Source organism: Mugil cephalus, chromosome 21 (assembly GCF_022458985.1).
Source record: "Mugil cephalus isolate CIBA_MC_2020 chromosome 21, CIBA_Mcephalus_1.1, whole genome shotgun sequence".
NCBI classification, from domain to species: domain Eukaryota; kingdom Metazoa; phylum Chordata; class Actinopteri; order Mugiliformes; family Mugilidae; genus Mugil; species Mugil cephalus.
In genome coordinates this window covers 2,665,108-2,794,489 of record NC_061790.1, presented here as the reverse complement: position 1 = coordinate 2,794,489, position 129,382 = coordinate 2,665,108, and the positions used below count along the sequence as shown (strand labels likewise).

At 40.9% G+C, this 129,382-nt stretch overlaps 13 protein-coding genes and 1 pseudogene across 21 annotated transcripts; 8 read left to right on the top strand and 6 right to left on the bottom strand.

Moving 5' to 3' along the window:
* Window positions 1-8,109: 8,109 nt before the first annotated feature.
* LOC124999522 (cytochrome P450 2K1-like) lies at window positions 8,110-17,829 on the top strand. Its single transcript, XM_047574457.1, has 14 exons — window positions 8,110-8,377; window positions 8,463-8,625; window positions 8,733-8,882; window positions 8,966-9,126; window positions 9,216-9,395; window positions 14,807-14,977; window positions 15,063-15,225; window positions 15,333-15,482; window positions 15,609-15,769; window positions 15,855-16,034; window positions 16,342-16,483; window positions 16,572-16,756; window positions 16,918-17,059; window positions 17,137-17,829. Exons 1-14 carry the CDS (start codon window positions 8,180-8,182, stop codon window positions 17,322-17,324), a joined length of 2,334 nt encoding a protein of 777 aa, XP_047430413.1. The 5' UTR covers window positions 8,110-8,179; the 3' UTR covers window positions 17,325-17,829.
* Window positions 10,365-11,297, top strand: LOC124999520 (cytochrome P450 2K4-like). Its single transcript, XM_047574455.1, has 2 exons — window positions 10,365-10,530; window positions 10,608-11,297. Exons 1-2 carry the CDS (start codon window positions 10,413-10,415, stop codon window positions 10,793-10,795), a joined length of 306 nt encoding a protein of 101 aa, XP_047430411.1. The 5' UTR covers window positions 10,365-10,412; the 3' UTR covers window positions 10,796-11,297.
* Window positions 17,830-21,562: 3,733 nt separating the features above from the next.
* Window positions 21,563-31,127, top strand: LOC124999521 (cytochrome P450 2K4-like). The gene is made up of 14 exons (XM_047574456.1): window positions 21,563-21,839; window positions 21,925-22,087; window positions 22,195-22,344; window positions 22,470-22,630; window positions 22,716-22,895; window positions 28,488-28,658; window positions 28,744-28,906; window positions 29,014-29,163; window positions 29,283-29,443; window positions 29,533-29,712; window positions 30,020-30,161; window positions 30,249-30,433; window positions 30,595-30,736; window positions 30,814-31,127. Exons 1-14 carry the CDS (start codon window positions 21,642-21,644, stop codon window positions 30,999-31,001), a joined length of 2,334 nt encoding a protein of 777 aa, XP_047430412.1. The 5' UTR covers window positions 21,563-21,641; the 3' UTR covers window positions 31,002-31,127.
* A 1,903-nt stretch (window positions 31,128-33,030) lies between these two features.
* LOC124999096 lies at window positions 33,031-36,856 on the top strand (annotated as a pseudogene).
* A 2,297-nt stretch (window positions 36,857-39,153) lies between these two features.
* Window positions 39,154-47,259, top strand: LOC124999457 (cytochrome P450 2K1-like). The gene is made up of 15 exons (XM_047574373.1): window positions 39,154-39,505; window positions 39,590-39,752; window positions 39,842-39,991; window positions 40,071-40,231; window positions 40,374-40,553; window positions 40,863-40,867; window positions 42,625-42,797; window positions 42,881-43,042; window positions 43,132-43,281; window positions 43,362-43,522; window positions 43,650-43,829; window positions 43,908-44,049; window positions 44,139-44,323; window positions 45,637-45,778; window positions 45,853-47,259. Exons 1-15 carry the CDS (start codon window positions 39,299-39,301, stop codon window positions 46,038-46,040), a joined length of 2,349 nt encoding a protein of 782 aa, XP_047430329.1. The 5' UTR covers window positions 39,154-39,298; the 3' UTR covers window positions 46,041-47,259.
* Window positions 47,260-48,223: 964 nt separating this feature from the next.
* LOC124998619 lies at window positions 48,224-61,648 on the bottom strand. 5 transcript variants are annotated; one of them, XM_047573036.1, is made up of 9 exons: window positions 61,554-61,648; window positions 60,962-61,264; window positions 60,249-60,536; window positions 59,040-59,345; window positions 51,181-51,468; window positions 50,969-51,100; window positions 50,621-50,652; window positions 49,503-49,574; window positions 48,224-48,730 (listed from the first exon to the last, which is right to left on the bottom strand). In XM_047573036.1, exons 1-9 carry the CDS (start codon window positions 61,597-61,599, stop codon window positions 48,620-48,622), a joined length of 1,578 nt encoding a protein of 525 aa, XP_047428992.1. In that variant the 5' UTR covers window positions 61,600-61,648; the 3' UTR covers window positions 48,224-48,619. The 5 variants fall into 5 exon arrangements, with proteins under 5 accessions (XP_047428992.1, XP_047428996.1, XP_047428993.1 ...); XM_047573037.1 differs by lacking the exons at window positions 48,224-48,730; window positions 49,503-49,574; window positions 50,621-50,652; window positions 50,969-51,100; window positions 51,181-51,468 and adding exons at window positions 55,168-55,857; window positions 58,008-58,036; window positions 58,124-58,243; window positions 58,327-58,614; XM_047573038.1 differs by lacking the exons at window positions 48,224-48,730; window positions 49,503-49,574; window positions 50,621-50,652; window positions 50,969-51,100; window positions 51,181-51,468 and adding exons at window positions 55,168-55,857; window positions 58,008-58,036; window positions 58,124-58,234; window positions 58,327-58,614.
* A 581-nt stretch (window positions 61,649-62,229) lies between these two features.
* LOC124998621 lies at window positions 62,230-68,060 on the bottom strand. Its single transcript, XM_047573041.1, has 7 exons — window positions 67,110-68,060; window positions 66,217-66,522; window positions 65,394-65,702; window positions 64,714-65,001; window positions 64,529-64,630; window positions 64,409-64,437; window positions 62,230-62,960 (listed from the first exon to the last, which is right to left on the bottom strand). The coding sequence occupies exons 1-7, from the start codon at window positions 67,153-67,155 to the stop codon at window positions 62,892-62,894; spliced, it is 1,149 nt and encodes a 382-aa protein (XP_047428997.1). The 5' UTR covers window positions 67,156-68,060; the 3' UTR covers window positions 62,230-62,891.
* A 244-nt stretch (window positions 68,061-68,304) lies between these two features.
* LOC124999185 (cytotoxic and regulatory T-cell molecule-like) lies at window positions 68,305-74,759 on the bottom strand. Of its 3 annotated transcripts, none has more exons than XM_047573983.1 (6): window positions 74,028-74,759; window positions 71,497-71,796; window positions 70,752-71,045; window positions 70,497-70,616; window positions 70,387-70,415; window positions 68,305-68,776 (listed from the first exon to the last, which is right to left on the bottom strand). In XM_047573983.1, exons 1-6 carry the CDS (start codon window positions 74,071-74,073, stop codon window positions 68,735-68,737), a joined length of 831 nt encoding a protein of 276 aa, XP_047429939.1. In that variant the 5' UTR covers window positions 74,074-74,759; the 3' UTR covers window positions 68,305-68,734. The 3 variants fall into 3 exon arrangements, with proteins under 3 accessions (XP_047429939.1, XP_047429937.1, XP_047429938.1); XM_047573981.1 differs by having other exon boundaries at window positions 70,497-70,670; window positions 74,028-74,754; XM_047573982.1 differs by having other exon boundaries at window positions 70,497-70,670; window positions 71,497-71,793; window positions 74,028-74,750.
* Window positions 74,760-75,289: 530 nt separating this feature from the next.
* On the bottom strand, window positions 75,290-94,665 carry flvcr1 (FLVCR heme transporter 1). 2 transcript variants are annotated; one of them, XM_047573569.1, is made up of 10 exons: window positions 93,548-94,656; window positions 92,520-92,664; window positions 90,800-90,940; window positions 90,219-90,286; window positions 87,841-87,944; window positions 86,200-86,310; window positions 84,223-84,328; window positions 82,970-83,081; window positions 81,917-81,984; window positions 75,290-78,877 (listed from the first exon to the last, which is right to left on the bottom strand). In XM_047573569.1, exons 1-10 carry the CDS (start codon window positions 94,271-94,273, stop codon window positions 78,779-78,781), a joined length of 1,680 nt encoding a protein of 559 aa, XP_047429525.1. In that variant the 5' UTR covers window positions 94,274-94,656; the 3' UTR covers window positions 75,290-78,778. The 2 variants fall into 2 exon arrangements, with proteins under 2 accessions (XP_047429525.1, XP_047429526.1); XM_047573570.1 differs by lacking the exons at window positions 75,290-78,877; window positions 81,917-81,984 and adding an exon at window positions 81,991-82,369 and having other exon boundaries at window positions 93,548-94,665.
* Window positions 94,666-95,905: 1,240 nt separating this feature from the next.
* LOC124998931 (spermatogenesis-associated protein 45-like) lies at window positions 95,906-97,300 on the top strand. The gene is made up of 2 exons (XM_047573573.1): window positions 95,906-96,152; window positions 97,090-97,300. The coding sequence occupies exons 1-2, from the start codon at window positions 95,906-95,908 to the stop codon at window positions 97,107-97,109; spliced, it is 267 nt and encodes an 88-aa protein (XP_047429529.1). The 3' UTR covers window positions 97,110-97,300.
* Window positions 97,140-104,568, bottom strand: tatdn3 (TatD DNase domain containing 3). Its single transcript, XM_047573568.1, has 10 exons — window positions 103,131-104,568; window positions 101,999-102,031; window positions 101,752-101,825; window positions 100,979-101,075; window positions 100,228-100,290; window positions 98,366-98,475; window positions 98,217-98,272; window positions 97,860-97,972; window positions 97,600-97,680; window positions 97,140-97,481 (listed from the first exon to the last, which is right to left on the bottom strand). Exons 1-10 carry the CDS (start codon window positions 104,349-104,351, stop codon window positions 97,329-97,331), a joined length of 2,001 nt encoding a protein of 666 aa, XP_047429524.1. The 5' UTR covers window positions 104,352-104,568; the 3' UTR covers window positions 97,140-97,328.
* Window positions 104,569-104,615: 47 nt separating this feature from the next.
* On the top strand, window positions 104,616-109,430 carry nsl1 (NSL1 component of MIS12 kinetochore complex). Of its 2 annotated transcripts, none has more exons than XM_047573571.1 (6): window positions 104,616-104,871; window positions 105,932-106,004; window positions 106,102-106,238; window positions 106,388-106,442; window positions 107,677-107,744; window positions 108,736-109,430. In XM_047573571.1, exons 1-6 carry the CDS (start codon window positions 104,680-104,682, stop codon window positions 108,967-108,969), a joined length of 759 nt encoding a protein of 252 aa, XP_047429527.1. In that variant the 5' UTR covers window positions 104,616-104,679; the 3' UTR covers window positions 108,970-109,430. The 2 variants fall into 2 exon arrangements, with proteins under 2 accessions (XP_047429527.1, XP_047429528.1); XM_047573572.1 differs by having other exon boundaries at window positions 104,625-104,871; window positions 106,105-106,238.
* A 227-nt stretch (window positions 109,431-109,657) lies between these two features.
* On the top strand, window positions 109,658-112,479 carry batf3 (basic leucine zipper transcription factor, ATF-like 3). The gene is made up of 4 exons (XM_047573994.1): window positions 109,658-109,850; window positions 110,109-110,213; window positions 111,885-111,929; window positions 112,009-112,479. Exons 1-4 carry the CDS (start codon window positions 109,788-109,790, stop codon window positions 112,159-112,161), a joined length of 366 nt encoding a protein of 121 aa, XP_047429950.1. The 5' UTR covers window positions 109,658-109,787; the 3' UTR covers window positions 112,162-112,479.
* Window positions 112,480-123,296: 10,817 nt separating this feature from the next.
* Window positions 123,297-127,932, bottom strand: atf3 (activating transcription factor 3). The gene is made up of 4 exons (XM_047574256.1): window positions 127,770-127,932; window positions 126,168-126,429; window positions 125,336-125,443; window positions 123,297-125,222 (listed from the first exon to the last, which is right to left on the bottom strand). Exons 2-4 carry the CDS (start codon window positions 126,426-126,428, stop codon window positions 124,899-124,901), a joined length of 693 nt encoding a protein of 230 aa, XP_047430212.1. The 5' UTR covers window position 126,429; window positions 127,770-127,932; the 3' UTR covers window positions 123,297-124,898.
* Between the last annotated feature and the right edge of the window lie 1,450 nt (window positions 127,933-129,382).

The following is a 129,382-nucleotide window of genomic DNA, read 5'->3' as shown; positions in this document are numbered from 1 at the left end:
TTGTTCAGACATTTGATGCGAGTGAGCATCGCCCACAGCTCCCTTTACCCCGGAAATCTTTAACAGGATGTTGATCCGTGTTTTAAAAATGAAATTCAGGTTCTGAACAGATCGTATTCTTGTGTATTCTCTTGTTATTTTATGGGGTTTGTGATGCACATTTGTTTGTCATGTGTTTCAAATCTTGTTTTTTTTCTAAGTGAGTGAGATTATTTTGACGGACTTGTAGCTGCAGGACTGACAGGATACCCACACTCACTCACAACCACAGTCATATCATAACCTTTACTCAGCCATTTGCACACACCTTTGCGTCCTTTGCACAGACTGTGTCCAAACAGTCCTGCATTTGCACCTCAAATCATACTCAGTCCACTGTTTTTGTGTCATGTCTTTTAATAGGTGCATTGTGTTTTGTATTGTCTCCATAAGATTTATGCTCAGTTGTATTGTCCCTATTAGTCCTTTGTCCTGAAGGAATATTCTCTCATCTCACTTTGTGTAGCACCTGCTATATGTGGTTGAAATGGCAAAAAAAAAAAAAAAAACAAAAAAAAAAAACTTGTTTGACTTTGCCCTGATGTAGATATTTTATTTGTCCACTAATAATAATAAAACAACACAGACAACAATACAACAAGCCTCACATTTGTTATTAATGAATGCTCATTAAGACCCATTCTCCTAAATAATAAGAAGAATAAAATAAGAAGAATATATTACAAACATTACAGGCAAACAAAATGGGTGTAAGTTAACTGGCAATATACATGTTATATATTTATATGGATGTTTATATAGAATACATGATAATACAAGCTGAGCAATAGTTCAGTAGAAGTGTTCTTCTTCCTAGTCCTTTGTCCTAAGTGGGCTGTCTTTCTGTTATTTTCATTTTGTCTTTTTTTTTATAATTTTGTCATTATTTCTTTCTTTTGTATGTACAAATGTTACATATTATAAGTCTGAAATGTTAGATTTATTAATTCATTCATGAGCTCAGAGCATTCAGTGATTAAAATGAGGTCGAAGGTGAACACAGCTGGCGAAAACCTTGTGAAACAGTGCCACCGTAGGCAGCTGGTCAAAGTTTGCCACTACAGTCTTTTATTTCTTAAGACAGTGAACTGTTTCTGCATGTGCTTCCTGAATCTTTGCAAATCTGTGTGGACTGACATGCAAAATCACAACCTTATTTCCAACAACTCCTGTTATTTAAAAGATAATTATGTGTCTAATAGCTCAAACACAGAATAAACTCGTCATTATGTGAAGTTCCTCCAAATGAAACAAGCATTTTGACTGGTCTGATTAAGGATGGTGAAGTGAGTCCATGTCAGACTCTATAATACAGAAACTGTTGTCGCTGTTTCACACATGCAAGCACAGATGTGGAAATGTCAGTGTATATGTTGAGTGCAATTTCATTCTCACAGACACACAAATACACAAACGACATGTTGGACTTGACCAGTTCAATACGTCAACTGCCAGCTATAAAAAGTGCAACATTTTAACAGGGATTTTAGGGAATTGAGGAGGAATTCTACTTTAGTCTTCATAGTCTACTACCAATTATCCTCACTAGGGTTATTGTGGGTACTGGAGCCTATTCCAGCTGTCATCAGGTGAAAGGCGGGGTACACCCTGGACAGGTCTCCAGTCTATCACAGCGCTAACACAGAGACAAACCATTCACACTCACACCTAGGGTCAATTTAGGGTCACCAAGTAGCCCGTCTTTGAGCACTGAGCATGTCTTTGGAGGTGGGAGGAAACCGGAGTACCCGGGGAATGCAGACACAGGGAGAACATGTAAACTCCATCCAGAAAGGCCCAAACTGGAGTTTATGTTTAGTTTCTAATATTTTCATCTGTAAATGTGTCATCTTTAGTTCTCGTCCATTTGTTAGTATGAGTGCTGCTAAACCCACAGAAACAAAGATGAACCTGGTCCAAAAACCTTCAGACGGATGAAGACATGAAACACGATGTTGGTGCAGACAGAGCTCTGAAGGTGTTTTTGGATCATGACATTTAGAAATAACTATTTTTATGATATTTTTAATGCCGTACCTCTATTTATGCTTTCTTCTGTCACTGTGGGGGCTTCATCCGTGGCTGGTACAGAGGTGGTTCTAGGTGAGGATGACTTCATCGTTGTGGTTTTATGTGGCACTGTTGTTGTTCCTAAGGAAGTCGTTTCTCTAGATGTACCTGGTGGGTTGGCTTTGCCCACGCCTGCTGACGTCAGGTTCAGATCTATCAATAAACAGTTTCAGTGCACAATGTTAAATTTAACACACAGACAGGACACAATACTGTTCATCTTCATTTCCTGTATCGGTGGCCTGTAAACATTGTGATAGAAATACTCACGGTTAAAAACAGACAGATGAACACCAGAGTCTGTAACTGGTTTTCCCGATATGAACTGTCTGCAGGTGTAACGACCATCATCCTCAGCTGTGACCTTCTTAATAACCAGTAAACAGTTTGTTGTAACACTCAGTCTGTTAGATTTAGATCCAACATCTTTGAGAATCTTCCCATATTCAAACAGTGTTGATGTATTTCTTGAACCACTGCAGAGCCAGGTAGTACTGAAACATTCATCATTCAGATCTTTTATATTTTCACAAGGCAGAGTGACGTCATCTCTAGCTCTGACAGTGATGGTGGAAACTTGAGTTACTGCTGTTGAGAAAATGAGAAAAATGCAAAAAATAAGCTTGTTTCTACTTCATTTTATATACATGTTGAAATAATACACTGAACACACATCAACAGACACAATAAACTTAGCTGTGTCTTACCCGCTGATAGAAGCATCACTATCAGGAACATTGAGAATGATCTGAACTCAACCGTTGTTCTTCCGTCTTCGTCTCATGCTCTGAACTCTCTCAGTCTCTGTACTAGTGTCTCATGAAGATAAATGTAGCCTCTACTTCCTCAGTGACGTCTTCTCCTCTGCATGACTTCATTGCATGTAAGGACCAAGGACGATCAGATAACCTATTTAGGACATACCCAAAGTAAACTGAATGCTGTTGATGAACATTTGGGAGCTCATGCATGTTCTTGGTCTCTTTTTAAAGCCAAGACCCCCTAAGTTTCTATAACAAAAGTCAGAATCACACAAGTGGTATTGTTCTTGAGTAATAAAAGTTATAATGACGTTCATGAAATCAGAAGAAAATGAAATATTGAATCATGCAGAATTTACTCAAACTCAACTTGTGCACAGAGCTCTGATTGGTCCAAAAAGCTACTGCTGTCCCATAAACCACCAATAGGAATGTTAAAGTGACATTGATGTGAATGTGAACTGTTTCTTGGCTGACCATCACACACAATCCAATTTTAAAAATAGCTGTACTTAAAATAACTTTTACTTTAGTGCGTTTAATTGTGTATTCTCATGTTATATTTTAACAGTTCCTCGTTGCAGCTTTGTCTCAAGAACTGAGTAGGAAGTGTTTTGGTGAGAACAACAACAGCAGCAGCAGAGCTCTGGAGGTGTTAGGTGACAACATCACCACCACAATGACTAAACACAAGAAAAAAAGCTACTAAAAACTATTTGTAACTGTACGCAAAGCAAATCAGCCTCAGCTTTACCTCCATCAATAGATATGAGTACCGTATATAATGTGAATGTGCAAAGGCCTCAGGTTTGATTAAACACTAGAGGGCATCGTTGGTCATAGAAACACTTGTGTTACAGCGGTGTGCTTTGAGCATGTGTGATCAGTGGAGATTTTGGCTTGGAAATTCTGGTGGGGCGATGCAGAAAAATCTTTTAATGAAATCCAGGAATATCACAATCAATACTGTCACATACACACACACACACACACACACACACACACACACACACACACACACAGTAGCAAGTAGGAGAGGGAACCACAGCACAACTGTAGTTGAATAATGCCATCACACAAACAATGCCAATTTTATGACATATCAATGGTGCCACGCAGTGTGTGTGATCGAACCATAGTGTGACAACAATAAAAATACAATATGGAGCATGCCGTGAATGGTGCACATCCAATACACAGCAATCAATATACAAAATATAGCACAGACAGATACACAGCTCTGTGAGGTTGCCCTGCGCGGCCTGTGCAGTCCCCGCCACTTTCATGAAATCAGCCAATGAATAGAGCTCTAGGGCCCTGAACTTCAGCCCCCACTACCAAACTAAAGTGTGCGCTGTACACGAGCATTCACGAGCAGTAGTTCACTAGTCCACAACACTGCAGGCCAGGGCCATGTCAGCTGGGCCCCACTGAGTGGAAACAGAGACGCAGCATCAGGCATGAGTTATTCACCCACAACTACACCACTAGAAGTGTCTAGAGGAAATTGCGGACATTTCATTGGGGACAAAGTTTATTACATATTAACTTATGCACACAACATTTTTGACACAGGGAAACTTATTAAAGCTGATAATCCTCCCCTCTAGCCTCTAATCCAAAGACGCTACTGTGTGTGATCTATTGTTCATATCTGCTAACTTAACTCTCAAACTAACAATAACTGGACAAGAAGTCTCTTGAAACCCTTAATAATTAATAATACTGTAATGATTTGACCCATCCACTTGTTCAAACATTTGTTGACTAGTGTGTACAATCAGCGCATTGGCCTGCTGCCTCAAGGAGGCCCACACCTAGAGAGTAATTTGGGGGTTAGGTGCTTGTTTATGGCTTCTCTGATCAGTACCATGGGCATGGGCATGCCATCATGAGTCACAAGGGTCTCATAATGGCAGTGGTGGGATAATGAAATTAAGTTTGAAACCAGTAGTCACACAAAAATCCACAAAAGCATTGTCTGCAGAGTGCGGTATCTTTGATTTGGCCCAGTATTCACTGAATATTTATCCAGAGTCTGGCTCAATATAGTCATTTGGTTCATAGGTTATTGCTTTAGTCTTGGCTGCACCTAACGTGTATTTTTGTTTTCTTTTTATTTCTGTATTTTTTTCTCATTTCTTTGTGTTAAGTAAAAGCTTCAGGGTGGTTTATTAGACAATGAGTTTGACCCCTGCCTTGGTTTTTTCTTTCTGTATTTTATTGTGTGCAAACACTATAAAACTGAGGTCTTACACACACAACTACACAACCACATAAACTGCAGACACTACCCTTATGTTGTTACATAATAGTAGACGAGATTATTCTGGTGGAAAGGTGGAAATAATAAAGCTCAGTTGGTGCATGTTTATTACTGTGAGGTGTGTGGCCTACACTGTATAATGTTTAGCTGACTTGTTGGGACATGACGTCCAAACCGATAAACAGACACTAACTTTATGGTGTTATATCAATCCATTGAATAGCTTTAGAGGTTAATTGGTCAGATAAAATCTGTTCAGTATAGTCCTTCATTTACTGTAGGTAAATAATAGAGTACAGATAGACTTAGACAGACTTTAATGATCCACAAGGGAAATATATTGATCATAGTAGCTTAATTGACACAAAAAAGATAAGCTGTTATACAGCTGGCTTGAATAATGCATAAAGGAAGTTCTGTAGCATTCACTATGGCAGTGGGGCTGAATCGTTCTGCTGGAGAATGAGTTTCCTGACCCTCTAGTGTTTGATAAACTGCTCTCCATTATGGACAACACCAAATATCCTTCTGTCCCTCACTGAGATAAATGACTCCAACTCCCTAATGATCACATGTCCAGCCTTTCGGATCAATTTGTCATTCCTACTGATGTCTTTTTTGCTGGTACTACTTCCCCAACAAACCACAGCAAGGAACAGGGCACTCACAACAACAGACTGTTGGAAAGGCTCTAGTAACTCACTGCGCAAATTGAAAGACCTGAGCGTCCTGAGAAACTCTACTGCTCAGGCCCTTCCTGTACACAGCATTACGGTTGTCCCTCCAGTCCAATCTGTTGTTCATGTGGACTCCCAGGTATTTGTAGTGGTCCACTACTTCCATCTTCAGGCCCTTGATGGTGGTGATGATGGGGTCCACTGGTGTCCTCTTCCTCCTGAAGTCAGTGACCAGCTCCTTGGTCTTGTCCACGTTCAGGAGTACGTTGTTTGCCCGGGACCACTCAACAAAATCAGTGTCTTGATCAGTGTCCTATACTATACTGTCCATTTCTGATACACCCTACCACTGCAGAGTCATCAGAGAACTTCTGCAGGGAGCAGGACCCAGAGCTGTAACGGAAATCAGAGATGTAAAGGTTGAACAGGTAAGGAGATAAGATGGCCCCCTGTTGTGCCCCTACATTACTGATAATGGGATCTGACAGGATTTGATGAGCTTGACCCTTGCCTTGGTTTTCTCTTTCTGAGACAATCCCAGCACTCTTTTGTAATAATAAAATGGAAAGCTTTATATTGTCTGTGAGTGATGTCATGTCCCAACACATACACTGCAGACAGTAACTTTATGGTGTCATATAAATCCATTTAGTAGCTTTAAAAGGCTAATTAGGTGGATAGAATCTGTTCAGTATAGTCACTTTATCTACTGTAGGTAAATAACAGAGCTCAGATAGTGCATGTTTATTTCTGTGAGGTGTGAGGTGTGTAGTCTCTGTTAATTTTGTGGTTTTGGTGTATAATATCACACCACTCCTCCTCCTCCTTCACCTTTAACTTTGCACATACTAAAGTCACGTGGGCACTTCTGGTAAAAGCGTATTGTTTTTTTGCAGTTGCGCAACCTGTTCCCCTGGATTGGCAAACTGAATGATACAGGAAAGAACAGGAGCAGTTGTTTCTTGCCAATAAGACACAGGACTTACAACTGTTCAGTCATTTAATGAGTTTGACCCCTGACCCCTAACTTTGCACGTATTGAACTCATGTGGGCACTTCAATCTGACCGTGTTTCTTTCTCTGGCCACAGGTGAACGTTTTGATAGAACCCATTGTATATATTGTATCTACTGTAGGTAAATAATATAGCTCAGATGGTGCATGTTTATTTCTGTGAGGTGTGAGGTGTGTAGTCTCTGTTAATTTTGTGGTTTTGGTGTATAATATCACACCACTCCTCCTCCTCCTTCACCTTTAACTTTGCACATACTAAAGTCACGTGGGCACTTCTGGTAAAAGCGTATTGTTTTTTTGCAGTTGTGCAACCTGTTCCCATGGATTGGAAAACTGAATGATACAGGAAGGAACAGGAGCAGTTGTTTCTTGCCAATAAGACACAGAACTTACAACTGTTCAGTCATTTAATGAGTTTGACCCCTGACCCCTAACTTTGCACGTATTGAACTCATGTGGGCACTTCAATCTGACCGTGTTTCTTTCTCTGGCCACAGGTGAACGTTTTGATAGAACCCATTGTATATATTGTATCTACTGTAGGTAAATAATATAGCTCAGATGGTGCATGTTTATTTCGTGAGGTGTGTGATCTCCATTTGATATATTTAAAAAAAAGACTGTTAACTTTGTGGGTTTTAGAGCATAATATCACACCACTCCTCCTCCTCTTTCACCTTCAACTTTGCACATACTGAACCCACGTGGGCCGTTCAGTCTGACCTTGTTTCTTTCTCTGGCCATAGGTGAACCTTTTGATAGAACCCAACCATTGAACCCAGACACTGAAACATTGTGTTTACATTTGTGTCTCATACTATTCCATAGTAACGTGAGTAGTTTTACACCAACACTGGGACTTAGCTTAAAACTTTATTTGTTGTAAATAGTAAACACACATAATTTATGAATACACAAAGATTGTTCATAGTGACAAAATCGCCAGAGGTCTATGTCAGTCATATCAGAGCTGTCAAAAAATGTCTTAAAGCACCATGATGGCAAACTATTACTGGTTCAACATATGTACAGTGAATAAAAGATACATGTTTTAGTTGTGTGTAACTGGTTAAGATTCGATGTACTTTGCCCCAGTGAGATCGGTTTATCCCACGGGAGCAGGTGTGGCACACAATCAGCCACACTGACGATGTTGTATAATGCCCTGTCTTAATCATCTTTTTTTTCTTTAAATATGTTGCTTCAAATTGTTACACTTTCTATAAATGATTAGCCGGTCTCAGTAAGTAAATATATAACCTCCACCCCTTGGACCGTCATATGCACTGCCAAGCAGCAGAAAGATCACACTTGACACACAGGACACATTGAGCGCCGCTCATTTTCAAGTCATGGCGGTGTTTGATATTTTCCTCCAGTCCTCCACTACTGTCTCCATATTGGGAGCTCTGGTGGTTCTTCTTCTCACCTATCTTATCTTCTTCAACACCCAGGAGCACAGGAAGGAACCTCCAGGACCGACACCACTTCCCATTCTTGGTAACCTGCTGCAGCTGGACCTCAAGAGACCCTACCAAACCTTCCTGGAGGTAAACGCAGAGTCAAGAATTAGCTTCTGTACGTAGACGCCATCATATACCAGATCAATAACTTTTTTGTTGTCGTTGTTTTCAGCTTTCCAAGAAATATGGATCAGTCTTTACTATCTACATGGGAACCCAAAAAGTGGTGGTGTTGGCCGGATACAACACGGTGAAGGAGGCACTTGTCAACCATGATGAAGAGTTTGGGGAAAGATCCCCACTGCTGAATTTGGATAGATTAACTCAGGGACATGGTATGGAGCTGGAAACAAGAAGCTTCTCTGTTACTTTTTGACCTTTTAGCAAATGTTGATTCAATTTTGATTGGTTAGGTATGTAACACGATGGTTCTTCTCGTCAGGGGTTTTATGGTCCAATGGAAACACATGGAAAGAACTGAGACGCTTCACATTGACTAACCTAAGAGACTATGGAATGGGCAAGAAGGCGTGTGAGGACAAAATCACTGAGGAATGTCACCAGCTCATGAAAGTGATAGAGAAATTCAAAGGTGAGTGTCTTCATTCAAAAATAAATAAAACATGGGCAACATTTTAACCATCTGATGTTTCTTTTTGTTTTTTCTGACCACAGGCAAACCTTTTGATACAACCCAACCAGTGAACTATGCTGTCTCTAATATTATCTCCTCCATGGTTTATGGAAGCAGATTTGAGTATAATGATCCTGAGTTCACATCTATGGTAGACAGAGTAAACAAAGGCATTCAACTTGCAGGCTCTCCCTCAATGCGGGTATAACTGAGTCCATGAGTCCATGTATATTGTATTACATGAAGATATCAATTCACAAACTAATCTTGTCATTATTTATTTATTTGCAGTTGTACAGCCTGTTCCCATGGCTTGGCAAACTGATTGCTAACAAGAAGGAACAGGAGCAGTTGTTTCTTGCCAATAAGACACAGAACTTACAATTGTTCAGTCGTTTGAAAGAAACCCTCAACCCACAGATGTGCAGAGGCTTCGTGGATGCCTTCTTGGTCCGCAAACAACATCTGGAGGTTAGAAAATTCTATGATATATAAACATATAGAAACAGCTTACTATTAAATTATATTCAGGTTAAATATTGCAGCCTATTTTTATACCTATGTTTGACTGACATCTACACTTGAAGAAATCTTATCTTACTGCAGCACAATTGATGATTAACAGAGGTAATTGTCAGAGCTAAAAGTTCTATTTATATGTCAAGGGCTTGAGGCAAAACCCAAGGCTGAAAAATTAAATGAAGACAGACACAGCCCACCAAAAGCAGCAGTTCTTCAAATTACAAATTATTACAGCTTGTCACTCTTTTTTGTGCAGGAATCTCAAGGCACCGACAGTATTTTCAACGAAAGAAACCTTATGATGACTGTTTTCAATTTGTTCAATGCTGGCACCGAAACAACTGCAACCACGCTCAGATGGGCACTCTTACTTATGGCAAAATATCCAAAAATACAAGGTAAAGAGACATAAATATGCATTGTTTAAATGCACATATACATATAAATAATCATATACAAAATATATTTTTAAGAGTATTTGTTTTTGCTCTTTTCCAGAAAAGGTCCACGAAGAACTGAGCAGGGTTATAGGAGATCGTCAGGCACGGGTTGAGGACAGAAAGAACCTGCCCTTCACTGACGCCGTCATCCATGAGACACAAAGATTTTGTAGCATCGCCGCCATGTCACTGCCCCACAGAACCAGCAAGGACGTTACCTTCCAGGGTTACTTCATCAAGAAGGTCTGAGAGAATGAAATAACTAAGACCTATGAGCTTAATTCCTTAAAATGTGAAACAATATATATATATATATACAAACCTACAGGGCAAGCTTGTCAGTTTTGTCAGTTTTGATGTTGTCAACAGGGCACCACAGTGTTCCCTCTTCTGATGTCAGTCCTGTACTGTTCCTTAAAATGTGAAACAATATATATATATATATATATACAAACCTACAGGGCAAGCTTGTCAGTTTTGTCAGTTTTGATGTTGTCAACAGGGCACCACAGTGTTCCCTCTTCTGATGTCAGTCCTGTACGATGAGAGTCAGTGGGAGAAGCCAGGGACCTTCCATCCCGCCCACTTCCTGGACAAAGACGGAAAGTTTATAAAGCGAGACGCCTTCATGCCATTTTCTGCAGGTTTGTGAGCCTCAGTATCACTTGCTGTCAAGCGTCGGCCAACCCTCAGTTAGTATTTACGTTGTCGTCTCTCACAGGTCGCCGAATTTGTCTCGGAGAGAGTCTGGCCAAGATGGAGCTCTTCCTTTTCTTCACCACCCTCCTGCAGCGCTTCCGTTTTACTCCTCCACCTGGAGTTTCTGAGGACGACCTGGATCTGACTCCACGTGTCGGCTTAACTGTCGCCCCTTCATCTCATAAACTGTGTGCCATTCTCCGTATTTAAAAACTCAAAAAAAAAAGTAACACATCAAAATTATCTTCGACAGATGACACAGATAACAAAAACTGAAGGGATCTTTTTGCATATTTCTACCCTTTGGAGAGTGACACTATGGATTAAATATTGTTGCAAAATGATGATGGAATATTTATGTGTAATGTATTTGTTCAAAACCAAAAAAACACAGAAAGACATGTGTTCATCATCATTGTTGTAGAACAACCCCACAGCAGGATACTGCCACCACCATGCTTCCCAGTGTTGCATTTCTAGTCATGGGCAGTGTTTGATTTCTACCAAATAAAGATTCTAGTCCCAGCACAAAAAGATTTAATATGAGCTTTGCCACTCTCTTTAACTGGTGAAGAACCAATGCAGCTCTTTCAGGTTAATCATGGGTGTCTTGGTGACTATTCTTGGTAGATTTATTCCTTCCAATTCTACTTTTCAATAATCTCCTGTCTAAAATTCTTAGGTGGTCATTAAAGTGACTGAGAAATTCAAAGGTCAGTGTCTTTATTATAAAAACACATGACAAGCAACACTTTTTAACCTTTAACCAAGAACACATCCAAATATTTGGATTGTACTTGGTCAGATGAAAACATTGGTGATGGTGTTTGGTCCGAGTAACTCGTGTGAACCCCTACAACTGACTTGGGCCCCTTCGCATTTTATGTGATTTTAACGTTTCAAGATGGACAGTGATTTGGATCATCAAATTGGTACCGTAGTTAAGTCCAGCAGTTTTCACCTAAGCAGCTAGTAAGGTGACGTATTTCCTTGCACTTGCACTCCTTACCTTGAGCCAGTAATCCATGCCTTCATTACATCTCGGCTGGATTACTGTTACGCACTTTATTTTGGGGTCAGCCAGTCCTCCCTTGCACACCTCCAGTTAGTCCAGAATGCGGCATCTCGTCTCTTAACTGGAACACGTAAGAGAGAGCACATAAACCCCATTCTGGCCTCGCTTCACTGGCTGCCTGTGCACTTGAGTCTGCCCTTGCTTGCTGCTTTTAGTGCTTTCTATTATTGTTATTTTCTATTGTTTTATTGCTTTTAATTGTGTTATGTTTTATGCTCTAATTTTATCCATGTAAAGCACTTTGTCTTGGCTGTAGCTGTTGTTTAAAGTGCTATATAAATAAAGTTGAGTTGAGTTGAATTGAGAGATGTGTACTTTGAATCCGAACTCAATCAATGGCTGAGGATGTTTTATAAGGCCACAAGAACGCAAGTGCAGACAAGAAAGCATGCTGATGATGATGTTTCTTTCTGTGCCATATGGACATTTAGATAACCAAATTTACCTTTTAAACGGTGATGTGATAACAAAATACTGCTGATTCCTCCACTACAGTCTGCAATGTCCATTCAATCAAATATTACAATTGTACACACTGTAGAATCCATAAAACTCCCCACTAATGAATCACCAAGGCACGTTTACATATCATCACAAAAGGGTCTTGTTAAGAGATCATGATCGGGAACGTGGACTGCCGGAACAAATGGCTCCTCAGGATCAGGAACGTGGAAGGATCGGGAACTAGGGGCGCTGCGGGGGGCCGGGTCTGCTTTCGTGGTGACCACGAGGGCCATGCCTCCCAGTCGGGGTGCTCCTGGCCAGGCGAGTCTCCTCAGACAGGTGCTGGAACTCAGGCATGAGCCAGGACTTGCTCCCATGCATACGTTCTTTGTAATATGCAAGTACTCGCCTCATATGCTCTGCCTCATCGAAAAAAAGAAAAAAAAGTCTGCTTGGTCACGTCGTTCTATCAAGTGGGAAGGGTGTTGAGGTGAGGACCCAGATGCAGGACTAATGAGGTAGGCAGAAATCCAGATCTACACAGAAACCCCCTGGGCCCCCTCAATCCTGAGTGAGATGGCTTGGAAAGAACAGGATCTTTCACTCCACTAGTTCCTACCAGCACCACAAGCATCCCTTCATCTTTCCATCCTTCCACATCTTCTCTGTTGTTTATTCCCCCCAATATTCACTGAGGTGTAACACTGCCCTCCCTGATACACGAGGTCACTCCACTCAATAAAGACCAACAAACTAGCTCCCAGGGAGGATCGGTGATGGTCACATACACACGTTGAAACCATAAATATCAATACTTTTTATCAGCTATACAACTTGTTCCCATGGATTGGCAAACCCATTGTTAAAAAGAAGGAACAGGAGTAGTTGTTTCTTGCCAATAAGACACAGAATAAGTTTGACCCCTGCCTTGGTTTTCTCTTTCTGAGACAATCCCAGCAGTCTGTTGGAATGATGAAATGGAAAGCTTTGTGTTATCTGCAAGCACTATAAAAACTGAAGTCTTGTCCCAACACATACACTGCTGACACTTCCTTTATGGTGTTACGCAATGTTTTTAGGTAGGTGAGATTATTCTGGTGGAAAGGCGGAAATAATAGAGCTCAGGTGGTGCATGTGAGGTGTGTGGCCTACATATGATATAAAATAATTGTGTAATGTGTAGTCGAACAATAACTTTGTGGCTTTAGTGTATAATATCACTCCTCCTCCTCCTTCACCTTTAACTTTGCACACACTGAACTCACTCACGTGAGTAAATACGTATTGTTTATTTGCAGTTGTGCAACCTGTTCCCATGGATTGGCAAACCCATTGTTAAAAAGTAGGAACAGGAGCAGTTGTTTCTTGCCAATAAGACACAGAATGAGTTTGACCCCTGACTTGGTTTTCTCTTTCTGAGACAATCCCAGCACTCTGTTGGAATGATGAAATGGAAAGCTTTGTATCATCTGCAAGTACTATAACAACTGAAGTCTTGTCCCAACATGTAAACTGCAGACACTAACTTTGTGTTGTTATTTAAATTCATTTAATAGTTTTAAAAGTTAGGACAACGTTGAACTTTTTTCGTGGAGGACATTATTCTGGTGGAAAGGTGGAAATAATAGAGCTCAGATGGTGCATGTGTATTACTGTGAGTTGTGTGGTCTCCAAATAATATAAAATAATTGTGTAATGTTCAGTCGAATGATCATTTTGTGGTTTTAGTGTATAATATCACATCACTCCTCCTCCTCCTCTTTCACCTTCAACTTTGCACATACTGAACTCACATGGGCCCTTCAATCTGGCTTTCTTTCTTCTCTAATATTATCTCCTCCATGATTTGAGTCCAAGTTCAAACAATCAGACAAAGCAGACAAAGCCAAAGCCTGATATAGATATATACATACACAAATTGGAGGTGTGTGGTCTCCATTTGAAATATTAAAAAAAAAAAAAAAAAAAAAAAAAAGACTGTTAACTTTGTGGGTTTTAGAGCATAATATCACACCACTCCTCCTCCTTCAACTTTGCACATACTGAACCCACGTGGGCCGTTCAGTCTGACCTTGTTTCTTTCTCTGGCCATAGGTGAACCTTTTGATAGAACCCAACCATTGAACCCAGACACTGAAACATTGTGTTTACATTTGTGTCTCATACTATTCCATAGTAACGTGAGTACTTTTACACCAACACTGGGACTTAGCTTAAAACTTCATTTATTGTAAATAGTAAACACACATAATTTATGAATACACAGAGATTGTTCATTCATATCTGAGCTGTCAGGAAATGGCTTAAAGCACCATGATGAGAAACTATTACTGATTCAACATATGTACAGTGAATAAAAGATACATGTTTTTCTTGTGTGTAACTGGTTAAGATTCGATGTGCTTTGCCCCAGTGAGATCGGTTTATCCCACGGGAGCAGGCGTGGCACACAATCAGCCACGCTGATGATGTTGTATAATGCCCTCTCTTAATCACTTAATCATCTTTTTTTTTTCTTTAAATATGTTGCTTCACATTGTTACACTTTCTGATTAGCCGGCCTCAGTAAGTAAATATATAACCTCCACCCCTTGGTACCGTCATATGCACTGCCAAGCAGCAGAAAGATCACACTTGGCACACAGGACACATTGAGCGCCGCTCATTTTCAAGTCATGGCGTTGTTTGATATTTTCCTCCAGTCCTCCACTACTGTCTCCATATTGGGAGCTCTGGTGGTTCTTCTTCTCACCTATCTTATCTTCTTCAACACCCAGGAGCACAGGAAGGAACCTCCAGGACCGACACCACTTCCCATTCTTGGTAACCTGCTGCAGCTGGACATCAAGAGACCCTACCAAACCTTCCTGGAGGTAAAGGCAGAGTCAAGAATTAGCTTCTGTACGTAGACGCCATCATATACCAGATCAATCACTTTTTTGTTGTCGTTGTTTTCAGCTTTCCAAGAAATATGGATCAGTCTTTACTGTCTACATGGGAACCCAAAAAGTGGTGGTGCTGGCCGGATACAAGACGGTGAAGGAGGCACTTGTCAACTATGATGAAGAGTTTGGGGAAAGATCCCCACTGCGGATTCTGGATGAATTAACTCAGGGACATGGTATGGAGCTGGAATCAAGAAGCTTCTCTGTTACTTTTTGACTTTTTAGCAAATGTTGATTCAATTTTGATTGGTTAGGTATGTAATATGATGGTTCTTCTCGTCAGGGGTTTTATGGTCCAATGGAAACACATGGAAAGAACTGAGACGCTTCACATTGACTAACCTAAGAGACTATGGAATGGGCAAGAAGACGTGTGAGGACAAAATCACTGAGGAATGTCACCAGCTCATGAAAGTGATAGAGAAATTCAAAGGTGAGTGTCTTCATTCAAAAAAAAACAAAAAACAAAACAAAAAAAAAAAAAAACAAATATAAAAAAAAAAAACATGGGCAACATTTTAACCATCTGATGTTTCTTTTTGTTTTTTTCTGACCACAGGAGAACCTTTTGATACAACCCAACCAGTGAACTATGCTGTCTCTAATATTATCTCCTCCATGGTTTATGGAAGCAGATTTGAGTATAATGATCCTGAGTTCACATCTATGGTAGACAGAGCAAACAAAAGCATTCAACTTGCAGGCTCTCCCTCAATGCAGGTATAACTGAGTCCATGAGTCCATGTATATTGTATTAAATGAAGATATCAATTCACAAACTAATCTTGTCATTTTTTATTTGTAGTTGTACAACCTGTTCCCATGGCTTGGCAAACTGATTGCTAACAAGAAGGAACAGGAGCAGTTGTTTCTTGCCAATAAGACACAGAACTTACAATTGTTCAGTCGTTTGAAAGAAACCCTCAACCCACAGATGTGCAGAGGCTTCGTGGATGCCTTCCTGGTCCGCAAACAACATCTGGAGGTTGGAAAACTCTATGATATATAAACATATAGAAACAGCTTACTATTAAATTATATTCAGGTTAAATATTGCAGCCTATTTTTATACCTATGTTTGACTGACATCTACACTTGCAGAAATCTTATCTTACTGCAGCACAATTGATGATTAACAGAGGTAATTGTCAGAGCTAAAAGTTCTATTTATATGTCAAGGGCTTGAGGCAAAACCCAAGGCTGAAAAATTAAATGAAGATAGACACAGCCCACCAAAAGCAACAGTTCTTCAAATTACAAATTATTACAGCTTGTTACTCTTTTTTGTGCAGGAATCTCAAGGCACCGACAGTATTTTCAACGAAAGAAACCTTATGATGACTGTTTTCAATTTGTTCAATGCTGGCACCGAAACAACTGCAACCACGCTCAGATGGGCACTCTTACTTATGGCAAAATATCCAAAAATACAAGGTAAAGAGACATAAATATGCATTGTTTAAATGCATAGACATATAAAAAAAATATATTCCTAAGAGTATTTGTTTTTGCTCTTCTCCAGAAAAGGTCCACGAAGAACTGAGCAGGGTTATAGGAGATCGTCAGGCACGGGTTGAGGACAGAAAGAACCTGCCCTTCACTGACGCCGTCATCCATGAGACACAAAGATTTGGCAACATCGTCCCCGCGTCACTGCCCCACAGAACCAGCAAGGACGTTACCTTCCAGGGTTACTTCATTAAGAAGGTCTGAGAGAATAAAATAACTAAGATCTATGAGCTAATGGCAACAGGAACATGAAAGAATCTGATCATGATGTAATCATTAATTTTAATTCCTTAAAATGTGAAACAACATATAGATACAAACCTACAGGTCAAGCTTTTCAGTTTTGATGTCGTCATCAGGGCACCACAGTGTTCCCTCTTCTGACGTCAGTCCTGTACGATGAGAGTCAGTGGGAGAAGCCACGCGCCTTCCATCCCGCCCACTTCCTGGACAAAGACGGAAAGTTTGTCAAGCGAGACGCCTTCATGCCATTTTCTGCAGGTTTGTGAGCCTCAGTATCACTTGCTGTCAAGGGTCGGCCAACCCTCGGTTAGTATTTACCTTGTCGTCTCTCACAGGTCGCCGAATTTGTCTCGGAGAGAGTCTGGCCAAGATGGAGCTCTTCCTTTTCTTCACCACCCTCCTGCAGCGCTTCCGTTTTACTCCTCCACCTGGAGTTTCTGAGGACGACCTGGATCTGACTCCACGTGTCGGCTTCACTCTTGGCCCTTCATCTCATAAACTGTGTGCCATTCCCTGTATTTAAAAACTCAAAAAAAAGTAACACATCAAAATTATCTTCAACAGATGACACAGATAACAAAAACTGAAGGGATCTTTTTGCATATTTCTACCCTTTGGAGAGTGACACTATGGATTAAATATTGTTGCAAAATGATGATGGAATATTTATGTGTAATGTATTTGTTCAAAAACAAAAAAACACAGAAAGACATGTGTTCATCATCATTGTTGTAGAACAACCCCACAGCAGGATACTGCCACCACCATGCTTCCCAGTGTTGCATTTCTAGCCATGAACAGTGTTTGATTTCTACCAAATAAAGATTCTAGTCCCAGCACCAAAAGATTAAATATGAGCTTTGCCACTCTCTTTAACTGGTGAAGAACCAATGCAGCTCTTTCAGGTTAATCATAGGTGTCTTGGTGACTATTCTTGGTAGATTTATTCCTTCCATGCCAATTCTACTTTTCAATAATCTCCTGTCTAAAATTCTTAGGTGGTCATTAAAGTGACTGAGAAATTCAAAGGTCAGTGTCTTCATTTTAAAAACACATGACAAGCAACACTTTTTAACCTTTAACCAAGAACACATCCAAATATTTGGATTGTACTTGGCCAGATGAAAACTGAGGTGATGGTGTTTGGTCCCAGTAACTCGTGTGAACCCCTACTACTGACTTGGGCCCCTTCGCATTTTATGTGATTTTAACGTTTCAAGATGGACAGTGATTTGGATCATCAAATTGGTACCGTAGTTAAGTCCAGCAGTTTTCACCTAAGGCAGCTAGTAAAGGTGACGTATTTCCTTGCACTTGCACTCCTTACCTTGAGCCAGTAATCCATGCCTTCATTACATCTCAGCTGGATTACTGTTACGCACTTTATTTTGGGGTCAGCCAGTCCTCCCTTGCACACCTCCAGTTAGTCCAGAATGCGGCATCTCGTCTCTTAACTGGAACACGTAAGAGAGAGCACATAACCCCCATTCTGGCCTCGCTTCACTGGCTGCCTGTGCACTTGAGGGTCCATTTTAAGATTCTTTATTTGCTTTTAAATCTGTGAATGGTCTCACTACGCCTTACCTCTCTGAGCTTCTTCATCCCTACACTTCTGCTCGGTATCTCAGGTCAGCTGATCAGTTGTTCCTGGAGGTCCAAGCGGAAGCTCGGAGGGGACAAAGCATTTTCTGTTGCTGCTCCTAAGTTGTGGAGCAATCTACCACTGCACATCAGACAAGCCCCCTCACTGTCGACTTTTAAAACTCGTCTAAAACCCCATTTTTATTCCATGGCGTTCAAGCTTTCCATGAGAGTCTGTCCTTGCTTGCTGCTTTTAGTGCTTTGTATTATTGTTATTGTCTATTGTTTTATTGCTTTTAATTGTGTTATGTTTTATGCTCTCATTTTATCCATGTAAAGCACTTTGTCTTGGCCGTAGCTGTTGTTTAAAGTGCTATATAAATAAAGTTGAGTTGAGTTGAATTGAGTAATGTGTACTTTGAATCCGAACTCAATCAGTGTCTGAGGATGTTTTCTAAGGCCACAAGAACACAAGTGCAGACAAGAAAGCATGCTGATGATGATGTTTCTTTCTGTGCCATATGGACATTTAGATAACCAAATTTACCTTTTAAACGGTGATGTGATAACAAAATACTGCTGATTCCTCCACTACAGTCTGCAATGTCCATTCAATCAAATATTACAATTGTACACACTGTAGAATCCATAAAATTCCCCACTAATGAATCACCAAGGCACGTTTACATATCATCACAAAAGGGTCTTGTTAAGAGATCATGATCGGGAACGTGGACTGCCGGAACAAATGGCTCCTCAGGATCGGTAACGTGGAAGGATCGGGAACTAGGGGCGCTGCGGGGGGCCGGGTCTGCTTTCGTGGCCACCACGAGGGCCATGCCTTCCAGTCGGGGTGCTCCTGGCCAGGCGAGTCCCCTCAGACAGGGGCTGGAACTCAGGCATGAGCCAGGGCTTGCTCCCATGCATACATTCTTTGTAATATGCAAGTACTCGCCTCATATGCTCTGCCTCATCGAAAAAAAGAAAAAAAAAGTCTGCTTGGTCCATGCTGGTCACGTCGTTCTATCAAGTGGGAAGGGTGTTGAGGTGAGGACCCAGATGCAGGACTAATGAGGTAGGCAGGAATCCAGATCTACACAGAAACCCCCTGGGCCCCCTCAATCCTGAGTGAGATGGCTTGGAAAGAACAGGATCTTTCACTCCACTAGTTCCTACCAGCACCACAAGCATCCCTTCATCTTTCCATCCTTCCACATCTTCTCTGTTGTTTATTCCCCCCAATATTCACTGAGGTGTAACACTGCCCTCCCTGACACACGAGGTCACTCCACTCAATAAAGACCAACAAACTAGCTCCCAGGGAGGATCGGTGATGGTCACATACACACGTTGAAACCATAAATATCAATACTTTTTATCAGCTATACAACCTGTTCCCATGGATTGGCAAACCCATTGTTAAAAAGAAGGAACAGGAGCAGTTGTTTCTTGCCAATAAGACACAGAATGAGTTTGACCCCTGCCTTGGTTTTCTCTTTCTGAGACAATCCCAGCACTCTGTTGGAATGATGAAATGGAAAGCTTTGTGTTATCTGCAAGTACTATAAAAACTGAAGTCTTGTCCCAACACATACACTGCTGACACTTCCTTTATGGTGTTACGTAATGTGTTTTAGTAGGTGAGATTATTCTGGTGGAAAGGTGGAAATAATAGAGCTCAGGTGGTGCATGTGAGGTGTGTGGCCTACATATGATATGAAACAATTGTGTAATGTGTAGTCGAACAATAACTTTGTGGCTTTAGTGTATAATATCACTCCTCCTCCTCCTTCACCTTTAACTTTGCACACACTGAACTCACTCACGTGAGTAAATACGTATTGTTTATTTGCAGTTGTGCAACCTGTTCCCATGGATTGGCAAACCCATTGTTAAAAAGTAGGAACAGGAGCAGTTGTTTCTTGCCAATAAGACACAGAATGAGTTTGACCCCTGACTTGGTTTTCTCTTTCTGAGACAATCCCAGCACTCTGTTGGAATGATGAAATGGAAAGCTTTGTATCATCTGCAAGTACTATAACAACTGAAGTCTTGTCCCAACATGTAAACTGCAGACACTAACTTTGTGTTGTTATTTAAATTCATTTAATAGTTTTAAAAGTTAGGACACCGTTAAACTTTTTTCGTGGAGGACATTATTCTGGTGGAAAGGTGGAAATAATAGAGCTCAGATGGTGCATGTGTATTACTGTGAGTTGTGTGGTCTCCAAATAATATAAAATAATTGTGTAATGTTCAGTCGAATGATCATTTTGTGGTTTTAGTGTATAATATCACATCACTCCTCCTTCTCCTCTTTCACCTTCAACTTTGCACATACTGAACTCACATGGGCCCTTCAATCTGGCTTTCTTTCTTCTCTAATATTATCTCCTCCATGATTTGAGTCCAAGTTCAAACAATCAGACAAAGCAGACAAAGCCAAAGCCTGATATAGATATATACATACACAAATTGGAGGTGTGTGGTCTCCATTTGAAATATTAAAAAAAAAAAAAAAAAAAAAAAAAAGACTGTTAACTTTGTGGGTTTTAGAGCATAATATCACACCACTCATCCTCCTTCAACTTTGCACATACTGAACCCACGTGGGCCGTTCAGTCTGACCTTGTTTCTTTCTCTGGCCATAGGTGAACCTTTTGATAGAACCCAACCATTGAACCCAGACACTGAAACATTGTGTTAACATTTGTGTCTCATACTATTCCATAGTAACGTGAGTAGTTTTACACCAACACTGGGACTTAGCTTAAAACTTTATTTGTTGTAAATAGTAAACACACATAATTTATGAATACACAAAGATTGTTCATAGTGACAAAATCGCCAGAGGTCTATGTCAGTCATATCAGAGCTGTCAAAAAATGTCTTAAAGCACCATGATGGCAAACTATTACTGGTTCAACATATGTACAGTGAATAAAAGATACATGTTTTAGTTGTGTGTAACTGGTTAAGATTCGATGTACTTTGCCCCAGTGAGATCGGTTTATCCCACGGGAGCAGGTGTGGCACACAATCAGCCACACTGACGATGTTGTATAATGCCCTGTCTTAATCATCTTTTTTTTTCTTTAAATATGTTGCTTCAAATTGTTACACTTTCTATAAATGATTAGCCGGTCTCAGTAAGTAAATATATAACCTCCACCCCTTGGTACCGTCATATGCACTGCCAAGCAGCAGAAAGATCACACTTGACACACAGGACACATTGAGCGCCGCTCATTTTCAAGTCATGGCGGTGTTTGATATTTTCCTCCAGTCCTCCACTACTGTCTCCATATTGGGAGCTCTGGTGGTTCTTCTTCTCACCTATCTTATCTTCTTCAACACCCAGGAGCACAGGAAGGAACCTCCAGGACCGACACCACTTCCCATTCTTGGTAACCTGCTGCAGCTGGACATCAAGAGACCCTACCAAACCTTCCTGGAGGTAAAGGCAGAGTCAAGAATTAGCTTCTGTACGTAGACGCCATCATATACCAGATTAATCACTTTTTTGTTGTCGTTGTTTTCAGCTTTCCAAGAAATATGGATCAGTCTTTACTGTCTACATGGGAACCCAAAAAGTGGTGGTGCTGGCCGGATACAAGACGGTGAAGGAGGCACTTGTCAACTATGATGAAGAGTTTGGGGAAAGATCCCCACTGCGGATTCTGGATGAATTAACTCAGGGACATGGTATGGAGCTGGAATCAAGAAGCTTCTCTGTTACTTTTTGACTTTTTAGCAAATGTTGATTCAATTTTGATTGGTTAGGTATGTAATATGATGGTTCTTCTCGTCAGGGGTTTTATGGTCCAATGGAAACACATGGAAAGAACTGAGACGCTTCACATTGACTAACCTAAGAGACTATGGAATGGGCAAGAAGACGTGTGAGGACAAAATCACTGAGGAATGTCACCAGCTCATGAAAGTGATAGAGAAATTCAAAGGTGAGTGTCTTCATTAAAAAAAAACCAAAAAACAAAACAAAAAAAAAAAAACAAATATAAAAAAAAAAAACATGGGCAACATTTTAACCATCTGATGTTTCTTTTTGTTTTTTTTCTGACCACAGGAGAACCTTTTGATACAACCCAACCAGTGAACTATGCTGTCTCTAATATTATCTCCTCCATGGTTTATGGAAGCAGATTTGAGTATAATGATCCTGAGTTCACATCTATGGTAGACAGAGCAAACAAAATCATTCAACTTGCAGGCTCTCCCTCAATGCAGGTATAACTGAGTCCATGAGTCCATGTATATTGTATTAAATGAAGATATCAATTCACAAACTAATCTTGTCATTTTTTATTTGTAGTTGTACAACCTGTTCCCATGGCTTGGCAAACTGATTGCTAACAAGAAGGAACAGGAGCAGTTGTTTCTTGCCAATAAGACACAGAACTTACAATTGTTCAGTCGTTTGAAAGAAACCCTCAACCCACAGATGTGCAGAGGCTTCGTGGATGCCTTCCTGGTCCGCAAACAACATCTGGAGGTTGGAAAACTCTATGATATATAAACATATAGAAACAGCTTACTATTAAATTATATTCAGGTTAAATATTGCAGCCTATTTTTATACCTATGTTTGACTGACATCTACACTTGCAGAAATCTTATCTTACTGCAGCACAATTGATGATTAACAGAGGTAATTGTCAGAGCTAAAAGGTCTATTTATATGTCAAGGGCTTGAGGCAAAACCCAAGGCTGAAAAATTAAATGAAGACAGACACAGCCCACCAAAAGCAACAGTTCTTCAAATTACAAATTATTACAGCTTGTTACTCTTTTTTGTGCAGGAATCTCAAGGCACCGACAGTATTTTCAACGAAAGAAACCTTATGATGACTGTTTTCAATTTGTTCAATGCTGGCACCGAAACAACTGCAACCACGCTCAGATGGGCACTCTTACTTATGGCAAAATATCCAAAAATACAAGGTAAAGAGACATAAATATGCATTGTTTAAATGCATAGACATATAAAAAAAATATATTCCTAAGAGTATTTGTTTTTGCTCTTCTCCAGAAAAGGTCCACGAAGAACTGAGCAGGGTTATAGGAGATCGTCAGGCACGGGTTGAGGACAGAAAGAACCTGCCCTTCACTGACGCCGTCATCCATGAGACACAAAGATTTGGCAACATCGTCCCCGCGTCACTGCCCCACAGAACCAGCAAGGACGTTACCTTCCAGGGTTACTTCATTAAGAAGGTCTGAGAGAATAAAATGACTAAGATCTATGAGCTAATGGCAACAGGAACATGAAAGAATCTGATCATGATGTAATCATTAATTTTAATTCCTTAAAATGTGAAACAACATATAGATACAAACCTACAGGGCAAGCTTTTCAGTTTTGATGTCGTCATCAGGGCACCACAGTGTTCCCTCTTCTGACGTCAGTCCTGTACGATGAGAGTCAGTGGGAGAAGCCAGGGACCTTCCATCCCGCCCACTTCCTGGACAAAGACGGAAAGTTTGTCAAGCGAGACGCCTTCATGCCATTTTCTGCAGGTTTGTGAGCCTCAGTATCACTTGCTGTCAAGGGTCGGCCAACCCTCGGTTAGTATTTACCTTGTCGTCTCTCACAGGTCGCCGAATTTGTCTCGGAGAGAGTCTGGCCAAGATGGAGCTCTTCCTTTTCTTCACCACCCTCCTGCAGCGCTTCCGTTTTACTCCTCCACCTGGAGTTTCTGAGGACGACCTGGATCTGACTCCACGTGTCGGCTTCACTCTTGGCCCTTCATCTCATAAACTGTGTGCCATTCCCCGTATTTAAAAACTCAAAAAAAAAGTAACACATCAAAATTATCTTCAACAGATGACACAGATAACAAAAACTGAAGGGATCTTTTTGCATATTTCTACCCTTTGGAGAGTGACACTATGGATTAAATATTGTTGCAAAATGATGATGGAATATTTATGTGTAATGTATTTGTTCAAAAACAAAAAAACACAGAAAGACATGTGTTCATCATCATTGTTGTAGAACAACCCCACAGCAGGATACTGCCACCACCATGCTTCCCAGTGTTGCATTTCTAGCCATGGACAGTGTTTGATTTCTACCAAATAAAGATTCTAGTCCCAGCACCAAAAGATTAAATATGAGCTTTGCCACTCTCTTTAACTGGTGACGAACCAATGCAGCTCTTTCAGGTTAATCATAGGTGTCTTGGTGACTATTCTTGGTAGATTTATTCCTTCCATGCCAATTCTACTTTTCAATAATCTCCTGTCTAAAATTCTTAGGTGGTCATTAAAGTGACTGAGAAATTCAAAGGTCAGTGTCTTCATTTTAAAAACACATGACAAGCAACACTTTTTAACCTTTAACCAAGAACACATCCAAATATTTGGATTGTACTTGGTCAGATGAAAACTGAGGTGATGGTGTTTGGTCCCAGTAACTCATGTGAACCCCTACTACTGACTTGGGCCCCTTCGCATTTTATGTGATTTTAACGTTTCAAGATGGACAGTGATTTGGATCATCAAATTGGTACCGTAGTTAAGTCCAGCAGTTTTCACCTAAGGCAGCTAGTAAAGGTGACGTATTTCCTTGCACTTGCACTCCTTACCTTGAGCCAGTAATCCATGCCTTCATTACATCTCGGCTGGATTACTGTTACGCACTTTATTTTGGGGTCAGCCAGTCCTCCCTTGCACACCTCCAGTTAGTCCAGAATGCGGCATCTCGTCTCTTAACTGGAACACGTAAGAGAGAGCACATAACCCCCATTCTGGCCTCGCTTCACTGGCTGCCTGTGCACTTGAGGGTCCATTTTAAGATTCATTATTTGCTTTTAAATCTGTGAATGGTCTCACTACGCCTTACCTCTCTGAGCTTCTTCATCCCTACACTTCTGCTCGGTATCTCAGGTCAGCTGATCAGTTGTTCCTGGAGGTCCAAGCGGAAGCTCGGAGGGGACAAAGCATTTTCTGTTGCTGCTCCTAAGTTGTGGAGCAATCTACCACTGCACATCAGACAAGCCCCCTCACTGTCGACTTTTAAAACTCGTCTAAAACCCCATTTTTATTCCATGGCGTTCAAGCTTTCCATGAGAGTCTGTCCTTGCTTGCTGCTTTTAGTGCTTTGTATTATTGTTATTGTCTATTGTTTTATTGCTTTTAATTGTGTTATGTTTTATGCTCTCATTTTATCCATGTAAAGCACTTTGTCTTGGCCGTAGCTGTTGTTTAAAGTGCTATATAAATAAAGTTGAGTTGAGTTGAATTGAGAGATGTGTACTTTGAATCCGAACTCAATCAGTGTCTGAGGATGTTTTCTAAGGCCACAAGAACACAAGTGCAGACAAGAAAGCATGCTGATGATGATGTTTCTTTCTGTGCCATATGGACATTTAGATAACCAAATTTACCTTTTAAACGGTGATGTGATAACAAAATACTGCTGATTCCTCCACTACAGTCTGCAATGTCCATTCAATCAAATATTACAATTGTACACACTGTAGAATCCATAAAACTCCCCACTAATGAATCACCAAGGCACGTTTACATATCATCACAAAAGGGTCTTGTTAAGAGATCATGATCGGGAACGTGGACTGCCGGAACAAATGGCTCCTCAGGATCGGTAACGTGGAAGGATCGGGAACTAGGGGCGCTGCGGGGGGCCGGGTCTGCTTTCGTGGCCACCACGAGGGCCATGCCTTCCAGTCGGGGTGCTCCTGGCCAGGCGAGTCCCCTCAGACAGGGGCTGGAACTCAGGCATGAGCCAGGGCTTGCTCCCATGCATACATTCTTTGTAATATGCAAGTACTCGCCTCATATGCTCTGCCTCATCGAAAAAAAGAAAAAAAAAGTCTGCTTGGTCCATGCTGGTCACGTCGTTCTATCAAGTGGGAAGGGTGTTGAGGTGAGGACCCAGATGCAGGACTAATGAAGTAGGCAGAAATCCAGATCTACACAGAAACCCCCTGGGCCCCCTCAATCCTGAGTGAGATGGCTTGGAAAGAACAGGGTCTTTCACTCCACTAGTTCCTACCAGCACCACAAGCATCCCTTCATCTTTCCATCCTTCCACATCTTCTCTGTTGTTTATTCCCCCCAATATTCACTGAGGTGAAACACTGCCCTCCCTGACACACGAGGTCACTCCACTCAATAAAGACCAACAAACTAGCTCCCAGGGAGGATCGGTGATGGTCACATACACACACGTTGAAACCATAAATATCAATACTTTTTATCAGCTATACAACCTGTTCCCATGGATTGGCAAACCCATTGTTAAAAAGAAGGAACAGGAGCAGTTGTTTCTTGCCAATAAGACACAGAATAAGTTTGACCCCTGCCTTGGTTTTCTCTTTCTGAGACAATCCCAGCACTCTGTTGGAATGATGAAATGGAAAGCTTTGTGTTATCTGCAAGTACTATAAAAACTGAAGTCTTGTCCCAACACATACACTGCTGACACTTCCTTTATGGTGTTACGTAATGTGTTTTAGTAGGTGAGATTATTCTGGTGGAAAGGTGGAAATAATAGAGCTCAGGTGGTGCATGTGAGGTGTGTGGCCTACATATGATATAAAATAATTGTGTAATGTGTAGTCGAACAATAACTTTGTGGCTTTAGTGTATAATATCACTCCTCCTCCTCCTTCACCTTTAACTTTGCACACACTGAACTCACTCACGTGAGTAAATACGTATTGTTTATTTGCAGTTGTGCAACCTGTTCCCATGGATTGGCAAACCCATTGTTAAAAAGTAGGAACAGGAGCAGTTGTTTCTTGCCAATAAGACACAGAATGAGTTTGACCCCTGACTTGGTTTTCTCTTTCTGAGACAATCCCAGCACTCTGTTGGAATGATGAAATGGAAAGCTTTGTATCATCTGCAAGTACTATAACAACTGAAGTCTTGTCCCAACATGTAAACTGCAGACACTAACTTTGTGTTGTTATTTAAATTCATTTAATAGTTTTAAAAGTTAGGACACCGTTGAACTTTTTTCGTGGAGGACATTATTCTGGTGGAAAGGTGGAAATAATAGAGCTCAGATGGTGCATGTGTATTACTGTGAGTTGTGTGGTCTCCAAATAATATAAAATAATTGTGTAATGTTCAGTCGAATGATCATTTTGTGGTTTTAGTGTATAATATCACATCACTCCTCCTCCTCTTTCACCTTCAACTTTGCACATACTGAACTCACATGGGCCCTTCAATCTGGCTTTCCTTCTTCTCTAATATTATCTCCTCCATGATTTGAGTCCAAGTTCAAACAATCAGACAAAGCAGACAAAGCCAAAGCCTGATATAGATATATACATACACAAATTGGAGGTGTGTGGTCTCCATTTGAAATATTAAAAAAAAAAAAAAAAGACTGTCAACTTTGTGGGTTTTAGAGCATAATATCACACCACTCCTCCTTCAACTTTGCACATACTGAACCCACGTGGGCCGTTCAGTCTGACCTTGTTTCTTTCTCTGGCCATAGGTGAACCTTTTGATAGAACCCAACCATTGAACCCAGACACTGAAACATCGTGTTTACATTTGTGTCTCATACTATTCCATAGTAACGTGAGTAGTTTTACACCAACACTGGGACTTAGCTTAAAACTTCATTTATTGTAAATAGTAAACACACATAATTTATGAATACACAGAGATTGTTCAGTCATATCTGAGCTGTCAGGAAATGGCTTAAAGCACCATGATGAGAAACTATTACTGATTCAAAATATGTACAGTGAATAAAAGATACATGTTTTTCTTGTGTGTAACTGGTTAAGATTCGATGTGCTTTGCCCCAGCGAGATCGGTTTATCCCACGGGAGCAGGCGTGGCACACAATCAGCCACGCTGACGATGTTGTATAATGCCCTCTCTTAATCATCTTTTTTTTTTCTTTAAATATGTTGCTTCACATTGTTACACTTTCTATGAATGATTAGCCGGCCTCAGTAAGTAAATATATAACCTCCACCCCTTAGTACTGTCATATGCACTGCCAAGCAGCAGAAAGATCACACTTAGCACACAGGACACATTGAGTGCCGCTCATTTTTAAGTCATGGCGGTGCTTGATATTTTCCTCCAGTCCTCCACTACTTTCTCCATATTGGGAGCTCTGGTGGTTCTTCTTCTCACCTATATTATCTTCTTCAACACCCAGGAGCACAGGAAGGAACCTCCAGGACCGACACCACTTCCCATTCTTGGTAACCTGCTGCAGCTGGACATCAAGAGACCCTACCAAACCTTCCTGGAGGTAAAGGCAGAGTCAAGAATTAGCTTCTGTACGTAGACGCCATCATATACCAGATCAATAACTTTTTTGTTGTCATTGTTTTCAGCTTTCCAAGAAATATGGATCAGTCTTTACTATCTACATGGGAACCCAAAAAGTGGTGGTGCTGGCCGGATACAAGACGGTGAAGGAGGCACTTGTCAACCATGATGAAGAGTTTGGGGAAAGATCCCCACTGCGGAATTTAGATAGATTAACTCAGGGACATGGTATGAAGCTGGAAACAAGAAGCTTCTCTGTTACTCTTTGACTTTTTAGCAAATGTTGATTCACTTTTAATTGGTTAGGTATGTAATATGATGGTTCTTCTCGTCAGGGGTTTTATGGTCCAATGGAAACACATGGAAAGAACTGAGACGCTTCACATTGACTAACCTAAGAGACTATGGAATGGGCAAGAAGGCGTGTGAGGACAAAATCACTGAGGAATGTCACCAGCTCATGAAAGTGATAGAGAAATTCAAAGGTGAGTGTCTTCATTCAAAAACAAAGAAAAAAAAAAGAAAAAAGAAAAAAAATAATAGAAAAAAAACATGGGCAACATTTTAACCATGTGATGTTTCTTTTTGTTTTTTCTGACCACAGGAGAACCTTTTGATACAACCCAACCAGTGACCTTTGCTGTCTCTAATATTATCTCCTCCATGGTTTATGGAAGCAGATTTGAGTATAATGATCCTGAGTTCACATCTATGGTAGACAGAGCAAACAAAAGCATTCAACTTATAGGCTCTCCCTCAATGCAGGTATAACTGAGTCCATGAGTCCATGTATATTGTATTACATGAAGATATCAATTCACAAACTAATCTTGTCATTATTTATTTATTTGCAGTTGTACAGCCTGTTCCCATGGCTTGGCAAACTGATTGCTAACAAGAAGGAACTGGAGCAGTTGTTTCTTGCCAATAAGACACAGAACTTACAATTGTTCAGTCGTTTGAAAGAAACCCTCAACCCACAGATGTGCAGAGGCTTCGTGGATGCCTTCCTGGTCCGCAAACAACATCTGGAGGTTGGAAAACTCTATGATATATAAACATATAGAAACAGCTTACTATTAAATTATATTCAGGTTAAATATTGCAGCCTATTTTTATACCTATGTTTGACTGACATCTACACTTGCAGAAATCTTATCTTACTACAGCACAATTGATGATTAACAGAGGTAATTGTCAGAGCTAAAAGTTCTATTTATATATCAAGGGCTTGAGGCAAAACCCAAGGCTGAAAAATTAAATGAAGACAGACACAGCCCACCAAAAGCAGCAGTTCTTCAAATTACAAATTATTACAGCTTGTTACTCTTTTTTGTGCAGGAATCTCAAGGCACAGACAATATTTTCAACGAAAGAAACCTTATGATGACTGTTTTCAATTTGTTCGGTGCTGGCACCGAAACAACTGCAACCACGCTCAGATGGGCACTCTTACTTATGGCAAAATATCCAAAAATACAAGGTAAAGAGACATAAATATGCATTGTTTAAATGCATAGACATATAAAAAAATATATTCCTAAGAGTATTTGTTTTTGCTCTTCTCCAGAAAAGGTCCACGAAGAACTGAGCAGGGTTATAGGAGATCGTCAGGCACGGGTTGAGGACAGAAAGAACCTGCCCTTCACTGACGCCGTCATCCATGAGACACAAAGATTTGGCAACATCGTCCCCGCGTCACTGCCCCACAGAACCAGCAAGGACGTTACCTTCCAGGGTTACTTCATTAAGAAGGTCTGAGAGAATAAAATAACTAAGATCTATGAGCTAATGGCAACAGGAACATGAAAGAATCTGATCATGATGTAATCATTAATTTTAATTCCTTAAAATGTGAAACAACATATAGATACAAACCTACAGGGCAAGCTTTTCAGTTTTGATGTCGTCAACAGGGCACCACAGTGTTCCCTCTTCTAATGTCAGTCCTATACGATGAGAGTCAGTGGGAGAAGCCAGGGACCTTCCATCCCGCCCACTTCCTGGACAACGACGGAAAGTTTGTCAAGCGAGACGCCTTCATGCCATTTTCTGCAGGTTTGTGAGCCTCAGTATCACTTGCTGTCAAGGGTCGGCCAACCCTCGGTTAGTATTTACCTTGTCGTCTCTCACAGGTCGCCGAATTTGTCTCGGAGAGAGTCTGGCCAAGATGGAGCTCTTCCTTTTCTTCACCACCCTCCTGCAGCGCTTCAGTTTTACTCCTCCACCTGGAGTTTCTGAGGATGACCTGGATCTGACTCCACGTGTCGGCTTCACTCTCGGCCCTTCATCTCATAAACTGTGTGCCATCCCCCGTATTTAAAAACTCACAAAAAAGTAACATATTAGAAATTATCTTCTACAGATGACACAGATAACAAAAACTGAAGGAATCTTTTTGCATATTTTTGGAAAGTGACACTATGGATTAAATATTGTTGTAAAATGACGATGTAATATTTGGGTGTAATGTTTTTGTCCAAAAGAACAAAATGAAAGCTCCACAGTTTTAAAAGCACACATGCACGCATACATAGATGATAAGATAAATAAATACTGACATTTGTCCTTCTCAAATGTAACAGAAACACCTGAGTTCATCACCATTGTTGTAGAACAACCCCCAGCATGATACTGCCACCACCATGCTTCACTGTGTTGTGTTTCCAATCATGGACAGTGTTTGATTTGTTTTGTGCCATATGGACATTTAGATAACCAAATTTACCTTTTAAAGAGAGACCTGACAACAAAATACTGCTGATTCCTCCACTACAGTCTGCAATTTCCATTCAATCAAATTCTACAATTGTGCACACTGTAGAATCCATCAAACTTCCCACTAATGAATCACCAAGGCATGTTTACATATCATTAAAAAAAGGGTCTTGTTTAGTACAAAAAGGCTAAATCATGTTTGTTGTCTGTTGTACCACCATTCATGGCATGTGCCAACATGTAATGAATGGAATGGAATGAACAGTTACCTCGACTTAATTCAACTCAGGTGAACAAATGTTAGCTTTACTTAAGTTCACATGTTGACAGTTACACTGATATCTTTCTCTCTGGGAAATCTAAGCTGACTCTGCTCTTATGGCATCCTTCATTAACTGGAAACCAAAACAATACACAGGGCCTTTCTTGCAAACAGCTAAGAGATGAGTGTGTTAAATTATGCCTTTCCACTCTTAACGCACTTCTGTTATTAAACAAACACTTTTCCGGCATTTCTAAACTGAACTTAGTGCCCTCATCATGCACTACAAGGGCAAACAACAGCAACAACTTCAGTGCTGTATGTTAACATTTTGTTTATTGTTTAATTTATACCAGCAAAGGCATGGGCATGAAATGTCTTCCTCTTCTAAAAACAAAATAGTCACAGTTTGGATAGAATAGGGTTATCTACTGACAGCAGAACTGATGTTGGTTTCATCTGTGTTAGTAACAACAAATGCATTACTAATAGGAGATATTGGAGGAACATTGTCGTTGGCAGTGTTAACTTATTGCAGGCACAGTGTTCTGTGTACACATCTATTGGCAACAAAACTGGTGTCATTATTTTATAATACATCTCTTCTGTTCAGACAAATTCCAACAGATATGTCAAGAGTTTAAAAGCTTTATACTGGTTCATTGTCTAACTAGCATTAGCTGTTGTAGTGCAGTGAACACTAAACTTTTCTGATGCTTGTTGGGACTGCGACAAAGCCACAGTGGCAAAAACTACTTTTAATTAAACATATATTCATACTTAACACGTCTCATTTTTAACACCCCCTTCTTGTTTTCATTTTTTTGCATGTCCTGAAAGGTAAGTTCAGTTCATTTTGCCCTGTGTAGGTGGGGCCCCATCAAGGAGACTCCCAACATGTCATCGTTGCAGTGTTTAAGGGGTTTTCAAGTTGTGTCTATGATTACCAAATGTCAGTAGTTCCCAGGAAGCCCCCTCTAGCCACGAGCAAGCAGCAGCTTGAAGGGGGCCCCATTAGGGCGGATTCCCATTGTGTTACAGGGGACCCATCATTATCATTGATATGGACCAATAGAAGCCATCTCTGGGGGCCTCCTTCCAGTTTGCCTTAGGCAATTGCCTTGTTTCCCCGTCCACGTGCGACAGCCCTGAGTATGATTACTTGATTTTTCATACAAAATTGCCAAAAAACAATATTTTATAATCCTAACATAGACAATAAATGAAGATGAACTGCTTACTGGGTTGTGTCCACTGGCATCCATCCAGTGTTTGCACCTCACAGAGGAGGTAGTACCCATCGTGCATGAGTAAACATAACAACAAAGGAACATTTGGGGCAAAGAATGTCATATCGGTTAAAATTTGAAAAGGTCAATGTGTTCCTGTTATGTCAACCTGACATATCCAGTGTGTCACCAAGATTATGAAGCCATATCCTAAATACATAACTTTTGAGTTGTTCTGTCACAAACTATTTATGTTCAAGTTTGACAGAGCAATTTCTTTTATAAAGGCTGAGCTAAACAGTTCAGCAGGAGGACACTTCAGTCACTGCTGAGGAGACAGAAGGTCACCAGTGTTTTCAGGAGCTATGGACTTATTAGAATTTGCCGTCCATTCATCCAGCTTTGTCTTCCTGTTGGGAAGCCTGGTGGTCGTATTCTTTGTCTACCTTATCTCATCTTCCGGCTTCACTTCCCAGGCAACATTGAAGGAACCTCCAGGACCAAAACCACTTCCCCTGCTGGGTAACCTGCTGCAGCTCGACCTGAAGAGACTTCACAGCACATTACTGGAGGTGAGGAGGTGGCTGGAGGGAATTTTTATTTAGTTGTTGTCAGTGCAGTCACAATAGTCTGCATTATATGTGTGTGTGTTGCAGCTTTCCAAGAAATATGGCTCAGTCTTCACTATCTATATGGGACCTAAAAAAGTGGTTGTGCTGGCAGGATACAAGACAGTGAAGGAGGCACTTGTAAATTATGCTGATGAGTTTGGGGAAAGAGGTCAACTTCACATTTTGGAAGAATTTATGCATGGAAATGGTCAGTAGCTGCTTGAGTAAAGTTAGAAAATAATTGTTGTTGTTGAGCAAACATTGATATCCTTTGTGTGGTTGTAAATTGTTACTCAGGTATCATTTGGTCCAATGGAGAATCATGGAAAGACCTCCGGCGGTTTACCATGACTAACCTGAGGGACTTTGGGATGGGCAAGAAGGAATGTGAGAACAAGATCATTGAGGAAAGTCGCTACCTTATTGAAGTTTTAAAGAAATTCAAAGGTAAAGTATTTGGAACAATGATGGAAACATGTTTAGTCAAATTGTTCCAACTTTTCTTTCTGATTCTTGTGGCAGGTGAGGCTTTTGATACCCTGCAAACAATAAACTATGCAGTTGCTAATATTATCTGCTCCATCACCTTCGGACACAGATTTGAATATGACGATGTAGAGTTCACATCTCTGATAGATCGCATATGCAGAAACAACGAACTTCTGGGGACTCCATCTGTACAGGTATCATTTTAAAGCTTCATTACTTAATTACATTATACTTATATCACATTACATTATATCATAACTTACATACATTATACATTCTGTTTGGAATTAACAGAAAAAAAATGTATAATTGGATAAATATTCTCTAAACATCTCCCAATGGTTGTACCTTCTTGCCTACTATATATCATTGCAGAAAAAAATCTTCTACCCGAAAAAAAAATCAAGTGACCTGACTTATAAAAAATGGGCTGCATTCAGTGACTCCCTTAATTTTAAGTTACCACTTGATTGTACCTGCTAGTTCATGCCATCTCTGCTCATCTGCTCTGCAAAACAATATTAATCTCTTTATTTAAGGGAACTGTTGTTATGTCAAAATTGTTATTACCATCCACATCCAGGTTCACAATGTTGGATCCCTGGACTACAACACCTTGAGCATGCATTAGGGGTGCCCCTTCCTTAGCAACCCCATGTGCGCCATGGCTGTAACATGCCCTATAGATTCCTTCATGGCCCACGTCACTGTGACGTCATGTTAGCTGGTGGCAAAACAGGGGGAAGCTTGAGGCGAACGCAGTCACCTTCAACCATGGAAATGTTGTCTTGTTGTATTTTTTGGTGATGAAACCGAAAAATCAAAAACACTAACTTGTTTTACGTTGCTTTACGTTTTATCACATGCCAGCCACTGCTAGCTGTAGACACCTTTGGTGATTAAAAGAAAGGATTGGAGTGCACGCACACTTCTTATGAGATTGCAAATTACATTAAGTTAATCCTTATTTAGGGGATTCTTGTTACATATTAATCCTCCTAGACTCTCCCATCTCTCCAGAGATCTACACAGAAACACAGAAACCCCTGAACCCCCTCAATCCTGAGTGAGGTGGCTTGGAAAGCACAGGGTCTTTCACTCCACTAGTTCCTACCAGCACCACAAGTCTCCCTTCCTCTGTCCATCCTTTCACATCTTTTCTGTTGTTTATTCCCCCAATATTCACTGAGGTGTAACACTGCCTGACACACAAGGTCAACAAACTAGCTTCCATGGAGGATCTGTGATGGTCACATACACACACTGAAACCATAAAATATTCGGCCGCAAGAATATAACTGCATCAATCTCATATGCTGTTGACTCCCTGTGCTGTTTGACTATGTGGACAATAGACAAAAGAAACAAAACAAAACAAAAAAATGTATTTTCTGTTATAAATACTATTTTTTTCAGTTATATAACCTGTTCCCATGGATTGGCAATTTTCTTCCATTCCGCAAAGAGTATGCAAAATCATTTGCTGCTCAGAGAAAACACAACTTAAAGCTGTTGAGCCATTTGAAAGCGACCCTCAATCCACAGATGTGCAGAGGCTTCGTGGACGCCTTTCTGGTCCACAAACAAAAGCTGGAGGTGGGAACCATATCAGAACTGATGATGAGCTTAATAAAATATGGGAATTGGTGAATAACTGTTGTTCTTCATAAACAGAAATCTGGAATTACCAACAGTCCCTTCCACGATGAAAATCTGCTGATTACCGTTATCAATCTTCTTGTTGGTGGCACTGATACAACATCAACTACTCTCAGATGGGGATTTTTATTTCTGGCCAAATATCCCAAGATACAAGGTAAGAAGCTATGACCATCTTAGACAGCTGTAGCTACTGAGTAAGTTTATTAAAAATAAATTTGACTTTGGCTTCCATTCATCTTCCAGACCAGGTCCGGGATGAGTTGACCAGGGTGATAGGAAGTCGTCAGGTGGAGTTGAAGGACAGGAAGGAGGTACCTTTCACCAACGCTGTCATCCATGAGACGCAGAGACTGGCTAGCATCGCACCTTTGTCGCTTCCTCACAGGACGAACAAAGACGTCACCTTCAGGGGTCACTTCATCAAGAAGGTCAGCTTGAAACAACTAAGATGTAGGAGCACTCCAAGACGTAAAGAAGAAAATGGACATTTTGTCTAGTGCAACATCTTCATTGTTATTATGGATTTGATATATTTTGTATCTTTTACAGGGAACAACTGTCTACCCTTTCTTGTTTTCTGTTCTTCATGATGAGAGTGAATGGGAGAGACCACACTCCTTTCATCCCGCCCACTTCCTGGACAAAGACGGAAAGTTTGTCAAGCCAGACGCCTTCATGCCTTTTTCTGCAGGTTTGTGAGGTCAACAATGAAAGTTAATGTTTAATCTACTGGCAGATGAGCTGTAACCTTGTTCTCTCTCACAGGCCAAAGGATTTGTATCGGAGAGAGTCTGGCCGGGATGGAGCTCTTCATCTTCTTCACCACCCTCCTGCAACACTTCCGCTTCACTCCTCCACCTGGAGTTTCTGAGGACGACCTGGATCTGACTCCACGTGTTGGCTTCTCCCTCAACCCTTCACCTCATAAGCTGTGTGCTGTCTCCCTGATGTGAGGAGGAGGACTGAAGGGATTTTAATGTTATTTGAGCTTTGGCGTTGTTTGGCATCTTTGATTCATGCAAAAATAAACCACCTGCTAAATATGTTCAACAGAAATGAGAGAACTTGTGTCAAATCCAAATGCTGAGCGTTGGCAGCAGCTGCTCTTTATTTTTGTTAAAAGTTCAATGCATAAATTAAATTTCTGCCTTTTTAGGAATTGTTTAACTTAGTTTGACATCATTAGAGTAATGTTATATAAGCATAACCTGGCTGATTAAAATACTGATAAACTGCACCACTAACCTACAGTTATTACATCTACTCAGTAAACTGTAATTGTCTTATTTTGCAACTGATTTGATGTGATGTTCATGAACTTTAAAACAAACAATAAAAATAATATTGTATTTAACAGTATTTCCACTGAATGGAGTACAGTCCATTTTTAAATAAGGTCTATTTTTCATGACCTACTGATTACCTACAGGTAATCACAAACCTGGAATCATTGATGTATAATAGGTGTTCACAATGAAAACAACTTAATATGTCAGAACTTTGGAGATACTCTGCACTCTCTGCCTCGTTGGAGCTAACTATATTATTGGAAGTTCTTCAAAGCTGCTTTTTGATACAAAACTTTCAACAAAAATTATATTTTATAGTCCTAACTTGAGTACCTTTGACGTCGACCTGGGATTTTCGTTTGATGTGAAAGGGTTGACCTGGGACTTAAACAGCTCAGCTTCAATGTGAACAGGAATTTCGCGTCGACCCACTAATTTACACCATCAGGTTGATGTATCTGCTCTGTTTTCTGGTCTACTCCCTTAAGATCAGTCTTCCTGTTGGTCTCCTCGAGACCAATCACTGAAGGGCAGAAATTCTTGTCCATTTTGTCAATCAAACAAATCAAATGTGTTGTTACATGATCGTTAATGGAAGCTCATAGGTGAATTATCCCTACGTCATGTTTGGGAAATTGCACCGATTGCAGATTGACTTGCTACTGTGTTTATATAAAGCTTGTACAGTGATGTGGTACACTTTAATGATCGTGGCAGTGCACTGGCAAGACCATGGGATCCGCAAGCTGCTCTGCATCCGTGGAGAAGAGGAGATTCAGCGGCAGATATCTGGTTCTATGCAGGACACAGTGATTTATTTGAATATCAGCAGGTTTTTGAGAAGAGCGGGGGTTTGACCGGTCAGTTCGTCAGGTCATCAACAAACTGAAAGCGTTAAAAAAAAATACCATGGCATGCACCATGCTGTCCATTGTTTACCTCACATTGTTCCAGTTTACTTAAATATGTAATGAGGACATTGTCAACACGATTACCTATAAGAGGGAGGAAAAAACAGGTACGCAGCTCTCACAGCGGGAGGTCAATCCCGAGTGTCACATTCTAACCTAGAATGAGGGTAGTCCAGTGAAATGTTGATTGAAAAAATGGAGTAATTCAACCTCAGACAGCTAGAAAATGTAGTAAGACAGAGTCAATTTGATGCAAAATAAATAAAATAGAAAGTTTTAATGATAGAAAAAAAATAACACAAATATATATACAAAATTCAGTCTGAAACCTTTATTTGGCCTACACAGCACAACAGCCCTTGTCAGACTGAGGCGGCGGAACAGATCACCCGTATTTAAAGGCTTGGCCCCTCCCACAGGACCATACCACCTTTGATTGAAATAAATCACATCAATTCGATCCCACAAATCTTCCATATCAGGAACCTTTTTAAATCTATTTACAGTCATTCACCACACATTAAATGAGTCAAAGCATCCACATAATGCCCCATTTAACCCTCCCCTCAATTATATGGTGCAGTAAGATGGACTGAGCAAGTTCCCTACTTCATACTCAGGCACTGTAAAAGACAGCCTGAAACAATCCTCGGGTCCTTTTTCACTGCCTGAAAACCAGGAAGCGTTGTGGTAGGAAAGGAATATGATCAGCTAGAAACTTATAATCTACAGTCTTTAAAAAAAAAGGTTAACTCAAAGAACAATGTTTTTTTGTGTGTTTCTGTGAACGTTTATGGGGAAGACAATAGCACAGGAACCTTGCTCGAATGTTAAAAATAGCTCAGTGTGTGCACCCACCAAATTATCAATAGGACACAACCTGGCTAACATGTGAAATGAGTAAATGAGTGTATGTGTGGTGCATCCCCAGTGGCAGGGAAAACTGCCACACTGGGAGTGCTGGCAATGTAAAAGCACGCCAAAGGCAGGTTCAATCTGGGTCTGAAAATTTGTGTCAACCTGCTATTTTCTATGTGAAAGTGGTATTAGACAATAAAGATGAACTTCTTACTAGATTATGTCCACTAGCAGTATTTTTCCATTCCACCCAGTGTTTCCACTGCACAGAGAGGAGGGAAGGCTCTCATGGTTCCTGAGTAAACGCAGCGAGGGAGGGGGAATTGGGGCAAAGAATGTCATTTGGTTTACATATTGAAATGCTAATGTCCCCCTGGTATGTCAGGTGACTTGTCCATTGTCTCAACAAGATGATAAAGCCATACCCTTAAGGCGAAACTGGAAATTGAGTTGACCTTTGAGTTAAACGTTGAGCTAACGTAACCAGTTACTGATGTTTAAGTTTGACCTATAAGAACTGAGCTGAACACAGCAGGAAGACACTTCAGTCACTGCTGAGGAGACAGAAGGTCACCAGTGTTTTCTGGAGCTATGGACTTATTAGAATTTGTCCTCCATTCATCCAGCTTTCTCTTCCTGTTGGGAAGCCTGGTGGTCATATTCTTTGTCTATCTCATCTCATCTTCCGGCTTCGCTTCCCAGACAACACTGAAGGAACCTCCAGGACCAAAACCACTTCCCCTGCTGGGTAACCTGCTGCAGCTCGACCTGAAGAGACTTCACAGCACATTACTGGAGGTGAGGAGGTGGCTGGAGGGGATTTTCATTTTAATGTTGTCAGTGCAGTCACAATAGTCTATATTATGTGTGTGTGTGTTGCAGCTTTCAAAGAAATATGGCTCAGTCTTCACCATCTATATGGGACCTAAAAAAGTGGTGGTGCTGGCAGGATACAAGACGGTGAAGGAGGCACTTGTAAATTGTGCTGATGAGTTTGGAGAAAGAGGTCAATTTCACATTTTGGAAGAATTTATGCATGGAAATGGTCAGTAGCTGCTTGAGTAAAGTTAGAAAACAATTGTTGTTGTTGAGCAAACATTGATATCCTTTGTGTGGTTGTAAATTGTTACTCAGGTATCATTTGGTCCAATGGAGAATCATGGAAAGACCTCCGGCGGTTTACCATGACTAACCTGAGGGACTTTGGGATGGGCAAGAAGGAATGTGAGAACAAGATCATTGAGGAGAGTCGCTACCTTATTGAAGTTTTAAAGAATTTTAATGGTAAAGTATTTGTAATAATGATGGAAACATTTTTAGTGAAAATGGTTCCAACTTTTTTTTCTGATTCCTTTCTTGGCAGGAGAGGGTTTTGATACCCTGCAAACAATTAACTATGCAGTTGCTAATATCATCTGCTCCATCACCTATGGCCACAGATTTGAATATGATGATGTAGAGTTCACATCTCTAGTAGATCGCACATGCAGAAACAACGAACTCCTGGGGACTGCATCTGTACAGGTATCATTTTAAAGTTCCAGAACTTAGTTATTTAATACATAGGTTAACATTTGATTATGCATGAAAATGCTTATTGTATGTCTTATTTTTCAAACACATACTGTTGTTTTTTGTCATTTTTTTATTTGTATGTTTTTTTCAGCTGTACAACCTGTTCCCATGGATCGGCAAACTGTTTTCTTTACACAAAGAGTATGCAAAATCATTTGCTGCTCATAGAAAACACAACTTAAAGCTGTTGAGCCATTTGAAAGCGACCCTCAATCCACAGATGTGCAGAGGCTTTGTGGACGCCTTTCTGGTCCACAAACAAAAGCTGGAGGTGGGAACCATATCAGAACTGATGATGAGCTGAATAAAATATGGGAATTGATGAATAACTGTTGTTCTTCATATACAGAAATCTGGAATTACCAACAGTCCCTTCCACGATGAAAACCTGCTGATTACCGTTATCAATCTTCTTGTTGGTGGCACTGATACAACATCAACTACTCTCAGATGGGGATTTTTATTTCTGGCCAAATATCCCAAGATACAAGGTAAGAAGCTATGACCATCTTAGACAGCTGTAGCTACTGAGTAAGTTTATTAAAAATATTTTTGACTTTGGCTCCCATTCATCTTCCAGACCAGGTCCGGGATGAGTTGACCAGGGTGATAGGAAGTCGTCAGGTGGAGTTGAAGGACAGGAAGGAGGTACCTTTCACCAACGCTGTCATCCATGAGACGCAGAGACTGGCTAGCATCGCACCTTTGTCGCTTCCTCACAGGACGAACAAAGACGTCACCTTCAGGGGTCACTTCATCAAGAAGGTCAGCTTTAATGAAACAACTAAGATGTAGGAGCACTCCAAGACGTAAAGAAGAAAATGGACATTTTGTCTAGTGCAACATCTTCATTGTTATTATGGATTTGATATATTTTGTATCTTTTACAGGGAACAACTGTCTACCCTTTCTTGTTTTCTGTTCTTCATGATGAGAGTGAATGGGAGAGACCACACTCCTTTCATCCCGCCCACTTCCTGGACAAAGACGGAAAGTTTGTCAAGCCAGACGCCTTCATGCCTTTTTCTGCAGGTTTGTGAGGTCAACAATGAAAGTTAATGTTTAATCTACTGGCAGATGAGCTGTAGCCTTGTTCTCTCTCACAGGCCAAAGGATTTGTATCGGAGAGAGTCTGGCCAGGATGGAGCTCTTCATCTTCTTCACCACCCTCCTGCAACACTTCCGCTTCACTCCTCCACCTGGAGTTTCTGAGGACGACCTGGATCTGACTCCACGTGTTGGCTTTTCCCTCAACCCTTCACCTCATAAGCTGTGTGCTGTCTCCCTGATGTGAGGAGGAGGACCGAAAGGATTTTAATGTTATTTGAGCTTTGCCGTTGTTTGGCATCTTTGATTCATGCAAAAATAAACCACCTGCTAAATATGTTCAACAGAAACGAGAGAACTTGTGTCAAATCCAAATGCTGAGCGTTGTCAGCAGCTGCTCTTTATTTTTCTTAAAAGGTCAATGCATAGATTAAAATTCTGCCTTTTTACGAATTAACCTAGTTTGACATCATTTGAGTAAAGTTATAAGGATTACCTAATAACATCCTGATAAACTGCACCACTAACCTACAGTTCTATCTACTCAATATAATTGTCTAATTTTGCAACTGATTTGATGTCATGTTCATGAACTTTAAAACAAACAATAAAAATAATGTTGTATTTCAAAGTATTTTCACTGAATGCAGTATAGTCCATTTTTAAATATGATCTGTTTTTCATGACCTACTTACGGGTAATCAGTTAAATAATTCTGTCAAACTTGGAATCATAGATGTATAATAGATGTTCACAATGAAAACACCATGTCAGAACTTTGGGCACTCTCTGCCACACTGGATTTTTCCAACTAGATACAGTATGGTAACTTATTCCAAGTTGCTTTTGGATGCAAAACTGTCAACAAAAATTGCATTTTATAGTCCTAACTTGGATAATAAAGATGAACTTCTTACTGGATCATGTCCATTAGCAGCATTTTTCCATTCCATCCAGTGTTTCCACTGCACAGAGAGGAGGGAAGGCTCCCATGGGTCTTTAGTAAACACAGCGACGGACGGGAAATTAGGGCAGAGTGTGTCATTTGGATTAAATATTGAAAGACTACTGTCAGTGGATTTGTCCAATGACTCTGCAGAGTGATAAAGGCATGCCTAAAATCAAAAGTGGACTTTGAATTAATCGTTGAGCTAATGTAGTGATGTTTAGGTTTGAATTACAGAAACGGAGCTGAACACAGCAGGAGGACACTTCAGTCACTGCTGAGGAGACAGAAGGTCACCAGTGTTTTCTGGAGCTATGGACTTATTAGAATTTGTCCTCCATTCATCCAGCTTTGTCTTCCTGTTGGGAAGCCTGGTGGTCGTATTCTTTGTCTATCTCATCTCATCTTCCGGCTTCGCTTCCCAGACAACACTGAAGGAACCTCCAGGACCAAAACCACTTCCCCTGCTGGGTAACCTGCTGCAACTCGACCTGAAGAGACTTCACAGCACATTACTGGAGTTGAGGAGGTGGCCGGTGGGGATTTATGTTTAATTGTTGTCAGTGCAATCACATTGTCTGCATTATATGTGTGTGTGTTGTAGCTTTCCAAGAAATATGGCTCAGTCTTCACCATCTATATGGGACCTAAAAAAGTGGTGGTTCTGGCAGGATACAAGACGGTGAAGGAGGCACTTGTAAATTGTGCTGATGAGTTTGGAGAAAGAGGTCAACTTCACATTTTGGAAGAATTTATGCATGGAAATGGTCAGTAGCTGCTTGAGTAAAGTTAGAAAATAATTGTTGTTGTTGAGCAAACATTGATATCCTTTGTCTGGTTGTAAATTGTTACTCAGGTATCATTTGGTCCAATGGAGAATCATGGAAAGACCTCCGGCGGTTTATCATGACTAACCTGAGGGACTTTGGGATGGGCAAGAAGGAATGTGAGAACAAGATCATTGAGGAGAGTCGCTACCTTATTGAAGTTTTAAAGAAATTAAACGGTAAAGTATTTGTAATGATGATGGAAACATTTTTAGTAAAAATGGTTCCAACTTTTTTTTTCTGATTCCTTTCTGGGCAGGAGAGGGTTTTGATACCCTGCAAACAATTAACTATGCAGTTGCTAATATCCTCTGCTCCATCATCTTCGGCCACAGATTTGAATATGATGATGTAGAGTTCATATCTCTGATAGATCGCACATGCAGAAACAACGAACTCCTGGGGACTCCATCTGTACAGGTATCATTTTAAAGTTCCAGAACTTAGTTATCTAATACATAGGTTAACCTTTGATTATGCATGAAAATGCTTATTTTATGTCTTATTTTTCATACACATACTGTTGTTTTTGATTTATTTTTTTCAGCTGTACAACCTGTTCCCATGTATTGGCAAACTGTTTTCTTTACACAAAGAGTATGCAAAATCATTTGCTGCTCATAGAAAACACAACTTAAAGCTGTTGAGCCATTTGAAAGCGACCCTCAATCCACAGATGTGCAGAGGCTTCGTGGACGCCTTTCTGGTCCACAAACAAAAGCTGGAGGTGGGAACCTTATCAGAACTGATGATGAGCTGAATAAAATATGGGAATTGATGAATAACTATTGTTCTTCATATACAGAAATCTGGAATTACCAACAGTCCCTTCCACGATGAAAATCTGCTGATTACCGTTATCAATCTTCTTGTTGGTGGCACTGATACAACATCAACTACTCTCAGATGGGCACTTTTATTTATGGCCAAATATCCCAAGATACAAGGTAAGAAGCTATGACCATCTTAGACAGCTGTAGCTACTGAGTAAGTCTATTAAAAATAAATTTGACTTTGGCTGCCATTCATCTTCCAGACCAGGTCCAGGATGAGTTGACCAGGGTGATAGGAAGTCGTCAGGTGGAGTTGAAGGACAGGAAGGAGGTACCTTTCACCAACGCTGTCATCCATGAGACGCAGAGACTGGCTAGCATCGCACTTTTGTCGCTTCCTCACAGGACGAACAAAGACGTCACCTTCAGGGGTCACTTCATCAAGAAGGTCAGCTTTAATTTAACAACTTAGACGTAGGAGCACTCCAACAGACGTAGAATAAAAGATGCACCTGGTATTTAAATCAAAACTAAAACGCTAACCTGACGAAGATGTTAATGGGAAACCAACACCATTTCCAATGTTATTAGAGCATTTAACCAAGGCAAGTTTATTTGTATAGCACATTTCAGACACAATGCAACTCAGATTGCTTTACATTAAAAACAATACAACAGATATCAGCAATGAGGAACATTTTCAGCCTTGATTCCAAAGAGCGGAGAGTTGGAGCAGATCTGCTGTTTTCTGAGTGTTGGTTTCAGGTATGTGGGGCAAAAAAACTAAAATCTTTTCTCCATGTTTAGTTTGAACGCTGGGGACAGAAAGCAGACCTTATCCAGATGATGTGAGAGGTCTGGATGGCTCATAACATAGCAGCAGATCAGAAACGTATTTTGGTCCTAAACCATGAAGTCCTTTATAAACCAACATCAGTACTTTGAAATCAATTCTTTGACAGACAGGAAGCCAGTGTAAAGACCTCAGAACTGGAGTGATATGATCCACTTTTTTGTTGTTACTGTGGACCTGCAACAGCCGCATTCTGAATCAGCTGCAGCTGTCTGATGGATTTTTTAGGGAGACCTGTAAAGACACTGTTACAGTGCTCCAGTCTACTGAAGTTAAATGCACTTTCTTCCAAATCCTTACGTGCATAGTAGGCTGACTGACTGTAGGTGAGCACTGACTTTTAATCATTCTTCTTTTGCACCAGAAACAATGACTTAATCCCCTGGTGTTATTGTTATGTACAATTGTGTGTTATCTGCCTAACTGTAGTAACATATTTTGTTGTTTTCCATAAGCTGAGCTAGTGGGAGAAAGTGGATGTGAACAGAAGAGGCCCCACAATGGAAACTCTACGAATGTCAGATTTTAAAGCCAAAATGATGTGCAATAGTTTTCATTTTCTACAGTTTTTGCCCAAAGATTGATTTCTCGAGACTTGTCCATCCATTTCTGTCTGTTATTTATGAAAGAGTTTATTAGTGTAATAGGATGCTATAAGGTATATGTTCTAAGTATGTATGAACTACCAAATGTGAAAATTTTCATTAAAGAATTGAACATCATACACATAATTTAAACAAATCCTCTTTCAAATTCTGTTGTTCAGTTTAAGATTCATTATGATGCCATCAAACAACTTATAAATGATTCAAATTGAGTTTCAAGTCAGACATATGTCTTCCAGAACATATTTTGTCTAGTGCACAGCTTCACTGTTACACATCTAATATATTTTGTATCTTTTACAGGGAACAACTGTCTACCCTCTCTTGTTTTCTGTTCTTCATGATGAGAGCGAATGGGAGAGACCACACTCCTTCCATCCCGCCCACTTCCTGGACAAAGACGGAAAGTTTGTCAAGCCAGACGCCTTCATGCCTTTTTCTGCAGGTTTGTGAGGTCAACAATGAAAGTTAATGTTTAATCTACTGGCAGATTAGCTGTAGCCTTGTTCTCTCTCACAGGCCGTAGGATTTGTATCGGAGAGAGTCTGGCCAGGATGGAGCTTTTCGTCTTCTTCACCACCCTCCTGCAACACTTCCGCTTCACTCCTCCACCTGGAGTTTCTGAGGACGACCTGGATCTGACTCCACGTGTCGGCTTCTCCCTCAACCCTTCACCTCATAAGCTGTGTGCTGTCTCCCTGATGTGAGGAGGAGGACTGAAGGGATTTTAATGTTATTTGAGATTTGGCATTGTTTGGCGACTTTGATTCATGCAAAAGTAAACCACCTGCTAAATATGTTCAACAGAAACGAGAGAACTTGTGTCAAATCCAAAAATTGAGCGTTGTCAGCAGCTGCTCTTTATTTACATATAGTACATATGGTAAGGTCCCTACTGCTTCAAAGTTGACTTTTGATATGAAACGGTCAACAAAAATATATTTTATATTTTAATTTGGACAATAAAGATGAATCACTTACTAGATTATATCAACTAGCAGCGCTTTTCTATCCCTTCCAGTGTTTGCACTGCAGAAAAAGGAGGGGAGGCTCCCATGGTTCCTGAGTAAACACAGTGAGAGAGGGGGAATTGGGGCAAAGGATGTCATGTGATTTAAATATTGAAAAGGCTGAGTTTCTCCTGTTATTTCAGTTGATTTATCTAATGTCTTACCAAGATTATAAAGCCATACCCTTAAGACAAACGTCCCCAAGCTAAACATTAACATAACCAGTTAATGATGTATAAGTTTGACCTATAGAAACAGAGCTAAACACAGCAGTGAAGACAGTTCAATCACAGGTATTTCAACATCAGTGTCTTGGAGGTATGTCTAAAGGTTTCTGACAAACTCTTGTGTAATGCTGTGAAGCCAAGAGGGAGCACCAAGCAGCTGCTTCAATAGAGTGAAATAGACTTTGAACCATCAGTGTCCCTTCATTAACCCTAACACTAACTCTTACCAAAAACTAACCCTAACGTAACATCTCTAGGAATACAACTTGTACTTATCTGGTACCTACAGATGCAAAGTGATTCAAGGAGGTCACTTCCAATGAGACTTTCACACCCCCTTGTGGTCGTCATGGACCATTGCGAGTGCCACTGTGCCCCCTCAATATATGATGTGTTATTTCCAGAAGTGCAGTGTGTTCCCCTTCCGAACCCTAACTCCTAACCCTAACCCTAACCCTAAACCATAACCATAACAGTATCCCCTCTCTAGCCCTAACCCTAGTAGAGCCACCTTGTATCTATCTGGAACCTTCAGATGCAAGGGGATTCAAGGAAATCTCTCCCACACCCTCTTGTGCTCGTATTAGAACATTACAGGGACCACAGTTGGAAAGCCTGACCCTGAACACCCTAAATGTAAATCTAATGGTCTTAGTGTTATATATTGCCAGACTTGTCTCATCTTGCTGCTTGCTAACCCTAATCCTAACCCTGTCCCCTCCCTAACTCTAACCCTAACAGAGCCAATGTGTAGCTATCTGGTACCTTCAGATGCAAGGTGACTCAAGTAAGTCACTCCCCATGAGACTCTCACAGCCCCTTGTGGTCGTCGTGGAACATTGCAGGTGCTGCAGTTGGAAAGCCTGATGCTGAACTCCCTCCACCCCGGTTATGTTTCTCTTTCTTTCATTTTTCCTTTGCTGGACATGTAAATGGGCTGGTCAGATTTTTTTCCTTTACTTAAGAATTTCCAACATAAAGTTTCAAACCATGACTGAACCGGACCACTCTTTCTGTCTTCAGCCCTGCATTTACTTAACCCTAACCCTAAGTACAGGAATGGGTTGGCCATCAGGTAAAAGTTGGCGAGAGCTGGTCTTCAGCCCTGATTGGCTAGACTGGGGCTATCTGGGGTTTACTAGTCCTGGCAGGTCAGGTGGTGAGTCGAAGTCTTTCTTCTTTTGTTGACCTTAACAGCAAATTGCTCTCCAAAGATTTAAGTCCTTTTACCGTTTATCAAGCCTCCTTCAGTTGTTAGCCTTGCTGATGCTTCAAATAGCTTGTTCGAAGAAAATGACCCTACTGTAAAACTTTCAGCCTTTCTTATGTGAATTTCATCCTCAAAACTGCAATTTACTCTTTTATGAATAAAAAATACCCTCTGGGCTGCCTGTTGATTAGAGCATTAAGTCTGTAAAAACAAACAATTTTAATCCACTGACCTTGATGTCACAAAGGTGGAGAAGAAATAAAGCGAGGTTGTAACTACACTACAAATTAAAGTTCACTTGAATAATAAACTTTTCCTTTTTTAATTGCCTGACTGATCTACACTAGATATCTTTTTTATTAGTTTGTTTTGATTGGGTATGGGGAAGGTTAAACCTTCACACTGATATTTATAAAGAACAGACAGGAAGAATGCCTCTGGACTGAGTCACTTTTATTTCATCACTCATGAGCTAACCGCCATCGTAATGGGGAGCAACTGATCCATCGACAGTTCCCTGGATATCAGAACAGCGCTGTGTCACAATATAACACAAAAATGCGGCAATAAAATACTGCAAAACAAGAAGTAGAATGAGCTCCATAAACAATGATAAATTCTGCATACAATATTAATATTGTATGCGGAATATTAAATGAAGTTTCACTTTTGGCAATTAAATTATTTTTGGGGACATGCTGGATTTGGGAAAACATTCCTATTAAAAATCTTAAAAAGTATATTAATGCAAAACAACAGAAAACATAAGCAGCTACAGCCGATAAGGAAACAGCTGTGAGCAGGTTTAAAGGTTTAATACCCCCACCACCACCACACATCTATGTTAAAAATCCTTTGTTGTCATAGATGTAGAAACTGCTGGGATCATCTTCTGTCTTCACGGGAGTCTTGACTGTAGAGTAAGTCACAGCCTCCTCATGCGGTATGATCTGCAGCACAAAACAGACTTGATTTAAACATGATTTAAACATGATTTAAACGCACATGCAAATGAGTCCTGATTTACTCTACGGCACAGTGGTTGTCTGGATTCTCCTCTTATGAATTAGTCACTGGTTCACATCAAAACAGCCTCTGGATGTGGATGATACTCGACCCAGTCACAAGTATACGGACACCCAAACTCCCCAAAATTTATTTCAACATCGCAGGTACATGCAGTAGGTGTCACATGGCACCAGAGTCACTAAAATATGACGTTGATGTCACATGCAATATTATCAGATCCCCAGATAATTAGGAGAAAGTTATTAGCACGTAGGAGAATTTTGTTGGAGTGGAAGTCACCACCAAAGCTTCCCTGTGGCTTAAGGACCTCGTGCTTAAACTTAGACTTAGTAAAATCTGGAAAATTTGATTCTGTTTGGTTAAATAGCTACAAGGATAAACAGTTATGATATGCAGCACAGAGAGAGAGAAGCCATGCAAGAAGATACAGCTGATTTGCTCAAATTGTTTTAAGATGCCAAAATGTGCAGTTCCTCCAATGACCACTTGAAGGCATCCTAACATGTTTAATCATGGTTGTGCATGCAGGACTACTCTGAAAACTCCTTTCTGTCAGCGTGGTGTGCACAGGTGGATTTGTTTAATATAATTCAGGTAACTACAAATGCCGTAAACACTTAATGGGTGATATATCATCCTATTAAAGTTTAAGTGTATGGAAAAAGTGTATCTTCCACACCACAGGTTCCTTACCATTGTCCTGGCAGTGGCCTTTTGATTGGAGTGGTCGACAGTGGCGTAGGTCAGACCGCTCTCTGGGTCATCCTGAGTGCAAATACAGAGCAAATATAAAATCCACACTTCTTCCCTGCATTAATGTTTGTGCTACTCTGTTGTATCTGCAAATGTTTTTGTTACTATTTGAGACAATCTGACATTATGGAGTTCATCAATGTCGTTACAGCTCAGTTTGTGGCCACCTGTGGGTGGGCAGTGAGTGCAGAGAGGCATCGTTATATGGCATTTTGTGGTTTTACAATTATTCAGCAACATTTGTTTTCTTTAAAAGCCCCGGTACCCAGTAATCCTGAAGTAGACTGTCCTTGGGAATTAAAGGCCTCAAAATATTTCAGATAAAAGTGAACAAATAAACAAATATTTCAGTTAGAATGGAACTGGTATTGGTTGAGCCAAGTAGAATAACTTGGGATTTTACTTAGTGTTTTTTTCTGCGTAACTAAATGTTGCCTCTAAGAAGGACCAACGAGCTATTAATAAGTGATGAGTTTTTCCAATACTAATGTTTCATTATTCTCTAATTATTTCTCACTTTTACTAATCTGTAAAAAGATTTTGGAAAACAATCTGACATTATGGAATTAATCAATGCTGTTGCAATTCAGTTCGTGGCCACCTGTGGCAGCAGCGAGCACAGAGCGTCAACATTATATGACATTTTGTGGTTTTACAATTACTCTTTTCTCTTTGAAAGCGCCAAAAACAATCTAACCAAGTCCCTCCTTGGGAATTAAAGGCTGTTTTATGCAAAAGTGAACAAATAAACAAAGATTTCAGTTGGAATGCATAACATTTGGTATGTGTAGTGGTTGAGCAAAGCAGAGTAACTTTTCTTTTTTCTTTTTTTTTTTTTTTTACCTCTGTGCTCTTTTTTTCTGTGTAACTTAATATTGCCTCATGATGAGAAGGACCAGTGAGCTATTAACAAATGATGACTTCATATATTTCCAATATTAATGTTTCCTCATTTTTTAAATCATACAGGAAGGAAGTAAAAGCACAAGCCTCTTACTGTAAGTGTGAACATAGGTTGTAGACTAATATGAGATACAGTTAAGAAACACTTTACTCACAGAGGGGTACGTTGATTTTTGGACGTCTGGAACTAGAAAGGATTTGTCGTTAATGTCATCATACTCGTGAAAATGCTGCAGAAAAAACAATCTCAGAAATCTCAGAGGTTTCCATAGCAACAAGCAAACAATAAGGAAGTTGGCTGTGGTGTAAGTGTACATGTGTCAATTTATCGTACATGGGTCTGAGAGCTCGATGCACATGCAAACAAATCAGGAAGAAGTCATCGGTCTGATGAATATGCACAACATTTAGGGGAAAAGAAACAAGCAGAAAGAAAGAGATGCTACAAGACTGCAGAGCTTAGCATGTATACATATGAACGCTACATTAATAAAATACCGTACTGGTTTCATTCTCTTGCACTTTGGCTCTTCTCCTGCTTTTGAGGAGAAGAACAGCGATGACAAGAAGCACCACGACCACTCCGACCACTGCACCGATGATTATGAGGAGGGACGAGTTAGGATCTAAGGGATCTGTCGACAGAAACCGTTACGAAGCACGCTTGATTTTGTTTGATTTGATTTCTTACTGATCATACAGTATGTTGTCCTACCTGAGAAGACAGGAGTGTAGTGAGCTTCTATCTTCACACTGTCTCCCTCAACAAACTGGCAGGTGTATCTTCTGTTTTTTCCACTCTGATGCTTCACAGTCAGATAAGAAACACAGTTCTTCTGTCCATCGACCTCAAACCGAGCTCCATCCAGCTCAGCTCCTGACTCATTCAGCCAGCGGATGCTGTTTAGTTGACAACGAGGGAATCCATCGTATCTTAACAGAGAGCACTTTAATGTGACAGTTCCATCCGTCTTTGGATCAGCGTCTGGTGGAGATGGAGAGACTGAAAGAAAAGTGATGATAATTATTGCAGCAGAAAAACTTTAGAGATTTTCTTCATGACAAGACACCAATAAGTTCCTGTCCATCTTTTGTTGTCGTCCCAGTTTGATTTGATGTCTAACAAAAACATTAGTTTAATGGATTTAAAATGTGAGAAAGAAAGAAATCTCAATGTTTGACAGAACAAACAGGCACATCCATGTACGACCTGAGTCCATCTAAATCACTAAGAGGGTCCCTCATTGTTCAAGGCTGTCCCAAACATGGCAGCTTGTTCTGGACTTTAAAGAGTTGTCCCCATGACGACAGATGTTTAATCCTCACCATCCACTCATACGCAGCTGAGGGAGGGTTTCCAATAAACATGAGGTTGTGTCCAGCTGAATTTGTTCAAGTCAAAATACTCACTAGTCAAAATATTTAGATACACAAGTGTATCCATGTCAGTGGTTCTTCCAGGCCGACAGGCGTATCGACCAGCATCCTCAGCAGTGACGTTGTTGATGATCAGAGAGCAGTTACTGGACAGACTCAGTCTGGAAGCTTGAGCTGAGACCTTAACTTTTCCACTATCAACTTCACCTATAGTTTTAGAAGATGCATCTCTGTTGTAAAGCCAGTTAATGTTGGAGCATGTTGAGAACACACGGTCACAGGGTAGAATGACATCACTTCCTGGTCTGTAATAAACATAGACATCTCTTCCTCTGACACCTGCAACAAAGTAAAGAACACACATTGCAGAAGAAATGATAAACTGTCCCCCTGCAAACAAATATAAGTACCTATATGTACTGCATCACTGAATCACCAACTTTAATATTTGCAACCACAGATATGAAAGTTTCATTTATGACTTAATTCAGCAGCTTGTAACACTTACAGCAATAACTTTAGTTCACCATTAAAACTAACCCCCAAAATTAAATACTACCCACATTTATCTTCCAGCTGAATAAATCTGAGAATCGTCTCTTAGAAATATTTGAAATAAAGATTTTTACCTTCAAACTGCAGAAATAAAACTAGTATCAGCTCCAGGAAGGCCATGCTCTGTCATTCTCCGTCAGCGGGTGGTTGTTGTGAGGCTTGACTCCGGTTCTGATCAGTAGGCGATGACACTAGTTCCTCTTTGTGGTCGACTTAAGATGAAAAGATGCCATGACAGCAACACCCCCGCAGAGCCTGTTGTAAGATCCATTTCCCCACATTTTGTGTGCGTCTCCTGAACAAACCACAGATTTAACACACATGTAACTTTAACTTCACAAAGAAATTCCACTTCATACGTGAAAAGGTCATATTAATTTAGATGGACGATTGTTAAGGTGTGCTACAAACAGCTGTCAAAGTTTTGTATGTGTCATTTCCATTCATATCGCTGAATGGCGTCCTGTCACTGGTGAAAACAGGAAGTGTCATGTTTGGTAATATGTCGTGCCAGCAGCTCTGAGACACCGCTTACAGTGCGTTTAGGTCAAGACCAACAAATATTAGCTTGTAATTGATGTTTGGTCTGTGTCTGCAGTGACTGTGTCTGACAAAAATTCATAGCAATGCATTCAACAAACAAAGATGTCACTTCATTAAAACCAAACATCATACTTTAGAAATAAAAGAAGGGGAAGTGGTCACCCAGAGCTACGTCCCAAACTTCTCTGTCTGTCTTCTACTTCGTGGTCATGTTTCTAGTTTCTGCTGCTAGCAAACTGTGAGCACACTCAGCCGTTCCTAAAAAGCAGTCATGTACTTAAAGGTGGGGTGTGTAGTTTATTTTTGGTGTTGTTTTGTCCAAATTCAATAAAAGATTGTTAGCATATTGTAATTCAAGTGTTATCAATTGACTTCTGTGCCTCCTCCTGGTTGTATTTACAGGTTTTATAAAAATCGCCCCGTGACATTATTTTTCCACCAATCACAGGTCATTTTACTCTATATGAGTCGATGTGCATTCATGTCGTATTGCTAGTGACTTCTCCATGCCTATGCATGCATGTATGTATGTTTATGTATTTTATGTCTGGGTTTAAGTGCGGGGGAGGAGGGAGTGGAACAACGGCTGTGAACAAGAAGGGGGGAGGGGGCAGTGCAGATTTTACATACGCTGCCTTAAGTTATGCATCACATGCAGATGACTCTAATAAAATTCACCTCATGTACAGTTGTTGTGAATGGAGAAATTAGCTACAGAGACTAAAACTGCTTTTGTTTCAGGGCTGTAAACATGTGTAAAGTCATAGACTGTAGAGAAATGGATGCCACGACTCTTTCACCAGAGGTTGCAGCTTGGCTTTGAATATTGGGCAAGAATTATTTAAACACTGTAATGAGTCATTACACCAGTGACATGACTTTGACATAGCCAGGCCTACCAGACTATGACTAGTATGTGTCTGTATGACTCAGCTGCTTTGAGATGACCTCGTCAAACATCCAGTGTGTTGGATCCAGGAGGATCTCAGCATAAACTTAATGTAGTAATCACAATCGTGTTTCATTAGCGTATGATCGTGTGATTTTTCTGAGAGAGTTACAGGAAGCGAGACCCAAACACAGGAAGACAACAGAACAAAAAGCTACTTTAAATTCCAACAATAGCCTGGAAGTCAGACCAACTTCCCAACCCATACTTTTATTTGTTAATTTTGTGGTGGAAAGCTGTTCTGGAGTGACCTTTCGCAAAACCCCGCCCCCAAGCAGCCTTTGCCCAATCATGCATCCTAGCAGCTGTTACTATGTAAACAAGGTCCATCAAGCTGCCGACCTCCAACAAGCTAAATGGGGAAGACAAATGTAAGACAGACACTAGGTACTTGGGGGAGTCCTGTTCTTCCTTAAGTGCCTTAAGTGGACCAAACACTGTGGAAGGCCCCACTCCAACTACATCTCAAGAAAATAAACAAGCATAGATACGTCTGCTCCGAGGCAAGAAAGGCCGAAAGCCACAGTGATAACTAGCTAGCCAAACTTGAGCTAGCAAGACGCTCATATATACGAAACCTTATATCAAAGTTATGGTTTCTATTGGCTAATATTAGTAATATTAGTGCCAAACTAATGTTAGTTAACTTCATGTTAGTGAGCCGGCGAGTTCACATTAGCTAGCCAACTTTAGCTGTTGCGTTGAGTCTCAATGCTGGGAGCGCTCTCTAACGATATGTTGAGTCAATTTACATCAAAGTTGACCACAGCGTCAGGTAGTTTAAACTTATTTTGTTTTCATCTTTCATGTAGCATTTTGTGAATGGACAGCCTCCTCCTGAGTATCCCAACCCTGTACTACCGTCATCTTGATATTTTCCCCTTGGTTGCATATTTTAAGATTTTGTATATACCCCTCCACTACGTTCTGTAACCGGCTTTTACGAAAGGACAATTAATTACGTTCCAGTGGTTTAGGAAACTGGTGGCACTTCCAAATAAAACAGGAAATGATGACACCAATGGAAAACAAAGACCCAAAACCACCAGATACATTTTCATTAGCTTAGCGTGAGCCTTTTATATCTACACAGGAAGCCAGGTCTTCTTCCATTGGGTAGAACGTGATGCAATTCGTATTTCTGCAGTAGCTCAGTCTGGATTTTAGGGTGACCACATTACAACAGAAGGCTTGGAAGGAGAAAATAAAGTGTTTTAAATGTAGTTAAAAGGACCTTCAATAAAGGACTTTCCAGTCACAACAGATTCTCACCGTTCATCAGCTTTATTCATATTTGCACATCAAACATTTACAAAGCAGAAACCTGTGTCCAGATATAAATAGCTATGCCTCTAGATGACTTATTCATGGGAAAACAGAAGTCTCACTGCTTACACCACCGTTAAACAATCTCCTTCCTGACACCTACGAAAGACACAATGAAACAGCATTATTGGCCTCTTAACTTCCTTAATTTGGCTCATTTCAAATAATATGTGGTGATGGCACAAATAGTACCAACTTGTAAACAACTGTGATGTGTGACTGAAATCTATAGATCTAAAATTTTACTGAAGACGGATGTCTTATGGTAGATTTCTATCAATGATTACAAACTGATAGAAAGATAGAAAGACAGATACTGTAGTCATCTTTATGAGAAAGTCACATTTCCATCAGCTTGATGAGGATGAGAAACACAGGGACATGCAGGTTTGAAAAAGAATGTTACAATAGTAGTAAATATATAAAATATATAAACTATAAAAACACAAAAGGTGTGTGTGTGTGTGTGTGTGTGTGTGATTAGGTGCATGTGTATAAGGTGCATTGGCTACACATTGTATGTGGTTGAGTGTGCATGACAGAAGAGAAAGTAAATGATGAGCTGAAGCTGGTTCAGTGCGGTGCAGAAGCTGCATTTTCATAGTCGGGTGCATCATCAGCAATGGCATCGTCATCATGAACCTGTGAACAACACAACACAACACAACACACAATAAGCATGTGATGGATGCTTCTATCTACTAGTTTGATTGGTCAACACCAATCAAACCAAATTAAGAACCTTAACCACAGTTTGTCTCTGCTGATTTCTGTCTGTCCTTCCCAGGGTGATATCTTCCCTGGTTATTTGTGGACTAAATACTATTACATGGTGCCTGTTTATGTGTCAAGGCTCTGTGTCTGTCTTTTATTTTGTGATCACGTTTTACAGTTTCCTGTTTTATTTTAACAAGTCTCTTAGTTTCCTGTCTGTGGTATCTCCTCGTGTCATGTCTGTCTGTGCCATGTCGTGTTTCCTGTTTTATTTTGTTAAGTTTTAGATTTCCCGTCAGTTGTGTTTCCTTATGTCAGTTGATTGCTTATTGGTTTGATTGGCCTCATGAGTTTCACCTGTGTCTTGTCATCCCGGAGCCTTCTTGTGTTTTTATAGCCCTACCTTCGCTTTGTTCCTTGTTGCGTCGTTAATGTTGTCTCTACGCCACAGTCCTTGTCTCCATGATTTTGTCTCCATGCCATGTCATGATTCTTTTTTTTGTATTTTTGTATTTTGTGGAACTCCCTGCCTCAATGCATCACGTTTTGTTCGTTTTCATTAAACTCCCCTTTTCCCTAGATTCCCTTCCTCTTCCTTATTGTCCTGCACCTGGATCCGTAACTCAGCCCCCACCCATCCTGACATCGCGTTGCTAAACCTGAACTCTTATTTTGTTTAGCGTCTTGCATTTGATTCGCACACTTTGTTGAAACGTAACCCACATCCAGATATCTGTTCAGGTCATATATCAGCATCTTTAAGACGCGTATAGAGATAAATAAACAGGGCGCCATCATGTGAACCAAGGGATGAGAGGACAAGTCCTTCATGAAGGATGTATACGAGAAGCTTTTGAGGTCCTGACTGGTATGTGGCCTGTTCTCACACTTTCTTTTCCTCCTCTGCATAGCCTGGATGGTGAAAGAAACAAAGAGCAACAGATGAACCGTCATACAGTGGAACTTGGCAGAGCAGCTGGAAGATCTGGATTTCGATGATGACCTGGTGCTACTGGCTCATACATACAGATGCAGGGAAAATCAGGAAAATGGGAGAAAACTGCTGCTCTGCTCTCGGCCTCAAATTAAACTCATCAAATCCAAAGTAACGTGTATCAGCAGCAAGAACAACACACCAATAATCCTGGACCGGAACCCATGAGAGGATGTAAACAGCTTCATACCTCACGAGCATCATTTGTGTCGACGATGTCCGGGCCAGGATTGGAAAGGCAAGGACAACACTGAACATGCTAAGCAATATCTGGAAGGCAAAGAACCTGCCACTCAGGACCAAGCTACAAATCTTCGAAAACCACCATCACCGTACTCAGTAAGCTGCAGACCTTCATTAAATGGTGCCTCCTGAGAATATACTGACTCAGTAACATCACAAACCCCAACCTGTGAGAACTCACCAAACAAGACTCAATAGAAATTCAAATCTAGAGGAGGCAATGGAAGTCAATGAGCCACACACTCAGAAGAAAGAACTCAATCATAAAACAGGTGCTGACGTGGAACCCACAGGGACAGAGAAAGAGAGGCAGACCCAGAACCACCTGGAGAAGAACCACAAAGCAGGAGATGAAGGAAGAAGGGTTGTCCTGGCAACACTTGAAGTGAAGGGCCCAAGACCGGAGTGAATGGAGGAGCTTCATGGATGGACTATGTGCCTTTGGCCTAAGGCCTAAGTCAGTAAGGACACATCATGAGAACCAGGCAACAGCTCAACGTTTTTGCTTTTAAGATTCCGAATCAGGAAATTATGACGGATGATGAGCTCAAAGAGGAAGTTATTCTGATTATGCAAAACAGACTGAAGGATTTTTTGGAATGTGGTGCACCACCATGTTTGATGCACCACTTATGATAAATATATATACAAGTGACCCTTTTTAAATTGAAGTGAGAAGAGACAACAAGTTAACTAATCCTTGAATGTTTCCTTAAATATATATTTTCAGGCTTTTGGGAACCACTGACTGTAGGACATGGATACATGTACCAGGGGGAAAATTACACATTACAGGGATGTAGTGATTATGTGGGTGGTGAAAATGTTTTGTTTAACTCACATTCTTGTCTTCCAGTGACTTCTTTCTTCCTGGAAAGAGAGTGAGAGAGAGAGAGATGTGGTTGACTTCCAGACTTCAGATTTCGGTTCAGTTGGTTATTATCTGAACTGCCTCACCTTTGCCTCTGATGATGAGAACGGTGATCACAATGAACAGGATCAGTCCTATGATCTTCAGGAGCAGCATGACGTAGCCCAGTGCAGACCGGTGAGTGGAGTCTGAGGAGTCTGGGACATCTGTGGAAAGGACATGGTTCAAATGATGAGAGTTTATGGAAACTAGAGAAAGAGGCTAGATTGGCTTGTACTTGGTGTCCTACCTGAGAAGACAGGAGTGTGGTGAGCTTCTATCTTCACACTGTCTCTGTCAACAAACTGGCAGGTGTATCTGCTGTTGTCTCCACTCTGACGCTTCACAGTCATATAAGAAACACAGTTCTTCTGTCCATCGACCTCAAACCGAGCTCCATCCAGCTCAGCTCCTGACTCATTCAGCCAGCGGATGCTGTTTAGTTGACAACGAGGGGATCCTTCGTATCTTGACAGAGAGCACTTTAATGTGACATTCCCATCCGTCTTTGGATCAGCGTCTGCTGGAGATGGAGAGACTGAAAGAAAAGTGATGATAATTATTGCAGCAGAAAAACTTTAGAGATTTTCTTCATGACAAGACACCAATAAGTTCCTGTCCATCTTTTGTTGTCGTCCCAGTTTGATTTGATGTCTAACAAAAACATTAGTTTAATGGATTTAAAATGTGAAGGTGGACTGAACAAAATGTGATCAAGAAATCTAAATGTTTGACAGAACAAACAGGCACATCCATGTACGACCTGAGTCCATCTAAATCACTGAGAGGGTCCCTCATTGTTCAATGCTGTCCCAAACACGGCAGCTTGTTCTGGACTTTAAAGACTTGTCCCCATGACGACAGATGTTTAATCCTCACCATCCACTCATACACAGCTGAGGGAGGGTTTCCAATGAACATGAGGTTGTGTCCAGCTGAATGCGTTCATGTTAAAATACTCACTAGTCAAAATATTTAGAGACACACGTGTATCCAAGTCAATGGTTCTTCCAGGCCGACAGGTGTATCGACCAGCATCCTCAGCAGTGACGTTGTTGATGATCAGAGAGCAGTTACTGGACAGACTCAGTCTGGAAGCTCGAGCTGAGACCTTAACTTTTCCACTATCAACTTCACTTATAGTTTTAGAAGATGCATCTCTGTTGTAAAGCCAGTTAATGTTGGAGCATGTTGAGGACACATGGTCACAGGGTAGAATGACATCACTTCCTGGTCTGTAATAAACATAGACAAGTCCTCCTCCGGCACCTGCAACAAAGAAACAGTCATTTCATGTTAATTTTCTGCTTCCAAGTTAAATCAGTTCACATTAAATTAACAGACGTGGACTGAAGTAAAAAGTGAAATGAGGGGAAGAGAAAGCAGAGAAATGGGTCGTCACACAACTCTCTAACACCACAACTGGAATCTTCAAATAGAACAAAAAAACGTTGAAAGTGTCTGTAAGTTTTCCACCTTGTAATACTGGATCATTAAGTTTCAGAAAGTTTAAGTGGTGGTTTGTAGCAGATATCCAACAATAACGTTGTGGTTGTGGCTGATCTGAAAAGGGACATTTTGTCAGGAATAGTAGGTTTTATGGTTGGACCCAAGAGCAGGACAGCAGGAGTTGAAATAAAAAGCATTTAATGAAAACAAAAGGCGCTGCAGAGGTGGCAGGTATTTCCAAAACGAGAAAGGAAAAAGCTACAAAGATAGAAGGATGACAAAATGACTAAAACATAGGAGGATGATAGAGTTTTAAACAACACAACAGAGAACAAAGGCGAAGGCAGGGCTACATATACTGGGAGTAACGCAAAACAGGAAACCAGGGAAGTTAACAAAATAAAACAGGAAACTCAAAACATCACAGAACAAGACAAAGACAGAATCATGACAGACTTTTTACTCAACACCACTTGATGCCTCTGCCTCTTTCTACAGACTCAATAAAAAGAGGAACACAAAGAGTCACACCAGTAGATGGACATCTCTCCATGAGAAACTGAATTACTTTTATAGCAAATATCATGTGAAATGTAACGTTTATGATCTATCAAGGAATTAAGAGTTATATTTAATTGTCACAGATCCTCTTCTTTGCTGTGAGTGAAGCGGTTTATGGAAACTAGAGAAAGAGGCTAGATTGGCTTGTACTTGGTGTCCTACCTAAGAAGACAGGAGTGTAGTGAGCTTCTATCTTCACACTGCCTCTGTCAACAAACTGGCAAGTGTATCCGCTGTTGTCTCCACTCTGATGCTTCACAGTCAGATAAGAAACACAGTTCTTCTGTCCATCGACCTCAAACCGAGCTCCATCCAGCTCAGCTCCTGACTCATTCAGCCAGCGGATGCTGTTTAGTTGACAACGAGGTAATCCTCCGTATCTTAACAGAGAGCACTTTAATGTGACATTTCCATCCATCTTTGGATCAGCGTCTGCTGGAGATGGAGAGACTGAAAGAAAAGTGATGATAATTATTGCAGCAGAAAAACTTTAGAGATTTTCTTCATGACAACACACCAATAAATTCCTGTCCATCCTTTGTTGTCGTCCCAGTTTGATTTGACGTCTAACAAAAACATTAGTGTAATGGATTTAAAATGTGAAGATGGACTGAACCAAATGTGATCAAGAAATCTAAATGTTTGACAGAACAAACAGGCACATCCATGTACGACCTGAGTCCATCTAAATCACTGAGAGGGTCCCTCATTGTTCAAGGCTGTCCCAAACACGGCAGCTTGTTCTGGACTTTAAAGACTTGTCCCCATGACGACAGATGTTTAATCCTCACCATCCACTCATACACAGCTGAGGGAGGGTTTCCAATGAACATGAGGTTGTGTCCAGCTGAATGTGTTCAAGTCAAAATACTCACTAGTCAAAATATTTAGATACACACGTGTATCCAAGTCATTGGTTCTTCCAGGCCGACAGGTGTAGAGACCAGCATCCTCAGCAGCGACGTTGTTGATGACCAGAGAGCAGTTACTGGACAGACTCAGTCTGGAAGCTCGAGCTGAGACCTTAACTTTTCCACTATCAACTTCACCTATAGTTTTAGATATATCTCTGTTGTAAAACCAGCTAATGTTGTAGCATGTTGACAACACATGGTCACAGGGTAGCATGACATCACTTCCTGGTCTGTAATAAACAAAGACTTCTCCTCCTCTGACACCTGCAACAAAGTAAAGAACACACATTGTAGCAAAAATGATAAACTGTCCCCCTGTAAACAAATATAAGTACCTATATGTACTGCATCACTGAATCACCAACCTTAACATTTGAAACCACAGATACGAAAGTTTCATTTATGACTTAATTCAGCAGCTTGTAACAGTTACAGCAATAACTTTAGTTCACCATTAAAACTAAGCCCCAAAATTAAATACTACCCACATTTATCTTCCAGCTGAATAAATCTGAAATCGTCTCTTAGAAATATTTGAAATAAAGATTTTTACCTTCAAACTGCAGAAATAAAACTAATATCATTTCCAGGAAGGCCATGCTCTGTCATTCTCCGTCAGCGGGTGGTTGTTGTGAGGCTTGACTCCGGTTCTGATCAGTAGGCGATGACACTAGTTCCTCTTTGTGGTCGACTTAAGATGAAAAGATGACTACCCCCCACCCCCCCGCAGAGCATGTTGCAAGATCCATTTTCACACGTTTTGAAAACTGATCATGCTCCAGCAAAGATCTGCCGGGCCAATTAAATTCTTAGGACAATTGTCAGAAGCGTTACAGTTGAATCTGTTTACATCAAAATGGCTCTGACTTGTTGGAGGATTGACCTTTCTCAAAACCCCGCCCCCAAACAGTCTTTGTCCAATCATACGTCCTCGTGACCGTTACAACGTAAACAAGGTCCATCAAGCTGCCGACCTCCAACAAGAGCCTTAAGTGGACCAAAACCACCAGGTACATTTTCATTAGCTTAGCGTGAGCCTTTTATATCTACACAGGAAGCCAGGTCTTCTTCCATTGGGTAGAACGTGATGCAATTCGTATTTCTGCAGTAGCTCAGTCTGGATTTTAGGCTGACCACATTAAAACAGGAGGCTTGGAAGGAGAAAATAAAGTGTTTTAAATGTAGTTAAAAGGACCTTCAATAAAGGACTTTCCAGTCACAACAGATTCTCACCATTCATCAGCTTTATTCATATTTGCACATCAAACATTTACGAAGCAGAAACCTGTGTTCAGATATAAATAGCTATGCCTCTAGATGACTTATTCACAGGAAAACAGAAGTCTCACTGCTTACACCACCATTAAACAATCTCCTTCCTGACACCTACGAAAGACACAATGAAACAGCATTATTGGCCTCTTAACTTCCTTAATTTGGCTCATTTCACATCATTTGTGGTGATGGCACATATAGTACCAACTTGTGATGTGTGTGACTGAAATCTATAGATCTAAAATTTTGCTGAAGACGGACGTCTTATGGTGGATTTCTATCAATGATTACAAACTGATAGAAAGACAGATACTTTAGTCGTCTTTATGAGAAAGTCACATTTCCATCAGCTTGATGAGGATGAGAAACACAGAGACATGCAGGTTTGAAAATAATGTTACAATAGTAGTAAATATTTAAAATATATAAACTATAAAAACACAAAAGGTGTGTGTGTGTGTGAGTGTGTGTGTGTGTGTGTGTGTGTGTGTGTGTGTGTGTGTGTGTGTGTGTGTGTGTGTGATTAGGTGCATGTGTATAAGGTGCATTGGCTACACATTGCGTGTGGTTGAGTGTGCATGACAGAAGAGAAGGTAAATGATGAGCTGAAGCTGGTTCAGTGCAGTGCAGAAGCTGCATTTTCATAGTCGGGTGCATCATCAGCAATGGCATCGTCATCATGAACCTGTGAACAACACAACACAACACAACACAACACATAATAAGCTAAGAGGAGCTTCAAGGGAACCTCTGTGGTGACAACTAAAGGGTTCAGGACGCTGCTGACCAGTCTGGGAAACAGCCCATTGGCTGGTTAACAGTTATCCAGCTAGCAGATGTCTCTAAGACTTCCTGTCCTGTGCAGTAGCCACCACTGCAAAGTTGGACCTTGGTAAACTATTTAAAATCAATACAGCAGTTTTGTGCTGGAATTTGACATCTGGTCCAAACTACAGAGCCTTTAGATTCAGCATATTGTCATCCCTGTTTCTTATGCTCCCATTTTTATTGTGTTATGATACTTGGATGCTTCTATCTTCTAATTTTACTTCCAGCACATTGTGATTGCTCGGTGCTCCTTCCCTCATTTGTAACTCCTGTTTCTTGTTTTCCATTTAGTTTGGTGAGTATGTAAAGTCCTCCCTCTGCCTTTGTCTTTTGTCAGTTTGTCTCTGCTGGTTTCTGTCTGTCCCTCCCAGCCTTACCCAGCAGTAGTGATGCCCAATAGAGACTTTGTTGAGGCCTTGACACGTGATTTGAAAAAAAGGTTCATTATTGGAAGCTTTAATGACACAGTTTGCTCTGTTAGGACATCTAGTGGACAATGAAATGTAGTACATTTGAGATGTGTCTTATTGCTTCACGTTTGTGTGGGACTTGATTTGCCACACACATTCCTGTTTGACTACACAACATGATATTGTGGTTTAAATGTTATAAATAAATCATATACATATATCATAAATTAAATCTAACATAGATTATAACCATCAGTGGGAAGTGAACCCTTTGCTCCACTAAAGCAGGATCATCACTTTTACGATGTACCACAACCCCCGTACACATTGCCACCTTTTTGTTGACTTACGCTCGCGCTACACTCTATTGGCCTTTGCAAATTTAGTTGTGTTTCTGTCCAACTACGTAACTAATTTATCTATTTTAAGTAACGATTCTTCACAAAATGCGCAATCTGATACAACACTTGTAACTCTCAAAGCAGCTCACACTCACTAAGTGATCCGTATGACAAACCAAAGCCTTTCATCTGCTTCAGAGCTATCAATCATGAGAACCAGGCAACAGCTCAACGTTTATGCCTTTTAGACTCCGAATCAGGAAATTATAACAGATGATGAGCTCAAAGACGAAGTTATTCTGATAATGCAAAACAGACTTTTTTGGAATGTGGTGCACCACTTATAATAAATATATTTACACAAGTCACCATTTTTAAGTTGACATGAGAAGAGACAACGAGTTAACTAATCCTTGAATGTTTCCTTAAATATATATTTTCAGGCTTTTGGGAACTACTGACTGTAGGACATGGATACATGTACCAGGGGGCAAATGACACATTACAGGGATGTAGTGATTATGTGGGTGGTGAAAATGTTTTGTTTAACTCACATTCTTGTCTTCCAGTGACTTCTTTCTTCCTGGAAAGAGAGAATGAGAGATAGAGAGAGATGTGGTTGACTTCCAGACTTCAGATTTCGGTTCAGTTGGTTATTATCTGAACTGCCTCACCTTTGTCTCTGATGATGAGAACGGTGATCACAATGAACAGGATCAGTCCTATGATCTTCAGGAGCAGCATGACGTAGCCCAGTGCAGACCGCTGAGTGGAGTCTGAGGACAGCACATGGTTCAAATGATGAGAGTTTATGGAAACTAGAGAAAGAGGCTAGATTGGCTTGTACTTGGTGTCCTACCTGAGAAGACAGGAGTGTAGTGAGCTTCTATCTTCACACTGTCTCTGTCAACAAACTGGCAGGTGTATCTGATGTTGTCTCCACTCTGATGCTTCACAGTCATATAAGAAACACAGTTCTTCTGTCCATCGACCTCAAACCGAGCTCCATCCAGCTCAGCTCCTGACTCATTCAGCCAGCGGATGCTGTTTAGTTCACAACGAGGGGATACTTCGTATCTTAACAGAGAGCACTTTAATGTGACATTTCCATCCGTCTTTGGATCAGCGTCTGGTGGAGATGGAGAGACTGAAAGAAAAGTGATGATAATTATTGCAGCAGAAAAAACTTTAGAGATTTTCTTCATGACAAGACACCAATAAGTTCCTGTCCATTTTTTGTTGTCGTCCCAGTTTGATTTGATGTCTAACAAAAACATTAGTTTAATGGATTTAAAACATGAAGATGGACTGAACCAAATAAAAACAAGGCACATCCATGTACGACCTGAGTCCATCACTGAGAGGGTCCCTCATTGTTCAATGCTGTCCCAAACACTGCAGCTTGTTCTGGACTTTAAAGACTTCTACCCATGACGACAGATGTTTAATCGTCACCATCCACTCATACACAGCTGAGGGAGGGTTTCCAATGAACATGAGGTTGTGTCCAGCTAAATGCGTTCATGTTAAAATACTCACTAGTCAAAATATTTAGAGACACAAATGTATCCATGTCAGTGGTTCTTCCAGGCCGACAGGTGTATCGACCAGCATCCTCAGCAGCGACGTTGTTGATGATCAGAGAGCAGTTACTGGACAGACTCAGTCTGGAAGCTCGAGCTGAGACCTTCCTAACTTTTCCACTATCGACTTCACTTATAGTTTCAGATGATGTATCTCTGTTGTAAAGCCAGTTAATGTTGGAGCATGTTGAGAACACATGGTCACAGGGTAGAATGACATCACTTCCTGGTCTGTAATAAACATAGACAAGTCCTCCTCTGGCACCTGCAACAAAGAAACAGTCATTTCATGTTAATTTTCTGCTTCCAGACGTGGACTGAAGTAAAAAGTGAAATGAGGGGAAGAGAAAGCAGAGAAACTGCATTTGCATTGAAAAGCCACAATTTTGATCTTGAAAAGGACCAAAAATCATTTACTGATATGAGGTTTACTGATCTTCAGAGATAATGACATGTCAGCTCTAAAAACCGGTGGTTTGTAGCAGAGCAATAACGTTGTGGCTGCTCTGAAAAGGGACATTTCTGCTCAACACCACTAGATGCCTCTGTCTCTTTCTGCCGACTAAAATAAAAAATAAAAAGAGGAACACAGGGAAACTGTGTCACAGTCTAGAATCACACCAAGAAATGGACACCTGTAGAATTAGTTTTATATTAAAGAGTTGTCCCCATGACGACAGATGTTTAATCGTCACCATCCACTCATACACAGCTGAGGGAGGGTTTCCAATGAACATGAGGTTGTGTCCAGCTGAATGCGTTCATGTTAAAATACTCACTAGTCAAAATATTTAGAAACACAAATGTATCCATGTCAGTGGTTCTTCCAGGCCGACAGGTGTAGAGACCAGCATCCTCAGCAGTGACGTTGTTGATGATCAGAGAGCAGTTACTGGACAGACTCAGTCTGGAAGCTCGAGCTGAGACCTTAACTTTTCCACTATCAACTTCAACTATAGTTTTAGAAGATGCATCTCTGTTGTAAAGCCAGTTAATGTTGGAGCATGTTGAGAACACATGGTCACAGGGTAGAATGACATCACTTCCTGGCCTGTAATAAACAAAGACTTGTCCTCCTCTGACACCTGCAGCAAAGAAACAGTCATTTCATGTTAATTTTCTGCTTCCAGACGTGGACTGAAGTAAAAAGTGAAATGAGGGGAAGAGAAAGCAGAGAAACTGCATTTGCATTGAAAAGCCACAATTTTGATCTTGAAAAGGACCAAAAATCATTTACTGATATGAGGTTTACTGATCTTCAGAGATAATGACATGTCAGCTCTAAAAACAGGTGGTTTGTAGCAGAGCAATAACGTTGTGGCTGATCTGAAAAGGGACATTTCTGCTCAACACCACTAGATGCCTCTGTCTCTTTCTGCCGACTAAAATAAAAAATAAAAAGAGGAACACAGGGAAACTGTGTCACAGTCTAGAATCACACCAAGAAATGGACACCTGTAGAATTAGTTTTATATTAAATATCATGTGAAATGTAACTTTTCCATGATCTATCAAGGAATTAAGAGTTACTTTGAATTTTGCCAGTAGAGCAAACCACTGTGAGTTACAGTAAGTCAAATACCACATGTTTTAAACGGAAAACCAGCCATACTTCAGGCTTTAAAGGGTTAAAAGTTATAAAAAGTTAAGCAAACATAAATCTGTAACTTACCTTCAAACTGAAGCAGAAAAATGAGGATTATTCCCAGTGAAGACATTCTGTCTCTGATGTCTTTAAACACTTTTTGTCTCTGTGACACAACTACCAGAGTGTTGACATTTCCTCTTTTTGTGTTACTAAGAATTAGGAACAGCGTGGAGGGCGTTCTTTTAGGCGTTTGCGTACATCCTTTAGACAAAACTAATGTTCGTCTCTCTCAAAATGGGATCACCAATGAAGGAAATGTCCATTTTTGGATTTAGTCTTGGAAATGTTAAGACACTGCGGTTCCAGAAGAAGTTGGAGTATATAAGTATAGACACCATGGGAATGTCCAACCATCATACCACTCAGGAAGGAGATGGTTCCCAGAGATGAACGTATTTTAGTCCGAAAAAAACCTTGTGAAGACGATGGTTGAAGCGGAGGCTTATGAGGCTAAGAAAGTGTCATTATCCACAGTGAAACAAGTCCTGTACCAACATGGGCTGAAAGGCCACTGAGCGAGGAAGGAGCCATTACTCCAAAAGCAACACAAAAACAAGCCAGATTACAGTTTGCAAATGCACACAGGGTCAAACAGCTACTGTTAGCTAACTACAAAGTAGTAATCTGACAACGATGAATTATCACACACAATTCACAGTCGAGGAAAATAAGTTCCTAACTTTATAATTGTTATAGTTATAGCTTATTTCTAACCGCACAGATATATTATGAGGTATAAAAATGTTGATAACGCTTACGTGTATGTTGCTGTGTACAAATAACCTTCAGGGTGGTCAGACTGCTGGCATTAGATGTGTGGATCAACAGTAAATGTACCTGACGCTCACAGCTGATAAAAATCAAAGGTTCCCACAGTTAAACTTTGAAATTCCATAGAAAATGCTTGGAGTCATTTTTGACCTCATGTATGGAAAAGTGTGGTACTGATACAAATGATGCAATTTATTAAAAATACAATAATTAGATACAAATCCAAACGGCCTCATGTCACAGACAACTTATTTGAGGAATGTATAGAAGATTGATGATCAAATAAACAATAATTAAATTAAACTGGAATTAAATATGAATAAGGTATATTAAATATGATATATATATATGATATATATATATATATATATATATATATATATATATATATATATATATATTATATATGTATATATGTATATATGTATATATAAAGCAAGTCTGGATGTAAAAATAAAGTTCAGTTTAATGGAGATTTACTATAAAGGTAATAATAGGTGCTGCATAGAGGATCAGCACATAAGGGGAAGGTACCCACAAGGAAAACATGGATACATCAGTCAAGAACAAAAGGTAAATCCAGGGTAGATGAACAGAAACGCCAGGAAACACATGGAAAGGCTTTGCACACACTTTATGCTCAGCCCAGTGCTAATCATGTAGCTCCATGACCCTGGAGGAACGTCCTCTCAGCTCACTGTGTAGGTACGTACATGTATGGACAGTTCATTTCACTTCATGAGACTAAATGATTGAAAACATGAAAACAGAGGGATTAAATCATTTAACTTAAAATCTCAGCCTCCTTAACATTAAATTCCAATGATTCCAGAGTTACGGAAGCTCAGAGCAGCACAGGAGCAGGAGGGTGGTTTCCTTCATTTGGGTCTATCCTCGGGATTGGCACCAACATTAGGAACCTGTGAAACAAGTAGTATTAAACTAAAAGATGCTTTAAAAGTGACAACTAAGAGGGTTTGATCTCAACTTGATCTGGGCATCCATCGGCTGTCACCTCATGGTTTGGGATTCGGAGACAACATTCAGTATTTTGGTTCTTCTGTTGTCACATGGGTGTCAAACTCATTTTAGTTCAGGGGGCCGCATACAGCCCAGTTTTGAATTTAAGCAGACTGACCAGTAACAGCATAATAACACATAAATAATAACAGTTTCCCTTTGTTTTAAGTCAAGGAGAACAAGTACATTGTGAAAAAAAATTACATTTAATGAAGAAAAATTAGTGCAATTTCAGCACATTGCTGCCCTCTTCTGTTCAGTTCTGGGTTCATGTTCTGTTGTCCAGTCTTCCTGAAACTGCAGTCTTCTATTAAAGTTTCACATATCATGACCTGGGCCAGATTAGACCCTCTGACGGGCCGGCTTTGACCTGGGGGTCGAATGTTTGACCCCCGTGGGTTATCCAGTCAATGGGCTAAGACTACCTTAACCCTAGAACACACGTTAAACGTTATAATTAAGAACACCATCACTAACACTGGGTATATTTCACCCCATATAATATACCAATAAAAGTACAACAAGACATGCTAAACCGAAGTACTTCTTGTTCAAACTGTAAATTATCTCATAAAAACAAAAAATCTGTGATAAATTAGGTAATTTTTTTAACAAATAAAAAATATAATAACGGAGCTAGGAACTTGAAATTGGGTCCACCCATTCCTGGGACATGTGAGACTTGTCCAGTAAAGACACAGTCTTCCTGCATCCCTAACAAACGTGGAAGAGAGAGTCAGAATATAGCACATTCTGAATATGATGAGCTGAATATAAAAATGTTTTCAACCATTGGAAATTAGCACTAAATGATATTAATTCATAAACATTACACCAAATAAGAACTACATGTAAATTCCAGGACCGCTTAGCTAGCTCTAGCATCAAAGAATAAATATCCTTAGCTAGGGATTTCTTTTTATTCACTTGTTGGTGAACTGGGTTATCCAAGCCTGTGACAGCTGTGTACGGTTTGTTGCCATAAAAATCTGTTTGCATGTTATTACAATCATCTGATTTAATATGAAAACGTCTAATGAACACGTGCCTGTAGGAAAAAAAAAATAAAAAACTTTGACGCCAGGGTACAACCTGAGGGTTCCCATGGACCCACGCAGAGATGCATGAATGGAGTTGAGCAACATGTTACAGTGTACATACCTTTGTATTGTCTTGCTCGTGCTCAAAGTATCGCATTTTAAGTTTCAAATCAGTCGTGGAGTTCAGTCTCAGGTGACTGCCGGAGTCCAATATTACATCAGATTTTGTCACTACCTCAATCAAATTAAATATCAAATTTTAAATAAGTTTTTCCTTAGCTCTTGTCATGTCCAGTTTCCACATCCAATGTCAATTATTAGGGTTCATCGTCCCTCCAAATCTATGACGTCTCTACTTGGTCTAATCGTTTCACAATTTTCTTATGTGCACGTTATAAAATAAATCTTTATCGTTCACCCAGACCAAAGTCTTTCCTGATCTAATTTTTTTTTTTTTTTTTTTTACTCACATTGCTGTGTTCCAGTGGCTTCTTTCTTCCTGGAAAGAGAAACATTAACAGAGCTCTGGTTAAATCCACAACTTCTGATTTATGTTAAATTTCAACTGGAACCGTCTCACCTTTGTCTCTAATGACAATAACGGTGATTCCAATCATCAGGATCAGTGTCGTGATCCGCAGACACAACATGACGTAGGCCAGAGGAGACCAGGGAGTGGACTCTGTGGAGTCTGAGGACTCTGTGGACTCTGTGGAGTCTGTGACATCTGTGGACTCTGTGGAGTCTGAGGACTCTGTGGAAAGGACATGGTCCAAATGATGAGTTCACAGAAACTGGAGAAAGAGGCTAGATTGGTTTGTGTTTGGTGTCCTACCTGAGAAGACAGGAGTGTAGTGAGCTTCTATCTTCACACTGTCTCCCTCAAAATACTGGCAGGTGTATCTTCTGTTGTGTCCACTCTGGCGTTTCACAGTCAGACGAGAACCACAGTTCTTCTGTCCACTGAGCTTGTACTCAACTACTTCACCATCCAGCTCAGCTCCTGACTCATCCAGCCACCGGATGCTGTTTGGTTGACAATAAGGGAATCCTTTGAATTTTGACAGAGAGCACTCTAATGTGACAGTTCTACCACTGTTTGGATCAGCATCTGGTGGAGATGGAGAGACTGAAAAAAAAAAAAAGTTAATATAGACCCCTTCAGGGTTTGTACACAATGTGGCATTTTTTGAGGGGCGGGACTTAACTGGAGGCAAAACATCTCAAACACTACAAACTGTAAATGCCGGTTAGCATATTTCAATGGGCTATTTTGGCAAGAATGGACGAGGAAAACACGTATTTTATTGAATATACTAATACACTCACTCCCCATGACCGTGAGTGTTATTTTAAAAAGTTGACACTGACTGATGGATGATTTGACCAAAGGACACAGTCTGGTCCGTCATTATCAAGTAAAGCCTCTCCAACAAAGACATTACAATTACACCCCCCTTGAGATTAAATTAGACTAAGTTTGACCCCCCCGATGTAAATGATCTTCACTTAGTAGAACTATTCAAATCTGTGTGATATGTTTATAAGAGAAAATAATCGGCCCATTTAAAAAGACTCACTGGTCAGAATGTTTAGATTCACCAGTGTGTTGTGGTTAGTGCTCTTTCCAGGCCGGCAGGTGTAGAGACCAGCGTCCTCTGCCGTGATGTTGCTGATGGTCAGAAAGCAGTTCCTGGTCAGACTGAGCCGGGCGGAGTTCCTGCTAACGTTTCCGTTCTCTGCCACGAATATGGTCCGAGACGGATCTCTGGTGTAAAGCCAGTTAATGACGGAGCATTTCACTTTCAAGGACACCTCACAGGGCAGGAAGACGTCTCCTCCTGGTCTGTGATAGAGAGTAAAGTGTCCTCTGACATCTGCTGGAAGCAAGTGAACATGTTTATCAATTAGCTGCGTTTCCATTCCTCCTGGGAATGTGCTAAATATTTCAATAAAAAATGGGTAAGGTTTCAAAAAACCTCTCAGATATCTAAAGCTCATATGAGGTGGTTTTTCAGACGTATCGATAAAAAACATTATTGCAAAAGTGCAATGGAAACACTTTTTTCTCAATTCCCCGTCACCGGAGATGATGCAGGGGGTCATGTGACCAGTTTATTTGAAGTTCATCTTTAACCTCTTGAGACCCAAGCTTTTGTCTGCTTCACATTTTTAATTTCGCCAAGGTGTTTGGGATCAGCAGGACCGAAGACGTATAAAAACTAAGTATCTTCTTTCAATAGGACGTTGTAGTTTTTGAAAAAAAAACAAAAAAAAACAAAAATAATGTCCTCGTGGACACTGGGGTTATTTCATTATTTATATTATAATAAAGTCACATCCTCAAATGCCACATGGTAGTTCTTTGCTTTTGACAACATTTCTTAAGTATGCACGTCGTATCAAACTAGGAACGTTAATAAGCGTAAAATCGTCTGTAGAATGAATCCACTATTGTGTTTTTACCGACTAGTGTATTGACCCTTGGCTACCACTAGATGGCAGACTAAGGTGTCCACTAACAAGGACAAGGGGTTTAAATGAAGTAGAATAATCTGCAATGAAACCTGAAACTTAATGTCCCCATATGAGGACGCAGGGTCTCAGGAGGTTAAGAGAAAAATTTAAGACATTTATGAGATATCACCAGACGAGACTTTACAAGAATTACAGCTCATTTGCAAAACACCGTTCAATGACAACAAACAGCAATTGGACCTTATCGAAATTTCAGAAATATCACTTTTATTTTTAGAAAAACTAGAATTGAAACGCAGCTAGAGTCAGACCTTTCATAAGTGATAGGAACTGTATTAAAGGTGAAATGGGAATAAATGATTTTTCAAATCTACATTTTTATATTGCGTCTAAACAAATGCAGAAATAAACAACTTACAGAGATTTAGAAAAAGATTAAAAGGCTTCGTTTTGTCTTTTGAGAATTTTGAGAACTGCAGAACAAGCATGGTTACCTGAGCTTAAGAGCTGATTTGAAGATTCAGACGCTCAGTATTCTGCTCATATCCAACCAGTCTGATTGTATTTTCATTTATTTGGCTCAAACACATCAGGATTAGAAAACTTGAACTTGTGGTTTGCAGCAGACACTCCACAATAATGTGGTGATTGCAGCTAAAAATGTAGTTTATGCTCAACACCACTAGATGACGCTCCATGTCACAGTTTAGAGGTTAACACAAACGTTCCCAAATCTGGATGAAAGGGAGCAGAAAGAATAATAATCTGATATAATATGACACTTTACCCCAAGAATCAATTTACAAATAAAATAGGTATTAGCCAACACTGAATGTCACGTGTCCATTTTAGTTCCAAAGATACAAATCCATCATGAAAACCAAACAACAACAAAAGAAATGAAAATAAATGTTTGCAGACCTTTCATGACTACACAATCAAACTAACACGTCTGGTTATATTTCCTTAACATACTGGCTTTGATTGTTCTTCTAAATATAAATTTGGATTCTTTGATTTCTTAGTTCAGATTGATCCATAACCTGATTTCTTTCACAGAAACACAACGTTCCATAAGTTTAATCCTGAATCTGATCCTTTTAACTTGCTTTCTCTTTGTTCAAATCTTTTCTGGATGTTGATTGGTAACATTTATATATATATATAATTTAATCATGATTTGCAAAATACTGTGATCTACTAATTCTTCAAAGTTCAACAATTTTAACTAAAGGAATAGTGATTTTTTTGGATCTCTATCTTGTTATTGAAATTCAGACTCAGAGCAGAGTGTGTGGAGGTTTATCACACTGACAGGGCGAACCCTAACCCTGAGAATAACCCTAACCCCAACTCCAACGGTAACCCTAACCCTAACAATACCCCTAACCCCGACAATAACCCTAACCCTAGCCCTATCTCGAGCCCTGACCCTAACCCTAACCCTAGCCGGCCCTAACACTTCTTGTGCTATCAACAGATCTTGCTCAGTTTAAAATACAAGAATCCTCATACCTTCTAATTATTTTACCAATTCCACAGCAAGTATAGTTAAAGTTGCATTTTATTTCACTTTATTTTTTTAAAAAGAGGTATAAACAATTAAGAAAGCAACAAAAAAATGGTCAATTACCTTTAAACCGAAGCAGAAACATGAGGATTAGTACCAGTGGAGACATTCTCTGTCTAACTTCTTGAAAGTCTCGTTGTCTCTGTGACGGAGGTGGTGAAACTTCCTTGTGTTTGTGGTTGAGTGTGAGGGAAATGACAATTTGGAGTTCTTTAGGTGTCCGTGTACGTCCCTCAAACGCAACTTGTCTTCCTCAAAACGGACTCAGCAACAAGCGAAATGTTAATTAATGGATATATTCAGAGGACATATTGTTTGGACCGCACTTAAATAATCCCTATTTATGGCATTTCAATTAAAATTTTGTCTCAGTGGGAATACAGAATGAACATTTACCTGATAAATGGCCTGGAGACATTTGACATGAGATTTATTTTAATAAACTCACCCAGTCCAAACCTTGTTATCCTGTGTAGTTCCACTTCCACGTTTCCTTTGTAGTTTTCTTTCTGCATGGTTAGTTAAAATAGTTAAAATTTCATAAACAAATACATGGAACCAACAGTGAAAGCGACCAACGCATCAAATAAAAAAAGCGAATGAAGCGGTAAATGGACTTAAGGATTTAAGACTTGATTAAATGTAATTTAAGACCTACAATGCAAAATATGCTCATATTTAAGACTTTTAAAGAAATCCTGCACTCTAGAGACAAGCTCTTTCTATCTCTCATTCTGGTCTCTTTGCCTTATTTCAGATTCTCTGAAAGGAAAAGGGAAGACTAGCACAGATTTCTGAATTTCTTTAAGTTGAAGGTAGTTCTGACAGAACACACAAGGCGTCACAGTTTGTTTTGTACAGTGTTGCGCAGTAGGTGGTGGTCTGGTCTGATGAAAAGTGTTTTTTTACATCACATGGGTGCACGGGCTGCACGTGTTGCACCCGGATGCTTTGTAGGAAGAAGGCAACGTGTGGTGCATTGGGAAATGTTCTTTTAGGAAACCTTGAGTCTTGCCCCTCAGTGCTTCTACGGTACGACCTCTGATTGGAGTAGAGTAATGCAGCCTGGTGCAAGAATGGTTTGAGAAACATAAACCCGAGAACACTACCTAAGGCAGCAGGTCATGATGATCGATGTAGCCAATGTGGTGTTCTGGAAAATGAGGTATTGTGTCTTTCCTGTTGCCAGTTCAAGTTCTCCAACATCATTACTATAAGTTGTCCTTTGTCCACATTCATAGAAACACTGTTTCATATTTGAAATTGAGGACTTGAATCTAACGATGTAGAGGCTGTAACTGCGGAAAAGAAAAAGTGGAGACAAGTTTACACAGTATCCTTTTACTGGAGCTCACAAACGTGTTTTGGTCATACAGAGAAACGTTTCAAACAGTAGATTAGACATCATCAACCCTCTCATCACTTTACATACTGCTATAATTTCACAGGCAAAATAAATAGCCCTAAACTAACGAGAAAAATAAATTATGACTTCATGTTAAGAATTTAGTGCTATGTAAAAAATATTTAGAAAAAAAAATCATTCATTAGCTAAGAACACACTAAGACATTAGTAAAAGAAAATATTTAAATAGTTAAAAAGAAAATATCTGGTGGGATACATAAATAATAGGATGTAAAATGCCCAGAAGCTTCCACACCAACACATGTCTGAAGTGAACGTGGTGATTTTTCATAAACGTCGTCCGAGCACCGTGGAGTTAAATTAGTTTAAAACAAAATGGCTGCTGCTTTAGAGTCCAAGCAAAATAACGTCACATAACATGTTGCTCTGATTGGTTGTACTTTTTTCAAATTGTGTGCAGAGGTACTGAAACACACTCCTTAACCTCCTGAGACCCTGCGTCCTCATATGGGGACGTTAAGTTTTAGGTCTGCGGCAGCTTATTCTGCTTCATTTAAACTTTTATCCTCTTAGATTAGATTAGAATTAGATACTAGTTGGTGTAAAAATATGATTCAGTGGATTCATTCTGCAGCCAATCATGTAACAAAAGTGGACAAGGTACAAAACCTCATCAAATTTTACATTTGAAACTTGTTTATTTATGATTATGAACTTTTCTAGTTCAATATGATACAAATTATAGTAACGAGCTATAACTTTGTTAACTAGCAAGTACTCGATTGAGGACGTTGGGGCTTCATTATTTGCAATTCTGCTCATATTTTTGTTACATATTGGAGACTTTGTTATAATGCTGAGTGAAATAATCCCCGTGTCCACATATGAGGACTTAATTTTTTCCAAACAATACTTCCTGTTCATAGACGATCCCTAGCTTTTATAGTTCTTAGGTTCTACTAATTCTAAATAAAGACAAATGGAGAAATTAAAAATGCAGGTCTCAGGAGGTTAATGAAATGCAAATGGATTGAAACCGAACTCAACTCAAAATTCTGATGAAAGAAGATGAAATAGTAAAAATCGTCAAATGTGCTGATGCTGTAACATCAACAACCAACAATCAGATGGTTTAACATACTTTAACCCTCCTATTACCTTCAGTTTTTTTTTAATATATATATGTCAAAAATGTATCAAAGTTAAGATCAGCATAAAATCTCACTGATTGACCTTAAACTGGAAAGAGACGTGTTTAAGTGGCTTTAAATCATTTCTAGCTTCATATTCTTGTTCTCTATAACATTTGGTCAAGAATTAAGATTAATAACATTTATAATGTCGAGGTCAGTGTCGTTAAACATTGAATGGGGTCAAACTGACTCCAAAGATAAATAATAGGAGGGTTAATAAACATATCAAACTTTTAAGCCATTTCACTCTTTGCAGCAGCTACGACTTGTAAATGGCTGAATTGTAGCAGAGCAGAACGAACATGAATCTAAAGGCTGTGCTTCTCCTGTTCACTTCTCATTGTGTCACTTTCCTCCCTGTGCCTCTGCTACTCAGCTCAGATTGTGATAACACTTAACAAAAAAAAACTAACAAACAAAAAAACATCTGCATTTCAGTGTAAAACCTGAACTTGTGCGTGGGATTCTTGTTGTGCGCTGAACTCTGAACGGATTCACATTCAGTTTGTTGCGTAGTGGTTTGACTTGGAGAACACTTCAGTGCATTTGTGCTGTCAGGAGCGGTAGTTTAGACGCTACAGCTTCTGGTTTACTACCGCACAGTTTCTTTTTCCTTTACCGCCTTACAGGTTAAGTATTTGCCTTTGGTGATGTCAGCTTCTCTTCACATGGAAAACATCAGAAACTGATAAAACACACGACCTAATAGACAAAACCCCGATGGATATGACAAGAAAGATCCAGACTCCATTAACAGAAGCTTCTCACAGGTTCAGGTCCACCCTACACCATCTGATCACGTGTGTTGTCCCATTTCCTGCTTCCACCCACTCCCATCTATCACATTAAAATGGAAAATTCTGTATTAAAATGCCTCTGCCAAAAGCAAAGATTAAACTTTTAGCAGTTTCAGCATCAGTGGCTTGATATTAACCCTTCATAGGGCGCTCATTAAAATAGTCTGACATTCTAAATGTCAATCCTAGAGTGTGAATTTTTCAAATTTTTCAAATTTAAGTGCTGAATTTACCAGATAAGTGAGAAAAAGCACTTTTAAATCTGTCCAGGCGTTGTCCTAATCCAGTGGCGCAGCTGTTAGCTTCAGCTTAGCATAGGTGCTATAATGTAGTGTTGCCAATTAACCATTCATTCGCAAAAGTGATAAATAAACTCAAGAATTTTCCTAATTCCTTCTTGTGTAGCACCTGAAAACCAGTCACGCCGCTGTGTTGACGGAAGTTGGGGTGGTTTTCAGGTGCTGCGTGGTGTCTTTGAACCTGGCCTGCTTTTTCTCACTTATCCAACTGTGGGGAATACGTTGAGTAACTAAATTTCACTTAGCCGTGGTGTATCCCTTTTAACGGACCTACGTGCCCTCATCTGTCTAAAGAGCTTCTTTTTCTGTGTCTGTGTAGCGTTGCAATGGAACAACATAACTCGGCCTGGTCTATACTACATGTAAACATGTGTCCAAAAGAAGCAGTTATTAAAATCCTGTGAGGATCTCCGGATGATTTAAGACGATGTCAGCTAAGTTAAGACACATTGAATATTTCTAGTATATATTAGCCGTTGTTATGAACGCTAAAGTGAACCGTGCAAAACTACCTGCAGCTGCTTTTTTTTAGAAAAACAAACACAACATCTGTCACATCATCTGAAGCAGTTTTAAAACGGATTTCAGGAATCTGAGTCCAGTCCCTCTCAGATGACTGACTTACTGCAAAGGTGGACTGAGATGAAACAACTAAAGTCAATTCAAGTAAACTCAGGAAATGTTGGTGGAGTGGCTCCATCCCACCTGCTCCGGAGATCCCATCAGACATCCGGGAAACATTCAGGGACTGGGCACTTGCTTCACCAACACGTCTTCCTTCAAAATTCACATTTGCATACAGTAATCAGCTTCTTCTGCAGGTACTACCCAGAGTAAAGTTCTCTTTACCGGAAGTTCCTCTAAATGAGACATTCAGGAGGCTTGAAAAGGATTCATAAATATTGTGTGGAGCCGTGATCAGATCAGCTCTCTTTGTGCCACGTTGGCCGCCCGGCCTCGGATCCTCTGTGAATAGTGTCTGTGCTTGATTAAACGAGGCTCAGAGCCTCACAGCTTTCCAAATGTTGAGGAGATTATACTTGGCAATGAAAACCAGGTGCACCTTGGAGTACTTTGCTTAGACAGCGGTGCCGAGGTGTTTCCCAGGGCAGCCGGGAGGCCTTTTCTCAGCGGGTCTGTGAATCACTGGCTCGACAGGTCACTGCGAGGTTTCACGGGAGAAGCTGAGCGAGGGCTCCAGCCTGACTCCGTTGGTTTTCTTTTCTGAAGGGCAGTCACTGGGACACTCTGCGGGAAGCTAGAGCACAGACAGAACAAATAAATTCAGAGGACGGCATCTCAAAACAGAACAATGGGTCTTTGAAGCCTGGAAGTCAGCCCAACTTCTCCTGCCCACAAATGCTTTGCGGGTAGGAAGCAGTCTCCCCATTGGGAACAGATTCTGCCTCGGCCAATCAAATCATTTCAGTGGAGATGGACAGAAGAGTAAGTGTCATCTGGGAACCATGGAGAGGAATCAACGCTGTGTGTCTGGATGACTATCCAGTTGTGTTCAAAAGTGTCTTAATTCTGTTTTAGTATGAGTTATTTTGCTATGAGAACTATGGGAGCCATGGGACTGTGTGTACAACCTTTGCTGTGGCATAGAAATGCCATAGAAATCAGGGGGTTGTGGTTTTCTTTTCCCAAAAGACACTTGGCACAGGTCAAACAAGGTCCAGTCCAGCTACATGTGTTTAGGGACAAAGAGAGGAAGTCTGGTCCATGCAGGTCTCTTTTTTTTTTTGGAAACAAGTCTGTAGTTTCTAACAGGCAAAATTAAGCTAGAACATCACAGTGACTCATGGGTGAGTAAGAGGTCTCACAGACATATTTTTATGCACATTACTATGAGTTTTTATTCATCACGTCTTTTTGGGTGTAATCATGCAACCTGAAAGTCTCTTGATGGGTGAAATCCATCCAAGTAATAATTAGTAGGGGTGTAACGGTACACACAAGTCATGGTTCGGTATGTACCTTGGTATGGGGCTCACGGTTCGGTACATGTATAGGACTAGCTTTTTTCATTTATTTTAAACAGAAGCTGCAAAACTAAAAACCATCTCCTGTTGTAAAAAGTTAAAAATAAATAGAATAAAACACAAAACAAATCACTAGGGTTTTCATACCATTCATTCATTCTGTTCCTATAGGAAAAGAAAAAACGCACTTTCACCCCGTCGGGCATTAACCCTCACATAAACCATGGTCTGGGTGAATCCTCGGCTCTGATTGGCTGCGGGGTGCACATTAAAAAGTGAATTTTATAGTTAACTTTAACCTATTTGGTGAATTTGATCATTTTGAAGACTGGGATGCAGCAGAAGAGAAAGAGAGAATATGAAAAGAAGAAGAAGATGCGACGCAAGGAGGTGACGCTGGAGGAACTGGACAATTTAGAGGATGATCCTCTACACATTAAATGATTAGAGTGAATGGTGGATGATATTTCTTGCAATAAAAACGATTTAGGAAATCTGTGGACTGGAAATTTCGCACGATCCCCTAGACACACAGGCGGTAATAAGTGCACTGGCCTCTGAAATGATGCTTTGTATCACATAATGTGACGTTTAGCATCATCTCTCTAACCCTCTGCTGATTAGTAACTGCTGCAGCAACGCCCGCGGACTGGAGATGTTAAAAAGTCGCTCAGCCGCTCCTTGCGAAAAATGTATGCCTTAAACGGTAAAAACAACAACATTAACATTTTAATAATTGACCTAATATTTATTCTTCTGCTTCTTTTTCTTCCTCTGTAATGTCAGTTGCTGGCAGTTTTCAGGCTCATTATCACGACCTGAACTGACGTGAGGACTCAACTTTTTTAAATACTCACTCAGACGTATTAGTCGTGTGACTGCGTGCGCCGAACCGTGACGGGACGGGACGAATACAAACCACCCCTAATAATTAGTAATAGTAATGCTCAGGACGGCAGCTGGTTTCATTTCATTTAAAGTCCTCCACAGCTGCAGCACTTGGGAATAAGTAAATGTTTGTTCATCATATCTGCTGAAAATTAAATGAGTTGTCGTTGTGGCTGCACCTGCACAGGAGCCGTAAAAACGTCACTTAATACAGATTAATAAAAGCAAAAATGTGCAGAGTTTATTTTAATATTGTAGTTAATGGTCCCACTTTAAAAGTGCTTTGTTGCTTTTAGGTTCACTTAGGTGTCGTTCCTGATGCTGCCAACAGGAGGCACCATTGAAATCCTGCACATTGAGACAATGAGCTGAGAAAGAGAAGTAATACTTTTCTTTTTTCAGATTCTTTCATTTGTTATTTTTTGTAGGTCATCTTTCAAGATAAATACATGAACATAAATGTATGAATAAGCGCAGATGTGTGCAAATATTACATCTTATAATGATTAAAAATAATCTTGATTGTGTGCCCGGTGCTTACAAAGACGAACGAGGAGGAGCCAGAATGAACTGTTCTTTCTAAAGGTCACTATGACAGCAGGATGGTGGGAAGGTGAATAAAGACCGACTGAAGAGTCTTGAATCAGATTTAAAGGTCTGGCAAAGTTAGAGAGCTGGTATCAATGTTATACTGGAAAAAATATAATACATCAATATAAATACATATAACTGTGTCTGTTCAGAGGAGAATCTATGTTGAGAGAACATAAAAAGAGACGAGAAAGGTTCAAAGGAAGAAGAAAAATATCAGACAAAATGTGATCGTCTCTGAAAGACGCTCCATGAGACACAGACAGGAAGAGAAATTCAGAAACTTGCTATGGGGTGGGGGGATCTGGTCTGGTCTGGTCTGGTCTGGTCTAGGTGGGTGCTACATGTCTAAGTAACATCCACACCAATGAATGTCATGTCCAAAAGTTTCCCAGCAGAACACTGAATTGACACAAGACGGTTTAAATGTTATTTACTTCTCCTGTCGGTGGTCATAATGTTGTGGCTGATCTGTGTAATTGGGCCTGCTGCAGCTTGGCCTCCAACCAATCAGAGCGATTATTTTGTAAAGTAACTCAAGTCCACAGAGATCGGATGATGCGTACGACCACGGTTACTCTTCCGTCCATCACCGCATTAAGCCCCGCCCCCAAGCGATCTGATTGGACCAGCAGATCTTTGCAGACTCCAGACCAATGTATACAGTCACAACTCCTGAGACGTAAACCATTACATTTCCATTTAATAGTAATATTGTGGCGTAAGAGATGGTTAAATACATGAATGTGTCTCGTAGCGACGTCTGTATTTATGTAAAACTGATGAATCAGAAAAGTGTGAAAACGTTTTAAAGTGACTGAAGGTCGACTTACTGCCTGCAGGTGGTTGCTCTCTGCTCCCATGTTGACGTTGTGTCTCTTCAGTTCTGACTTAATTAAGGCTGAAACATAAAATGAGGAAATAAAGCAGTTCAAACATTGACTCTGGTTGCGTTGTTCAAAGTAACTGCATGACGCTGTTAATACCAATTTTACACAATCTACACCAATCTGTTTTAAAGTATGAGGCCCCTACTGTTTAAGTGGGCGTACGCCATTCACTTCTTAATAATGCTCTTATTGGGTGTGAAACATCTGCAGGGAGGTGTTGTGGAAAACTCGTTAACTTGCATGTTCAGGTTAGCGTTTCAAATTAAGCCAAGCTCATTTCTGATCTATCCTGGGAGAGGGGGTTGGTCCAGATCCAGCTCGAAAAGGTCGAGAACCACTGCTGTAGCATGCCAGGCCTTGATTTTAGAAGAGATATTTTGATCTTAATCAATCTTCCTGGTAAAAGAAAGATAAAATAAATTAAAAAAAAAAATGAATAAATCTAAATGCAGCAATTGCACTTTATACTGAGCAGTGTCGTAAATCCAGCCAAAACAGAAGACTGAATTTAGACATCAGACTCCTTCATCTCATTCTGAGTGTATTGGAGGCTTAGCCAGACGTTTTATTTATTATACCACAGTGACTCATTAATCCTCTCTAGCAACTTGACCTCGACACCCTCCACTACTTCATCAATTCTTCTCATACTCGAAAAGGGGTTAATTTGCTACCTTTTTCACCGCAGCCTCTCCACAAAAGTTCACTGCAAATGTCCTCAGTAGCATCATTAGCTCACGGCTTCATTAGCAGAGTGGGTGTGGAGCTTAGCTATGAGTCTTTTCCTTTAAAGGCAGCCTTCTTTTTGCTTTCAGTCTGGGGTCTGTCCAGTGTCTCATATTTAACTCATTTCTAAAGAAGCTTCCCGTGAATAAAGGGTCAAGAACGAAGTGGTCGTTTTTCAAAATAAGATACCCAGAAACATGCTTTCTTTGCTGCCCGGTACCAAATGGTCCGCAAACCGGTGGTTGGGGACCCCTGGTCTACACTACCTACCTGTGAGAATTATCCCCAGGAAGATCCAGGCGCAGAGGAAGAGATTTCCAACCAGCGGATTGTAGTTTGTGGTCAGTTTTCCTTGGATCAGGGTGAAAATTATCCCGAATATCTGCACACAAACGCACAACAGGTCAACAAACGGCTAATGGACACCCATCCAAGATGCAGAAAAAAATAAACTATAAAGCAAAGTGTTTATTTCATAAATTAAAATGATTGTGCATCACCGTCCAGACAATTATTGGCCCAGGAGAACCTCCTCACCATAAAGACTTTGTAGAGGAGTAAGTTGGTCTGGCTCCAAGACTTCAAAAGTCAAATCATTGACAAATGTATAAAAGCTAAAAGCTAAGTATTAGCTAGCAGTTACTTGGATTCTCCAGCTACAAACTCATGTCTTATAATGTGACTATATTCACATGTTCTGGTCCTGTCCTAAAGCTTTTAGGGCGACATTTTTAAGATGTTTCAGAAAGACATCACTCCCAACGACATATGTGCATTTTTTGGATTCACCCCTGAAACTTGCTCCCTTAACCTCTTGAGACCCTGTGTCCTCATATGGGGACGCTAAGTTCTAGGTTTTTTATTTCAGCTTATTCTGCTTAATCTAAACCTGTTATCCTATTAGTGGACACTTTAGTCTGCCACCTAGTGGTAGCAAAGGGTCAATACGCCAGTCGGTAAAAACATGATAGCATGATCACAGGAGAAAAGTGGACGGGGAATAAAACCCCACCAAATTCTAAGGCTAAAACTTATTTATCTCTGTTTATTACCGTTTCTAGTTTGATATGACGTGCACATTTAACAAATTTTATCAATAGCAACGAGCTAAGTACACACTTGTGGACATTGGGACTTCATTGTTCGCAATTCATTCATTTTCTTTTATTTAGTTTTTTATTATTATTATTTTCTTTCTCCTTGTACAGATTATTTTTCAGTTGTCCTTGATGAAGCATTCTTCTATAAACCTGGGCTGGATAAACCCAACAGACAGTTATTCTTTGTGAAGATTTGGACTCTTAAGAGGACAAGCGGGGACTGGACTGGATTCCTTTCACAGTTGTAATCACTTGAATGCTGCAGCTGCTTTCTAATCTTATGAATGTTTCCACTTTCAATACACGCTGTGCACAAATGAAATGTTATTCTAATGGAAAATCAATAAAAATTGTTTTTTTTTTATAAAATGTCCCCCTGTGAAGTGAGAATGCTCGTTTTCATTCATGTAGCGCGCTACACACCTGAGCGAAAGCATTGAGGAGCCCTGACGATGTTCCTTCAGACTCCGGGTACGTGATCTCAACACCAAACTCAAAGCCCAGAGGCAAGTAGCCGGTCATGAAGAACCTGAAACATGGAGTTTCACACAGTTTGTTTGAACATGCAGTTAACACACTTCTACAAGACACCGAACTGGTTCAGCTGCCACACACCACCGGTCCGTGACTGCATCTCCTAAGTGATTTTTGTTAACACTTCGTTCATTTGTGGACATGTTCTCGACTATTTACAGGTAAACATCTGCACAGTATTTGCTGCACGTATCAGCGTCAGGTTTGTTTAAACCTCAAACAATGAATGAGTTCACAGCATCTTGTGTCTTCAGAATTAGTTTTGAACGCAACATCTCTAATATGTCTAATATGAAAAACAATAGAAAACAATAAAAGTGGTAATTTTGGCACATTCAACATGGGAATCAGAATTCCTTCTAAATCATTAGTTTAGAGTTTAGTCATGCATATCAGCAGTGATTCTGCACATATTAACTGCACTCTACGAGCTCACAAGGACTTTCTGATAAGAACCCGCTGACGTGAATGTCCTTGTGAAGGTCGGAGGTTTTAATGGACTGGAAGCACGAGGTGGAGAGGGAACGCTGACTGTCTTTATGGAGCCTCTGATGCAACCCCGAGATACCGTAACGAGGGTGGGCATGTGAATATGAAATCCCCCCTTTACTCCCCACTTAAGGTCGGAACCATGAGTGACACGAGTTTAACGAATTTGCATCATGAAAGAAAAGCAGCTAACGCACGGGAACTTGTTGAAGAGTTCAATGTTAGCATTAGTATTGCAAAGAAATTTCATGCTTGAAAGGTGGAGTTTTGTTGTGTTAACAATATATATATTTAACAAATATATAATCACATAAAATATAAAATACCTAGGCCCCGTTCAGACCTTGTGTTGACACCCGTCCTGAGCGATCCGATCACAAATGTCCAGCTTTAAGTATATGTGTGCATTAAAATCATAGGCTGTATAAATATGGACGGTTGGCCAAACTATTTTCACAGGGGTATGGGCGGCGTCCGAGGGCAGAGCCCCAATACTGATGCTCCGCCCACACTTCCTGCAGACCCACCGCTGTTGTAGTGGAGGACAAAACCCACAATGCATTGTGGGGTTAGGGGGCAATTGGAACGTCTGTTTATGTTGTGCTGCACTTGTGTTATGTTGTTGTCCTTTTAGCATGTTAGCATTAATGTTAGCGATATAAAATGTTGCAGTGAGTCTGAAGGAGGCGCTCTTCTCTTCAGGTAAGCCAACAAACACTTGCGTTCACCCATATTTCACTTTTTATCCGGTTTAGACTCCAACCGGCACTAATAATAAGGTGTGTGACATTCTGCCCTCACCGACACGACTAACGGCCTGAAAATTTCATCTACTTCTCCGATAAATTAAAGATCGCCCCTTAAATTAGGCATATTTGTGAATGGAGTACCAATTCGACCCTAAAAATGAAAACTATTAATACTAGACTCAGCTGTACCGCCGCCAGTTTAAGGAGCAGTTGGCATGGCAACAGGTGGTCGCCATTGTCACATCCTGTTTCAATGGCGTCAAATAATTAAAACGAAACTTTAAGTGCTTTTGACCTATACTGCAGCCTCCAGCCACCAGGGGGAGCTCTACTAGCTTTGGCTTCACTTTAGAGGAGCTGTTCCACCTCTTTATACAGTCTATGGTTAAAGTGGGTCCACACATGTGCTTTTATCTAAATGAATGAGGAAAGACCACCCCTGTAGAGTAGATGGTCTTTAATGTGACCCAGGACTCAGTGTGTGTTCACACTAAACAAAGAAATGAGGACAAATGTGTTTCAGACCACATCTGGATCAAATGTGACCTAGGTCTGAAGGTCTGAAGGTGTTCTAGGTTTGAATGGGGCTATAGATGGACATGTACTGCACTGATGTTAGAAGTCGTACCCCAGGACTCCGGCGGTGAAGAAGACCAGTAAGATGTTGTTGAGGTCCAGGGTGAAGGTGAAGACCACCATGCCCAGAAACGACAGGCCGTACACGATCAGAGTGGTCATCCTGTAAAAGAGACGTTCACGCACCGATTAAGGGATTCGTTCCTTCCTACCCACACCACAGAAATTATCATGGATGATTTTTCACAGAATACATCAACGCATTCTCCAGATATGTAATGATAAAATGATGCAAAAATGGGAAGTGAAACTACAAAAGTGTGCCGTCTCTTAATTAACACAAAAGCCGGGTTAACATGAGAGACTTTTTTCTCGTTCCAATTGAAGGTTTCAGGTCAACTGTTCACATGTGAGGTGATCTACTCTGATCTGATGAACCTCTACTATATCTTTATCTGTAGCTGGGTTCACATGGAGCCTAATATTCCCATTAGAATCAATTTAGAAGCCCAAACTGAATAAAAATGCTCCATATAAACATCTCAGTCGGAATAAACAGGCCCAGACTGAATGAACTTCCATTGGGTTTCAGAGGAGTAGAATATTCCTTTTCCCAAACCGATCTAAAGTCACGTAAACGGTGAATCTGAATGACGTCAGGCTCCGTTCTGTCTGAGCATGCTCTATCTGGACGTAAATGCTCAGGGACGCTGGAGAGATGTTTCCTCAACTGGAGAGCTTGTTTTTAATAACAACTCTGAAAGGACTGGACGTTATCGCAGCTTAAACGCTGGAAAACCTTGAGGACCAGCTACTATGAGGCTAAGACAATAGCAAAATGGGGGTTTTGAGCACACAAACTTTCCGAATTAAGACATTGCTTGTCTGTGAAATGGTCGTCCAGATTAATAGTAGAGGTTCATGTAAACGTCAGATCAGAGTAGATCACCTCACAAATATGTGTGATGTATACAACTATGTTTAAAAAAAAGCTTCATATTTCCACGACAAAACTTCAAAGCTAGAGACGCAATGCATGATGGGATATCCACCACCCGTGGAGTTACCATCGTATGGTCCCTAATTTTCATAATGCTTTATGGGAAATTTTGAGTCCCCCATGTAGGACATGGAATCTGACCGGTAAGGTTTGTCCCTCTATAGACGCCCAAGGTTTAAACCTGGCTACCGATCAAAGATGGAGGTCTCTCTCTCTCTCTCTCTCTCTCTTTCTCTCTCTCTGCTATTGCTTTAACACTTTTATTATTAAAGCAACAGCTTGATCTGGAAAGTTTGTGGGGTCATATCCACTTTCTCTGTTGTGTTATTTAGCCTTGTAGTAGTAGACGGTCTTCAAGGTTTTCCAGCTTCGGTCTATCTCGGCTCCAAGTAATTTTTGATGGAGGTTTTTAAACAGGTCAGTATTTCATTTTTTTTTTCTGCCGTCTAAGCTGCGATAATGTCTTGTTCTTTCAGAGTTGTTATTAAAAACAAACGTCACTGCGCATTTACGTCCAGACAGAGCATGCTCAGACTTCCCCTGTCGATTGGTTTGGGAAAAGGAATATTCTACCCCTGTGAAAGTGAATCAAACTTCATTGAGTTTGGGCCTGTTTATTGTGATTGAGGTGTTTATACATATATACGTATATATGTATATAGTCCCTGAACAAGTGTATTGTGCATTGCCTACTTGTACGTCTTTGTGTGGTCCAGCCACAGGCCGCAGAGAATGGAGCCGACCATCCCGGCAACAACCAGAGTCAAACCGATTCTCCCAGCGTTCAACTCCTGGTTCTGCAGATAGATAGAGAGAGAGAGAGGAGGGAGGGGGAGTAGAGGAAGCTTCTTTAAGTTCAACATATATGAGCAGAGGTGGAGAAACAACAAGCCGGTCACATGTTCTGTCACAATGTAAATATGGATAAGGGTTGTTAGATGTGGAAGTGGGGGGGGTTGTGAGGGATTTATAGTGTTTCTGTTCTGGTGGGAGAGTCATGTGACGGCTCAACTGACAGAGAGACTGTTTCATGAGTTCATGTTAGACTGAGGATCTGTGTTTGTGTTGCTAAAGCAAGCAGACACTGAATGGGCCTCGGGTTTCGTGTCAATCAGACTGTACAGTATCTGGGAAAGACTGGGGAGAGAGAGAGAGAGACAGGAAGGAAAGAAAGAAAGAAAGAAAGAGGGCGACTGAATGCAGTGGGTGTGCGTCCTCGGTGCTGAGCTGAGCTGCAGGCATGCGTGAAAGCAGCTAATGAACCCAGAGCTGCAGACAAACAAGCAGACGTCTCATCAAAGCCATGAGCTCCGCCCCCTCCCTCCATCATTCTTCATCTCGACTTTCCTCTTGTTCACATTTTTTGACTGAGAAGGAATGTACACCGATCAGGCATAACATTGTGGCCACTTTCATAATACTGTGCTTGTCTCACTCATCAGAGAATGGACATGGGCCTTCTGAGGGAATTCAGAATGTTGTTAGTGGGGTGTTTTTTGAGTTGTTCCGAAAGCATGTGTGTGTGTGTTGCTGCTGCCATCAAGGAGTGTCAATGCTAATGGGTGGGTGTAGTGGGGGGCCTGGTCTGGTCTGGTCTAGGTGGGTGCTACATGTCTAAGTAACATCCACATGAGTGAATGACAGGTCCAAAGGTTTCCCAGCAGAAGACTGAACTGTCACAAAATAGTCAAAGTTATTTATTCTCCTGTCGATGGTCATAATGATGTGGCTGATCATTATAGATAGTTTATTACAGCCTTGTCTACAGATACAGGAATTGCCATGGCAAATGTTCTACGGCTCTGGTTACTTCGGCAAAGAAACAAAACGCATAAAAGTATTTTAGGATTGAAGAAAAAGCTGCCATCGGCGGTTATAATGTTATGGCTGATCGGTGTGTGTGCAATTTTATTAAATATTCGTTATATTTTTACTACGTGGTTTGACCTGCGTTCAGCCTTGCAGGTGCAGCCATTTTCTTAGTCACGACACCTGAACAGACGTCTGGAACTTATTCTGAAACTTTCATGTAAATTTCTTAGGACAAAATGAAACATTTGATAAAATTCTAAGTAAAATTCGACATGTATGAAGTCAGTATGTTTCATGGTTACCTCAGGCTTGTTAGATGCATGTTAATGTGTGAGCACATCAACAGCTGTATGCTAATATATGGACTGTATGTAGCATTAGCACATTAGCCTACTAATGACTGACTTCCTCTACACACAGATTTGGTTTTACCATAGAAAGTCTCTCAGTGCATCCTCGACTGAAAGTGTGGTTTTGTGAAACATCATCACTCACTCGCCCAGTTACTGCTCCAATACAAAGTACACGTCAGACACAGGCTGGGTATCGCTACTGATTTCCTGATTCAGTCAGTTCCAGACATTTAATAGACGCCTCCACAGTTTGTAAACGGTGTGATGGTTATTGAGGGGCGGGGCTTAGCTGGAGGCAAAACGTCTCAAACACTGTAGCCTGTAAACGGCAGTTAGCATATTTCAATGGACTGTTTTGTGGAACCGTTGTGGAGGGTAATGTAGCAAAAGCAATATTGCAATTAGTATTAGCATGTATCTTCTAAATAACGATTTAACGTAATTTCTGTCACGATTTATTCTAACCCATAACACTAAACAGGTTGAAACTGATGATGTATTCCATATTAAACTTATCTGATATCAAATGTGCGCTCCACACAGAGTTGTTGATGATTGTCTTACTCCATTCCTTCCTTTTATCTGTGTTCAACCAAAGTTGTCTGAAACTAGCAGTGGTTGGTATGCGATAAAACTTCAAGTTAGTGTTTTTTTCTTTTTTTTTTGGTTTTGGCCCCAAAAATACAGCAATACGACATTTTCCCGGTTGTCAGTGGCAGTGTTCACCTCAGGCTTCGAGGCTCTGTTTAGCCTGAGTGATGTCACAGTGACGAAGACCATGAAGGGGTTTCATGATACTCTATGTTCCCTCTAGTTTCACATCTTTCATGTCTTTATACTTTTTAAAATCCAATCAGCTTCCAGTCCTGACTATTAATTGCGCTTCCATTCTTTTGGTTGTTTTACCTCATAGCAGGTCATGATCATCTGGTTGAGGAGCGTTGAGACGGAGTAGAAGGAGCCGGTCATTATACCTGCAGAGAAGAAGAAAGAAGCCAAGACTCTGATCAGTTCCCTCCACAATTTAAACTCATTCATTTCTTCATGACAAATATCAGTGCGGCTTAGATGCAAACGAATGCAAACACACAGACATGCACTCTGCAGAGGCTGTGCTTCTTTGTCATGACTCCATGTGTCTGTATTGATGCGTCTGACTGGCTGTTGCCAAGTAACAGGGACACCGTGAATGCAGGTCAAATGGGTGTGGACATTAAAAAGCGACCACAGCGGAAACTGTGTGGTGTTTAACATGAGCCCAGTGTTTGTGTCTTTGGTTTTAAATGGGCCAGAGGGAAACTACGAAACTAACACAGGACAAAAAAAAAAAAAACGATTATGAAATTAACATCTTTGTGTGAGAATGGTTCTAAAAACTGTGGTGATGAACATTAGGTCTCCAAGAATGCACAAATACTAACGGAAAGAGACAGAGAAATCCAGCAAAATGTTTAAAATAATACTAGTACTAGGTTTTTCACACTTGCCGTAGCTGATGAGCAGCAGGACGAAGGCTTTGTTCACCATCAGGTTGATGATGGACTGTTTGTAGGAGTAATCTTCGGGGGGGGAGTCCGGTAACACGGCCTGGGCTTGACTGGGAGGCAGAGCGGGTCGGTCTTTTATCACTGTAGAAGAATCAGAAACTGGGTTAAACTGTGCAGGGGCCCAGGGTCGCTCCCTGGGGAACTCCAATGTGTTAAGACAAATAACAAACAATTAACCCGCTCTTGTTATTTATTTAAATGCATTTTTGAAAATCAGAAAGGGTTTAGACATCTGTCTTATAAATACAAGCCTGTGATGTATCTTTTTAGCCAAAATGGCTACGTCCTGTTTTCATAAGACCTTCATATTCATAGAAATACCGTACACTTGTGATTCGTGCCAAGGCCCTGATACTCAGATATTTACATTTGACTGTCAAATTTAAACCACAGGTCATGTTCAAACCTGACATTAAACTGGGTCTCCACATGTCAGGTCTTGACATCCAATCTAAGTTCTGCATGCAAATATCTTTTTATTATACCAACTCAGGTTTCCAGTGGATCTAATACTAGATCAGAGCCATGATCAGCTGGTTGTGCATCATGATTTGGGGAAATGATCTGTATGTTGGAACAATCTCTATGTCTTTCACTGCATGCACACATGTTAATTTATTTATTTATTCTCTGGAGGAGGAGGGGCGTTGAATTCATTTTAGTTCAGGAGCCACATGCATTTGATTGTAAACGGGCCAGACCAGTAAGATAAAAACATAATGACCTATAAACGACTAAAAATCTAAAAATTTGTTAAGAAAAATAAATTTGAGTTTACTTCTGGGTCTCAATGTTTGCGTTGCATCCACAATCTTTGACCGAGTGGTAACCTCCAGGTCTGAGCAGTGAAGTACAAGTGCAAAAAACTGCAGTTCGTCGAGTGGCCACTAGAGGCTCCACAAGGGAGCAAATCCCCAAAGACCCCCATGTTAAAAAGTCCAAATTTACAACATTATTAAATATGTCTCAATAGTTTATTTCACTACTAATGACAACATTTATCTAATTTATTAATTTATTTTTTATTAAGGTTTAAAATTCCGCATAATTAAGGTCGTTCCCACTTTGAGTGACAGGTGGTAGCCTGAGCTAACAGTTAGCAGAGAGTTGGGTGGGCTGGTCTTAACGTGTGACATGACCCCCATATATCCAAATGTAGGCGGAGTAAAGCTCATACAGGCTCCACCCACTCCAGGCTTCATTTTTGTGGTTCAGGATCCAATAGGCGACGTCCTGATGTGTTTGTCTGTAATATAAACAGTCAGTGTCTTACACTATATAGTGTGAACCCAAGTGGACAAATTTATGTTTTTAATATAAGTTTTTATTTATTTATTTATTTTTTTTTTAAAGTTTTATTTAAAAGCTGCAGTTCATGACTTCCATGTCATTTTTGCATGTTTTGTGAATTCGTCCTGCGGGGCCAGACTGGACCCGTATTTACTATCCAGTGACGACATCACAACCTCAGAAACGCAAGAACGCACACATGCTCACCTCTGTCCTAGTGTACAGAAAAGTCAACACAACAGTATGTGGCAACTGAAGCACAACTGATCCCTGGCAACTGGGCCGGATAAGGGCAAACAGTTAACGTGATGGAACTGGACTCTGTGTGTGTATCTGTGTGTGTTTGTGCGGCTGTGAATGTGGCGCTCACCTATAACCGTGAGGATGAAGAGGGCCGTGGAGACAGCAGCTGTGCCGTAGAACATGACGCTGATGTTGCGGCCCATCTGCTCGATGTCATCGGCCGTGTTGGGAACCAGAACTGGAGGCAGCAGGAAACCGATGGCCGTCCCTAACTGGGGACGAGCTACGTGTTAACATTTTACATATTTAAGTGGAGATTCTGACTATAACTATGTTTTTTTTGCTATTACACAATGATAGAATATTTCTGTTCTGTTTATTTTCTTTATATAGAACCAGACTTTACTGTTGGTCTGTGTACTTCCTGTCTGGTGTTCTATCTGATCTAGGCTAGGATCTAATCTGGCCCGCAGCAAGAATTTGAAATGGAGGATAGGATAGTTTATTAAACATTATCCCAATTAGCTTGTTATTGTTTCCACTGAAACAAATGGAAATAAATGCAGAGTTGTTGTTATAGGTTATTATGTTTCTGGTCCAAACTGGGCTGAATGTGGCCAGTGTGACACCCATGTTCTAGAACGTATTAGATCAGATCATACTGGTTACACCTCTCCCTACTTCTTCTATATCTGTCTCTCCAGTCTGGTCCAAGGGATGAATTTACAAGGTGATTAGCTGGAATTTTTCAAAATGTTACTAATGTGTCCACTAGGTTATGTTACTAGTTTGTCACCCACTATGCTGGTTACACCTCTTCCTACTCTTTCTGTCTCTGTCTATACCAGGGGGGTCAAACATACGGAAGCAATCTGGCCCAAGGAATGAATTTGCAAGGTGTGAAAATTATTATCTGCAATTTTTCATTAAAAATTAACTGCTGTTCCTAATGTGTCCACCAGGAGTTATACTGTTTTAGTAAAAGTTGCATGGAATTAAACTGCTGATGGCAGTAATGTGCTAAAATTGCATATCCCCTTCCCTTTATTTGTAGTTTATTAAACGTATTATCTTTCCGGTCTTAAGATCAAACTGGCCCCCCCTGAACTAAACTGTGTGGGACGCCCCTGCTCTATTCAGCATCAATGAACTGACCTGGTTCCCCAGCACCGCGGTGGCGCACGCCGTGGAAACCTCCCGCGGTCCGAACCACACCGAGGCGATGCGCGACGGCAGCCCGAGGATGAACACCTGCGCCACGGAGCAGACGACCTGCGCGGCCACGGTGACGCCGAACCGCTCCGGGCTCACGCTGGCGCACTTGAGCCAGGCGCCGGCGCAGTTGAGGCCGGCGCCCAGCAGGGCCGTGAGCCGCAGCCCCTTCCAGTCCAGCAGCCAGGTGGCGGGGAAGATGAGCGGCACGTAGGCCACCATGTAGACGATGGAGAGCCAGTCCACCTTGTCGTTGGTCACGCCGTAGTACCTGGTGAACACGTTGGTGATGATGCTGTACTGGATCCACTGGAAGGCGTTCACCAGGGAGTACAGGCTGAACACGGCCAGCACGGCGAACCGGCGCGCGTACAGCCTCGTCTCCAGCTTCCTCCCTTCCTCCTCGTCCTCCTCCGCCTCGCTCCCTCCTCCTCCTCCTCCTCCTCCGTTGGGCAGCATCGCCTCTCTTTCATCCGGCGGCTGCTCCTTCTCCTCTTCCTGCTCCGGTGCGCCTCTCTCCTCCGCCTCCCCCGCCCCGCCCGTCCGCTCCGCCGCTACTTGCGCTGGATCCGCGCGTCGCTCCGCAGCTCCGCCGGGCTCCGGGTTCGCCTCCTTCCTGGAGACCGCGATGCTGCGCAGATGCTCCTGTACGAGCTCACCTGCGACCATGGCGTTCGCTCTGGTGCTTTTTTTTTTTTTTTTTTTTTGTAGTTACTGTTAATTGTAATTTTTAAGTCGCTGCAAATAGAGAAGATGGTCAGCTGAGAGCAGCGAGGCGCGGAGCCGTTTCCTCATTCGGTTTAGTGCGATGCTCTCGAGAACGCGATTAAAAATATGACAAAGCGGACACGTGCGCTTTCGGAAAAAAAAAATAGATTCTACTTCCTTAACAGGTTCTTATATATAAAGACCACTACTCCGGTTCTGAGCCGCTTCTCTTCGCCTCCACGCGTCCGCCCGCCACTCAAGCGTCTCTCAGTCCGTCTCCCTCCGTCTGTGGTGACTCTCTCTTTTGTTCAGCCGACGCTGACACACGGCCTTCCGACGCTGACGAGCCAATGGTAGAGCAGCTTCTGCTCAGTAATAATCTGTGGCCATGTGGAAGCTGCAGATGCAACAGTTCGTAGCTCTAAAGAGACGGAAGTCGAACGGGCGTCATGTGTTAATAGATGGAATAAAAAAAAACTGGTATACCCTTTCACTCGCTTCACATACACATGATCTGCCTCCCCCCTTTATGTGAAACTGTGTAATATTGCATAATACACTCTACACTGTATGTGCACCGATCAGCCATAACATTATGACCACCGACAGGAGAAGGAAATGACATTAAAACCACCTCGTGACAATTCAGGCGCATAGTATTTTATGTCTTTTTTATGTCTATTTGTAAGACAAAAGTAAAAAAAAAAAAAAAACAACAACCTTGAAACTAGTTTTAAAGACCCGAGCTCAATAAAAATGACAGCTCCTTTCAGACCTACACTACGCCTCCTTGCTCCATATCCACCAATTAGCTCGTCCATATGTCCAGGCCTCCGTTATCTGCTCTAATCCTAATCATCGTGTGACCCAGTGGGACTCGACCGCAGCGCCTACACGCTGCATGAAGTCTGATCCCACCTTTTAATATACAGATTTGATTGTTCCGGTGCTATTTGTGCAGAAAATGTTGACTTTTTTGGATTTAAACAAACAATAATATGACATTATATGGGTCCAATGAATACTTTAAAGGTATTTCAATACTTTTGAACACGCATTTTACTGCCCTCTAGTGTGAATAAAGTATAATATATATAGTGTGAATATTCCAATAGCTTTATATGAACTGTTATTTTGACACTAATAAACACACTAATAAAAAATGAATTATTCCATATGCAAAACTAGAGGCATCGCCCGATCCCGTCATACCAAGGCTATAATAAACAAAGATTTTTGCTGGAATTTTTAAGGATAAAGAATAGTTTATAATGTTCCTTCTCAAAGGGATTAAATAACCTTCTGACCCCCTGCAGTCTTGGCTTGGAGAAAAGAAGATTGGATATAATGAAGATATCTCACCCCATCTATGTTTTCAGGTACCAAACAAACCAGGAGTCAGTGTCGGTTTTTGTCTTTTTTTTACGACCTGTCTTCTTAAATAAACGATCTTTGACGCACATGCGCACTTCCTCTTCTTCCTAGTCCCCGTTGCCATAGGAACGCCATAGCGACCGTCAAACTCACTTGAGGCACTTTCTGAGAATAAAAAATAAAAACACATTTGATAAATCAATAAAAAGAAATAAATGAATGAAAATGTCCGGCCCTGAAGAGCGCGCTCTGCTGGAGCTGAACCTGTGGAGGGAGTCCTGGTGTCAGGTGGAGTCGAGCCCCCGCCAGTCCTGGGAGAGGACCGAGAGGAGGCACTACCGGACTCACCTGAGGACCGGGCCGGTCCTCCTGCGCGCTCTGACCGAAGGAGCGCACCGAGGGGCGGCCTGCACCAGGCCACCACCCCCGGTGAAGCTTCCGGAGAGGAGGCACTTTGAAGAGAGCTGTAAGTAGACTTACAGCTTTAAATGTTATAATACCACCATGAATATTTAGTTATTATTTAATTCTATGTATTGCTTTCAATTTATTGTTAATTTATCAGAATACTCTCAAATGTTTTTGCACATTTTGAAATACTTTCATTATTTAATGCATTATTAATTATTTTGTTATGGTGAATTTAGCTTATTTTATTACATTTCTTCCATTAACTAAGAAACCTTCAAGGGAATTTCTGTGTCCCAGCTCTGTCTGTATCCTGAAAGTCACCAGGATGCAACCGACTGTTAATTCCCTCATTTTACATATTTCAGACATGCAAATGCACATTGAATAAAATAGAAAAATACTTTATTTGCCTTTATTCACATTGAACAGTCGCCACATGTCACAGCGTCAACTAGTGTGTGGATGGCATTGTTACAGAGCGAGCCAGACAAGTAGAAATAGCCTGAACCTGACGTAGGCTACATGTGGCGGTTACAGGGCTTCCTTAACCTCCTGAGACCCGGCGTCCTCATACGGGGGCATTAATATTATTTATTTATGCTTATTAATGTTTCTAGTTTGATATGATGTGCAAATTTAACAAATTGGCACTTTTTTTTGTTTGAAGACATTGGGACTTCATTGTTTGCAATTCAGTTTTATATTTTGTCACACATTGGTGATAGAATATGAATAATGAAACAATCCGGTCCACATTGAGAACACGTTTTTGTTAAAAAGCTTAACTGTTCAAATGATGCTTCAATTTTTTTGTCTTCAAGGTCTCTGAGCATTGCCAATACCTTGGACATAAAATAAAACGCGGGTCTCAGGAGGTTAAAAAACACGCCCTTAAATTCCCAAACTATGCTCCAATTATTCGTCTCAAGTCTTGCAGTTTGATGAATTGTCTTCAAATCTTTCTGCAACCTTCTTCCTTTCTTCTCTTCCAGATAGATCTCACCTGGTGTAGACGTCACAAGCTCATTCTACAGAGACGCACTACGGCTTTCAGTATTTTACTTTATTTCCAGACACAGCGTTGTTGTGCGACAGTTAGACAAGAATACAAGCACAAAACTGTGTGCTAATATGCTAACACTGGCAATGTGCTAAGAGTATTTAACATGCTGAGAACATGCTAATAAAATGAACAAATTCTAACTAAGTTTCCTTCAGCGCTACCCTCTGGTCAAACCTTCAGTGCGCTAGTGCTAGCGTTAGCCTTGGGGAAGAGCCTGTAAGCGTTTTGTGCGGTGACGAGCTCAACGGTTTGTGGTGACACACCTTTGACGCCTGCAATGTAGCGGCAGGACAGGACGATGTTAGCGGGTTCGTTCCTGGTCTGAGAGACGGGAAGAGATCAGAGCGTCATGAAGAGGAGGAGGAGGAGGAAAAGGAGGAGGAGGAGGAGGAGGAGGAGGAGGAGGAGGCTCTGAATGAATATGAACCTAATAACTCACATGTTTCTCAGGACCCAGAGCTGGAGAGTCGGTTTCAAGACAGATGTGTTCCAGGGGAATCTGCTTGATTAGCTTCTCTCTCTGTGTGACAGAACAACCTCCTCAGTTTAATGGCATCACGATACAAGCGACCATTGAACTGTCGCATGCAAACTAAATGAAACAGGACGACTGAACCAGGCTTTGTTTGCAAATAAGAACAAATCTGACACATGATGCAAGATATTTAGACCTGGTATTTCACACTATATTACACAGACCTGTTGGCTCCTGCTGACGGCCGGGGGGAAGGAGAAGAGGTACCCGGCCTGGACGCCTTCCAGAGCCACAGACGGCTTCCCTGCAAAGTTATGAAGGAGAGCTCCACTGATACCTGAGGGAAATAAAATATAATAAAATAAAATAAAATAAAATAAATTAAAAAGTAAAAAATACATAAAATAAAATAAAAAATAAAATGAATAAAATAAAAATAAAAATAAATAAAATAAAATAAAATAACGAGTCTCATTCACCTCGTCTTAGAGAGACCTAATAATAATATAGAGGAGGGGGCTCAGCACGCGGCCTTGACTAAGAAATGTTTGGTAACGATGCGACAGAGTAAAACAACCCACCTTGTTCCCTCATGGTCTCTATGGTAACCTTAGCAGCTGATCGTGAGTGCACGTTCCTGGGCAGAAAACGGGGAAAAAGAACACACAACTAATAAATCCAAGCTTTTTAAACTCGACCTGCATCATCATCATCTTCATCGAGGCCTCACACGGGCAGGTCCAGCTCCTTGGCGACGCCCAGCTGCCTAACGAAGACGCTCATCTGGTCGTCCCTGTCCTGCTGAGTGGGGGCGAACCACGGCGTGAAGTCCAAACCGATCTGGAGGCAACAAGACGAAAACAGTTGCCATCATCGCGGCTAAAGGAGGAAAGTTCAAACTACGGAGCAGAGCATAGTTAAGGAACAAAAAAAAACAATAATCCTATAATCCCGCCTGAATGACTGCAAATCATGAGGAGGTTTTTGAATTCTAGATCCAGAAATATGGAGCAAAGAGTGTGTTTATCGTCCACCACCACCGGCCCTGCTGCAGATCTGAGTCAAATAACTGTAAACCTACGTCTGAATTTCAATACATTCTTGATTTAAATGTCACGTTTAAACATTTTAACTCTCAGCTTCGGGTCAGAGTCATACGCAAGAGTATTAGTGCCACCATTAGAAAAAAAAAATAGAGGAGGTAAATTTTTTCAAATTTCAAGAAAAAAGTCAAAATTTTGAGAAAAAATTGAAATACATTAGATGATCACTACTTCTGGTCTCGGGCTAAAATAAAGAGATTGAATTAACTGTTCATGTTCACCTGTGAATATCCTGTCAGCGTTTGTTTCCTCTGCACCCAACACTTTTCAAAATTTGTGATTTCAAGTCAGAGAAACTTCCATAAATGGACTCATTTGAGAATTGACAACCTAAAGGCTCGACTCTACAGAAGAGTAGCAGGGAGAGAAAAAAGAATTAGAGGAGGTAGATTTATTTTCCATCATGCAAGGTAGAATATTTGAGAAAAATTACTTTTTTCTCAAAGTTTCAATTTTTTTCTTGAAATTTCAACTTTTTTTACTCAAAATTTCAACTTTTTGCTCAAAATTTCGACTTTTTTCTCAAACTTGTATTTTGACTTTTTTCTTGAAATGGCCCTACTACTCTTCCATAGAGTCAAGCCTTTAGATTGTCAACTCTCAAATGAGTCCATTTATGGAAGTGTGCTTGAAATTACAAATTTCGAGTGCAGATAAAAGTGTCGGATGCAGAGGAAACAAACGCCGACAGAACATTGAGAGGTGACCATGAACAGGGACTGTTCATTCAATCCCTTTAATTAGCCAGAGACCAGAAGAAGTGATCATCTATCTGCGTGAGAAACACTGGAACTGACCGTGTTCTTCAACTTTTCCTTACAAGGGAGATTAGGAGGTCGGTCGGTCTGAGGCTTTAACGAGCTTAATCTCCTTTACTCCAACAGAAGTCGCTTTAAAGATAAGATTTATTAAACGAGGAGGCGGTTCAGTCGTAGAAAATCTGACAAATAAGCTTCTTTTTCTGACCTTTGAAATGTGTTTCCACCCGTTTAGAGTAGAAACACAGGAATGTCACTGATGGTTCATAACAGTGTGGCGTAATAATGCTGATATGGAGTTACACCAATCAGGCATAACACTCACTGGAGAATGGACATGGGCCTTCTGAGGGTGTTAAATTCTTAGTGGGGGGGTCTTTGAGGGGAGGGGCCTCTGTGGATCATCCCACAGATACATGATCAGTTTGGGATCTAGTGCATTTGGAGACCAGGTCAACACCTTGTGATGTTCTTCATGTTTTTTTGAGTTGTTCCTAAAGTGTTTTTGTGTGCGCTACCATGAAGAGGTGTCATTTCTATAGGGTGGGGGTGTCTGGTCTGGTCTAGGTGGCTGCTACATGTCTAAGTAACATCCACACTAATAAATACCAGGACCAAAAGTTTCCCAGCAGAACACTGATGGTTCAAATGTCATTTACTTCTCCTGTCAGTGGTCATAATATTGTGGCTGATCGGTGTAATGCAGGTAAAAATAAATAAACTCTAGTCACCTCTCCTATAGCGACGAGCCGTTCTCTGTGGGTGTAGAACTGAGGCAGAGCAGCGTCCAGGTCCTGCAGAAAGTCAAAGGTAGAAAATATCTCAATAACATCTAAAAATAGAATTATAGCACAACAGAGACTCAGATAAAATAATAGCTTCAGGCTGATGTGTGTCTTTAAGAGACTGGATCTGGACTCACTGAGAATCCACTGACTGCATTAACGTCAGATCTGATCTGGGTTCAGTTTGCATGAGCACATATTCAGCCTAAGTACTCATCCACTCACCACTCATTTACAAAAATAAAACATTAAACCATTAGAAAAGTTGAGGAAAATGTCTAGTACACATTAACATGAATCCAACACATTTTAGTAAAGGGATAAATGGAGGCAGAAGACGTTATTTTTCAGTCAACATCGACACTAGACCTGTCAATCTAAGCCTCCTGTACACAATAGGCCCCGCCCCTAAAGGTAAAATCCTGAAGCCATGCTGCAATATTAGCAGAAGAGAAACTAACAGCTCGCTTCCATCAGCCCATAGTTTGCTCTAGGCCGAGTTTAATACAGAACACATATATGGGCTCCATACTTCATCTCTGGATCAGTTTGGGGTCCTTGGTCCCTGGTCTATAATAATAATAATAATAAACCTTTAAAACACACCTTCACCCCCTGGTTTCCTCACAGATCCTCACCACATCTTCTCAGAAACCGCTCAAGTAAAAATAATCAAAAGCCGTGTTGTTGTACGTACCTGAGGCTTCACGCTGTGTAGCTCGGCCCCCCCGCCGGCCCCCCCGCCGGCCTGTAGGGGATGGACGCCGAAACACGGAGCCACCAGATCCGGATAACTGTCAGAAAGGAATCCAAGCCAACGGCATCAATAACAAATACGATGACGTCCAGCTGGGGCCAGATGTGCAGAGCGAATGTATGCATTTGTTTTTCTTTACACTGCGGGCGCATGATTGAGTGCAAATGGGCCTTTACACACATTATGTTTGAATCTGTGCATGAGCCTGATGTTTCTTTCTTTCTTTTAAGAGCACCCTTTGCTTCATGAATTAGCTTTTTTTTTTATCACTTCTAGCCTTTTATGGATTTACTGCAATCTCAATAAAAAAAGGACACTATATAATGTGAGTTTATGGGACAGGGTCTATACAGTGAGTGATTACATAACAGTTCAGACCACAGACAGTATGAAGATGCTGTGATTGCTATTTAAAAGTGAAGCCAAAGCTAGTAGAGCTCCCCCTGGTGGCTGGAGGCTGCAGTATAGATCATATAAACTCGGCCTCCTCCATGTTAGTGGGGTGTATTCTCTCATTTTAGGTAGTTCATATAATGTTGACGAACATTCACGAGTCAATTTATCGCATAGGTTTCATTTTAGTTTGTTATTCGTCACTATAGAAACAGGACATGACATAACAGTGACTACTTGTTTGACCAATGCAAGGAAGGAGGGAAGTATTGTTTTATATATATATATATATATATAGTCTGTGTTCCAGATGTACAAACCTTTCCTGCAGCTGGAGGACTCGGCCAAACTCTCCAACCTCCTCCGTGACCGCAACCAGCGTCTTTACGCCGGACTAGACAAACACAAACACAAACACAAACACACATGTATGACACATTTCAGTCAGGCTCTGTTCCTAATTTATAACTACACAGATTTCAGTCATATTATTCAGCTTTCTGAAGCAGTATTTGTCCCTTTCAGAGATCTCATATAAAAATGGTGAAAAAATAAAAAGTTGGCTACCTCTCTGGTTCTCTGGATCACATCCTCCAAATCCTAGAAAGGATAAAGTGTTGATTTGTTTAATAATCAGACTGTCAACAATAACAAGCAAGATTCAAGAACTGTATGTGTCAAACAAACGGTCACAATAGGAATTATTGGGTGTAAAGCTCAAGACTCAAACACAAGGAGCAATAAAAACTGCAAAAAATAAGTATTTATACGATACACGAGTGTATTATACTGTAGCAACTGGGGTTACAACGCTCCTTTAAGAGTTCTACCCAGAATGCACTCTGTTTAGGAAGTGTTGTTGCCGGAAGTGTTCGGTGTATTCAGTTCGTAGATGCTAATGTTTGTCTTGTTTAGCGGCTAGAATGCACGTTAATTTGCTCAGTAATATGTAGAAAAGTCTTATTCATGAGCTACAATAAATATTTAAGAAGAGTTAATGTATTTTAAAATAGTCCACGTCCATTAAATGCTGTTTACGGTCCTACCTCTTCAAACTCACGGGCTGATATATGACAGTGCGAGTCAACAAAGCCATTCTCCATTGAAAAAAATAATAATGATTAGGAGCTCGTTTTTAAAATAGCGCGGTAAAAATGCAACATTTCGTATCAGTTTTGGTCACGATGTTATTGTTCACACAGAAACGAATCGGCTCAGGGAGTCTGCGGCGCTTCCTGATGACGTCTCTATACGTCCTATGACGTTCGGCCACGTTCGGTTTCACTCGGCTCGTGGAGTATTTGACGCTTGAGCTACAAGCTTTTTCACTGATGAGGCAGCTGCTCGTCAAACATTCATCTCCAAAGCAGCAGCGGTGGATTTGGTTTATTTCAGAGGCACTTTACAACTTTAATGAATAGAAGCCGTCCCTTTTTTTGTTTGTTTGTTTTGTTATTGTCCACATATTCACCTGAGGTTGAAGGAATGTGGCACATTTGCAAACGTATTTGTTGCACCTTATTTTTAAATAAAGAAGTCTGGAAGTGGTTGCAGCTTTTTGGTTTTATTTTCGGGACAACTCACACCACTGAAGATGACATGAGACAAATAATAATAAAAAAAAGTTAAATGACTAAAAAAATAAATTAAAAAATGGTTTCTTTCAGGCATTCAGATATTTTGTGAGCACCCTCCTCACTCTGTTCCCCTCGTCCTCATCAGAGTCAGCGGCGTCTCTGTTGCACTGTGTTGGAGGCTGCGAGTCCTTCTCGTCTTGTATCATCTCGGCCACAGAGAGCTCATCCACAGCCTCCTCGTTGGCCTCACAGATGTTATGGAGCACGAAGCAGGAGTAAATGACGTAGGGCAGCTCATCTAAGTTGATGTCCATCTGCCTCTTAACCGCGGCAAATCTGGCCTTGAGGCGCCCAAACACACACTCGATGACCTCGTGCGCCTTCCACAGACATAGTCCGAAGTATTCCTCCTCAGGCGTGGAGCCACAGTCTGGATATTCCTTCATCAGGTACGGCAGCAGCGGGTAGGCAGGGTCCCCGAGGAGAAACATCGCTATGGCGTCCTCGCCATCCGTTATCTGCTTCTCCAGAGGAGGGATCTTGCCGGCCTTCAGGTTCGAGTTAAGTCTCGAGTTGGCAAAGACCTGCGCGTCGTGCACGCTCCCAGGCCACTTTATCACAACGTCCATGAATCTGTGCTTGTAGTCGCACACGGCCTGAACATTCAGGGAGAACACGCGCTTCTTGTTTAGGTAGTAGATGGAGTTCTTGGACGGCTGCTTGATCTCGATGTGGGTGCAGTCCACTGCTCCGAAACACTGTGGCAGGCCGTGAGCGCGATGGAAACCCGCAACCAGATCCTCGGCCTCCGGCTCCGTAAAAGGCAGCTTCATGTATTTTGGACCCAGGTGAGTAGTGATGGCTCTGCACGTCTGCCGGACAACGATGGACACAGCCTGGCGGGACACACCGAAGGCGTTCGCAGTCCTCCTCAGTCTTCCCTTGTCGCTCAGGTAATAGAGCGTCAGAGCAACCTTCTTCAGCAGGTCAATTGGCGCCCTCATGTTCGTAGTTTGGCCTTGGATGTATGGCCTCAGCTCGTTGCTAAGGGCAACGACCGAAGCTTTGGACATCCGGAAGTTCTTCCTCCATTCATTCTCCACGGCGACGCCATTGATGAAGTTGTCCCACCAGCTGGTCATTCTGCCCGGTCTCACCCAAAACGTTCTCCTTGTCGCTCTCCTGGTTTTCCTCCGCGGTGGGTCTAAGAGCATGTGACGTAAAGTGGTCTCCATGTCCACTTGTTGCTGACGGTGGTGGGCGAGGAGAAGAAGATTTTGCTGTAAAAGTGATATCAAGCTTAGTAGACACTGCAGCACGACCGCGACACTGGAGTCCGCCATACTTGTTGTTGTTTTTGTTGTGATAGTGGGGTTAAATGCCGGGGCACGTTTGCGGATTTATGCGCTCTGGTGGCTGATTTAAAAGAAAAACATGTTCTGTAGTCTTGAAACGCCGATTCCATGTGAACAAAACAGCCATTCGACACAAAACTTTGGCGTATACTCCTAAACCCGTCTCCGTGTGGACGAATCGTAGCAAACAGGCAACCGGAACTGAACCTCGCTAGAAATATGTTGTTCCTAGAGGGGCGAGTTTAGTAGCCGGACCCGGAAGTGTAATTATAGTTCCGGTTTGCGTCAAACGTATAAACAACAGTTGGCGGTAAAGATGGAGCCCGTTCAGAGCGAAGCTTCAGCTGGCGAGAAAACAACAAACCAGGAATTTAGAGTTCAGGTGACTTCGAAGAGAGAAGTAATCCAGCAAATAAATGAATACAAAGACCTGTTAAGGACGGCTCTGGACGGACAGCCGGACGTCGCAGAGGAGACGAAGAAGATGTTGCTACAGGAGCTGCTGGAGGTTGAGTTAACGCTAATTATCTCAGATTAAACATAGATAAATTAAGTTTTAACTGCGTATAACAAGCTTCAAGGAGTTGTTTTAATGAAAGCATTTGTTACTAGAGGTGTGAGTTATTACTTCGTAGTCTGCGGCTCTGTTTTTTTAAGTTGTACACCAAAATCCATTCGAAAAATAGTGGATTTAAGGTTTGGTTCGCTGTCACTATTCATACACACACGCAGCAAACTGTAAAGAGTGTTTGTAATATTTGTTGGAATAAACTCGTGAATTCCGCTTACATGTTCATCTAAAATGTATCCATATAAGACACGTATTACTTGCCTACGAAGTAAGGCGGTGGCTTTACGTTGTACACCAAACTCCATTCGAAAAATATCGGATTTAAGATTTGATTCGCTGTTACCGTTCACACACACCGGCAAAAAACGAGAACCCCTAATTTTTGCTAACATGTTCATGTACAATCTATTCATATAAGACAAGTATTACTTGCCTATGTAGTAGGACTTTAGTTTTTTTTAATGCTCTACACCAAAGTCCATACGAAAAATAGCGGATTTAAGGTTTGGTTTGATGCTTTGGTGTTTATCTAAGAGGTATTTATTTATTATTTAAAACCAGCTGATTGAATTTTATAGAAGCTTTTTTAAAACATACAGTATATTGACTGTGGACGGTATAAACATGGTGTATTAACCAGACTCTAAGTACAAAGCTGGTGCAGTCAATATGTTTGACATTATACTAGATTATGATCACAGTTTATCAAGAAAAGGAAGCTTTAGTTGCACCGTTATAGTACCTCCTGTTTGCATCTCCCATGTTGTATATTCCTACTGCCATGGCCAAGATTTAATTCGGCATTTGTCTTTTAATTCATTCATTCATTCATTTTCTGTGACCTCACGCTGGAGCCTGTCCCAGCAGGGGTCCCCCTTGGACAGGTCTCCAGTCTGTCTCAGGACTAACACAGAGACACATCCACTTCCATTCACACATGCAAACTCCACACAGAAATGTATTTGAACCCAGAACCGTTGTGTTTTTATCCTCGCAGAACTTTGAGGCAGCTGTTCAGGCCAATGTGTTGGTGGACGGAAAACCGTGGGAGGAGGCACCGGACCTCGAAGGTTATTGTTGTTCTTTAAACACTTCCTCCTTTACTGGTTTAAAAATAAAAAAAAAAAAACGTGTCTTTATCTCCTCCTCCTCGTCTGAAACACTCAGCAGAAGATTTCGAGGCCACCGATCTGGAGAGCGTCCTGGACGATGCCATCGTGGAGACCACCAGGAGGCGCCGTGTCTACCCCCGACAGATCCTTCCACACGCCGTCCACGCCCTCAAGGCTGAGCGCAAAATTATGGTGGGGCTATTTTTATGTAAATAACGTATGTAATTTTTTTTGTAATGTATTTTTCCATCTTTATTTGTAATTATCACAAGTTTAACTGAAAACCTGACAGAATAAACATGAAGCTCCTCTGGCTGCCGTCTGCTCTGTTTGTATTTCAGGGGCTCTATGAGAACACGGTCAAGCCTCAGGAGATAATCAAAGACCCTGATCAAGGTAGATCTCATCCTGAGAAGATCTCGTACCGGCGCTTCACTTCTCTGTGGTTTGAGGAAGTGAAATCCTGCCCGTACCGTCTTGTAGCTGCTCCATCTAAACACAGGACACACTACGAATAAAAAGAAATGCACAGAGTTCTATATTAGTCCTTTTAGCATTTACTAAACAGGAACAACCGCAGACATGTGAAAGTCTCCCCCACACTGAAGTGAAATACCTAAATGCATCACTACTTCTTGTTCGCCATTTTCAGCTCAGAGTAAAAATGTCACCTGAGGTTAGGAACATGTTACATCATCTGTTATGAGTAGATGGAGACGGGGCCCGGAGGGAAAAGGTGGTGGCTTCAGCCGGGCCCCGAACTCATACTTTCTACTTACTGCCTACGAAGCAAGGCTGTGGCCTTTTTAAGTTCTACACCAAACTCCATTCAAAAAATAGTGGATTTAAGGTTTGATTTGCTGATTTGCTTGTCGTCATTCATACACACCAGCCAAAAAACTGTAAAGAGGATTTATAAGTTTTGTTGGAATGAACTCGTATTTCCTCTTGTATGTTTATGTAAAATCTATTTATATAAGACAAGTGTTATTCACTTACTAAGTAAGGCTGTGGCTTTTTTAATTTGTACACCAAACTCCATTCGAAAAATAGCAGATTTAAGGTTTGGTTCACTGACACCATTCATACAAAGGAAGAGGAGACAGAAGAAGACGATAAAGAGGTGGAAGACGAATAAGAAACAAAATCTCATGTAGTTGTATGTATTTTTTAATTCTGCCACAAACCAAAACCACGTCCCTGGAGCGCCACTAGTTCTTCTTCTGTTTTAATAGTTGTTGGTTGGTTTCAAAGAAGAAGAACTTAAGCAATGCAATCTATTTTTAAACACAAGGAGTGTTAGCTTTGCCCCCACCCTGCTGCTGCCCCCTCACTTTAAGAAGATGCTTTTTATTTTATATCTTATCAGACTGACACCTTTTAAAAAAAATAACCAAATAAAAGCCCAGACTACAAAGAGGCATTAGTTTTCAAAATAAAAGTCTCAATCTGTAGTAGATTCCTCCTCCTCAGCTCATACTTCTCGACTTCTTTTTGACTCTTTAATGAACACGTTTCATTTTATTCTTCTTTTAACAACGTGGTTTCAGTTTGTTCAAGTCCTTCCAGTTTTTTCAGATTAGTTACAGGTTTATTAACAGTTGTAATATTTTGTCCTCTTCTCTTCCAGAGAACATCATGCTCCATTTATCATCGGCTGCTCCTGAGGTGGTGAAGGAGGTCGACCAGGTCATAAAGGTAACACCTTCAGCTCATTCTACATCCTTCTATTCTTATTATATTGTATTTTTAATACTGCATTTTACTTCATTCTATTTTTAATGTTTTTATATTTTTAATCTGTTATTATTTGAACATTAGTCACTGTGAGTTTTTTCCTCATGTATTTGGGTCAATCAAAATGTAAAGCACTTTAAATGGCATTAATGGTTTTGAAAGGTGCTATAGAAATAAAGTTTGATTCATTAATTAATTCATTCATTCTACGTTTGGCTCTAGAGACGATTCGTCGACACAAATTCTCGCACATGAACGATATTATTGTCAACATAATTTTGAGTCCATTTTTCCACTAATGTAATAATAATCTGTCATATTAATGCAAGTAGCTACATCCTTTCAAGAGCAATACTTTTTTATTTGAACTTTTAAATATCCTAAAACATAAAATGGACTCTAACTCTGTGAGAGCTGGGACCAGATTAGGTGGGAAAAAATATCGATATTAATATAGATTTTAAACGAAAAAGTAAAAGTCATGTTTGTGAACGACTTCCAAACCTCCACCACCACTTTTTCTGTACAAGTGCAACAAATTGGAAATGGATCATTTTAATTAATATCGTTTTAAGTTAATAAGTATCACTGATGTCATGTGATGTGCACGTTTACAACGTGTTCTTTAAGCTGCATTTAAAATTTCCCAGTGAATTATGTAGAATATTGCAATATATCGCAATAATGTATCAATATTTCGTCTTTTTCTTCTTTCAAACTAACACGATGTGTTAACGGCCTCACTTTGCTCATTCGGTTTAAATCTGAGATGGTCCCACTCACACTGGGGGTTTTATTCCACCAGGACAAAGAGAGCGGAGGGTTCACTCCTCTCATTCCTCTATGAACCAACAGGTGCTGAGACCGATTCCTCAGAGTGAACCCTCTCGTCATCGCGCCTCTTTGAACATGGATGTAGTGCACAATTAATTTTCTTTTACTCTCCCTTCAGTCGATCAACACGCTGCAGAAACAAGCCCGAGGCCTCTGTGAGATCCTCAGCACCAAACCCAGTCAGACCTCGGCGGAGATCCACAGGGAAGTGCTCGGTTCTTGCGGCCCATCGGACGCCGCCACAGGCTCTCAGAGACACCGGCAGCCAATCAAGAGAGCGGCGGAGGAAGCGGCCGCCGCCCAGTGCTACGTCCCCCCGACCAAGAAACCAGACGGCACCGTGGGAGAGTGACGCTTCCTGCTAACGCGGCTTTGAGTTCGGACTAAAGACTTTTCTTCTTCTTCTTTTTTTTTTCCTGTACAGTTTTTCAAGTTTCATTATTATTATTTTTTTTTTTTTTTGTTATTATTTGGACAATTAATCAGCTGAGCACAACCACAAGGGGGCGCCCAGGCTCCTGTTATTGTGATGATATTACAGCAAAATAAATAAATGAATACTAAGATACTTCAGTGAAACCAAACGGACGCTTCGATGGAGCAGAAAGTCTCAGTTTGTCACGTTTGGAAACTGTTCCTCTTAAATGTTCTCACTCTGACCCAACGTCTGGTTTCTTCCTTGTGTGAATCCATCACAACTGGTTTATAAGAAGTTAGATTTCCCACAAAATATTTGAATTTTTCTGTCTTTTCAAACATTAAAATCTGCCCTGCTGGTTCATGTCCATCTGTTTCCTAATAAACTGTAGTAGTATATTTTATGATGTGTCCCGTTACGCAGCTTTTATTGTCATAATCTAACACGACTCAGGCTTTAGAGGTTAACCGAGCCCCCCTCCCGCAAATCTCTGAGTCATATGACTTATGTGAACCGTCCTCACCACTTCTTTTAAAAAGGCAACGAAATTGAAAAAAAAAAAAAAAATAAGAAACTTGAAGTGAAACCGAGTGAGGCCAGTTTGAGTTTTTCTGAGCTCGACCGGACTCCTCCTTTGGCCGCCGTCCACGAACGCTCGTCGTTGAAGAGTTCCCGGCGGGGACGGACCCCTCAGGACGTCCTTGTCTTTAAGTCTCCTCTTTGAGTCTTTCGCTGGTTCTGAAGCGTCTGTGATGTCAGACTGGGATTCGCAGCAGAGCAGCGTCGGGAACAACCAGCTCAGCGAAGGATGTGAGGTGAGGAGGGAGTTCACTCCGCAGGGACATGGTTTTATCGCTCCTCTGTTCGTGTTGCATTAAAGAGCTGCATGCATCATAAACACAGGGGTCAGAGGTCATGAAGGAACCTGCAAGTTCTGATTAGAGGATGAAAATCCTGCTGCAGAAAGAGTTAAACTAATTCAGTGACCTGCATGCAAGGGTTTGTTTTTTACAGCTGTTTTTGTGCGTGTGCGTGTTTGTGTGCGTGTTTGTGTGCATGTGTGTGTGTGTCAGTGCTCGGAGGACGAAGGCCGGAAGATGAAGAGGAGAGAGAAGAACAGAGTCGCAGCTCAGAAGAGTCGAAAGAGGCAAACTCAGAGAGCTGACCTGCTGCATGAGGTGTGTCCAGCAGAACATTAAATTGTGGTCATAATGATGTGGCTGATCCGTGTAGATAGTTTATTATACCCTCGGATGCACGTGCAGCACACGTTCCACTGCTACCTCGGCAAAACAAAAAAAAAACGTGCAAAACTATTTTAGGAGGTCATAATGTTATGGCTGATCGGCACATGTGCGGTTACATTAAATATTCATTATAATTTTCATTATATTTGCGTTCAGTTCTGCAGCCGCAGCCGTTTTTTTAGCAACGAAACACGATCCGACGTCTGGAACTGAAACTTTTATGTAAAATTCTTGAGGACAAAGTGAAACATTTGATTAATTCATCATGTGTGAAGTCAGAATGTTTCAAAGTTACCTTTAGTTTGTTAGATGCACGTTAACGCGTGAGCACAACAGCAGCTGTTTGCTAATATATAAGGACTGCATGTAGCATTAGCACGTTAGCCTAATAATAATAATAATACAGTGTGACTGACTTCCCCTGACCACAGATTTGTTTTTACCACAGATTTGTTTTTACCATAGAAAGTCTCTCAGTGCATCATCAATGTAAATCCAGGGATTTGTGGTGTTTCCACAATATTTTCCCTCGAGTTTCACATCTTTCATGTGGTTGTTGTCATACTTTGCTGCTGCCATCAAGGAGTGTCATTGCTATGCTATGCTATGCTATGCTAGGGGGGTCTGGTCAGGTCTGGTCTGGTCTGTGTGGGGGCTACATGTCTAAGTAACATCCACGTGAATAAATACCAGGTCTGAAAGTTTCCCAGTAGAAAACTGAACTAACATAAGTTGATGTGTGGGTCGATACTTCTGATACCAGGTCTTTATGATCTGAGGTCAATTATCAATATCGATACTTTCAATACTTCCGTCATTAATGCAGCATCACAGTGGGAAGTTACTAAACTATTGAGTTGTGGCAACACAACAAACCTTATGAAACACCTCATGTTAAACCACAACACAGAAAACGAGACGTTTATTATGAGGAGGAGAGAACAGAGTCACAATTAAAATCACTTCTCCTGTCAGTGGTCATAATGTTGTGGCTGGTCGGTGCATGTCTATACCTATAGCAGCTAGGAGACATGCTAATGCTAGCATGTTGTGGTTAAATGAACATATTTAACATCACTCTGTTGTGCTATGTTTTATTTTCTGCAGGTTGTGAGGCTGCCCTACTTATTATTTTATACTCGTTTATTTAAGCTTTAACTTTTCTATAACGTCGCTAATCAGCAAAAACTCGTTTGAAGACGTTGGGAGTTCATTATCAGTTCTGTCCTTGCACAACCATGTTCTGTTTTATATTTTATTACATCTTGGTGATTTTATTACAATATGCAGTGAAATAATCCCCGCGTCCACATATGAGGACATGTTGTTTTTTTGGTTTTTTTTCAAAAACTACTTCCTGTTTAAATATGATGCCTAGTTTTTATTCTTCTTAGGTCCCAATAATGACAAATACGTTGGAGAAATTAAAAATGCATAACAAACTGAAGCTCAGGTCTCAGGAGGTTGAATTTATTTGATGCAATACGCTCAATTTATTTAGTCGTTCTGCAGCAGGAGTCTGATAATAAAGTTCTTCTTCTTCTTCTTCTTCTTCTTCTTCTTCTTCTTCTTCTTCTTCTTCTTCTTCTTCTTCTTCTTCAGGCCTGTGAGCTGCTGGAGCAGAGGAACAGGAAGCTGAGGAGAGAGGTACTAATTAAATTAAATAAAACCATGAAAAGTTTCCTTCAAACGAGACGGTGTCAGCGACCGATGTCTCCGTCTCCAGGTGGACTCTCTGTCCGAGGAGCAGCACCTCCTCACCGAAGCCCTCAGAGCCCACGAGCCCCTGTGTCCCATCATGCACTGCTCCTTCGCCTCCTCCACCTCCTCCCAATCCACCAGCCTGCAGCCGGACAACATGGCCGCCCGTTCCCTGTGAGCCAGGTTTTCTGAACCCAGCTGGCGAAACCTCTTCTCGGACTGACAATGCGTGTTTGTGTGCAGCATCGGCCACTAGAGGGCGCCGTTCACCTCCGTGCAGCAGGCGTCCTCCAGTGGTTCCTGAAGCAGCTCCTCACATCTATCATGTAAATACAAGAACGTTTTAGCTCTCGGCTGCCAAAAAAAAAAGAAATCGGTTGACGTTGGGGATGATTTGAAGCATTTACTCCAGGTTTTATCTGCTTTACGAGTTCATGAGCGAATCACCACATACACGAGACGAGTAATGGAATAAAGAAATGAAAGACAAATCACACACGTTCTCTGATGCGTTAAGTCACATTTTGAGTCAAAATAAGAAAATGTTTGACTAGAATAGAGATTATTATGTTACTGAGACATTCTGTTAACAAACTAATGAATAAGAGCCACTTACTACTTGGGGTTAAAGGTTCATATTTTTATTTTCTAATTTTACACCTTTTTTTCTATAAGTTAAAACAACAGCAGTTTGGAACTATAGAACTTATAACTAAGCAAAGATTTATCCTCTCAAGCCACTAATATTTAAGTTTTTATCACCATTTTCATATGATTAATCATTTACAAAGGCGTATTTAAAGTTATAAATAACTATGTTATATCAGTTTTATAAATTATATGCAGTCGAGTTTATTTAGAGTATTACTGGACACTTATAAAAATGAATATGAGCAAAAACGTGTGATAATATTTCACATTTGTCTGTTAAACCTAAATGGTAAACCTAAAAAGTATCAGGTCTCAGCCTCTGAGATGGTTTTAATTACTAAACATTTCCCACAATTTGGATGTAAACGCCTCCATATTAAAGCCGAGAGTCTGTACTTTAAGCTACAGCACGAGGAAATGTCCAAACATGTATGGACCTCACTGTATATTGTGCTTTTTAAACATGCACTATGCTGCTGCCAATTAATCAATTAATTAAATTAATTGTGGTTTTTCAGGTCAGACCATTTCACAGTTTATTAAAGGTTTTTGATTCAGATTGTTCCCCCCAAAAAAATAAAAACTTAATTATATGAATAAAATTCATAACAAACAAAACATTATTCACATAAGACATAATAAAATTTGTTTTTAGTAATAATCCCTGCTGGTTAAATTTAAAATCAAACATGTTAATATTTAAAAAAATATCTTAATTAATTTGGAAAATACATAAAAGCACATTAAAAAGTATTGACAAGTCAGGCATTATGTAAGAGCAGACGTCGACATGCTTCAGAAATAGCTGTGGTTTTTGGTTGAGTGATGTATGAAAACTGCAAAAGCCCTCAAGTGTGTCATGAGTTCCTTGTGACGGACACGTTTACCATCATCAGCGTTGAGCAACAGCAGCTCGTCTCGTCTTTGACTGTTTGAGGTGGAAAACCCTGACTGACCTGCATGAAAACTCAACAAAAAATTAGCATAGCATTAAAAAATGTATATAGTTTCACATGTGTGACCACAGCAGCATTAAACTTTTAATATTAGTTCAGGGTTGTTTCCCTTTTCCTTCTCTTTCCTCACTGAGGAGGATGACGCAAAATCGTCGAAGTCGAGTCTAATTCACAGAAACTGGACTGACGGCTGTTCTTCAAAACCCAAAGACACGGAGGAGGAAGCATCGTCTAATTCAGTCTGTATTAGACGTGAGGCAAAAGACTGCACAAAACTAGTGTAATGACTTACAAATAATAATATTCTCCCCACAACCGTCTTAGACCACGTTTACACGCATCACAGCTTTCTCTGTTTGCTCCGGTTTTCCTTGGATCCAGTGCTAAACCCCTTATGCTGTTAGTTGTCCGATTAAGCGTTTACATGCTGCAGAAAACCGGATTCCAGTCGTATTGTCTGGGTGTCTTAATCGGATAAGGAGAACTCCGATTTTAGTCCGAGTAACGTGTTTACATGCACAAGTTGTCCGGTTACAGTCCGATTAGGGCAATAATTCGTACGTAGTGGCTGACCTACAGGCTGGTGACAGTGCTGCATCAGATATTGACCCTTGTTGGGTGGCTAGGTCCGATTTATACTGCTGCTTCACCACTACCATGAGCTAAGAAGGATCATAGACTGTACGTGTGCAAGGATGCAACTAGATGTGGTTTTGCAACATTTACGGAGAAATACTTGACGCGACGCCAAAGGAAACCCGGATCGTTTTCGCATGTGTGGACGTGGCCCATAAACGTCGGTCCATTGCGAAACTGGAGACATCAGCCAAAAAAAGTAGAAGAGCCGGAGCACAGTACAGTCCGTAATCCTCGTTTTAGCTCATGGTAGTGGTGAAGCATCAGTATAAATCGGACCTAGCCACCCAACGAGGGTCAGTATCTGATGCAGCACCGTCACTAGCCTGTAGTTTGTTGTTATGAGACGTTGTCGTGTTTGTATCCAGGCGTCCACATGAATGGGCAAAAAAAAAACTGGAACCACAAGGTTTCAGTCGCCAAAATCTCCAGATGCGTCATGACATTTGTCCCAAAAGTAGAAAGATTTGTGCAGTTTCATTCAAAAAATCGCATTCGTGTAAACATGGCCTTAGATGAACTGTAGGACAAGAAACCTCCCTAGCAGCAGTACAAAAGAAGTAAAAGACGCCCCAGAAGTGTCTGTGAAGGTTCTCAATCATCCAGGTCATGATAATCCAAAAGTTTAAAAAGGCAACGGGACCTCAGACTTCCCTCCAGTCTCTTAGAACTGAACTACTCAGATGAAGCGACCATTTGCCTTTTTAAACCCCTTTTGGATCAGCTCCACCCAACCACCCAAACACTAGTCGGCGCTTTGTCTTTTTTTGCCAGTCGGGTCAGAAGAGGAACACTACAAATGTTTGTATCTCTGAAGCTCCTCAGTTTTATTTATATAGCGTCAATAACAACACAAACTGTCTCAAGACGCTTTACAAAAACTGGCCTGAAAAACCCTGAAGAGCAGGAGAAACGAGCTAAACAAACTTCTGACCTAGATGCATGCATCGGAGTAGGATCTAATAATACAATAAGATACAGCTGGTGATGTTCTGTAACAGTTTGAGAAAAAAAGAGGAACCATGGGCATGTGGAGAATTGTTCATCCAGGAGAAAGAGAAAATAAAAACGTTTTGAAATGAAAAGAAAACTTTCTTTAGACTCAGAAACAAGGTTCAGTTCATGTTCTGTGATTCTGAATCACAGCTCGTCTTCAGCTTATTTTGCAGCTCGGTCAGGACCAGCCGGGTGGGGCTCGACACCACAAGTAAGAAAAAAAAGAAAAGTCTAAATACACAGAAAAAGAAAAAAAATGGTGTCAGTGCACTTTTAAACTCCCCTTGCATAACCCCAGCGTCCACCCACCTGCTGCATGAAACAAGAGCTCAGTGTTAGGAAACAAGTCCTGTGGGTTTGCCCGCTCGCTGCCTCCAACTTCCACAGGAAACTGACGGAGCAGTCTGAGCGAAACTGAGCCCAGATCAGTTTCTAAATGACCCTTTTCTTAAAGCTGCACTGGGATGATGCAAAACAGGTCACCCGGCAACCGGGAAATACTGGCAGGGCAGGAAGCAGCACGTCACTGAGCTGTTAGGAGCAATACAATAGGAAGTACGAACCACCGTATGAACCTCTGTATAAACCTATGCAAATCTATATGAACCACTATACGAACCTTTATATGAACCTCTATATGAACCTATTTAAGAAAAACTATATGAACCTCTGTACAAACCTCTATAGGAACCAATATACAAACCTCTATACGAGCCACTATATGAACCGCTATACAAACTTCTATATGAACTTCTATAAGAACCTCTATAAGAACCGCTATACGAACCAGTATATAAACATCTATATGAACCTATGAAAATCTATGTGAACCACTATTTCCCAGTTTGGGATTAATAAAGCATCTGTCTGTCTCTCTCTCTCTCTCTCTCTCTCTCTCTCTCTATCTATCTATCTATCTATCTATCTATCTATCTATCTAATCTAATATAATCTATCTATATGAACCTCTATAACTGCTACAACTGAAATAAAGACGTGGCTGAAACACCTTGGAGAGAGCCGTGTCTTATCATCCACATGGAGACACCCACTCATACCTGACATAAGGTGGCAGGCAAGCTTCTGCAGAAAAGCAGAGTGAATTCTCTGTAATTTCTCTGGAAAGGCAGGCAGCTGCTCCTTGTTTTGGGTCATAAGTGTTTTACCAAGGAAGTGTTTCATTATGAGCTTAAATCATTTTTTTGTTTGTTTTTTTTTTCATTATGTTGCCTGCCGGAGGCTTTGCACAGATGAAGTCTTCTCATATGATTTGGAGTCAAAATGAAAGCTGCTAAAAACACTGATGAAGGCGTTTTACATTCTTTATGTGTAACGTCTTGTTTAAGGTCCAAAACAAAAAGCCTATATTTGCACAGGATTTAAAAACAGATTAATAAGAACAACTGAAAGTATAGCAAGTGTTTTTCCATGGGAGGGAGCAGCATCTGAATTAAAGAAATTCAAGGAAATTATGTTTCATCCCAAAATGTCCCAGCTGGCAATGCTTTGCTACAACCACTCCTCTGCTTACCAGCCTTTACTGACCCCTATCCAACAGAAATATGTAAAATATTATCAACGGTACAGTTTGAATCTCTTTCATTATGTTTCCACATGTCAGGAACTACTCCCCCCGAGCTCCACTCCTTTGATTTCACAAGCAAGAATAACACAAGCCACCTTTTAGTATTCAGAAAAGAATTCTTCAGACTAAAGCGTGATTTATGCCTCTGCAGGACTCTGCAGTCCATAGAGGTTGGAGCCCCCAGTGGACATTTGAGGAACTGCAGGTTTAAGAACTAAAAGCCACGCTGACGTATGGATGCCCTTATCCACTATAATGTGGTAAAATTATAGCCTAACTGTATGGGAGCCCTAAGCGGCCATGCATTCATACGTGTTATTTTCTCTGTTTTCCTGCAACAACAAGTTAATTTCCTGTTTTTTCAAGATCTCAAGTAATTTCTCTTGAGACTGTTTTCCAGAGAATTTGGAAACTTCAATTTCAAAATATTTATGTATTAACAAGTGACCAGGGCTGCAGCTAATATGGGAAAAAAAACGTAGAAGGACTGAAGTTTCTCTGGTGCAATAAAACCAAGTATTCGACCTGTCGTGCCTCCGTAATGAACGCTAAGCTCCGAATGTGGCCCAGAGCAAAAGATATAAGGTTCAAATAACCCCCGATTTCTTCTCAGCTAATGAATCAAAAGCAGAAACATGACTCCGCCAACTCTCAACTCGACCAAACAAAACCGCTAATACCAGGACACAGCTTAATGCATCCTCTGGAAGTCAGACTGGGAGCAGCCAATGGTTTAGTCTTTAATCTGAAACAAATGAACCAGTCCAAAGCGAAAATGTAGAAGAACTTGACACAGAAACATCTGATCATCCATTTGTGAGGCAACAGGTTGAGGATATAATTAAAACACATCGGATGTTTTGACCTGACACATTAAAATGTCACAGATTTCATCGTCAAACTCCTCTAAGGCAGCAGATATTTCTGAGGCTTCTGACTCAGTTTCGTTGAGTAATGCGAGAGTCCTGGTTCCCCTTCAGGTCAACACACTCTTGTTCCTCTTCGCTCTCTTTAATATGGGTTATACCGATCATAGAGATCACAGATGTGTGTGTTTAACCTGGCCGATAAGATGTCTGTGAACTCGTACTCCGGCCAGATCCGTGTGTTTGTGTGTTAAGTCGTGGACCTTTGACCTCGGCTCACAGGACGCCGCTGGTCAAAGATTACGACACCGTTTGCCTCCGCTTGTGACTGAATTACATCAGATTTCCCCTCTGAGAGAATGACACATCATCTTCCCTCATTCCCTCTCCTTATAACCCCCCCTCTTCTTTTTTTTTTTTTTTGCCTGTGTGCGTATGTTCGGACTTTAGCCCTGCGTTAATAATGGGCTAATGCGCTAATATCCAGGTCAGGTTATTGCTCTGGACCTCAAGCCACGACACCTGAGGATTTTCAGTTCAAGTGAAAAGAAAAAGGTTTTCTTTCCCTCGGATCAAAGTTAGATAAAAATAAACAACGTGAGGTCTCTTCCCAGAACTACTCGACTCACTGGGACCAACGTTTTGACCCCGAGCTGAACTGAGAGGACTCTGTTGGCCGTGTTGAAACTTGCACTTCCCATTTTTGCTTCCGTTTCTACTGTGAGTCAACTGTACTTTGTTAAAAAGGAAACACATAGCGCACTTACACCGATCAGCCATAACATAATGACCACTGACAGGGAAAGTAAGTAATATTTAAACTCCTGGGAAACATTCATTGGCGTGGATGTTACTACCCCACCCTCTACCAACAGCTACGTTTTCATAAAATAAAGGTGATATTTCTGAATTGCTCTTTGTACCATTGAAAGTTGTTTTGGGAATGAGCTGCAGCTGTCGTGAATTCTCGTCACGCGATACTTCACTTTCACTTTATATGAACTGGTCATGTCTCCCCCTGCATCAACTTTAAAGTCTGAGCCATGAAGCCAATATGGGAGTGCAAAAAACTGCAGTTCATCGAGTGGCCACTTGAGGCTCCAAGATGGAGCAAATCCCCATTGACCCCCATGTTAAAAGGCCCAACTTTACAGCATCATTAAACATGTTTACAGCCTGGTGCTGTTTCACTACTCATGACAACTGAATAACTCAGTTGTTTGATTGTTTATTAAGGTTTAAGATTTAGATCCTGCTTTGAGTGACAGGTGGTAGCCTGAGCTAACAGGTAGCGGAGAGTTGGGTGGGCAGGTTCAGAATCCAATGGGTGATGTCACGATGGGTTTGACCATAGTATAAACAGTCAATGTTTATATTGTCGTCTCCAGTGACGCCGGTGACGGGAAAATGTGTGTTTCCATTGCACCTTTGTGATAAACTTTTGTATCTATATGCCTGAAAAACCTCCTCATGAGAGCGTACAAATGTTTTAGATTTAGATATTTGAACGTTTTTTTGAAATGTAGGTGCGACATTTGGGTTTTGCGCATTTCTAGGGGTAATGGAAACACAGCAATGAGCAGCCTGACACAGACACACACACACAAATGCTTTAGGAACAACTGAGAAAACATGAAGAACAGCACAAGGTGTTGACCTGGCCTCCAAATTCACTAGATCCCAAACTGACCAAGTGTCTGTGGGACGATCTCTTCCCCTCAAAGGCCTCCACTAACAACATCCTGTTGCCAGTTTCCCAGAAGAACATCAGTGTATCCAAAAACAAAACTGAAACAAAGGCAGCTGTTAGAGGCCTACAATAAAACTGAGAAGAGAGGAAGAGTAAACGGTTGTGGAGTAAACTGCACCAGCTGCAAAATAACTTGAATGAAAACAGCATGAGGATGTGGGTATTTCGCACCAGGCCTTTGGACGTAATTTCCTATAATCAGCGCAGTTCAAGCCGCCTATTTGTTCCTTCCCCTGTCCCAGATAGGGCTGGCCCTCTTACATGTCTCAAGTCTTGAATTTTTACAGTAGCTGTGAAATTCCTTTTAGGTGTGGCAGTTTGTAAAGGAGTCGTTGGAAACTTTATCGCTTTGACTTAGTTATCTGGGACACTGACTTTGCAGTCGTGCCTCTGGTGAGGTCAAGGGCTGAAACATGAGGCCAACGCCTATAGACCCCCTCCACAGTTTTGAAACAGTGTGATGACGTAATTTGAGGGGCGGGGCTTAGCTGGAGGCAAAACATGTCATCATGTTTCAATATTTTACCAAGAATGGGCGAGAAAAGTGGCTATTTTAGAGAATATACTAATACACTCACTCCCTGAGACCGTGAGTGTTATTTTAAAAGTTGACTCTGACTGATGGGACAACATTCATCGACCCCTACACTCTCACTCGCTGGATGGACGATTTGACCAAAGAAGGACACAGAGGGGACGAAGTCTGGTCCGTCTTTATCAAGTGAAGCCTCTCCAACAAAGATATTACAAGAAGTAAATGGAAACACTGTGGAGGGGAACGTAGTAAATGCAGTGTCTGCTTAGACACCCCTGAAACATACAACTAATGTTGCGTTAGCATTAACCTGACATCAAGAGAGTTGTTGATACTTGTGTCACTCCAGTCTTTTCCTTTAATTGGTTTCAACCAAAGTCGTCTACGACTTTTATTGCTGGTATGTGATAAAACTTAAAGTTAGTGTTTTTTCGGTTTTGGTACCAAAAATACAGCAAGACGACATTTTCATGGTTGAAAGTGACGGTGTTCACCTGACAGTGTAACCCTGTTTTGCCTCCAGCTAACGTTGTCACGTCTAAGTGGTGCAGGCCATGAAGGAGTCTATAGAAACTTCACGTTTCGGTGTCATCTTGACATCATAGCTACGCCTTCAGCCCAGACCCCACGCAAACACATAATCATTGAAAATGAAGCAGGAAGTAGCGACAAATATTAACTTGACCAGCAAAAAAAAAGCAAAAAAGACACAGCGCCAGTGTTTGGGTGGCATTGTTACAGAATGAGCCAGACTGACAAGGTACAAATATAAATAGCTTGTAGCGACGTAGGCTAACAGTTGCACAGCTGGATTAGGACAATGCCTGGACCAATTTTAAAACGTTTTTTTCTCACTTATCCAATTCTGGGGAATACGGTGAGTGACTAAATCTCACATAGGGGCAGCGTATCCCTTTAAATTAACCTTTAGTTCCCTAACCTGCAGTTCCTTAACAGTCCACTCTCTTCGTCCATCTTCATGTTAAGTCATTAGGTTTAGGGATACATGAGCGCAAGCTGATGAGTTTATCTACACATCGTAACCTGATGGAAGAGACGAGCTATAAGCTATGAGCAGAGAGCAGCAGTGGAAGAATGTGACTCGTAGATACATTATGAAACACGAGGACAGGTTGAAACACTGAACCAGTAAATCAGAGAAACACCCACTGGTTGATATTAAAAGTTTATTATCTTCTTCTTTAAAATAATAACAATAAAGTTATAAGTAAATTATACTATTATATAGTGAGTGTACATCACAGCTCTTACTGGGTTTATGAAACAGTGCTGACGTATCCTGATGCCTGTTTTCAGACAGGTAGGGCTGAAACATACCTTTAAATGTCAACCCTCAAGCAGGAGCCGGTGAGAAGTCTTTGTTGTGTGGTCTGGGGGTGGAAGCCGAATGCCCGAGGGCAATTATCTCCTTGTGTAAATGGGTAATTAAGGTTGCAGCCAACCGACTGTTCAGCTGAGTGTATCGGATGGAATCTCGTGCATCGAGTTAAAGCAGATATCTTATTATATTTCATTATGTTTATCATTGTTTCGCTTTCTCATGTGTTTGATAACTCTTATGTAACTTAACTTTTATAACCTCTCTTAATAGGTAACACCTTGAAACGCAGAGGACCTTTCTCGTATTTACCCGCATCTCTAAAAGCAGCATCTCCAGCAAATATGTGTAGCTTTTTAAATCATCTGTTAACATCTACACGTTGCATTTAATATTAACACTAGTCCACAGCAGCTCATCACCTGCTGCTCTGCACTAAGCTCGGTGGCTGGTGTCTGGTGGCATCTTACTTCTGATCTTGGCAGAAGGGAACAGGTGTTGGTTGGAGTGTAGTTGCGTGTCCCATCACCTCAATTACCTACTGCTGCTGGCTAAGCTAGGCTAGGCTAGGCTAGTTAGTAGCTGGTCTGCTGCTCGGTTTTTCAGTTGGACTGAGCTTCTAAATGTGTTTTGCCTCAAATCATGGCACAAGGGATTGTAACATCTTGTCCTGTGTATTAATGTAATAGAAATGATTATATGTAATGAATTTCTGTCCTTCAGTTTGCACACATTCATTTTAATGTCCTCTAAATGTGATTTTGCAGCTTTTTTTGTCCGCAACAAGACAAGAAGTATAATAAAGAGTAGAATTATAAAATGAGAAAGAAGTTTTTTTGTTCTTTTGACATCCCTTAAATCAAAAATTTTTTTCATGAGACGAAAAAGAGAGAATTTATAGAGCGTTTTCATGGCGGATTTACAGAGGCAACAAATGTCCGCTCATGTCTTGAAACCAGCCGCCTTCGCCCTCTCCCTCCCTCCTCCTTCCTCCTTCCTTGGTGAACTGCTGACATGTCCAGTCTTGTCCTTCACCTCAGCCCAGCTGCTCTGAGCACACATGCAGGAAGTCCATAGGTGAACTCGCAGGAAATTTTCCACTTGTGAAAGATGCATGAAGTATGTGCTTAACGGACGGCGAGTTCCTGCCGTTTATCTGGGAACATGTCTGTTGTTTGGGAAACACCGTGTTCCTTCCTGTTAGTTTCGTAAATTGTGTTCTTGCACAGTTTTTTGTCTCGAGGAGCTCCCGCTGTCACAACCACGAGTCTTAGCTCTGCTTGTGAATATTTTAAGAAAATTAGAAACATGTTTCAGTGCAAGTATAATAACGTGCGGGGGCTAAAGCCAGGTCCTAAAATTTCCCAGCAGAACACTGAATTGTCACGACATGGTTTAAATGTTATTTACTTCTCCTGTTGGTGGTCATAATGTTGTGGCTGATCAATGTATATGAGCGGGTATATGGGAGGTTACAGGTTCACATCCCTATAGTTCCACGGCTGAAATTCATTGAGGAAGAACTTGACCTCCTGTGTGAACGTATAGATGGGATGAATCAATTAACCAATTAACCTAACGAGCATGTCTGTGGATGGGGGGAGGAAGCTGGAGTACCCGGAGAAAACCCACGCAGACACAGGGAGAACACCCAGATCCTTTTAAGCTGACCGTTGTTATTACCACTATTTCCAAAACAGAAAATATTTTTCAGAGAGTTTTGCTTTCACTCTTCTGTCCAGTTCATCCCAAACCAGCTCCGCAGGTTAAAGCCTAGAGACTGGGACATGGTTCACTCCGTGTTTTCAAGCTTTTCATCTAGTTTTGATCCTGGACTAAAGTTCTGGGTCATTATCTTCCTGTAGGATGAAGCTCTGACCAACTACACCAGAGGAAAGTGATGCTGCTCTAAAACTGTTGACCTGTAGTGTGTGTGTGTGTGTGTGTGTGTGTGTGTGTGCCAGTCAGACAGGATCCAAAGGAAACAACCAGAGAGGTGTCATTTGCAATGCTTACTTTTAATTAACAAAGTATCAAAAAACAATGAACAGAACACATCGATGGAAGTACACAGTGGTAGTAGCAGTGCAGTTGTACCTGACATTTATTCATTTAGGCTGTGATGCTCCAACAGTTTGAGCAGCGACAGAAACAAAAAAAAAGAACACAAAACAAAGCAACAAATTGCCTCCAGTAGCAGGAACAGGCAGAAAACATACGAGACGAACACGACACAAACACCACACACAGACGCCTGCGTCCCTGAAACACTCTCCGACTCAAACTTCAGTCTACACCCGAAGTCCTGAATTATTACTCTTACTGGTGTTGAAGTGTTGCAAATACTAAAAAAAAAATGAGGTGAAGAATATTTGGCAGTGGGTTTAATCCCGAAATTCATAACTAATAAATACGATTTAACCATGATGTGTTAGAGGACGCAGCGTCTTCCGATACCTAGCTAACGATATCTATCGAGCACGACATCCACACAAAATCTTATCAATAAATATATAAAATAACCATCGTTTTGTTGTTGTTGTTTTTTTTGTTTTTTTTTGCTCTGTCGAGACCAAACGGAGGCATCTGGGTGTTTTTTTTTTTTTTCACGTACAGCAGCACAGAGTTAATGCGCAGTCAATACAAGATCCTCTCAGGTAGAAAATAAAAACACTGGAAGCTTCACTGTTTCAGAAGCTGTAAAACAGAAAAATAATGGATTTTTTTTTTTTAAGAGGGGACGCGTATGTGAAATATTGCAGTGTTCAATTCGCTTTTTGGACGATTTTCTTGCTTGGCAGCACATATCGAGTTCATAAGTAAAGAAACGCATATGTGATTATATTGTTATTTTAGTAGAATTTGAAACCCTGCCTGCAAAGTACATCTGTGTCCCTTTTTGTGACTGCTACTAAAACTTAAAAAAAAAAGAAAAAGAAGGTAATGAAATAGACTTGTACAGCCTGTGTAGGTCCTGAGTGGTTAGTAGTAGCAGCAGATTCTTTTTAGTATCGTGTAAAGTACAAGCGGACAGGGTTAACGCAGCTACAACATATATATGTATATATATGTATATCGCACAGTAGTCACTTAATAATAAATATAGTATTCTTCATATGCTAAGCACAAACAATACAAACATCTTTTCAAACTCTCAACACAGTCGATCTCGTCTCTCGGTGGGTGAACAGTTTAAATAAATGTGCCTTGATCACCTTGAAATCACAAACAACAACAGATAAATCCGACTCTAGACTAATGAAAATACCGGTAAATGCTGACGTCTTTAGTGCTTTAGCATGTGTCCTTGGCCCTGACTGTTAGAAAATATACATAATGCATGTCAAGGTGATGCCTATTGTCCAATCAGCAGCTACAGTCTCAAAGAGTCTGGGGCACTCGGGTCTCTTTATGCCACTCTCTCTAGCAGCTTAGTGGATGGCGAACGAGGCTGAGGAGTCATCCGACGGGTGGTGTTTATTATTCTCTGCTTTCTATAGAGTCTTTGTGGCGTCTCCACTTGCTCCTCCCCCCGAAAGAAAAGAAAAAAACAGTCTGCAGCAGGTGGAAGAATCGTCTTTGGAAAAGACCCCGACTCGTCTCATAGGTGGTCGGGGCAGTGAATGTGATCGAGGGTCAGGAGTCCTGCGTCGAGCGGCGCGACCGTGGAGGTGGAGGTGGACAGCGAGGAGGAGGACGACGAAGAGGAGGAGGAGGAGGTGAGGTTGTGGAGCTGCAGAGCGCTCTCCTTGATGTGCTGGATGAAGAGGTTCCTCTCGTCCTCGGGCGTTTGGCCGTTCTGAGCCCGGACGATGCAGGTGGGCCGGTGCAGGTTGAGCATGTAGACCAGCTGCTGCTTCTGCTGCTTCAGCTCCTCAATCTGAGCTTTCAGGTCGGCGTTGACGCTCTCCAGCTTCTCAGACTCCTGCAGGGGATGAAAAAAAAAAGAGTATAAAAACAAGGAAGGTCGACGGAGTAAATAATACGGAATAGAAACATGCAAATAAAGGCTATGATGATCTCAAACTTGAAAACTACCTTCTGCAAACATTCTGTCTTCTCCTTCTTCTTGTTGCGGCATTTGGCGGCGGCGATTTTGTTCCTCTCCCTCCTCCTCTTCCTCCTCTCATGCTCCTCATGAGTATACTGTAAGGGAGAGAAAGAAAGAAAGGAATGTTTATCATTCTTAACCTCTTGTCATTTGAGGCTTTTTGCAAAAAAAAAAAAAACAAACAAAAAAAGGCCTTTTTTGGACAAAGTAAAGTGAATGCTGTTCATGAACATTTTGGAGCTCAGTCATGATCTTGGTCTCTTTTTAAAGCCAAGACTCTGAAGTTTCAGAATCACTCTAAGTGGTTTTGTTCTTGAGTAATCAGAGTTAGAACACAGTTATAGAATAAGAATTGTTCTTGAATTTTTCTGAACCCATTGACTTTCATCAATGAAACCAGAAGAAAATGACATATTGCATCATGCAGCATTTATTCAAACACAACTCATGTCCAGAGCTCTGATTGGGTTCAAAAATATACTGCTTGCCCATATACTAGGGCTGGACGTATCAATCTAAATATCAACAGTGTAGATACCAATGCTAGTATCGGTATTGGATCGATATTTATATCGCATTGGTACTGATACTATTGACGTAAAGTTTCTATCACAAAAGTCAGAATCACTCTAAGTGGTTTTGTTCTTGAGTAATCAAAGTTAGAACACAGGAAAAAAAGTAAATGGGTTTGCTAGATTTTTCTGAACCCATTGACTTTCATCAAAAACATGATAAGAAAATGACACATTACACCACAGCTCGTGTGTAGAGCTCTGAATGTCAGTACTCAGTGCCCATAAAGCTTCCAGCGTCCCTTACCTCTCTCTTGACCCCGGTGCCAGACGAGTGCTGCTCCGAGGCCCGGTCCGAGCTGGAGCTGGCGCCCCCGTCGGAGCTCACGTCGGCGCTGAGCCCGCTGGAAAGGCGCTTGGTCTGGATGGCCAGCCGGAGCTCCTCTTTCACGATGGGCGTGAAGTTGGTGAAGTCGTCCAGGGTCAGCGTCCCCGGCGGGGACAGGCAGGGGACCATGGCGGAGCAGCTGATATCAGCCAGCGAGGGGCCCGAGTGCTGGAGCATCATTCTGGAAAAACAAAGGAAAAAAAAAAAAAAGAGATTTTTAGGCGGGTCTTGGGTTTTGCGAAAGTCAAATTATTGCACCATAAACATGTTATCAAGAGCAGGTTGGTTAAGATGCTGCGGGCAATAAAGAGACGGCTTTCTGCTGAGTAATGCTGATAAGGAACAATGTGAAGGGATGAATTTCTTTAAATGTCAAGATGATATGGAACAGGAGGAGACGACAGATATTTGCTCTTTAAAGAGATACCAATAAAAGATATAATTGAAAGGGGGCATCATTAGCAGGGGTGGAGGTTCACTATCTAAACAGAGCAGTGACTAATGGAGAACTCTTATCAGCTTCGTAAGAACAAAACCAAAACAAACACATGTATGAGGTTACAGCCACTGGATGACATTGCAAAGAAAGAGATTTATTACTGCTGGAGTTTGTGCAAAAGTTACTCAAGGATAGATTTCAAATAGCTTTTATATTATTTCCAATTTATTTGCAATCTCTTCTTCTTTCTTCATACTGTACATACACATATGTAAATTAATAAATAAATACATAATGATAAATATATTATTATGGATTCAATCTGTACGTTTTGTCATGAGGTAATATTTTTTAAATTTGTTATTAAGTCTAAACAAACATTGAAGTGTTTAATAAATTAAGAAATAAGAAGGAATTAAAAGAGAGGATGGAAAAGATTTATTTTATATATTCAAGAATCATTTATTGTCATTATGTGTCTAATTTATATAAACAAAATATAATAATAAATAAATATCTAATTTTTGCTCTTAATTTGAGTCTTTAATATAATTAATTTAAAAAATAAGAGAAACAGGACAGAAAGGAAGAGAAAACACTCGAAAATATAAATCAAAATGCATGAAATTTAGTTCTTTAAGTAATCTGTTATATTAGTTCTTTAAAATTTAAGCAAACTTTTAAATATTTAATAAGAGAAAGAAGGAGGTAACACAGAGAGAAACGAAAGAAAAAGGCTGATGTTTATAAAAAAAGGAGAGACAGAAAAGAAACGTATGACAATTTAAATGTTAAAGGAAATCTCGTTAAAGTATAAAAACCATAAACTAATGAATTAAACATGACTCACGACTGTAATCTGTGACTGAAACTTCTTTTATCTTTTGTTTCTCGGTCTTATTATTTCTGATCCAGAGCCGGTGTGCGGAGGCTGAACCGTCCCGGGACTCTCCACTTCTTCCCCGGGACCAGATCAACCACCACGCCGCCTGTCTCCCTAACAAACCCCGGCCCCTATCCCCTTTCCCCCTCCCTCCCGCTACCATTACCACCTCCCCTCCTCTTTTTCCTCCTCCTCCTACCTGTTCAGAGATGTTCGGGTCCGGTGTGGTGCTGTGGTGCGGTGCGGTGCGGTGCGGCGCGGCGCGGGGAATAAAAAGTGTCGCTCCTTCTGTTCTTGTCTCTCCTGCCGCTGAGTTTCGCTTGTGGCGTCTCTGTTGCATCACCGGCTCCTTTAAAGCAGAGCGGAGGGGGCGGGGTCAGCGTGACGTAACAGGAATTCTACGAGAGAGAGAGAGAGCGAGAGAGGGGAAGAGGGAGGGGTGAGAGCGGAGGGGGTGACGTCATTCTATTTATGGAAGGCTGATCCTGCGGTGATGCAATCTAGCAACCCTGGGCTGTATCCCATAACAGGACAGGCTTCCCCCTCCTCCCTCCTCACCCCACCTCACCCCTCCTCCCTCCACCTCCTCCCGTCTATCTGTTTTTTTTTCTTTTCCTCCTCTACACTCCTTTCCTCCATCCACTTCTTCCTCATTCTTTCCATCTTTTTTCCATCCTTTTCTCCCCTCCTTTTTAACTCTTTCTCCCCTCTACTCCATTAATCTCCCCTCTTCTTCCTCACTCCTTTTCTTTTCTTCTTTTTTTACTTGTTTTCTCTCCTCTTTTTACCTTCTCTCCATCTTCCATTTTTAAGTTTTTTCTTTTTCTTCTCTCGCCCTCTACTCCTCAAATCTTCTCTTTCCTTATTTCCTGGTCACCTCTTCTTCCTCTCTTTTCCTCTTTACCTCTTTTCTCCTCTTCTCTTTCTTCTCTTTCTTTCCCTTTATCCTTCTTTCTTTTCTTTTCTCTCCACCTTTCTTTCTCATCACTCTTTTCCTCATTTCACACTCTTCCTCCTATTCTTATCTTTTCTTAGCTCATCCTTCTTTCCTACTCCTTTCTTCCTTTTCTTGCTCTCTTACCCCCTCTCCTGTTTTTGTTTTCATCCCTCCATCTCTTCTTTTCTTTCCGTGTTCTTCCTCCTTGCCTCTTTTCCATCCCTATCTATCCTCCCTTCCCCTCTCCTCACCCTCTAAATATAAACTAATACACATGGTGAATGAAGCCTGAATGAAACTCTCTCTCCGTCCTCACTCTTCCATTCCAGACGTTCCTCATCAACGAGTGAATGAGTCCGTTCGGGGGCTAACTTTATTTATTTATTTATTTATTTATTTATTTATCCATGCATTTATTTATTCCTCACATCCCTCCAGGAGGCCCCGGTTATAAAAACCCTTAAGTTACAGACAAAGTGGTGAAACGATCCTGAACTTCAGCCAGTCAGTCGGTATGTAAATAAATCTACTTTTTTTTAAACACATGGTCCGACCCAGTTGTCGTGGCTTCGCTATAATCGACTGATACATGTTGATTAGTCTTTAATCTGAGGAGCTTGTTTACTCTGAGACTGATTGCCAGTGTGTGATATTTATCATTTAACCGGCTCTGGATGCGCAATGGAAGAATGAATGGTGGTGGTACATGATTATCATGTTTTATATTTAACTACTAAATGATAGGGGTTAGTGATGCTATCCCAGCTATTACTAAACTATACAGCAGGGGCCTTGTGCTATTTATAAATATTGAAATAATTACTTTTACTGTACTTTCTTTGTTTGGACATTAATGAACAAAAACTATTCTTGCA

Bases quoted from the DNA above. Each gene is read 5' to 3' on its own strand.
- atf3 (XM_047574256.1), bottom strand. From the start codon at position 126,428: ATGATGCTCCAGCACTCGGGCCCCTCGCTGGCTGATATCAGCTGCTCC. The intron at 125,444-126,167 runs GTAAGGGACGCT...TCTCCCTTACAG, and splicing joins GCACCGGGGTCAAGAGAGAG to TATACTCATGAGGAGCATGA. The intron at 125,223-125,335 runs GTAGTTTTCAAG...CATCCCCTGCAG, and splicing joins AGACAGAATGTTTGCAGAAG to GAGTCTGAGAAGCTGGAGAG.
- nsl1 (XM_047573571.1), top strand. From the start codon at position 104,680: ATGGAGCCCGTTCAGAGCGAAGCTTCAGCTGGCGAGAAAACAACAAAC. The intron at 106,005-106,101 runs GTTATTGTTGTT...TGAAACACTCAG, and splicing joins GGAGGCACCGGACCTCGAAG to CAGAAGATTTCGAGGCCACC. The intron at 107,745-108,735 runs GTAACACCTTCA...CTCTCCCTTCAG, and splicing joins AGGTCGACCAGGTCATAAAG to TCGATCAACACGCTGCAGAA.
- batf3 (XM_047573994.1), top strand. From the start codon at position 109,788: ATGTCAGACTGGGATTCGCAGCAGAGCAGCGTCGGGAACAACCAGCTC. The intron at 110,214-111,884 runs GTGTGTCCAGCA...CTTCTTCTTCAG, and splicing joins GAGCTGACCTGCTGCATGAG to GCCTGTGAGCTGCTGGAGCA. The intron at 111,930-112,008 runs GTACTAATTAAA...CTCCGTCTCCAG, and splicing joins ACAGGAAGCTGAGGAGAGAG to GTGGACTCTCTGTCCGAGGA.
- LOC124999522 (XM_047574457.1), top strand. From the start codon at position 8,180: ATGGCGGTGTTTGATATTTTCCTCCAGTCCTCCACTACTGTCTCCATA. The intron at 8,883-8,965 runs GTGAGTGTCTTC...TTCTGACCACAG, and splicing joins AGTGATAGAGAAATTCAAAG to GCAAACCTTTTGATACAACC. The intron at 9,127-9,215 runs GTATAACTGAGT...ATTTATTTGCAG, and splicing joins CAGGCTCTCCCTCAATGCGG to TTGTACAGCCTGTTCCCATG.
- LOC124999520 (XM_047574455.1), top strand. From the start codon at position 10,413: ATGTCAGTCCTGTACGATGAGAGTCAGTGGGAGAAGCCAGGGACCTTC. The intron at 10,531-10,607 runs GTTTGTGAGCCT...CGTCTCTCACAG, and splicing joins CTTCATGCCATTTTCTGCAG to GTCGCCGAATTTGTCTCGGA.
- LOC124999521 (XM_047574456.1), top strand. From the start codon at position 21,642: ATGGCGGTGTTTGATATTTTCCTCCAGTCCTCCACTACTGTCTCCATA. The intron at 22,631-22,715 runs GTATAACTGAGT...TTTTATTTGTAG, and splicing joins CAGGCTCTCCCTCAATGCAG to TTGTACAACCTGTTCCCATG. The intron at 29,713-30,019 runs GTTGGAAAACTC...TTTTTTGTGCAG, and splicing joins TCCGCAAACAACATCTGGAG to GAATCTCAAGGCACAGACAA.
- tatdn3 (XM_047573568.1), bottom strand. From the start codon at position 104,351: ATGGCGGACTCCAGTGTCGCGGTCGTGCTGCAGTGTCTACTAAGCTTG. The intron at 97,973-98,216 runs GTGGGTTGTTTT...TATTTCCCTCAG, and splicing joins AGAGACCATGAGGGAACAAG to GTATCAGTGGAGCTCTCCTT. The intron at 97,681-97,859 runs GTCTGTGTAATA...TCTGTCACACAG, and splicing joins CCGTCAGCAGGAGCCAACAG to AGAGAGAAGCTAATCAAGCA.
- LOC124998619 (XM_047573036.1), bottom strand. From the start codon at position 61,599: ATGGCCTTCCTGGAAATGATATTAGTTTTATTTCTGCAGTTTGAAG. The intron at 60,537-60,961 runs GTGAGTATTTTG...CTTTTCTTTCAG, and splicing joins GTATCTAAATATTTTGACTA to TCTCTCCATCTCCAGCAGAC. The intron at 59,346-60,248 runs GTAGGACACCAA...TCTTTGTTGCAG, and splicing joins CTACACTCCTGTCTTCTTAG to GTGCCGGAGGAGGACTTGTC.
- LOC124999457 (XM_047574373.1), top strand. From the start codon at position 39,299: ATGGACTTATTAGAATTTGTCCTCCATTCATCCAGCTTTCTCTTCCTG. The intron at 39,506-39,589 runs GTGAGGAGGTGG...TGTGTGTTGCAG, and splicing joins TTCACAGCACATTACTGGAG to CTTTCAAAGAAATATGGCTC. The intron at 39,753-39,841 runs GTCAGTAGCTGC...ATTGTTACTCAG, and splicing joins AGAATTTATGCATGGAAATG to GTATCATTTGGTCCAATGGA.
- LOC124999185 (XM_047573981.1), bottom strand. From the start codon at position 74,073: ATGTCTCCACTGGTACTAATCCTCATGTTTCTGCTTCGGTTTAAAG. The intron at 71,046-71,496 runs GTGAGTCTTTTT...TTTTTTTTTCAG, and splicing joins GAATCTAAACATTCTGACCA to TCTCTCCATCTCCACCAGAT. The intron at 70,416-70,496 runs GTGAGACGGTTC...TTCTCTTTCCAG, and splicing joins TATTGTCATTAGAGACAAAG to GAAGAAAGAAGCCACTGGAA.
- flvcr1 (XM_047573569.1), bottom strand. From the start codon at position 94,273: ATGGTCGCAGGTGAGCTCGTACAGGAGCATCTGCGCAGCATCGCGGTC. The intron at 84,329-86,199 runs GTACGACTTCTA...TCCATGTTTCAG, and splicing joins TTCACCGCCGGAGTCCTGGG to GTTCTTCATGACCGGCTACT. The intron at 78,878-81,916 runs GTAAGTCGACCT...TCTGTGCTCTAG, and splicing joins AGAGCAACCACCTGCAGGCA to CTTCCCGCAGAGTGTCCCAG.
- LOC124998931 (XM_047573573.1), top strand. From the start codon at position 95,906: ATGAAAATGTCCGGCCCTGAAGAGCGCGCTCTGCTGGAGCTGAACCTG. The intron at 96,153-97,089 runs GTAAGTAGACTT...CTTCTCTTCCAG, and splicing joins GAGGCACTTTGAAGAGAGCT to ATAGATCTCACCTGGTGTAG.
- LOC124998621 (XM_047573041.1), bottom strand. From the start codon at position 67,155: ATGTCTTCACTGGGAATAATCCTCATTTTTCTGCTTCAGTTTGAAG. The intron at 65,002-65,393 runs GTGAGTATTTTA...CTTTTCTTTCAG, and splicing joins GTCTCTAAATATTTTGACTA to TCTCTCCATCTCCACCAGAC. The intron at 64,438-64,528 runs GTGAGGCAGTTC...CTCTCTTTCCAG, and splicing joins TCTCATCATCAGAGACAAAG to GAAGAAAGAAGTCACTGGAA.